This window comes from Tachypleus tridentatus, chromosome 6, assembly GCF_004210375.1.
Source record: "Tachypleus tridentatus isolate NWPU-2018 chromosome 6, ASM421037v1, whole genome shotgun sequence".
Taxonomy (NCBI): domain Eukaryota; kingdom Metazoa; phylum Arthropoda; class Merostomata; order Xiphosura; family Limulidae; genus Tachypleus; species Tachypleus tridentatus.
This window is the reverse complement of record NC_134830.1, coordinates 127,599,818-127,730,582: the sequence shown is the minus strand read 5'-3', so window position 1 is coordinate 127,730,582 and position 130,765 is coordinate 127,599,818. Positions and strand designations below refer to the sequence as shown.

Below are 130,765 nucleotides of genomic sequence, written 5' to 3'. Positions count from 1 at the left end.
TTATTCATCTCTGATCTTTACTTGGTTACCTACATTTATGCATTTTCCATATGAGGCCTGGAACTTTCTACATAATAAAGGATGCAATGATGTAACAATATTTTCAAAGCGAAAAAAACTTAAGGTTTTGAAAAAGGTGATGTCAACAATACTACAACAACTAGATTACACATACAACGTACAATTCTTATCAAGTTATGTAACAAAATTTGTTATAAGCGTTACCTTTAAAACAATTAACTTTTAACAGTCTTATTATGAAAACCAAATATTCACTAAGTATTGAATCACCAAATGAACCAGTTAACAACTATTAAGCTAAACAGTCTTGTATATTCAACATTAGGGCTTTCCGACAGGTGATATGGTTAAAGATATTAATACCCCACTACTGAGATTTCCAGTGGTGGTAAAGGTTAGATGTACTTTCCAAGTCAATTCTAAAAGTACAGATGATCAAATAGTGATTAATAAGTGACCTTTTGGGGTTTCCTAATTTGTTGAAGTTTTGTCAGATCTTAATTCAAGAAAGGTATTAGAATGTTTTGTTTTATAGAGTGATGTTAATGAAAAGTATGTATAAATGTGTTTGTAGTGATTTTAGGTAACACTGCTACCTCAGTGTACTACAACAAACCAAGTCTCCAACTGTACCTATCCCACACCTGAGTCTTTACCACATTTTTAGTTTTGCAAAATGATTGAGATGAGATGTTTGTATTACTAATGGTAGTAATTATTTGGACTATTCATCTTTATTAGGGGTATTATTTTCACAGTGTTTCAACTAGTGAATTACCCAGCTAGATGGTGTGTGTATTATCATCAAAAGGACAGGATGGTTATGTGCTCATCATAGTCACCTGTTATTGCCAACATCTATCAGGAATACTTTGAATATCTAGCTTTGGAAGTTGCATCTCTTGTACCAGCAGTATGGCTTTGACACATTGATGACATATTCGTCCTATGGTAACATCAAGAGAATATATTATCATTCCTGGACCATATCAACAGTCTTCAACCAACAATCCAATTCACCATGTATCATGAAAATAATACAGTGGAAAAATTTAATACAACACTCCAAAAAACACTCACTGTATATCTAAAGAGCAAACAGAATATTCTATGCATTTGTGGTAGATCATACAAAGGAGAAACAGGTCATCCTCTGTCTGTAAGATTGGAAGAAGGCAAGATTGACAAGTCTGGCATAACAGAGTATACATGGTCTGATGGAGAACACAGGCCAGCATAGGATGAAGTCACTATCATTAACACAAAACTACATTGTTAAATAAGGAAGTGGTACACATACCATTAACTACTAATCCCACCAATAAGTCAAAAGTAGACATAAGTCCAATATGACTACCAATATTTAAAAAAAACAAAATGACAGAAGTAATAAAAGTTAAAAAAATATAAGTACTTCCAAAACACCTCAAAAATGATTTCCTGATAGCCAAGTGGTTATTGTGCATATTCTGGATCACAAGTTCCAGGGTTCAAATACTGCTAATATCTCATGTAACACCTGAAGACAGCCAGAGAATTCACTGATCAAAATGTTTTAAAAATAATAATACATGTAACACTTCATAAAAGTTGTTCAGTTTTAATAATGGATTTTTCATAATTCATCTGTGCAGATTTTGACTGATAGACAGCAGAAAAAATTATGTAAAATGCAAGCTATTTATTAGCAATGTGGTGCAGACTGATGGTAGTTTCTTGACTAATAGTATTCTAGAACTGGACTTGCTGCTCATAACCGTAGCAGTTTCTTCCTCTGACACCGTGACTACCCCATTAATGGCCTTCAAAAGAGTAATTAGGTAATGTATATTGGCAAACAATACATATTCCTCCATTGTCTCTCCTTTATCCATTAATAGAACTGAGTCAGTCCAAGGAGTGTGAAGGGTGCTAAGTAATCCTCCATATCACCAAACAACCATTTCTTTTTACTGTGAGATGAAAAATTTATAAGAGAAATGAAATTAATGTGAATTTTTTAACAAATCCAATTAAGAACAAAACAGGAAGAATAGATAATACTTTGTTTATATTCTATAGAAAAAGTCATGACTGTAAATGCTTTTTCAGTTGAACTCTAATTTATCATAAGGTCAACTGTAAGTGCAAATAGGAAAGTGGCAGTGACCCAGATACAGTTAAAATTTACTCTAAGAACAGTTTTTAGACAATGTGTAAAACCTACTGCTCTTGTCAACTGCCATTTCTACAGACATACATATACCCATGCTTACTCACTGTAGTAAATATCTTCTAACTGCCTGTGTTCACCAGTTTTTCTGTATAATAAGTAGGTTAATGCAAGAACATAAGAGTAATATTATATTGTTTTAAATAAGTAATTTAGTTCGAGTTATTCATGATGACAAGAAACTCACTTGAAGTAAATATGTATTCTCAAGATGGCTGGAATGGATATTAGCATTTTCTTAGGTCATCCTCAAATTAACAAAGAGAGTTGTTACACTTCATACCTGTCAAACAGCTTGCTATTTTAAATAGTTCTTCAACCACTGAAACATTTGTTGTATCACAGCTGGCATCAAGAGCTCTAGATATAGAGTGATTGATATATTATTGTATACTCTGTCTTCACTCAAACATTCCTTTTTTTAATAACCACTGCAGTCTTATGATTGAGAGAGCCTGTATGTCAGGCTTGTGGGCCAGCAACATGCATTTATCCAGCATTTTTAACCACTGAAAAGTTTAAGTTGGCTCCAGGAGTCTCTTGCACCATTGAAAATCCCACAAGTTGCTTAACAGGTATTTGTCTTTTCTTACAAGACAATAAAATTATCAAGCAAATGAATAAACAAAAATTTCTGACAAGTTTCATTTAAAACAAAATAACCAGAAAGGTCAATACTTTGTATATAATAAGTCAGTACTGGAAATATATGATCAGTCTGAATGATGAAATGTGAGAAGTTCAGCTAAAAATGTAGGTTTGAAAATTATGACAGCCCTATTACAACTTGAATCTCATTTAAAAGCAGACTTTAGGCACGAAGATGTCGAAACTATTGCCGTGATAAAGTGTCATTTCTAGAGACGTGTACTCATGCTTGCTGCTATTTGAAGATGCTTCCATAGCACATATAAAATTCTTATTCCAGCAGGCTTCATATACAACATACATCTAACCAGTATACAGTCCATATGAAAACAACTGATAACACTTTTCCTTTATTAATCTACAAGACCTCTGTTCCAATGGTGAGGAAAGAGAATTGAAATGTAAGTACTGGCTACTACATAAATAACCAGTCTACAAGCACTGGACTCTAGCTTCTGATCATAAGAATATATTAACATAAATGTCTACTTTCAACACATTTATACCAATTCAAGCTCAGCAAAGTTTTAGGTGACTAAAAACAGTGCCTTTAGCTCTTAATTTTGCATCAGGCCATAAGCTCTTTAAGTACATACTAGCATGTGTTCTAACTGCAACATTTACTGAAAATCTATATTAATAAATATTCTGTAACATGACATGCTTATGAAATGCTTAAACTGCATGACTGAACATATTACATCATAGCTAAATAAAATTTAGAACACAAGTTTATCTTTGGCATTACAAATAAGTCATTTTCAACATATTTTACTTTCTGCAGTTAATTTCATCCACTCATTTGGTTCAGTCCAATCAATAATAATAATATTTTCTGTTGTTGGAAATGTGGGGTAAAACTATATTTTCTCTCATTGTAGTGCAAGTTTGCTTCTTACATTTATAATTTAACTGTTTTGTAAGTTGTGTTCTAAAGTAACTGAACTAATCTGTGTGAACTTGGACAAGAGGAATCGATTACTTAAAATCTCTGGAAACAACTGTAATAACCAAGAGTGAAATGAACATTTCTATATACATTTGTTTTAATATATTATTTCAAAACAAGTGAACTGTGTGCTGTTTGAAATTATTGCAACTCATGTTCATCTAGTTACAGACACCTGCTGAAAATATCCAGGCCCTTATAATGATATAAAAACCCGACGCTGCTATTGAACAACAATACAAAAGTAACAATAAATACAGAGGAAATACAACATGCAACCTCGCTGCCTGGATTTTTTTTTTAAATTGCAGATGTTCTTTGATGAGTTATCGAGATAAATTGTTTTATTTAGTTTTGTGACATATTCATTTTTACATTTTAGCTACTTGTGTGAAAAAACACAAAAATATAAATCAAAATATACATAAAACAGGAGCTATGATTTAGCACTTACCTTAGCTCAAGGCCATTTTTACAATTGGACCTGCTTTTGTTACCATAGATTTTCTAACTATGCTAGTTGTCCAAAAATATAATTGATGTTGCTTTTGAAAATACATTGAAGTACACAAAAGAGTATATTAAACAAAGAAAAAGAATGTCCAAAACTATTGTAATTTATCTGTTTTATAACTAAACTTGAAATTAGCTAAAAATTCATTATTGTTTGTAACACAACTTTATCTTGCAAAATAATGGATTTATCAGAAAACAAAACAGGAAATCATCATACTGACATCACTAACATAACATCTTTCCATTGGTTATATACATGCTTACATGACAAATAGGTGAGTGTGTTTTCCCAAAAGCTAGACAGGATGGGAGGAACATCATACTTATATATATTTTTATCCCACTATACAAGGTACACCTGATCTTGATTGTTATTTCATGGTTAAATATACCCCTGGCCCTACCTAGAGTGTCCTGTCTGTAGAAGAAAGCTTTTCAACATAGAACTAATCATAAATTTATAATATTGCTACAGTTGAAAGAGCTTGCATATTTCACTCTTCTACAACTAGTAAGCCTGGTGGTTAGGGGTCTCCACTCACAATCTCAAGGTTATGGGTTTGAAGCCATGATATAACATTATGTCCAATCTTACTAATTATTCTTGAAAAGTAGCCTAAAAATTGATGGTGAATGTTGTTAACTAATTGTCTTTTCTCTTGTCTATCATTATTAAATTATGGATTGTTAATGGATATAGCTCTCATGTAGCTTAGCACGAAATTCCACATAATTCAATCTGTAACTAGTATAATAATATAAACTTACTGAGTTACGCTTCATCAAAATATTCATGTTGGCATTATGCATACTGATGTCTATGAAAATGGACTGAGAAAAGTCGTAAGCTCGTTCTAATCATGTGTTTTAGACAAATTTACATACCACTACTATACTGTCACTCTGTAAAGGATTCTACCTGTTTTACCTCCATCTCCAGCAGCCAGAGAACTTGTAAAAATGTAATTAGAAACAGCTGGCAGCTTCAAGAAAAACTTAAAACTGCTTTATAATTATTCTTAATAAATTTTTTTGTTTTGCATCTGCAGCAAGTTAATATGTCTAAATTAAAAAAGTATGTGCCTTGAACCAACACAGAATTTAACATTTAGAAGTTTAGTTGGTACTCCATCATAGTGTGAAATTAGGTATATATTTTGACCGGTATTCCAGATTTTAAGATTCTTGATCTTCCTTTTAATTTCTAATTAATTTATTCAGTTTGATGCTTATACAGTGTTTACTCGCTTATAATACGGGGATTTTTCCTCGACATTTCGGGCTCAAATTGGGCGGGCCCGTCTTATAGGCGAGGTCTACAGACATAGAAAATAAATTTAGTTCACTCAGAACTGTGCAGATATTTCAGACAGTGATAATAGGGAAGTGAGCTATCTTGTTATTAATAGATCTGTGATTGTGAGTCAGTGCATCGTTCGTTGAAGGGCGCGCGGGACTTCGTTTTTCCCTATAACGTCATACCGGTAAGCACAATGCATCCACAGTGCTAACGAAGAAGAATCAATAAAGACACATCTTTTAGCATCTTGTCGGTTTCTTCCCGAACACTTGGCTGCTACCTTGGCTGCTTCTCGGTACTAGCTTGCTGTTGGTAAGTACCTTGTTGTCAACACCTACTGGTATTCAATAAACAGCAAAAAATTTACCGTTACCATCATGTCACAGAAGAGAAAGAGAAACTCATATGATGTATCATTTAAGCTGAAAGTCGTTGAGTTTGCTAAGGGAAGTTCCAACTGTGCAGCAGAGCGGGAGTTCGGCGTAACTGAGAAAACGGTCCGGGATTGGAGAATGAAGGAAGAAAAACTACGAAACGCTTCCTCCAAGACTTTGAAGAAAATGCGTCCCGTGCTGGCACCTTACGAAGACATGGAGAGTAAACTTAAAGAATGGGTTTTGGATCTTCGGGGCAATGGTTACGTCGTCACCCGACCATCCATCCGAGTCCGAGCGTTGCAGATTGCCAAGGAGCTGGGGCATGCTGACTTTAAGGCGTCGAACGGATGGTGCACGCGCTTCATGAATCGGCATGGTCTATGCCTCCGACAGCGAAGAAATGTGGTTTAAAAGTTAGCATAAACGTACTTTGATACTGAAATATGTTGTGATAAGTTTTGTGCGTTAGATTGTTCTTTGTTATGTGTTTTAAATATGAATATTTATCATACAGTAAATAAAATAGTTGATGAAATTCCATTAAACGCTTGAACACCGAGTTTGGATTTATTCATTTATTTTCACTTTTCTATTTTTCTCCTTCTAATCTGAAATCGAAATATCGTATACGAAACCCAAAATTAGGTTTCTATTAATTTCCATTTTTTTCACTTTTCTCTCGTTACCTGCTTTCCTTCCTTCGTCTTATAAACGAGTCTAAACAGAATATCGACAATCTCTCAGGTGAAGTTGGGACCCGTCTTATAAACGAATAAAAACGGTAGTTAAGCACAAAGCTGTACAATGGACTATCTGTACTCTACCCACCACAGGTATCAAAACATAGTTTCTGGTGTTGTAAGTTTGCAGACATGCTGCTTTGGCATTGAGGAGCTAATTTATTATGATTATAACTGTATTTAAATAGTTATGAGAATTTTCCTTATGGAGAAGTTTTAAAATAATATGAACTTTCTTGAATCGTTCAGTATTTTTTAAAATCTAAAGTTTTTTGTAAATGAAGTTTATATGACAGGACCACAAACAGATGCAACAGGTTTTTTTTAGAAGTGAGATTCACTTTAAACAGAGATCATCTAAATTCCTGAACTTGAAACTGAAATACATTAATACTTATGCTAGTTATTTAGAAGTATTGATTGATGAGAAATGTAATAATGTAAAAGCCCTTTCTGAAGTAAAATATTCATTCACCTTAATCATAAAAGTGTGTAGATTGAGAATATAGAATTTTTAAGATAGGAAAATCCCTTGTTCATAGTGGTACAACATAACAAAAGATTATGGATCACATTCACAAAAATACCTGCAACAAGTTATATTCCAGCTTTGGTAAATAGTGTGTGTGGCAGTGTAACAGGTGATAATTCACAAATACAAAGGTGAATGGCAAAATTATCCACATGTCCCATGCAAGAATATGCAACATAATCAAAAATGATTTCCATTTGAAAAGCAGCACATGTTCCCTCCATAACATACTTCAAGCAGCTGGTGAATGAAATAATTCTTCATGCTAGACCATATGAAGAAGTATCAATTAAGTTCTTGAACACAGCATCCATAGATTTCTGTGTGATCAGACTGTTGTAATAGCACTGGAAAACTTATTGTCTTTTATACAACAGATCGTGGAAAGCAGCTGGGAAGAAAAATGTGCTTTGACAGACTTACAATTGGGTCTTTTGATATGTAAAGCATGACCAGATGTAGTGATGTATTGTAACAACACAGAAATTCTTTGAAGTCATTTGAATATGATTTACTTGTCCTCTGTAGTCTGGAAGTCAGTTTGCAAAATTTATTAAAAGTAAATAATATCTGTGTATAAGTCTGATTTTTAAAGCATTCTGATGATGAACCTGGATGGTAACAAATTTTTTGACTCTGCAGACACAGTAAAATGGTATAAACTCTTTTTGAATGTACTTAAAAACAGTATTGCCTTTCAATGACAATAAATTTATTGGCTCACTTCTGCATGTATAATTGGTGTCAGGATATATCATTCTTCCATTTTTGTGTATGTGATAAAAGCCAGTCTTGTCACATAGCAAAGATAGCATTAACTTATACATACTAACTGAAAGTGTGCTAAATGGTTGTTAATATGAAACACTCTAAGGATTGGTTTTAACACTGCTCACCATTTCTTCAATTTCCTCTATTCTGTGCTCAGTTTTCTTTGATACCAAATATGCTATAGCTGGTTTTGAATTTGATGGATCATCTTCCTACTGACTTGTCTCATCTTCCTTAACATAAATATATTTCTTTTGATGATCTATTCTAAACATTTCCAGGCTTGAAGCAACTCTACAGTAGTAAGAGCTGAACTTCATACTAAATCAGATACCTGTCCTAATTAAATAATGAACACAATTTTCCTACCAAAATGTTTTTCAAATGCCTTCTCCAGCAATGAATCATATTTCTGTATGTTGATGCTACATCTTCATCTTCCATATTTCTGTAAGAAATTTGAAATCTTGATATATGAACACTTTTGTAGTTTCAGTGTATTCCAGGACTACTTCAACCAGTTCTTTAAATGTAAGTGTATGTAAATCTTATTATTATTTTATATACTGGAAGGTCTCAGATGTTGTAGGTTATTGTAACAACATTTATATAACCTAGTTCCCAGTGCAATCGTATCAACCAGTTTTGATCTATTACCTTCAATTCCAATTAGCAATTCTTTATCTATTTCCTTGGTCTTCTAGTGTATTGTATTCTAACACCTCAAAGCTCTATACAGATATTTGTTTAAAATACCTATGTTTTCTATTAAATTTTACTTATAAAAAAAAAACACAATGTTTGTAACTTAAAGATGACCTTTATCTGCTTAAAAACTGAAAATGGCTGACTTTTGCAGTGCAATACTTCTTTTATATCCTCATAAAAGATGACTGATCCTGTGTGAGACTGGAATTTGTTTGATACATTTTCTTTGTGACATCATTTTTATTCTAAGTCTTTCTGCTGTTGAATTATATGTTATATCAAAAGATTAGCCTCATAACATTGATTATGACATCTTTGGAATCTTCTTGGTATATTATATGCCTTGAAAAATCTGCTTAAAGCTTATTTACTTTCTTGGAGGGTTTGGCAATAAATGCTCCCTTTCAGCTATACTTTGTTACATAGTTCCCTCCTGAAATAGATAATAATAGGTTAGGATGTCCTCTGGTGAAGAATGACAACAAAAAATGAAATTTCTTGTGCGTCTTTACTTTTGTGGAGAATGGATACAAGTTTTCAGCATTCCTCAGTGTGGATTCTTGTAAGTGGTAAGAAGTATTCCCTAGAGTAATTTTTTTTCTGATACAATTTACCTTCTCTAGGATCCAGTCACCCACCCATGTGTTTACTGTGCATGGCAACATGTGAAGAGAAAGAAAGGATTGGTTGAATGGTTTTGTATCACTGCAACTCATCCTTTTGACACTGAATTCCTGTATACAGGAGGTTTTGGGGTGGTTTCCTCAGGGCCTATTGGCTGGCCACTTATGGCTGTAATCAACCAAGTACCACTATCAGATATTTTAAAAAAATATTAATGTTTAGGCATAATGCCCTCAAAACCATGCACCACTGAAATGTCACAGTTTGGTAGAGTAACATGTTTCTATTATATGGTAAATGCGGTCAGTTGGTATTGAATATTTCTATTCTTCTTGTGGAAAATAAAAAACAAAGAAAATCAGTAATTCATAAACAAACACAAAGAGAAGACAGAAAACACAGTACCCATCTCCAATCATCTTGTGTATCTTGTGTGTAATTCTACATTATCAGAAAAGCCCTCTGGTTCACTTTTTCATTCAAAGTGGTTTAGCCAGACATGCGAGCTCTCCAAATTCAACTAGGTTAAGAAATCTAGATCTTGGTAATTGTTGGTAAAAATATGACAATGGTGCTTAGAATTCTTGATCTCTTCAATTATGAGTTATTAGCTTTTAATCAAATTCATAGCAATAGAATATATATGTTCTCTTCTATGGTTCTTACTTTAATGTTTACATCACCATATCCACTTACAAGTGTAAATACAGATTATATGAACTACAAAGTATGACCATATATCCCTAATTTTCACCATTTTCAATGTCAGTCATTTGAACACTTCAAAACTTTTGTCATGGTACTTTAATTAAATTTGTTCTTGTTGTGGTTGTAGACTGCAATAGATACGAACATATGAAAAAAAACAAATTTGATAATACTTCTTTGGCTGTTCAGTATAAGTCAGATGAAAAAGAGCCACACTTAGGAAGACTGGTGCCAGTAGATACTTAATGCATCATTAGTTTACACAACTGAAGATGGTATGTAGGGTGATCTTTGCTTTATGAGCGACTGAGTAATTTTTCTGACATTAAACACATTTCCAAAGAACCACTCTCCTTATGTAGATGAGTGGTGAGAACTCAATGGAAAATGCTGATGGCCTTTGATAGATATATTTTGATATGTCTAAAATGTATATATAGTTTCTGCACATGCAGTGAGATAGCTGTATTTCCTGAGTGTGCATTGATATTTACTGTATTAACAATGCAGACATAAATCCTTAATAAAAACCTAGTGAATTTTGCTGATGATTATTTGTTTTGTATTAAGTTTGATGGCTTATAAATGGCAACAGATTATTAGACTATAACCATTGTAAAGTAATATAGTCTCTTGAGATGGTTACAGAATCAATTTGCATAAAGCAAGAAGGTGGTCTATAGAACCTACTAATGTATGTGAAAATACATAAAGGTGATTATTATATGCAGAATAATTTATGTTGATAAATAAATATCTGTGTGGACCCACATGCATGTATCAACATTGCATAAAGTCATTTGGGAGTGTTATATAGATTACACAAAAACATCACTATTATACAACATACAAATGAAAACAGAAAATTTGATCTGGATATTAAAATTCTGTAATATCAAGTTAACTGTGCTTATTAATAAGTAAAGTGTTATTTGAAGATACAGTGTACCTGCTATTTTTGTTAATGTTTGTGGCAGAATGTTGCAATTCTGACAAGCAGTGAATTTTCATGTAACAATTAGGATAACAGAAATCTCATAGTTGAGAGAAAATATAGTTTTTACCTATTGTTTTTTGGAAATAGTAGTTTAAAATATTTCAGTTAAATTTAATCAAAATATTCACAAGTGAGTAAAACTACCACCAGTATATGAAAGTTGTAAGTTGTAGTTTAGATATAACAACAATCTAAACTTGGTGCCCATAGTGCTTTATTTCCTTGTGATAGGATATTTTCTGTAAAATATATTTAAATTTTTTAGTGATTCCAGAGCCAGTAGAGTGCTGAATGAATCAGTATAAATAGTACAGTTCATGTACTACATAGCTTCTATGTGATCCAGGGCAAGAGAAATGACATTCAGTTCACCAGTGAACACAGAAACTGTAGAGGGACTTGTGTGTGTAATCACTGAACCACAACAAACCATGGCAGAGCCCACAGAGTCACCTGATTTTTAACCACCCATATAAACGGGAATGAAATATTTTGGCAAATAGTACTTCAAATCGGGAGTATCCGCCTTCTCAAGATGACACAAAGAAAGGTCGCATTTGTTTTAAAATGGTATATACATTAAAACATGTCAAATCTATATACAAATGTTCTTTACACTGTTGATTACCACAATTGTATCCAGAGCTTTGTATAATTGTCTTTTTTCATCAAAAGTCCACACAGGCTGATGCAGTTACTTTAGAACACAATTTGATAAGAAGAATTATTCTTCTTGCTCTGTTTTTTACAGTACAGTCTATGATAATTTCACTTTATGTTACACTGTTGGTTACAATAGTTGTAACATGAGCAATAAATAATTGTTATATTTGTCAGTCCAAACAGGCTGTTTCATGTACTTTAGAACACACTGAACTAACAAAACAAATTATCTTCTCTACTCCATTCCTACAATAGACTCTGTGATAACTTCACTTTAGGAATCACTACTATACATTCTTTAGGGCTAAACTCACAAACACACAGTCTAGCTGTAACTATCCATCCGATTAACTAGCTGTCTGTCTTTGTCTTACTTTTGACTTGAACTACATTTTGGACATACATTTATAATTAGCCCATTTGAGGCTCAGAATTTTCCACATATTACACAAGAGGAAAACCTTAACAGGTCTACCATCTTCTTTGCTCCTAGGTATCCTCCCACAATCAAATCATGAGCCAACTTAGTATTTGAGTCCAGTATTTTGTTGGGACTATAATCTGTTTAATTTCCCCAGTAAAATTGCCTTGATAGGTCTGGTACAGCAGTTCCTTCATTCTGTAAGTCTCTCTCCCCTCGTCTTTATCCCAGTCACTATCTCATGTTTCTGCATTTGAAGGATCTTTCATCTATGCTTCTTTGAGTTCCTATATACCAATGTTTGGGATGTCACCCTTTGAGATTAGCAGAGGCTTGAATTCTTGCTTGTTTTTCTTTTCCAGAGCTCTCATGGTGATTTTGGATGCCTTGTCAGTCTTCTTTCTCTCTAGTTTCTACACATTTCTACTTCCTAGTGTATTATTGATAACCAAGTCATAGATGGATGCCTTCATACACATGGCTCCAAAGTCTCCCATGTATGGGAAACTTTCTTATTATTCCATCAGTACACACAAATGTACCTTGCTCATCATATGATCACCAGTTATTAGACTGATTCGTGCTGCACTCAGTGTCTTGTAGTATTTTCATGTTATTGTCCCCGATATATCCATCACCTATTAGAAGGTTGTGTTGTGTTTTTTTGGCACCCCTCAATGTTTGTCATATCTTTCAATCACCACTAATACTATTGACCCATTTGTTAACTTGAGTTGACAATCAGTCATTCACTGTTTAGTCATGGTAATAGCAATTTCTTATTGTGATTAATCTGGCAAGTTGTCTCTATTCTAATTCTTCTGGCAGCAGTATCCACTCTTATTTATTACCACCACCATCTTTATAGGTTGATCTAGCTGCTTTATGTTGAGTTTCTTCTGTTACCAATGGTGACAGAGTTGCACCCACTTGCAATGTGTTCCATTTTATTACAAGCATAACACCTCTTATTTTATTTGTCTGTTGATGTCACCTTTCATGACACATGCTTCTGTTCAGCCTCCACTAGTTTTGAATTTAACTGATTATTCCATGAGTTTTCACACACTGTTCTGACAGCTTGATTTTCTGATCCTTTGAAGCTATCTCCTTTAGGAACAGTGCCATGTAACATAAGCATGTGATCATGAACTTTTCAGATATTAGTGGATCTATTAGTCCTTCAAAACTATTTCTACACTTGGCCATGTCAATCCACCTTGTAAAGTATCACCACAAATGTGCCACAAACTGAAATAATAGTTTTTTTATTGTCAGGTTTGACTTCTCTGAACACCTTCCTCAGTAAGTGCATAGTATTTCAACAAGGCCACTTTTAATTTGTCATAGTCAATGACATCTTCTAGTGTCATGCCTGCATACATTAGTAGGCCTTTTCCTGTGATAAGTAAGCTGAGACAGACCCTTTAGTCACCTTTGTCCCAGTTCTGTCTCTAGGTAAATCTTTAATGTTTCTTCATAAAAGCATCCATGCCATTCTTCTGTTTTTCAAATTTCAGTAGGTTGGGTTGCTTGTGCTTCATATCTTTATCATTCTTGGGTCTTTCTGTTGGGTGAGCTTTGCAATCTCAATTTGCACTATTATTCTCTCTATTCCTAGCCTTTCCTTCCTCTCTTTTTCTTCTTTCATTCTTTCTCTTCCTTCTTTTACTCTTTCTTACTATCTTCTCTGCCTACATTCATCCTGTCTAATTCTTGTTGTTGTTTAACAAACTCTTGTAGAGTACCATCTTTTAGCCCAAGTTATTCACCTCTCCCTATCCATTTATCAAAATCAATCAATGTGGTTATATAGTGTGATTGCAATATTTACACTATTGTCACACCACTACACTTTTACATATATAGGTTTACTTTTGCTGTCGTTCACATCTTCTTTTATTACTGTTTACCACTGTATAGTCCTGGCTGAGTCAGCTATGTCATTTTTTTTATAAAGCCATAATTCTTTATAGGAGCTGTCCACTTATTGTTGAAATTTATTGCAAACAAGTCACAGACACCTACTATTAAGAATCATAGCCCTATGAAACTGATATAGGTTTTGGTGCTAAGTAAATGGTTGAACACCCAAGGTTTGCAATTGGAGCTATCCACTAAACCTTCAACTAAAATCACTTCAGCAGATAACAACTCTACAGCACCACTGCCAAAAGCAGAAAACAATATTGATGAAGGTTTAGGTGTTCTACAATGGTAAAAATTATCTAGAGAAGTTTTAAGAACCTCATTTGCAGTTGGAAGAAGCAATACACTGTTTACATAAGGATCTGGCAAGAACTCAAAAGGCTCTTGCAAGATGTTGAGAAATTATTTGCCAAATCATCAGGATATACTGCAAATCAGTAGCTTCACCACAAGACCTGCTATTGGGATTTGTATAAGTGTGTAGATCCAGTTGCTCTATCAACTAGAATAAATGCATGAGGTTCTTTCATATATTAATTTAGTCAATGATTTTTTTTTTTTTTATAATTTATATATAATTTATTGTAAGTATGTGTAAAGGGTGACATTGTCATTGCATTTTCTATATTGTACATACAGATACATATTGATTTATAAATGGTTTTTTGTTAGCTTGTCGTGGTCATATACCTTTTGAAGGTATTAAGTCGTATTGTATATTTGTAAAGATATGTTTAATAGTGCACTTATGTATGAGTAAATATTTTATTTTATTATGTTTTGCTGTTGTGTAATAGTAAAGACTTTGTTTTATGCATTTTGGTTTAAGTGTATTGTTACTTATTTCTGTTCTGTCATTTGATGCAATTTGAAGAATAGTGAAGAGTTTTTGTTTTATTTTGGTACAATATCACACTTTGCATTGTGCATGATCTTTTTTTTTTTTACTGCTTTGAATTTTTTAATTTTTTCTATGTTCTTTAAAAGTTTTTGTTGATGTTTAATGTATAATTTGTACTACATATTAAGTTAAAATGTTTGATGTATCTGTGCTTGTTTTTTTATCTATCTTAATATCAAAGGGAGGATTTATATTTTTATTTGTACCATGTGTTGCTTTAATGAAGACTTTTTTTTTCCTTTTTGATACTTTAAAAAAGTTGTTCTTGTTGCTTGTATAAGCGTGCATTATTATACCCAGTAAGTGTTGTTTGTGATGTAACTTTTTAGTGTTATTGTATAATCATTCAGATTATTTAAAATTTCATTTGTAACTTGTGGCAATGTGTTTTGTGACAAAGGATTACTGTAGCAGAACAGACTCTACAGTCAAGAACTGATATTTTGTATTAGAAATTAATTTCAGTGATACTCTAGCGACATCACAACATTTGTTGATAGTGAAAATAGCTCTATGAACCATGGGTAGCGCTTGCATTCTGAAAGGAACTAGCATATTGTATTTTTCCAGTATATAATGCAATTTCTCTCAGTCTGTAACAACTTAGAAATAAGACTTAAATAACAACTCCAACTTCAATTTTGGATAGTTTGTGAATAACGTTAACAACTTTTGAAACGTCTACATCTTAATTAAGCTTAGCTTAGTAAACCTCAACTCTTGCGAGAGCATGTACAAATAAATATCACGCATGTATCTTTCTCCAATGCATTGCGAGAACTTGTTCATGTTGTACCAATAACATTGGTCGTGTTTGTAAAGCCTGGCTTTGTACAAATTTATGTCATGTCTTTTTGTGTTAGATTTAGCTACATTTATGCAGTTATCCATCATCTTACTGTGAGGGGAATCAATGAATCTAAGAATATTATATAAATTCTGTTATGTTTAACTGAAAATATCTCGTAGATCCGTTGACGTTAGAGAGATTCTTGTCTTTAGAAAAATCTTTTCTGTAATGATACTTATACACGTTACTATTCTAAAGAAAATAAAAATTAATAAAAAAGATGTGAGCCTAATTTCGAAACTGTTTACATCGTTTATGTAATTCCTTAGTTTAATTTATCGTTACATAACTATGTAAATATGTATTGTTACGTATCACGGAACTAAATATTTTAACAACGGTCCTGGTCCATGAGGCGCAAATTACTTTTATGTTGATAAACAGATACACTTCACTTGACGAGAATAATAGCTAGCTTTATTCTTGTTTGGCCTAACACCACTTACAAGCTTAATATTCACATAGGAACATAATATCTCATGTCCTCGTAGAAATACTACCGTTCGTAGTTAATTCACTGAAGTTAAACTGTTTATAATGTTCGAAATATGTAAACGACCTTGGTTAAATTCTGTAATTTCCGATTAATAAAGTTTAATCGCACTTATAGTTACCGAGATTTGTAATATACTGATTGTAGCTGACGGACAATATTCTTTTACTGTATTTTCGCGCGTCAGTTTATAAACTTTTAGGCGTGATTATGGAAAATTCCATATGCAATTACTATTAGCAACAGTGCTGGTAATCACTTGTACCTTACATACATTGTACATTTTTATTTCTTACGCTCGAGAATCTTCTACAAATTTAAAGAACAGGCGAGACTTGTGCAGTACGCATTCAACAACATACGTCACATGCATCAAACTGAAACAAACGCAATATTAAAATAAATGTATAACAGTAAATCCATTACAATCTTACACACATATATATATATATATAAGAGGTAAGTTTACTTACCCCCAAATGGTTGTGCACTATTCTTATTTTTTCATTATTTATTCTTCTTTACTTTGGAAAGCAGTCACTTTCCCACAAATGTGGGACGTTGTAGGCTTGAGCACCCACATCTTGTTCTCCTATTTCTAATTCTATTGTTTGTTTGTTTTTCTTATTTATGTGAGACTGGCGAATGGAGGTTAAGACTGATAGACGTTGTATCATCACTAAAATGTGGGTCTAGCAGGCACCTCCAAAACCTACATTCTATATCCCTGGGATGCTTTCAACTGGTGCAGCGGTTTTTATTCTATCTTTGTTTCGGCTTGTTTTTTGTTATAGCAAACTACAGTTGGTCGGAGGTTTTGAATTTGCTGCTTTTTAATGCAGCTCTTCTTTTTATTTTTTTATTCCACTTACTCTTAGTGTTAATGTTCTCTTTATATATATGCACCTACACTTTTCACGCTATGCATTTTTCTTGTTTACAAGGTCAGGTTTTGGACCCTGAGATTTTCAGAGACTGGGATATGCTGACAAACTAGGTACGTGAGAGTGGTGTGATTTTGTGATCTAAATCATGTGAATACACATACCAACTAAATGGGACGAGATACAGCAGCCAGGTCCTACCGACGACATTAACTTTAGTGTTTACTATTAGAATTACTACATGGGATTACTTCGCAAGATAGATAAAAGATTTTGAAGTTAAAATTCAGAGTTGATCTATTATAATCTCTAGAGATACCTCAGTTATAACTCAAATTTTTGTCTTGTGTTTTTCGTTAGTTGATAAAAGTTACAGATATACAGTTACTATAAACATGCTTAATATGAATTTAAGTTTAAACTATATAAAGTATTTTGCAAACATAAGTGCACGACATTCGAAATTTCTTGGAATGGAAAGTCTGACGAATACTGTCAATCTCAATAGAATGTATCAAAGAATTAATTTTTCTTCGAAAGTAAAAACTCTTGATATGGCAGGTGTTTTCCCCCCAGTCACTACACCATTCAAGAGCAATGAAGAAATTTCGTATACTGATCTGAAAGACAATTTGGAAAAATGGAACCACTTTCCATTTCGGGGTAAGTACACAAAAATAGATTGTATTAGTAGATAAGTAAAATTACATTAGTACTGGTAGAATGTGTTGGCTGGGAGGTAGCTGTGAAAAATGTTATTTCACCATCTCTTGACAACATCTATAGTGTACAGAGAATCATACAGAGCTTGTATATATATTTTTGATGTGCAGTACATTATTACAGTTCTTGATGACACATTTGGTCATGCTCTGTCTGATGATCATATGTTTTAATTGTAGATCTGCAATATAGTTTCCATTGAAATAGCTCCAGTGTATGGCTATGATGTCAGAACATAAATACATAATTTTAAAACTATGTTTGTCACATTTAAAGATAAATACAGTAAGATGGTTATAAGCTTAGTTACTATAATTCAAATGTTAGTAATATTGAGGACAAAACTGATAAACTTGGGAATCTTGTTGAAATAGAATACTGTGATGTACAGAATTATTGAAACTTCGTTAGACTCAGATAATATTCATGATAGAAGTTATTTTGAAATTTCAGATATTAATTCTGATAATGATAAAATTAACAGCAAGGATTTTTTTTAAGCATGTTAAAGGTCTAAGATTTAGAATGGAGATTGGACTTCTTAAAGATGCTGTGGGACTGGAAGGGTGTGCACATAATGTACACAAATACATGAAGTAACACAAGGATTTGAAGGACACCCTTAAAATTATCGTAAAATGAGTGGCTGCATTTCACACATCTTATAAAAATGAAATGTGAGACATAAATTGTATTTTGTTTCTTACCTGTCTTACATATCTATATTGTGCAAGGTATCTGTTTATCATGAGAGCAGTGTGTGAAATGATATATCTAAAGAAGCGTGTGGTTATTACTTGATTGATTTAAGCACAAAACTGTGCAATGAACTGTCTGTCTTGAGCCTAATGGAAGGATTAAACTTAAAAGTATTTATAAGCTCTTAGGCTTACAGCTGATGTCTATCTTGATATTTTGTTTCAAATAAATAATTAAGTTCCATGTTAAAATATTATCATAACCTAATAACCTGCAAAGATGTCTCAGCCAAATTTTATTATACTGGTATCAAAACATCAAAATATTTTGATGAATATGTAGTTGGTAAAAGTACTTGTACTTGTTTCAAGTGTTTAAACTAGAGTCAGTTTTAACAGTGTTCTTAAATAAATAATGTAGAAAGAAAAGTGTAAAATGCACTTCTAAACATTTTTTAAAATGAAATTAATGGTAATGGTTATACAACTCTCATCATGAAAAATGGAAAGCATTCAATAAGAAAATTATGTATTATCTTTCTATGAATGATTACACCTGGTCATGGTTTAGCATTTTCATTTGGGTTCTTTCTTAGACTAATGTATAGTGCAAACACAAGTCTGCTGAGAAACATCACATAATAGAATGAAAGATCAAGCTTCCCATGTTAATAAAAACTTTGTATTGACACATGGCTTGATAAACATCCAACATACATATACATATGTTTTAAGAACAACAAAAGACTTGTTTGTCCACCTATGCCATCCTATCCACTGATCTAAATTTTAAAATAAAAATAATTTACAATTGTTATAAGTTAAGTATTTGTCAAGTCTTCCCTTATGTTAACTCGACCTACCACATCTTAAGGTGACCTATACAACAAGCCAACCATCCTGTTAGAAAAATAAAACTGTCTCAGCTGAAGGCGATTCCCATCCTAAGATTTATATTTGTGTGACAGGTAGTAACTCATCTCTGAACCTTTTCAAATAATTCAGTGTCCTTCATAAGATAAGGACTCTGAGATTTAATACAGTACACTAAATAAAACCTAACTAATGACCTATACAATTACATTATAGATTTTGTAGACTCATATTCAGTACTTCAGAGATATAACCCAAAAATCCTACTTACTCTGCTAATAGTAACAGCACATTCCTTGAATGGCTAAAGATGCTGACCAACCAGAGCATCAAGATTCTTTTCTCCTGTTACTTTGTTAGTGTTATTTCCATCAGAATTATGCTCATAATTCAAATTACAGTGTCTCACATCACATAAATTAACTCACATTTATTATAATTAAAATTAATCTGCCAATATTTACATAACTCACCAAATGACCAAAATACTTTTGTATAATAGCAGGATCCTTATCCAAACTAGTAACAACAAAAGTCTTAATGTCATCAATAGACTTAAATAAGTCAATTGTATATCATCACTGTAAATAAAAAACAGCAAATGTTCTAACACTGATTCCTGAGATACTCCACTTATGACATTAATTTAGTTTAACTGAACTTCATTTTTAATGGCCCTTTTCCTTCTTCCATTTAGCCAGTTTTCAGTAGAATGAACCAACCTATCCTTCACATTTAATGAGATAATTATTTAAAAAAACCTTTTTATGTGGCATCTTTTAAAATGCTTTCTGAAAATCCAGATGCACCAAATTCACATTCATACCCTCATTTACATTAAACTCTTCCAAAAATGTCAAGAGATTAGTAAAGCAAGATTTTAATATAGTGAAATCATGCTGACTATTCAACAAAATTTAAACTGTACATGACTTTGCAAAACCTCATTTCAATACTAGATGTTGGGTTCTTTGATTTATCAATTTCTTAAATTAACATGTGTCCCACTTTGGGTCTGTTGGTTCTTTATTTTTTCTAGCCTTATGAACTTGAAGAGAAGTCAGTATGGTCCTCTTTCTGACTTCTACCATGTAGCTGGCATGTTTAAATTATAGTCAACATGTTGGTAGTATGATCCTCCTTCCTACCTCCCCAAAGTGATGTTGGCACCTAGTGGCTTGGGTTTTGGATTATAGTTGATTCTCCATTGGTATGATCCTTTTTCTTACCCTCACATGAAAGTTTGAACCCTGGAGGCTGGGTTTTGAATTGTTGTTGACTTACTGACAGTATGATCCTCATGCTACCCCCACGTGGATGTCAGTTCCCACTGACTTAGGTGTTGAAATTAGTTGACGTACCACTTATGGTCCATTGTGCTCTAGCAACTCTACACTCAGGACACATCCTTTTAATTTTACCCACTTTTATATTTTCTGGAATATGGTCACATAAATATTATATAGTTAAAATCACCATCTAACCCTAGTTCTCTCCCACTTGGATGTGATCCTCTGTTTTCTGCCCTTATGTTTGATATCTTTCTATTATGAGCAAAATATATGCTTGACTCAGAAGTGGTGCAGTCCCCCACATTAAATCTTAGGTTCTAACTGTCTCCTCTTAAGGAGTGCCATTCAGATCCTTGTGAAGGATACTTCTTTCTTTCAATTGCACTGGTCTCTTCACCTATTCAGTGTGGGATTCCAGTTATTTATGTGAAAGGCAATATACTGTATCAAAGTTATAATTTTCCTGTACTGAAACTCAACTTGTTTCAAGTGTTTAGACTAGAGTCAGTTTTAATAGTGTTCTTAAATAAATAATGTAGAAAGAAAAGTGTAAAATGCAGTACTAAACATTTTTTAAAGAAATTAATGGTAATAGTTATACAACTCTCATCATGAAAAATGGAAAGCATTCAAAAGCATTATGTATTAACTTTCCATGAATGATTACACCTGTTCATGGTTTAACAGTGCTAGAGATCCATACTGTAAGGAACTGTAGCTTAAAACAGAGGTAACCAAGGATGTTGGTGGAGTTCCAACTAGATTTATACTAACACTACTGATAAATATATATGACTTCTAACACTATACATAACCTACTCTCACACATATTTTTCATGATTTGGTGCTTCTCTCTGTTTGTGAACATTTTTGCTCTACACTAGCCTTGAGGCTCTTATCTAATCTCATGTGCTTCCATATAACATTGTTGTGTTGTTGCATGCAAATAAATGGGCAGTAACCCTCCTTCAGTAGACGTGCAATACTGCCTCCTAAACCAGCTGGCTCATTCTGTACTGATTTTTCAATCACTACTTCTCAATTTGGCATTTTTATGTTAAGACATCTTTTTTCATCTGTATGAGATTTCTGAAGTATCTACAAAACCAACCATTTTGAAACTTTTTTTTTTTTTCTTTTCAGATAGCTCTTCTTCTGCAGACACTGTAACCCTTTATGTTCCAAACAATCAATTACAGAGAGATATTGTTCACTCTAGACAGACTACCACAAAGGCATCAGGTGCTTTGTCTTTCAGTTACTGTGCATGTGTGGGGTGGGGGAGCATTACATGCAGCCTGGGCCTTTTTCAGGCCTTGACATGGACTTCTCCTATAATCCTTGTTCATGAAGACATGAATTTTAGACACCCTTTTCTTGTTGCCTAAATTTGCAAACAGTTCTCCAAGTGCAGATGTGGATCTATTTTGGCATCCTGTATTATTGTAATACTGTTGTTCTCAGATGTGTTACTTTTTTCTTTTTTGCTCTTTCTTATTATCCCATACTTTAACTTTTTCATTTTGGCTCCTTATACATAATATTGTTTTCCTCCCTTCTCCCGATATGTGAATCCATGCTGAAAACTTATTTGTCTCAACTTCACTCTGATATCAGTATTCTTTGTCCTCCTTGTCTGGCAGCACATATACCTTTACTTGTATTTGAGCTGTAGCCATTTTCTTGGACTTCCAGACACTGGAGTTTCTTCTTCAGGCATGAGGCTTTGATTCATTGTTTTCTGTTAGTATTTCTTGAGCTCAGTTTTCTTGCCTTTGCCTTACCCTCACAATCCTTTAACATTATTTACCCTTCATTCTGCTCTTTTTTGAAGCAATCTACCATTCCTCTCTGAGGGTTTTTTGTGTAACAGTTATTCTCTTTCTTTTTTGCATTGGTGTGTTTTCTTCCTCAGCCTTGTCCCTTCTCACTTGGTTACTTTTTTCTAGGTTTTTTGGGGAGGAATGCCATTCTTGCTCAAATATGTTTACCATTATTTTATGTCAGCAAACTTTGTCTGGTTTTTTTTCTTTCTGCCTATGGGTTTTTGGTGTGATACCTGATTCTTTTTAGCCATGACCAGTAGCTGTGTACCAACACTTTGTACTTGATTACTCTTGTTTCCTGTTTTTCCCAAGCTTCTTTTCTGTCATCTGTTTCCCATCTTCCTGACACTTTTCCATTCCATGTTTGTTCCTCCATTCCATTTCTCTCTTCAATCAATTCTTCTTCTGTCTTGTAAGTCTCAGCACCAACAGTGTCATCAGTAACTATTTTTTAGGCTAATGAACAGTGGGGATCTGTTTGGCTTGAGTTGTGGGTCTATGGATTTTTTTTATGGCTGATCGTGCATTCTGTGTGTTGGGTTGGCTTTACCTTTTGTTTTACTTTCCTGCACTTTGTCTCCTGTTCTCATTTCCTTCCTTCTCCTGGGGATTTTGTTTCTCATCAGCATCTCTTCAAAGCAGCCTCAGACATTTTGGCCATATATGCTGTCAAAAAGGTTTTTCACCCTTCTTCAGGATTTTATTCCTATCTCCTTGTCATTCTCAAGTAAACCAAGAATTGACATCCAGTTTTCATTATGCCTCATTTTCTTCAGTTTCTTGCCATTCCTCAGTTTACAATGATGAGTTTTCTCACCCTCAAATGGCTTTTTTCTCTGGGGCTTTGGATGACCAAGGTTGATGCCTCTTATGCTTATCTTCACATTCCTAACATTCAGACTTGTTTTTGATCTGTCTAGTCCAGTTTATCAGTTCCAAGCTGTTTTTTGACTTGATGTCTGCTCCATATGTTTTTATTTTGTTGTATGGTGTATGCTTTTGATCATCATAATCACATCTTGGAATTGAGATTCCACAGTTATGTGGATAACTGAATTCTTTTAGCTCCATCCCAACAGGACCCCCATCACTATACTCTTCTTCAGGAGGCAGCTCATTTAGGTAGGTTAGTCAAGGTGGGGAAGTCTTCATCTCTGACCTGCATATTTTCTGGTTTATGGATGTGTTATTCTCTTCTTTCTAAGCAAGGCATAGCCTTCTTTGCTGCATTTATGAGCCATAGAGGATTTAGTTTTGACAACTTTATCCTTTCCTTCTTTTCCTGTGAGAGTTTTTCTATTTGTTGGAGACTTGGGCTTTCTTGGAATCCCTTATTTCCTTGCTGCATGCGCATATACATCTTTTACTGTGGACTTCACATGATCAATGAAAGCTCTTTAGGGATCCATTTTCTGGAGAGATTTATGACAGTACCAAACTTCCCCTATTCAGGTCTCCTGTTTTGTCTACATCAGCACTGATGGTGAATATGTTCAGTCAGGAATAGTTCAAGCTCTTCCTTTGTGCTTACTTATTTGTCTACTCTTTTAAGTACTCTCCCTCATTTCAGACACTCCTTGTTGTGTCTGTTGGCTAACCCAATCAGGATTTCCTCTGCTGTGTTTTCTGACTTCCTCCCTTTCTGTTCTTCTCCTGTTCCCTTCTTATTCAGCCTTGTACTTCATGTAGCTTTTCAAACAGAACTGGTCTATCTCAACTTTTTCTGATCATAAGGTTGCTCTTTTGACTATTTTCTGGTGTTTCTGTTTAATTGGGTCTTTATTCTCTCCATCCCTCATCCTGCTTCTAACCTGCCTAATTGGATCCTTAATGTTGTTCTATATACCCTTACCCTATCTCCATTTGAACCTGTAGATTCCTGTTCCTTGTAATGTCTGTCTCTTAAAATGTATTTTTGTCTGTGGTCATTGGTGTTCTGATGTATATACCGTTGATTTTTCTTGCAGCCTGTTTCCTTGTCTATCTGGATTATGATTTTCTTTCTAAAATGTCTGAAGTACATAGGTTAATGGAACACTTGCCACTATATCTCTTCCTTTCATTCCCATCTTTATTATTGTAGGGATTTTGATTGTCTCCTCTGTTTTGCTCATGTAGTCCATTTTTATGTGTCCCACACTCCTTCCTTTCATGGTTCCCAATCCTGTCTCTTCTTCTGTGAAATCCTTCATCAGCTTATGATATTTCTTTTGTTACTGACACGGGATGGGTCCTAGACAGCTTATTTGTTTAGTATGTTCTTCATTGGATGAAGAAGCATGATTGAGTTTCCAGTTGTACTCCCATTAAATTCATCACCTACCTCACTCATTGCCTGCTGTGTTCTGTTTTCCTTTGGAGAAAGTTGTTTGGGCTGGTATGTGAAAAACCTTTAACATCTTTGTTACACACTGTCTCCATTATGTGTCCATTTCTTCCTTATTGCCACACAAACCATCTATGACTGGATAATTCTCTTTTTTTTTTCTTATCCTCCTTTCACAGAGCTCTCTAGTCCCTTACAAAATCTTACTCAGTGGTAAGTGTTGCCTCTCACAATATATATTTACCAAAATCTGAAGAGTTTAGGGCTATTCTAGTCCAACATAACACTCACCCATGAGAAAGGGTGTTCAACAAAACCACTTGAGGTTTCCTTGCAGCACTTATTTTCCAAAAAGAAAAGAAAAAAAAGAGGCCTAATCCCAGCTGTATCCACTCCTGGAATGACATCAGTAAAACAAGCAGAGAACTTCTGCCCAACCTCCATACCTAGTTTCAAACATAGTGCTGACCTATTTTTATAAGTAGGGTTTTCCTGGTTACCTGTTCATTTTCTTATAATGATGAGCCTCTCTGGTCTCTCCACCATGCTTTTGTCCCAAATTTTTCTTTTTGTGAAGCAAAGGTGGCAGACCATGGAGGATGTCTCTTGAATTTGACAAAATCCAAAGAATGCAGTAGGTTGTCTTGTGTCTGTGTAGTTAGTTCATCTCGTTTCATCTCTGTGCAGAAGTTTGGTTTGGTGTTGGATTGGCATAGAACCAGTCAACACAAGTTCTCACTTTGTTGTAAGGCTGATGTTTTTCTCCTGTTGTGCCTCATTGGGCTTTAGATTACCTCCAGTTAGTTGTGTATAGTAACCTATTTTAGATATACATGACTGTTTCAATTTAATGCAACTGTTATGATTTAGATAGTTTATATAGTGCAAGTGTTAAAATTAGTTATATTTAGAAGTGATAGTTTATTGCATGTTTCTTTACATAACTATGAATCATGTATTGTGTAGATCAGTAGTTATGAACTGGTGACTGTTATATTATTGCATCATAATATTTACTCATGTCTTTAACATTCTAGACCTCTGTTGGGGTAAAAATATGCATCAAACATTTAGTTTGAGAGAGTGATAGTAAATTTAGCCATAAAGAGTCTATAGTGGTGATTCTTAAAGTGAGATTATCACAGATTGTATTATAATAAGAGAGAAAGAATAATAATTTGTTTTGTCAAATATATATATATATATATATATGTGTGTGTGTGTTTGATTTGTTTTAATGTATTATTTTAAAACAAGTAGATTGTGTGTTGTTTATTTATTACTGAAATATATCATTAGCAAGTCAAGATCCAGCTTGTACATAATACCTGACATCATTTGTTTAGTTACAGATAGTAATCTAATCTGTATTTAGTTGTATATTGTAATTTACCCAATTTAATGATCCATTGTAACATTTCAGATTTTGTGATGCATTTTAACTCAAAATTGAACATATATTAAGTTGTCCAATTTAAGTGTCCAAAGTATTGTAATTTTACATATTAGTTTTATTTATTTATTGTAGTTCATCTCTTTAAACCCATAATGTTTTGTGCATTCTGCCATAGATATTTTTATGATTTCCTAATAACTATTATCAGACTTTATAAAACTTCAGTTTTCTTAGTATTGTGAATAATGACATGATTTAGATTAGTTTTCAGCCAAAGAGAGACAAATGTTATTGGATGCTTTCACCATTGAATAGGTAAATCCACTTGGGTCTAAGGAGTTAATTTTCAGGTTTGTTGGAACTTTATCAGTTTCTGCATTGATTAATACATAGAGACTTGATGTCCACATTTTATGTACAATTTTATCTCTCCACACATATCCACATATTAATTTTTGATTTTTTTGATAACTCTGCAGGCTTTGTGATACAAGGCTCTACTGGTGAAGTTGCACATTTGAGTGAAGAGGAAAGAGTGGAAGTTGTAAGGTTTGCTCGTCAGCATATCACGAATGACAAAATCCTCATGGCAGGAAGTGGGTGTGAATGTAAGTATAGAATTGGATAAATTATAAGTATCATATATATATATATATATATAACTTAAAAAACAAGCCAAAATAAAAAATACTGCACTAATTGAAAAGATCCCAAGGTACAAGCTACAATGTGGGATTTTAAAATGTACCCTAGGTTTTGGAGGTTACTGAAGAAGTAGGAGCCACATTATGGTGGAAATACACCATCTATCAGTTTTAACCTCCATTCACCAGTCTTGCATAAGAAACAAAAGAGTAACAGTAGATATAGAAATAGAAATTAGGAGAGCAAGATGTGGGTGCTCAAGCCCACAACATCCCACATCTGTATCACCCTTCACTGCTTGCAGACTGTTGTGAGAAGATGACTGCTTTCCAAAATAAAGAAGAAAAATAAGAATGAGAAAAATAAGGTACTATCATTTGGGGTAAATAAATTAAGAAACTGCAGGCAGTGAAGGGTGCTATAGATATGCGACATTATGGGCTTGAGTATTTACATCTCGCTTTCCAAACTTCTATTTCAATATCTATTATTTCTATAGCTATTCCTTTTCTTTATGTGAGACTAGCAAATGGAGGTTACGACTGGTGTATCACGAGTGTGGGTCATACGTTTTCAGTCACCTCCAAAACCTGGATTACATTTTATAATCCCACATTATAGTTTGTACCATGAGATTTTTTCAATTGGAGCTAGTTTTTAAGTTATAACAGACTAATATAATTAATTAGAGGTTTGGATTTGCTGTTTTTAATGCAGTCCTTCCTTGTGATTTGGCTTATGTAACATCATTAAAATGTATTCATTTTCACTAAAATATGCATGTGGTATTGGCATTAACTAGGTAAACAGTGAGAAAAGAGTGAAGGCAAGTACTGTGGGAATGCATGTCTGCACAATTGCTGGGATATATAGGACACAGACCCTTAATTTTTGGACTCTATACAGATGGAGACCTAATCTTGCTTCATTTTTGATAAAACAAGTCTTATTTTAACTTATGTGGGAAATATGTACTTCGTAATATGATTTTTTATAGTGAGATCTTTGGATTGCAAGTCATGTATGGATGCTGTAACTATTGAAACCAAGGATATCGTATTTAAAATAGGTTCTATATTAGGGCTGTAGTAACACCAACAGAGATCATTATCATACTATTTCAAATGTTGAGTTTATTTTAGTTGTTTCATGTAATGTAATATATGAATGTGAAATAGTACATTTCCTCCTAGCTTTAAAAGAAATTGATGGAGTTAAAGCAATATAAAGCTTAAGAAATAATGTTATTTGCATCAAGGGTCAACAGTGTGTTAACAGCTATGATGGTTCTGTAAAATGAAGATAATTTATAGTAGTAATGCTGTTTGGCAAGTTTTGTCATGTAGTTGAACTTGAAATGTTCTTTTTGTAAACATAATAGTTTTGAAGCAAATCTTTGGCTTGTGGCTAAAAAGTTTAGTACACATATATGTAGCCCTGCAAGAATTTCATGCATGTATATATCTTATGTAACTGAACTCCACCAGAGTACAGTGATGTGTAGGCACCTTATAATGTACTAAGTTGTCATCCAACTAATCTCAAATTGTTACATCAGTATTTAATCCAATAAAGGTAGAAGTAAGCACAGTATGCCCACAAGGAACAATGTGAATCTAGTTGTGATTGAAAGGCTGCATCACAATCCTTAGAAATTTAATTGTTGGCTTTTCAAGGACATTCTATTATATAAGTACAAGTTTAAATGTTACTTAGTAAGCATTAAGGTACGTGTTAGTATGAAGTGGTTTTAATAGATATGTATCTGCTAAAAACCGCTGAAAAGGTTGAAATATGTGTAAGATCGTAAACAAAGAAATGAGCACAGTTGTCAATATGTACTCTTTAACGATAAATCCAAGTGTGAATGTTTCAGCAACAGTTAATAACAGTTTGTTCAAGGCTCGAGAGAAAAACTTTTCATAATCAGTATATAGCATTTGCAGTGAAAAATTCTGAGAGATAAGTATAAGTCTGGAGCTGTATCTGGTTCAACAGTGTCAGTTATCCACATAAAATTGATTAAATTCTTACTGTTGACAACTGCAGGCATGTTCCATCATGCTATTCCCTCAGGAATATAAGTCATCAGGTAGATTTTTATCTTCTGGGAAATTAGTCCTAAGTTTACAGCAAATATTTTAAATATCATCTGTGTGACCTCTTCAAGAGATGCTGCACAACCCATGACCTTTTGGTAAGGTTCTTTTGGATTCTCCTCTTAACTTTCCTCTTTCCCTCTCTGACCATGTGCTTTGGTGGTTAAACATATCCCCCACGTTGTTGGGTTTACTTATCCCTCCCCCTTCTCTGAATTTGGCTTTCTTCCCTGATGCTCTTCTTCAGAGTCAGGGGTGTGGGTCAATCAGCAGGAGGCTTCAGGACAATGATCTATGGATGAAAGGTCTTATCATGTTACCACCCTGGCACTTTGGCAGTCCAACATGATTTAGTTCACTTTCTTACTTTTGTTCAGATTTGACTCATCATGTTCATTCATGGTGGTGGCTTATATCACTTGCCAAGAGGGAACTTGTTTTTGTTCCCTTTGTGGTAGACAGTGGACATCCATTTTTGAACCCACACACTTGACATGTCTCCTGGTGTGTCATGTTCCAGATACTTTTGCCCTTGTTGCAGATCAGCTTTTCAGTCCTAACACAATTTCTTTCTAAATAATGTTCTCTTGATTCTCAAATTTTGAGTGCTTTTTCCTTTCTTTGTGGTTCTCCTCCACAAGAAGCACTTGACTCCTTTCTTGATTTCAAATTACCTCTTTTGTTTTGGTATATGTTTCATCATCTACTCACCTTGGCTCTTAATACATTCAGACAGGATTAGATCCAGTATACTGTAGTTGCTCTCATTTCATCAGTCATCTTCCCCAGGTGACTGAAGTTCTACAGAGTGTTAAAAGAACTACCTAGTACTGATGAGTCTGCACACCTCTTGCATCAGTTCTGAGATGAACTTTGTCCCTCTCATTCAAGGCTTCTTTTGGAAAATGTACTCTGTAGAACTCTTCCAGGATGGCTTCTGCTACTCTCTGAGAGATCTTCAGCAGTGCTATGGCTTCTGAATAGTATGTTACATAGTTGACTGTTGTCAGTACTTACTGGCTGCCCTTGTTGGATACAGGTGTTAATTGTTTGGTTACATTCACAGCTACTTTGCTTAACAACTCATCTTTGAGAGTCATCTCACTCAGTGATACCTTGGCTACAGTTCCTCTAGGTATTGTCCTATGGTATATGTTGCATGACTTGCATAACGTAGTCACATCTCTGATGATCCCTGGCCATTGGAACCTACTGGTGATTCTGTATGCTTTCTTCTTTCTCTTTGATGTTCTTCTACAATGGACTTAGGAACCAAATTTATCACTTAAATCCAGTTGGTAGTACCATGATATCTTTAAGTTCCTTAGCACAACTCCCTTGATAGATTTTGCACAGCACTTCATTCTGGTTCTCTGTTCTGTAAGTCATTTTCCCCTTTGACTTGTGTTTGTCTTTCTCCAAGCCGCTCTTTCAATTTCAATGTTTCTATAGTTAAGGGTCTTTCTTCTTTGCTTCCTTTAGTTCCTGTAGACCTACCTTTTGGACTTGCAGAGGCTTAATTTCTTACTTGCTTTTCTTTCCCATAACTCTTGTAGTGACTTTAGGTATCTCATCAGTCTTCTTTCTGCCTAGTTTCTACAAACTTTTACTTCTTGGTATATTGACAATCATATTGTAGACAAGTGACTTCACAGACATGGCTTCAAGGTTTCCCACATAGTATGGAGTGTCCATTGTTATCATATCTATGAGAAAGTTTCTTGTTATCTGTTCAATCAGCATACACAAATGTTTCTTGCCCATCATTTGGTTATCAGATACATGAGTAATTCTCACAGCTTCACTCAGTGTCTCACAGGACTTTCATAGACTTTGCCCCAACATAGTTTTTTCATACTAGCATGTTGTGGCTTCTTGACCCTTTCATTGTTTATCATATACTCCACTCACTACTTGCACTGTTCACCCATTTCCTTCCTAACTTGAGTTCATCATCAATCATGAATTGTTTAATCATGGTGATAAGACTTCCTTCTTGTTGTGAATATGATGAATTCTCTTTGTTTTATTTCTTTTGGCTGCAGCATCTGTGGAGACATTTGCTTTTTTCTTCTATTTTTACAGTACCATCTTTGTAGGTAGCTCCAGCTACTTTATGTTAAGCAGACTGTTGCTTATTAGTGACAGACTTGCACTAACTTGCAGGGTTCTCCATTTTATAAAAAGTATAGCATCTCTTCTTTTTGTCTGTTGCTTTCTTGTCATCTTTGATGGCTTCCCACCTCTGGTCAGCCTTTCATGGTTTTGACTTTGAGTGATTATTCTATTCAGTTATACTTCTTACTTACATATACTGCTCTAATAGCTTGAGCCAAGTTTTTTGGTGCTCTTTCTTTTAAGAATAGAGACATGTTGTTAGAACACATGATCATGAACTGTTCACATTTTAGTAGATATGCTAGTCCTTCATTAGATACGCTAGCTCATCTAATGAAATATAGCTGTAGGGATATCACAAACTGAAATCCATTCTCTATAGTGTCAGGTTTGCTGTACCTGAACTTCTAGTGAAATCCTTCCCTGGGAAATTCATAGCATTTCAGTAAGACCACTTTAACTTGGTATAGTCCATAGAATGTTTTGTGATGTTATACCTACTTAAACTTGTAGGCCTTTGCATGTGAGAAGTGCCAGTCTTTCAAAACTATTTTCACACTTGGTTGTGCCAGTCTGTCTTATGGAGTATTACTATATGTATGTGCCATAAACTAAAATACAGTTTCTCCAGTGTCAGGTTTGATTTTCTGAACTTCCAGCAAAAACCTTACTTTGTAAGTTCATGTTATTTTAATAAGGCCACTTTTCATAGCCCATGGCATCTTGTGACATCATACCTAAATATACTTGTAAGCCTTTTTCTGTAAGAAGTAGCTGAGACAGACTGGCCTCTCACCTTTGTTCCAGTTCTGACTTTGAGCAAATTTTCCATACCTTTCCTGTTAAGTATCCTTGTTTTTCTATTCATCAGGTTTGGGCAGCTTGCATTGGCTGGCCATAACATCATTCTCATTCTTGGGTTCTTCATTTTTCTCTTGGGTGAACTTGGCCATCTTAATTTGTAGCCTTACTTTCTCTTTTTCCAGTCCCTCCTTTTTAGTGTTTTGTTTCTTCTTTCTCTCTTTGTGTTCTTATTCTCTCTCTTTGTGGTCTCTCCTTTTTCTTTCTATGCTCTTATTCTCTCTATTTCCAGTCTTTTCTTTTCTTCTTTGTTGATGCTATTCTTTTCCTAGATCTTGTTGGTTTTAACCCTTTCCACGTTGGTCATAGGTCAAAGGCCATGTCACCATTTATTGACTTGTGTTCAAAATTTTATTGAATAACTATTTCATTAATTTATGTCAGCAAGTTTGGCATCAAACTGTTTATTATAATTCAACTTTTAGTAATATACATTATTCATTTTTTTAATTTAAATATATATATATATTAAAAAGAGAACATCTACACACCTAAGTATCAATTTTTATGTCACATATTATGTTGAAGGTAGCATAAAAGTATTTTTAGTCTTAAAATGAAAATTATTTTGCTTGTGAGATAGGTGAAATGAAAAAGTAAAGGCAAGAACAAAGTGTCACTTAACAAATCTAAAGACTCGATACAAAAATTGATATTTTGCGTATGAAAGGATTGAAGTGTTTACTAATAATCTATCAAATGCTGTTAGCAAATGCTTACAAATTTACAAGTTGTAGCATGAAAACTATAGCAAGCAAAAAATAGTTATGAGGTCAGTTCCATGGACTGAGCCATATCTGAGCCTGATTAGCATGCCCCCTCTTTATTCACTTACCAGATTCAGTTGACATAATCATATAATGTGCTTATGACCTCTACAATATTCTTGCCACTACTACAGCTTTGCTTATTTAGGGCTACTTCTGCATTCTTTAACATCTTCTACAACCATTACTATTGTAGAATCTTGACTGGCTTGCCAATGGTAGATTTTTATGCATGGATGAACTGCTTAAATTTTCAAGAGGTACAATGTTATATAAAAGTAAACTTCAGAAAAAAAAACAATGTGGTACAATAGAAATATACAAATTCTTATCCCCCCATACTATGATCACTTATGTTGCAAACAGGAATTTTCTCAGTTCTTACTTCTGTTGGCTTGGGCTTTGGAGAAAAACTGTATTTCCAATATTTTTTATATGTATATAGAGATTTAGTTTTGTTAAGGTTTCTGTGAAGATATAAAGAAAACACATTTTATGTGTCTTCAAATTTGTCAAGTATGGATTTGGAGATTAAGGTAGCAATTGATCATTATTTTTTACTTAGCTTATATATAAAATTGTATTTAAAAAATTCTAAAATAATATGCTTACTTCTCTGCACACACTAACTACTTCTTAGATTTTGCACTTGCCACTATTCTTGAGCTATTCCCACCTAAGACCCATGCTATAATATGCTAGGACATGATGCAATTGTTGTTGACAATAGCCCTTCACCTGTAGAAAGGTGACAAACCTTTCATGTACAATAGATCCCCAGAACCACTTGCACTTAAAATTAACTTCATTCTTGTCTTAGGTACTGTCTTTAACAGGCATGTTTCTTTAATATTAAACTTAATTATGTTTGGAGTTACTTTTCACAGTGTCAACTTTCTTTGGTGTCTTTTTTAGCTTATTTTAACTTTAATTTCAGGCTACATTGGCACTAAATAACTGGAAAAAAAATAATCTGAAGAATTAGTATGAATTTTCAAGTTACTATGAATATGACCTTCTCCTGAGGTTCTGGTAATGCTGCCTGCATTACCCCAATTTTGTGTGTGACCACTGAAGGCTTGTTGACAGTGGAAGACATTATTACCATAATTCATCGTGTTGCAGGTTATTTGATGTTCTTCATACCTGTTTACTTTTTGAAGACAGTTTCCTTCCTCCAAATCATCTTTTTGTTTTCTCTGGTTTTTTGTTTACTTTACCATTCAACTGCATCTTTTGATTTTCCTTTTCCTTACTCCATGACTTTTTCAGTAAAGATTATTTATTTTTTCTTCAATTTTGGGCATATGAGTTAAATTTGGTACATTCCTGGATCAGCTTTATTTCCACTCTCAAGTAGCTCATCCTTCAGATCTCCAAGATTCCTTTGCCATGGCTTATGACCATTCTTCCTTTCTTTTCCTTTTTGATTTTTAATTCCTGGATTCTGTTATAATAATTTGTGGGACTAATCTCCTTTCTTCAGTAACATATTCTAGTGCTTATTTTTCTTCTCACCTTTTTTCTTACCCATCTTTTTCATTACCTATTCTGTCATCTCCTACTTGAAACCTTACACCATGATCCTAAGTGTTTTGGGGGACCTACAGTTTATCTTTTCCAGTACTGTGGACAATATTTTGTCTTGTTTTTTGTTCCTGCTTACTTGAGTCTTCTGTTTTTGGTATCTTCTGGAATGCATTGTTTTTGCTCTATTATTCATCCTTCCCATTCTTAACACATTGACCTCTCTCTAACTCCTTTTCTTTATTCTGAAATATTTTAGGTTCCCAATGACTTTACTAAAACGCTGTGATCAGGTGTTGCATTCCTTGGCCTTTTCCTTTTGGATAACTTTATTTGAAGGGAGCTCACCCAGTTTTCACAATTGCACCAGACCCTCTCTCACATCAGCGTGGGATTCTAGCCACTGTGTGGAGAGGGGTAAGCATATCCTTACCCAAACATTTATTTTTGATAGATACACAAGTCTCTGCAAACCTTTCCACTACTGGTGGACATTATTTTTGCCTCATCTGAAAAGGAAGTTAATTTTAAGTGCAAATGTGTATGGAGGGTGTGTTTCCATTCTGATGCTGGAAATCTATTGTCACACAATAAATTACATTATGTACTAAGGTGTAAGATAATTCAAGGTTATTGGCATGCATAAAATCTCTAAGGTAGATGTGCAAGGAATACCTGTTTTTTGCATAAAGGTATCTATCAGGAATATATTTTCAGATAGGAATAACATTAATATTTGTCATGCAGTGTTGTATTATTTAATTAAGTTAATATTAAGATTAGTTCATAAATGCTTTAATGTTTTTAATAAATTTTGAGTTATTTACCATTGAGCATCCCAATTAACTTCTTAAGAAGGATTGACATGATTCTTTTAACTGATATGGGTAACGAATGTCAAATGGTTTTGCCATTTGGTTGAATAAGTGATAAATTTAATACCTTATGAATTTTCTACTGTTATGTAAATTTCATTTATTAAGTTGGAAAGTGGTTGGAATTAATCATTGAGAAACTTTTGAGTTTATATTTTTCTGGAGTCTGTTCAGAGGCAAAACAAATTACGAGTGTGTTGTTATGTGAAATAAAATCTTGAACTGTGCACTACAGAAAAAAAAAAAAAAATTCCTTGTAATAATTACCTGTATGTATTATTGATTGCTAGGCAAAGTGTTTCTTCTTGATTTGAACATCGTACCTCTTTTATTAATATTTATATATTTTTTACATAGCTATAAATTATATGGAAATTATTGTAATAGATATGCTTGCTTGTTATTTAGCTACAAAATCAACAATTAATATGACAAAGAAAATGGTGGAAGCAGGAGCTGATTTAGTCATGATTATCACACCTGCATATTTTAGAGGACGCATGAGTGAAAAAGCTCTAATAACTCATTACACTAAGGTTGGTGGATAATATTTTACAGAAAGTTGATTACTTCACAACAATAAATTTTCATTTAGCTTTAATTCATAAAAGTTATTATAATGCATAAAAATTATGTATAGATGTTAGTTTCTTGTATTTATCTCTTCAAATTCAAAAAAATATTATAGAAATGTAATAAGACTTACAAAGTTGTAACACTTTATTTTAAAACAACATTTTGCCCATGAAAATGCTACATATTATTTAGCACAAATGACATGCATTTCATGCTTGCTAATATTATAAAGCATTTTCATTGACTTTTTGCAAAAAAGTAGTTGCTCTCACTACCCTAAAGTAACATTTGCAGGTTATCTTCTTGTAAGTGAAGTTAAATTCTTTTTATGTACAAAAATAAGTGAATTTGTGATGAATCAGTGTTACTCTTAGTTTGATTTGGAATTGATCAGTTTCATTTTAAATGTGCAGTTCTATTTTCTTGATGCATTTGGATTTTAGTTATACAAACTTTTATATAGACAAAACCATTCTTTGTGTGGGTAATTTACTATAAAAGCTGTAACTTGTAATGAAGTGATACTTAATTAGTAAATAAACTCAAAATGAAAATATCAGTATACTGTTTAAGCTTTAAATAGTGTACTACTTGGCTGTTCATTATCTAAGAAACACTGAGTATTGGTAAGCCAACAAAGAAATGATTATGTACTGTAGTATAGATATGATATATTTTCAGAGCCAAACTCAGATCCTTTTATATGTCCCCCCCCCCCTGCACTAATGCAGTGCTGAAAGCCCCCTTCCTAGGGTGATTCAAAATTGAGACCTCTTCTTTGGGGTTATAGACCCCCATGCATATGTAACACAATGAAAACAACTATACAATAAATTTTTATAATGTTAACATCACATGAACCTCCCAGGGTTTCACCACTAAAATTCATAGAAAAACACATATTGCAGAAATTACCTAACCTGTTTTTTAAATATTATAATCCACTAGAAGCTAGGCACTCTTAAAAGTCTTCTAAATTTAGCATACATTTTATGCTTTGCAGAAAACATCAATAAAGAAGTTATGAACTTAAACGATTGTATTACTAACATTAACCAGTCCCCTACTAAAGTAGTTATAAAAACTGTTAATAATAAATTTAAACAATGCAGAAGAGAAGCACTTAACAAACAAACAAACAAACTCAAACACTCTGCAAAACAAAGAAAATCTAATTACTTGCACCATTCCATATATATATAAAATATTAGCATACCTCCATCAGAAAGTTTGAAAACAACTAGCACATAAACATAACCTTCTTTAACATAACACCTAAATTCATTTTTTTGCCTGGAATAAAAGATTATCAGATGTTAAAAACATTCTATAACAAACCCACCTTACCAGCAAAGATTTACAAAATATTGTTCAATGATTGTTCAGCCTTTTTTTCATATGTGAAACAAAGCATAACTTCAAGATCAGGTTGAAAGAATACCATAAATCCCTTTCCTAAGTTAATGAGCACATGAATAAAACAAACACTAACACAAGAAAAATTATAGAAATGTTATTGATAGAATCAAACAATCCCACACTTAATAGATACCCAGGCACATCTCTATTTATCTTTTATCATTAATTCTTCACACATTTCTAAGTTTATTCAGATATTTTGCATAAAAATATTCCATAGTTTTTTTTAATATTTATTCTTCTTTGTATTGATATTTATTTAGCTATACAGAAATAATGTGTAAAATTAATGCAGACTGATATTTACATGAATAAGTTACCACTGTCAGTTTTAGAATTTAAACACATTGTTGAATTTTAAATGTTGGTTTAAATACAAAAACATTATTTACTGTAGAAACATTGGTACTTGATAGTGATTGCAACATTATACCTGTTCTAGAATCTAATCTAACTTGCTGTGAATATTGACTGATTGTTTTAATAAAAATAAAATTTGTTGAGTTTTTATTTGTTAGTGCCTTTTACTTATGAATTTAAATTGAACTGAGACTATTTTAAATAATGCTATCATTACTTGTTTTTTGTTATTACTTTTAACTTTATCATTACTTAAGTACTATATATATTCAATACTTTTATTTTACTTCAATAGTTACTAACAATAGATACTTTTAATTTTTACATGAGTTAATATTTTCAGAAGTAACAAGGCTTTTACTCAAGTAAATATTTTCTGTATTTTACCCATCACTGGACTAGCTGCTTATATTTATAACATGCAACAGAAAAATCTAGAAATATCTAGCTCTCTCGTAACAACAACACGACACATAGCCAGAATAACCTAAAGATTTGAGTAAAGTAATGTCAACAATATTACAAAAGTTTAGCACAATGGTTAACCCTTTTGCAATGAGTCAGGATTCAAAGGCCCTGCCATCATGTTTGTCGACTTGCACTTAAAATTTTATTGGACTACTATTTTGTGAATTTATGTTAGTAAGTTTGGAATAAAACTGTAGATTATATTGAAACTTTAATATTATATATCAGTTAACTTCTTAATTTAAAAGTAAATATTAAAAGAACACATTTAAATATAGATTTTTGGCGAGTGACTTGATATGATGAAATACAGAGCTGTTTCAGATCAGATGTTTGTGATGTCTAAATACTAAATCTATAGTTTCGTACAAATTAGGAACTCAAGTTAGTAATGTTATCAAGCATGAATATAAAATTAGAACTTTATATATTTTTATTTTGCTGAGATATGATTTATGTACTGAATCAAACATGAGTTCAACTCACTCCACTTTTGAAATCAGTCCCTTATATGCACTTACTTCCATATTTGACATTTGAATAACCAATAAACAGCTTATAATCCTCCCAAAGTAGTTTTCTCCACCAGTTTATTTTTTGAAAATGCTACAATGTTATTTTGATCCAAGATTTCAATGAGGTAAGTGTTGTCTTTCGTCTGATCAAAGTTTCATACTTTTAAAAATCTAAATAAATCTTAGTTACTAAGCTTAATAAATTATAGTGGTATCAGTGCAGTTATTTATGATTTTTTGGTTATTCAAGTATATATATAAGACCTTAAAAAATTGTTTTATATCCTCCATGTGTGAAGTTTTAAAAGGCTTAGCAAAATATATCCAGCAGCAATTAAATATACACATCCTAGTGAGAAGAGATAATTGTTTGCTTCCTGATTTATTGTTCTATGTTTTAAGAAAAATACATTTACTAATTCATTTCTAAATAGGAATAATCTATATACGTATATATAATGTATTATAATTGAAACATGACTATATATTACAAAATACTAGTCCACTAAAACACTGTGAAGACATGGAAGACTAAAGGCTAGTTTTATATTACTAGATATATAACTTGAGTGCACATGCACTGTGTAAATGTAAGTTATCTAATGTTAGGTAGGTATGACTGGAAGGATAATATAATAATAAATATATATGTTCATATATAGTGTTATGAGACTTAAGCTACTTAGACTAAACATTTGTGTTTTTGTGTTATAATATGTTGTCATTCTAGAATAATTTATATTTATTTCCTTTTTTTTTAATGTGGATATAAGGTTGATCAAGTAATAGACACCACATAGTTAAGAATGTAGAAAATAACAAAATATGTCTTACTTAAAACAAGTGTTTTAAATGTATTTGGGAGGTTTTAGAGATTATGAAATAATATTTGAGATTTGTGGAATGAAGAATAGTTCTTTTAATCTCAACATGAAATCACTTTGCACTCAGACCAGTAGCAAAGCAAACTATATTTTCACAAACAAATATTTAGTAAAAATATTTTATTAAAACATATGATTTTTTGTTTTCTAAATTCTTGTAATCTTTACTTAAAGTCCACCAAATTTTGTGAAGATACACATGTTTTTAAAAAAATTATCAAACCAATTTTACACTAGCAACCACTGATTGATGGTATGTTATATTGGTTGCAACAACATCTGTAGAAATGAGGTGTTCCATAACACCACCCCTCGATGTGGATTCCTGTACGTGGTGAAGGGACCTCCCAGGGAAGGTTCTGTTCTTTCAGTTTACCCCCTCTGGGATCTAAACATCTACTCATGTGTTTGCCATGTGAGGCAACCCGTGAAGGGGACGTGAGGATCCTGGTAGTTGATGGGTCAAACCTGAAGACACCACTTTGGCCTTGAATTCCTGTAGACGGGCAGCCTTGGGATGGCTCCCTTGCATCAATTGGCTGGTACACTTAGGCTAGGGTCAACCAAGTACCAGTGTTAAATGTTTTCAACAGGTGTTGTGGACATTATATCTGATGATGGTGTTTGGGTATAGTGCTCACAAACCCTGGCTTTGCTGCAGTGTCATTTTTTGACATTGTAGTGCATCTCCTCATAGGGTTCCATGGTGGGTGGGGTCAGTAAGCACCAAAATTTCCCTCTCTTTATTGTAGATACTCCAATTAAAAATCTTAATAAAATAGTGAAAAAACAGTCTATAGGTAAATGACCACATCTTGAAGATTCTGAGCAGCAATTCTCACCATCTGTACCACCTGTTGAACCTCAATTTCTTATATTGCATTCACTTTTAGACAAATCTTCAGGGCAAATGTCTCCATTTTCATTCAGAAGGGACTAGAGGGACCTGCTGGTTCTCCAAAGTCAATAAAGAAGCTTCAGTCTGGTGACATATTGGTGGAAATATTCACATCTCAACACAGTGAACTCCTCTTGCATTCAATTGGGAATATACCTTTTAAGGTTGCACCTCATATTACTTTGAATTAATCATGAGGAGTTATTGTTGAGAGGGCTCTGAAGAACATCCCAGAATTAGAGATTCTCGCTGGTTTCTCCACCTAAGGTGTTTCTGCAGTGAGTTTCTGCAGGCATATATCCACTTGCAAAGATAGAATTATGGTTCTAACCAATGTGCTGATTCTCACATTTATGCCACCACGTCCATCTGCCACCAAAAAGGCAGGTTATCTTAATTGCAGAGTATGGCCATACATTTCAAACCCTTTTCGATGTTTCCAGTGCCAACGGTTTGCTCACTCAATGATGTCATGTCATGGTTCCTTGATGTGTGCTCGTTGCAGTGGCAAGGACCATGATGCCTACAAGTGTGAAATGGACCCTCATTGCATCAATTGCAATGGCTCTCACCCATCCTACTTTCGTTTTTTCCCTAAATTGTGGGAAGAAAAAGAGGTACAGTGTTTGAAAATAATTCATAACAATCCTAAGGCTGGAAAATTGCTGTCCACCACCTCGCCTCGGACATATGCTGCTTCACTTCGTTCCACAACTACTGTGGGAGTGCAGACAGATCTCTCTGTGCCTCCTAAAGAATCGTTCTCCAAGCAAATGAAAAGTCTTTTGACCTCCATGGTTAAAAAGTTGATGAATCAACTTCAACACCTGTCCCTTATATACATTCCACCAAACCCGAAGATCCACATCCTTTTGCTCCAGGTACAGGCATTTCCTTGGATCCATCTTCTTCTCTCACCCCAAGATGCAAAACAATCATTCGTTCACATATTCAATCTCTGGAATCCACTTCCAACAGCAAAAACCTGCCCAATTGACCCAGTGAAGGATCCATGGTGGTCGATAGACCTCCCTCGAATAAAGACAGTAAGGAAAAGATACGAGGTCGTAAACAGAAGGGTTCTCCACCCAATTTGCTTACACATAAGTAAAAATGGAACTGTTGAGGTTTATGTCCTAATCTGGATGACATCAAAACACTGATTGCTTTCTACCATCAGGTTTTTCTTTGTTTACAGGAACCTGCTGATACAGTCACCTTTCAGTGGTTTTCTTTATACAGAAATGACAGGCTGTGTGTTGGATGAGTGCATGGAGGGGTAGCACTGTTGGTTGATTAGCATGTTTCCACCCTGTCTTTGCCACTCATAGCAAATCCATGTTTCCTTAGGTCATACCATAACTGTTTGTTTTCTCTACTTGTCATCTGGAGAGACATGTGATCAATCAGACCTTGATGCTGTCATTGAACAGTTACCATCTCCCTTTTTCATCCTGGGGGACTTTAATAGACATCATCCCCTCTGGGGAAGTGCTGATATTGATAGAAGGGGTGCTCTGTAGAGCATATGCTCTCTGATCACAACCTTTTTCTTTTTAATACTGCTTTTTCTACTTATTTCCATGCATCTAGTCAGTCCTTTACTACTATTGATCTCTCAATTTGCTCCTGTTCATTATTTTCCCATTTTTCATGGAGGGTTGACAATAATCCATGAGGCAGTGATCATTTTCCTCTAATCTTGAGAGAGACTGGCATTGGTCGATGCCACCCGACCCAGTGGAAGCTGCATCAGGCAAACTGGCCCTCTTTCACTGCTCTCACAGAACTTAATCCTGCCATTGTCTATAAGCCATCAATAGATGAATGTGTAGCAGCAGGAACTGGTTGTATTATACAAGCAGCTACTCAATGTATTCCTAAAACCTCGACACATTTTCCACTATATCCTCCTCCATGGTAAAATCCTGCCTGCCACATGACATGGAAGGTTCAAAAACAAGCCTGGGATACTTTCCATAGATATCCCACACTCTTGAAATGCATCACTTTTCAGTGGACCCTTGCACATGCTCAATGGGTAAGACGTCAAAGCCAGAAGAAATCTTGGATTAGGTTCACAACCAGCATATCTTCTACCACCAGTTCCAAAGTCATATGAGACAAGATTCAAAAGGTCAGTGGCAATATATCTCTGTCCCCCTCTCGATCTTGCTCTCTGATGGACAGGAAGTAGCTGATACCCGGAGCATATATATGGGTTACATGGCCATTTGCCCATTTTTATTAAACATTTTTTAATGGATAAGAGATTCCAAGTTCGTGTGAGTTTGACACTTTCTCGTTCTTTTTTACAGGAACTTGGAGCCTCTCAGGGCTGTGTTCTGAGTGTCACACTTTTCAGTATAAAAATTAATGCCATCACTGAACAACTGCAAACAGGCTCTATGTCGACGACTTTCATATCTCATGTCAGTCATCAAACATAAGGTGTATTGATCGGCAGCTACAGAATGCCCTCAATTGTTTACTGAAGTGAACCACAGCATACGGCTTTACCTTCTCTCTCTCTAAAACCGTTTGCATGCTCTTTTGCTGCCAACGGGGTATTCACCCTGATCCTGAACTCCATATCAATGAAGTTTTGCTGCCTGTGGTCCCTAAGACTAAATTCGTGGGGCTTATCTTTGATCGTAAGCTAACCTTTACACAACACACCAAGCAGCTACGGGTCAAATGTACAAGAGCACTGAACATCTTCTGTGTCCTCTCTTCCACCACTTGTGGATTAGATTTGACGTTCTATGCTAAAATATATTGTGCTCTTACTCGATCGAAACTCGACTATGGGTCACTGGTCTGTGGCTCTGCCAGACTATTGGCCTGAAAGATGCTAGACCCTATTCATCATCAAGGACTTCAGCTCTGCACTGGGGCTTTCTGCACTTCCCCAGTTCAGAGCTTATACATAGAGTTTCATGAACCTTCTTTGCACCTCTGCCATTTGCAGCTGCCTTTACTATATGCTTAAAAACTTCGTTCTTTACCAAAGTATCCCACCTGGGGTTGTGTTTTTCTTCCTCGATGGGCTATGCTTTTTGTGACCAGATGGTCTGCCATTGCTCCTTTTGGCCTTCATATCCAGGTGCAGTTGGATGAATTTGGTCTGTCCTTGAATAACATTGCTGTATTCACTGGTCAGCCATCCCACCATGGCTTCTTACAGTCCCCAATTGTGACCTGTCTTTAAGCCATCTGAGAAAAGTAGACACTCCTGATTGAAAATACTGTCTGCTATTTGCTGAACATCTTTTGAACCATCCTTCCATTCCTATTTATACAGATGGTTCAAAATGGTTTGTTGTAGTTTGGTGGTTGTGTGCAGAATTCCCTTTACAGCTTCTGTGTTTACTGCTAAACTGTATGCCATTTCTCTTGCCCTGGATCACATAGAAGCTAAGCAATACTCAAACTGCACTATTTGTACTGACTTGCTTAGTTCTCTACTGGCCCTGGAATCACTTCATGTTGGTTCACACCCTGTTCTTGCTGATATTCAAAACCAACTGGCCCATTTCTCTTTAACATCTACTTCTATCCAGTTTTCCTGGATACCAGGCCACATTGGTATTGACGGGAACGAGCTCCCCAACACTGCAGCTAAGTCTATCTGCTCTGGCACTATCACCGCTGTGCCTGTCCCATACATGGACTATAGTCCTGTATTGAAGGCTCAGCTCCATGCCAGCTGGCAGTCAACTTGGAGCGAGCAATGCGAAAACAAGCTTTTCCAAATAAAACCCTATTTTGGACTTTGGGTGTCTTGCTTCCATAAGGATCAGAAAGATGAAGTTGTTCCAACTAGACTATGCATTGGTCACAGTTTTTTAACTCATCGTTTTCTTTTATCTGGAACTGATGCACCAGTGTGTAGTTTGTGTAACACTCAGGTCATAATAAGCCACACTTTACTTTCTTGCTGTCATTACAACTCTCAATGATGGCACCATTTTAAACATATTCTGTCCCAATATTTATCCATAACGTAGACAGTGTTATTGATGATGGTGACACTGTCTACCTTGGTAATGTTTTTAGTTTTTTAAAGACCATTAATCTTTTTAATACCATTTAAGTTTTTTAATTTATACATTACACCTTTTTTTATATGGCTCCTTTTTAAAAATCACAGTCCATCTAGTTTGATTTGAAATTAGAAACTGGCCATAACATTAAATAACTCGAAACCAGGAGTGGAAAGGCCAATTTCAGGTGACTAATGCTGCTGTTTGAACTATCCGTTAGTCGTCCTGGTGAGTTATTATTATAATTTTGCTACATGTCTTTTACCACTTTTTTATTACTTTCGTTTTTGAAAATGGCCGTAACATCATGTAACTCAGAACCAGGACTGGAAAGGCCAACTTCAGGTGACTGACGGTGGTTTATGTACTTACCTCTTAGTCTTCCTGGCGAGCTATGATAATTACAGTTACACTACAGGAAGTCCTTTACAGCTGAATTACTGTAGTTTTTCTCTTAACATTGTAGACTTGATGTGAACATTGGTTTTATGCTATTTATGTTTTTTGTGTTTCTTTTAAACTTTGTTTTGTTTTACCTCAGTTATTTCCTTTTATGAATTTTACTGAATTTACTTTTAACTTTTTACCAGATGTTTGGTGCAGATAGCCTAGCTTCTTTGTGCCATAAAACACTAAATCAACCAACCAACCAACCACGACACCATATAGAAGCTGACCAGGTGGTATTACTGTACTGTGGTTGACCACCATTCATAGGCTATCATGAGTAAAGCATAAGGGGATTCTGCTTATCCCTGCTGATCATTGGATTGAATAAATCACAGTCATTTTGCTTTTAAATTTTAGAGAACTTGGTTCACTTATTGCAAAGTTTCTAGAGCACTGTTTTTCAATACTCCCCAATGTACATTACCTACCAAATTTTACTAGTGAAGCTAGGGGATGCTTACCACACCAATTTTCCACTCAATGGCATAGTGAACAGAGACTTTTTCTGCAAAGTGTTAGAGAGAAAAGGGCAAATTTGGGGGCCCTCCTACCAAGATCTCTGGATGTTTTTTTCCAGATGTCGGTAGGAGTGGTATCAGCTCACACAGGAGCTTACTCGTAATACTGGTTGAGATTTTATGCTCAGCTATCCAGTTAGGTTGAGCATGGATCTTTCTTTAATCAGTATTGGTTCAGTATATTGTTCATGGAAAAAGGTCCACTACCTCCTCATAATTCTGAAAGTAGAATGGTCCCATCCTTGGTCCTTGGATGATTACAGTTATTCCACATCCTCCCCATAATTCAGGGGAGTGAGGATAAGTGTTCATAATTCTATACTAGATGAGTTCTATTTCCATACGTTGAGTAAGGCATATATGGTCCTGTCATTCTGAGCCTAAGGTGTTTCCTTTTGAACTGCTTCAGATTAAGGAGGAGGTTTTTCCACTTCAGTGTTGTTTACTTTTCCTTCCTGACTCCAGTGGCTCAGGATGCATCACTGTAAGACTACAAGTTGAAAGACACTCATAAATAGATATATATTGCTGATTAAAATCTTAAGGCCAATGAACACAAAGAAAAAATATGCATTTTGCATTGTTAGACTCAACCACTGATTTTAGTAGAGCTTCAAAAGATGAAAACAAGAAAAGGGAAAATAAAATAAAAAGCCTTTTCCAGCATTTAATAGAGAATATGTGAACACTATGAAATTAGCCTAAATACTAGCTGGTCAAAAGTTTAAGACCATACTGAAACGAAGCATTAATTGGTAAACACGTAAATTTTGCCAACATTGAGCAGGAGAATTCAACGGATTGTCCAGCAAGACACCGTCTGATTTCCAAACCAGATTAACGCCATTACGGACGCAGAATGCACCTCAAGAACAATGAAACAGCATCTACGAGAGATAGGCGTTAAAAACCGTAAATGTCTTCAAAGGCCATGCCTCCTTCCACACGACAAAACAGCTCAGTTAACCTTTGCTGAGAAGAACCAAACATGGGATGTAGAAAAGTGGAAGAAGGTTTTGTTCTCTGATGAGAAAAAATTTAACTTGGATGGTCCAGATGGCTTCCAACGTTACTGGCACGATAAGGATATCCCACCGAAGACATTTTCTACACGACACAGTGGAGGAGGTTCCATCATGATCTGGGGTGCTTTCTCCTTCCATGGAACAATGGAGCTTCAGGTTATACAGGGGCGTCAAACAGCAGCTGGCTACATTGGCATGTTGGCGAGAGCATTATTACTGACTGAAGGCCCTCGCTTGTGTGGAAATGACTGGATCTTTCAGCAAGACAATGCTACAATCCACAATGTCTGCAGGACAAAGGACTTTTTCATGGCAAATAATGTGATTCTTTTGGACCATCCAGCATGTTTGCCCGAACTGAACCCTATTGAAAATGTTTGGGGTGGATGTCAGGAAAAGTCTATAGAAATGGACGTCAATTCCAAATGGTGCATGATCTTCGTGAAGCCATCTTCACCACTTGGAATGACATTCCAGCCAGCCTTCTGCAAACGCTTATATCGACCATGCCAAAGCGAATGTTTGAAGTTATTTGCAATGATGGCCATGCAACTCACTACTGAGACCTCTTGTTGGGCATTTCCTACCCTGTTTAGGACTTCTTTTTGGTATGGTCTTAAACTTTTGACCAGCTAGTGTTTAGGATAATTTCATAGTGTTCACATTTTCCCTATTAAATGCTAGCAAAGTTTTTTATTTTTATTTCCTATTTTTCTATTTTCATCTTTCGAAGCTCTACTGAAATAAGTGGTTGAGTTTAACAATGCAAAATGCATATTTTTTCTTTATGTTCATTGGCCTTAAGATTTTGGCCAGCAATGTGTACATATATATAATTTGCAGTCCAATTGCCTTAGCCACTAATGTGGGATATAAGAATATTGATCCTCAATTCCAACTCCAAGTAATAAAACCTTTGCTATATGGCTGGAGCCTGTCTTGTATATAGAGGTGATAATTCAGATAATATTCCATCCACAATATTGAAATTAAGTTCCAAGTGAAGAGCATACCTGTTCTGGATGTAGTTCTTCCACCAGGGTGCCAGTCTTCTATGCACCCTCACCAGCTCCTCCACTTTATCAATATGTAATTGTAGTTACAAGTGTAAGCAGAGGTAAATGTATTTGCAGTAATATTTACTCAAACACTCCTGCCCTTCCTCCCCACTAACAGCTGATGTCAGAGACTGGGATTGAATCAGTTTTGAAAAAGTGATAATATTAACTGAATGAGGTGCTCATGTGCAGTACTAGCACATTAGCACAAGTGGAGAGTGTCATGACATAAATATCAGGAAGGGCAGTTGAATGGGATGTGAAATATTGAATCAAACTAGAAAATATCAGAACAGTGCTTAAAATGGCAAAGGAAGAAACTCTAGGTAGGTATTATTGGAAATAGATTTTTGATTTAAGAAAATATTAACTTTTATTCATCTGTTAACTTAACAACCAAGCAATGCTTATGAAGATATCTCTTGTTAGGTTTTCCTAGCTTAACTTGGATACAACCAGTTATACCAGCATGATACTGTATTTTTTGACAGGGTGTATAACAAAAGAAATATCATCATTGTATGTACTTAATGGAAAACTCACCCCTCATTAAAGATCTATGGGCTTTGTAAAGTTTACTTGTTCAGTCTAAAACCAATAAAAAGCCATTGACTAAACAGCCACCCACAATTTTTCACACTTAATACCCATTTCTAAACATTAACCATATGCTCCTAATGGTGAATAACCAAATTCATGTCTTTAAGCTAACAGTTAGTACACACATGATGTGTGTTATCATATGGCTTACAAAAAAGTGTATGTGTTTAATTTTGAACAAAGCTACACAAGGGCTGCTTGCACTAACTGTCCCTAATTTATCAGCATAAGACTACTTGCACTGCTAGTCAGTACCACCCACTGCCTATTCTTGGACTACTCTTTTACCAATGAATAGTGGAATTGACTGTAATGTTGTAACACCTTCATAGCTAAAGTGTCGAAATTTATTTGGTAAGATGCGAATTGGAATGCATGATCCTCAGATGACAAGTTAATGTCTAATATTAAACAATCTTCTTGTGCAACAACTCTGCTAAAATGTATTGCATAATTTAAAGTATTTTGATATATTTCCTAAAATTTTATCAGATTTGAGACTTATTGAACAGTATTCATTGCAAACTAACAAAATAATATCACTATGTAAATTATTTAAAAATAGAGCAATAGCCTCCTGATGAAATTTCAAGGTACCTGGTGCTGGTTCTAAATTTGATCATGTATAATTAACATAAGTTTTTTTCTGTTAACCCAGTTAGTTCTTCAGTAGTTGCAGCAACATCTCCTTTTCTTAATGACGAGAAACCCACTTGAAATAAAAATGTATCTCAGAATAGCTGGTATAGGTATTAACACTTTTATTGATAAGCAGAGAACAACATTTCGACCTTCCTAGGTCATCTTCAGGTTAAGAAATAGAGAGTTTGCAAGTGACTGTTGTCCGACACGTCTTAACCTGAAGATGACCTAGGAAGTTTAAAACATTGTTCTCTCCTTATCAGTAAAAGTGTTACTACCCATACCAACATCTTTTAGTTTAACTTGCCTTCCATATAAAAGTTTTACTTCACAAGTTTTGTTGTTGATTATACATGAATTTCATTAGTTATTTCTTGAAAGATAATCAAAAAGTTTAGACCAATCCACTTCATTTTATGGCATGGTGTTATATATTTATTAGTATTGTATTAAAAGGCAATAGTGCATTCCAATCATCAAATAAAAAAGTTATGGGTGTGCTAGTTTGCTCCTTTTTCTGATCTTTTCTTTTTGGTCTAGGACCATGGAATAATATGCTGTAGTGTGTATGCATACTCAAGTCTCATAACAAACTCTCTGTATCTGTCATCCTTTGAGAACTATCTTCTTTTGTTATCATTGTTTATTATGGAATCACATACAGTATATATCGTAATAGCAAATGGATGATCTTATTTTAGTCCATTTTTGGAATATTTCAGAAACTTCACAGATGTTGGATTCAAGTTTCTCCAGAATTCCTTGATACTATAAAGGTTCTTAAAAAATAAAATGAAAATCTTTTCATGCCCCTTTTGCCTCATTTTTATTAAATAAGCATGAAAAAAGTGTGGTTTAATACTCTGTTCTCTAAACATAGAGAACCAAAAAAGCTGACAGCAGTAAATACTACAGTATATACCATGATACCCTTCTGTACATCTATACAGATTTCATTGTTGAGATAAATGAAAGGAATATTCAGTTTTAATTAACCTTGAGTCATTTACTTTTATTTTTAAATCACTCTCACAATATATAAATACAAATATCAAATTATGTACAAAAATATTTAATGAAATAAAAACATTATTTTAATTTTTGAATACAGTTTTAACATTTGAGCATAAAATATTAAAAATTATAATTTTTGATTTATATATAAATGAGAATATGTGTTATATATATGTCAAATGAAACTATGAGTTAAAATAATAAAACACAAAACCTATTTTTTTGATGCAGTAGACATAAAAATATTCACTTTAACTATGATGGTAAGAAAACTTAAATATATTTAGGATTACTCACATAAGATAGTATTCAATCAGTTTGCTCACACATTGGTGTTTGTTTATCATTTTGAGCATTTTATCTGTTCAGTCATCACCATGAGAGAGGAATTTTCTTGAACACAACTTGTCTACCTTCTCAAACGGTGTACTTGGTTTGCAGTTTTGGAATGTTTTAATTGATTTTCTATAATTTTACTGAATCTATCTATTTCTTGCTACTTTTTACCTTACCCTTTGCATGATGATTCCAAAAATATAAGTATGAAATGTGGTTGTTACTTGCCTTGTACCATTTGATTAGAAGTGAACACAGTTATAATGAGTGATTAAATGTCAAATTGGTAGATATCCGTGATGACTTGGGCATGAAAACAACTAAACCTTTATGATGGTCAATAGAATATATAAAAATAAGATAGCAATTGAAAATTGCACATTTAGCTTAAATAATAGCTATTTGACAGATATTAGCAGTGAATATCAAGTGAAGATTGAGGTGATTTCATTAACTCAACCAAATACTAGTATATATAGAAATAACCATTTCTTACCTGATATGCAACGTTTGAAATATCTGAGGCAATTTGACTTCTAGGTGTCATCACATACCAAGTATTCATGTCAAATTTATCATTTACTTTACAATAAGAGCATGCATCATAGCAACTTAAAAAGAATTTTAAAGGCAACACTTACAAACACACATTGTTTTACTTAATCAAATTATACTTCAATATCTGCTTAATGCTCAACCAACTAACTATTTAATAAAATGGTAGAAAAAAGTCGTGCTTAACAATTAATTTAGTGAAACAGTGGAAACTAGTTTGAAAAGTGATTGTAGGTGAAGTTTTTTTAGTGACATTGAGTATGTTATGAAAGTAAGCATAAAGCAATATTGGTTTAAGTATGTATAACTCAAGGCTATATGTTCAAAGCTAAAACACATGCATTATTTACATAGTTTCCTTCATTTTTTTCTAGCCATTAAACTTTGTCAAAATAGCTTCCCTCCAACTTATCTTCCCTTTTTATATTATAGTGGTCTTTATTTATTTTGTAGTTACTTACCACAGTTCCTACTGCAGATAATATATACTAAAAAATCAAATATCAAACTTGCAAAAATTAATGTTTCTTTTGGTATGTTTGTGAAATATTTACAATATTGCTGTGATGATCACTATTAGTCAATATTTACTCTGTTAATCCACTGTTTCACAAGTAACAGTGTGATTTTTTTTAAATACACATTTTTTTTAATCAACCAAACAAACTTAAGTGATTAAACTCTTGAAGTCAATTTGCACTTTAACTTTGATTAACAAATTGTTATAAAATGCAATGACAATGAGAAGAAAAATAATTGACTACAGTCTTTGCCAAAACCATGTCATTACTTTGAAAGTTGTGCTTTTCTGGTTTGATTCATCCCTTTCATGTATCCCCATCTTTTTCATTATCTATAGCATATTTCTTCATTAACTTATTAATTTTTTTCATCTTTAATATAAACATCTGCATTATTTCACTGGAAGAAATGTATCTTTTCACTGATTTTTTGAAGTTCTTTTTTTTCTTTTTCTGTGTATATTCTTCTATTTCATGAAATAGTTAACATATAGTCTCTCCAGTCATGTAAATATTTGATTCACAATCCATGTGAGTTTGGATCATGGAGAGTAAGTACATTTACTTGCCAATAATCAGAAAGAGATTGTTTTTGTTTGCTGATTGATCTTTATCTTATCCTCACAACCTCTTAAGTAGATTAGTCTTAAACACATGACATAATAGATTTTTCTAATTTATTTTCCAAAAGGGAGGGTGAAATTTGAAACTTTTAAATTTTATCAACAGCAAAATAAAATAAATTGTTTTAGATGTATATTAAGTTATCCTATTCTGAAAAAGCACTGAATATCATTTTTGTATTCAATGGTTTTTCAAATAAAAAAGCATAGTATTAGTTCTAAGTGTTACTTTAACTCCTCAAAGCTTAACCATCCTGTTGATTTGTATGATAGTTATAAAATCAGATACAGAAAACTAATTAGAACTTGGAATGGGCACTAAGAAAATATTCTTTCATAGGGTTATGTTTTTCAGTAAACAAAAGTAGAAGAAGAAAGGAATGGGTAAAATATTTAATATTGTTCATTAAAATTGGTTACAGGTAATAAAATACATGCCTGGGTAGGATGCCATTTTTGAATCTTGTGAGATCAGAAGGCTGTTTTTAAAATGCCCCATGTAATATGTTTGCCAAGAAAAACCAAATGTTTGCCTCAGCAGTTCTTGTCTTCAGTTTGAAAATTAAATTCAGTTTGTATATTATCAAATTAATCAAAAAATAGTTCTTTCTACTTGGGTACTGAAAATGAGAACTTCTATGTGAGAAGTTCATGAAAATGCTTTACTCTTAACAGGCAAGAAATATATGTAATTTTTGCTAGATATACATTTACTCAATGCAACTTTTTTCTGGTTTTATATATATATATATAAAAGCCCTTTTGTTGTAGGTAGAAGTTTAACAGGATGGCAAATTTTATAAAATTTCTATGAGCATAGTTAGTTTTGAGTTTTAATAAATAAAACAAGAAGTTAGCTTATTTTTTATTTTAGATGTGATAATGTCAATGGTAGAGATGTGTCATTATAATAACACAATTTACTCATTTCAAGCTGTGTTTGAGAAGTATATTCTTGAAAAAGCTTCCTTCAGCCTAAATATACATAAAAGAGAACATGGTTTCAAACATCAGAATATTTTTTCTCAATACAAATACCTAATCACTAAAGAAGTTTTTATTTCATTTGCCACTTTCTTTTTCTGAAGATCTGTTTTAGTTAGAACTTTATGCTTTGTTGTCTTGGAAAGAGGAAAAGTCTTTACACTAATATTATTCAGTATTTATAATAAATTAGCATGTATGTAAATGATAGTTGAAAGTACTTTACATAAAAAGTCTTTCTTACATGTGTTGTAATAATTTACTGTAATAAGTGTGATCATTATTAATTCCAATGGTTGTATATTGGTTTTGGATCACTTACATGAGTTTAGCTGCAGACCTGAACTGATGCTTTCATCAAGGCAGGTTATTGACCTTTTCACCTGTGATTTAACTCCACACATGCAATGTTTGGTATTAAATTTTTTTTCAGTTTTATGATTTAAAACATGTAATTTCTTCTATCCTTGTACTTCATCTCATATTTCAGTTAAGGATTTTAACATTTATCAAATTGTTCCCTCAGTTAATAATAAACATTATTATTCAATCAGAATTTTGCTATTTTCAATATGTATTGGGCAAAAAAGTTACATTCTCCTTGAGACAAAACTTACAAAATAAAGATGTTTTTATAGTTGTAATAAAACAAATTTGAGTTTGGGATTTACAACAATAACTGACATAGAATAATTTTGTCAAACAATGTATTTTATATTATCGTAAATACAACTACTTTAATCCAAAAAAATGTTTTTTGAAGAAAACTGGTAAAAATGCCAGATATTGAAACAGAATAGTTTCATATACAGAATTTAATAAACAATATAACCACTCTAAAGGTTGTGAAAGTAAAGAAGGTTAAATTTATTTGAAACATTATTGGATAAAAATTATTAATATTTTAAAACCTTGTGTCCTATACATCTTCTGATTATCATCTGTTTGTTGTTAGGTTGCAGATGAAAGTCCAGTTCCTGTAGTTTTGTATAATGCTACTCCTAACACAGCTTTAGATCTTCCTCCAGAAGTTGTGATTAAGATGGCCAGCCATCCAAATGTAATTGGAGTTAAGGACAGTGTTGGAGATGTGAGTAGCAGAAAAGCATAACTTTCATAAACACTATACCAAAACTACCTTTTTAATATCTTGGTTGTAACTGGATTATTCTATTGTTTTTGTAATTGTAAATAATGATTTTTTATTATAACATATGTAAGAATGTACAAGAAATAAGTAGAATTTATAAATTATGAAATACATTTGAAAAGAAATTTAACATATCCTTCTATTCAGTGAAATATTGCTTTTGAAGAAATTTAGCTTTATTTAAATAATGAAGAAACACAAGAATTTTTGAAGAAATAGTGATGCTGTTTGATTGACATTTCATTTGGGACACATCTTATGTATCCACAAATTCTCTTGAGTGTGGAGCATTTCTTTACTGTCCACATTCCTTAAGATGTTAGTGTTTTGAAAAGTCATTTGTGTTGCAGTTCTGTAAACACTGGTGAAGGATGGATTATGTGCTGTGTTTTGCACATTCTCTTTAATATGTGAGATCAGACAACATATTGTAGAGCCCATATAGCCAAGGTTATAGCTTGGACATGTAAATTTACATTATAAGAATCCTGTCTTTAAAGTAATTACTTTAAAGAAAGTTTGGTTTAAAGATATTTCTAAACTTTATATTCAGAATATATATAATTTTTTATATAATTTTATAGAATAAATACCAGTAAATGGTAGAATACAATAAACTGTTTCATTATTATTCACCTGTTTAATAATTTTTAGATTCTTCAACACCTTTAAATAACTCCTGATAACAGTATCAATTAATTATTCAGGAACACTCCTTTTTTTGGTAAAACAACCTTTATGTTTCATATTTCATCATGGAATGAGGAAAAAAGAACTAACTGTGTTATAAGCACAGTTAATTGAATTGTGAATTAGGTTATTTTTAAATTCACAAGGTTAAAAACTATCAAAGTAAAAATATAGTCCTGTAAAAGTTGGTTTATAAAAGCACTTAATGTTAAAAGTTCTACTGAAATTAACAATCATTGTATCTAAGAAAGGTAAGCTATTATCCATTTATTCTTCAACTGTAGACCTAATATTGGTATGTTGATTGTTCAGATAATTTTGAAATTCTTGAATATCAGATTTATTCTTAAAAATGGCAAAAGTATCATCAACATATCTTCTATAGTATACTGGTTTCAACTTTTACAGAGAACTTTATTACCACTTTTTTTTGTAATTTAAATTATCCAAACATGCTACAACACTTAAACCCACAGACATCCAATCAAGGTATTCATAATGACATGACAACCATTAAAAGAAAAATTGACACATTTCCAACCCGTCCACTCCACTGGTGGTTTTTGCTTTTTGGAGCCTGCCAATTCATAAAAATGAGGATTGAGCAGAAATAGCAGAAGGAGATAGCTACATCAGTATAGATGGCACAATACTATTGGTTCAGAAATAACATGAAGTTGATGGGGTATGTAGACTAGTGTGCTGATCTCGAAAATGTTTTAGCAGTGTTTAGAAAGCAGATGTGAGGAATTAAGATAAGTAACTATAGGAAGTACATTTTCAATGTAAGAAAAACATTAACTTCTGAAGAAGTCTACAAAAAAGAATTTGTAGTGAACACCACTGCAAGCCTCCTGCATATTTGGTGTTTCTGACTTTCAGCAACTTATAGAAAATTGGTCAGATTAACATATAATAAAGTATAAATAAAATAGTTTAATGACAGTCTGTGTTTAAACACTATTATTATTAAGGTCTGAAAATAAAATATAGTTATTGAGTAAGATGAGTGGCTTACCTTAGAAAGTGTGTGATACTGAAGTTGGGTGACCATGAGGAAAGTACTTGAAAATATGTAAAGAAACACTTCAACAAGATGAAGACAAGGCAAAGTGAAGGTATGTTTAGAAAATCTTCAAATGTAATTTGAGTAGATGCTGTCAAAGAAACTAATAAAAGATGTATCCGGAAAGAAAAATTATTTCCGGAAAACATAAATGTAGTTGCTAAGAAGCCAAACCATAAGTAAGATATACAGTAATGATAGATTATGTGTCAGTGGTGCAAGTTAATGTAGAACTATAGGTTTGGTGAACCAACTACTGCCTTATGAGATGAAAAATATCAATATGGATAAAATATCCAAAACCTAAAGCATTAAATACATAACAAATTAGGTTCCAAAAGAAATAAAAGAGAATTATAATTTTTGGGATCAGTAGATCCAGACAAAGTCAAAAGAAACATCTTTCACATTTAAGTCAGGTGGGAACAAAAATAAGTTGCTACATATACTTGATGGTACAAAGTCAAACAGATTGAAGACACTGTTTGTCAAAAACAACTGTTTAACAAAACCATATAATGAAAAATATAAGTTGTACTTATGTGCATTAGAAAGATGTGAGTAACATCATTCAAGTAAGAGAAGGGGAAGAAAAATGAGAAAGTATCAAACAAGAGTAATGATGAAAAACTTCCAAAGACATTACCCAATTCCTATAATCATGTGTTGTTTAATGTTCAACATGGAAGAGTGTGGTTTTGAGATTTGTATCCTTTTTCTATAGTATCACACTCCACATTTTGGGGATGTGGGTGCATTATAAGAGTCATGGCAAAATGCCACTGTCCAACTAAATTAGTCCAAGAGTTGGTGATTGGTGTTGTTGAATAGCTACCATCGATATAGTCTTTGAGTTCAAAATTAAGGAAAGTACGAAATATTACTTAAGAGTGTTTGTTTTTTGCTGTTTTTAACTTAATAACAAAATAATACAATGTATGTCAGAATATCAATAATATAATTGAAAATAACCAAGATGAAGTGCAGTAAAAAGAATATGAAGTTACTGAAGCTTTATAAACTGTGCCTTTATCCAAGAGATATGAATTTAAGGCCATACTTACTCATTACACATATGCTTAGTTCACAGCCAGAAGTAATAAGTAACAACTATGACCAAAATTTGTAAGTAATCATAAGGTACAAAAATATCATGGTAATAATAACATTTAAATTAAGACAATTCACTGATTGGATAATTCTGAAATATTATACATGAACACTGAATGAAATTGGCTTCCATTATACCATTGAAATATGAATGATATTAAATGAAAATTAATATATATATTAGAGTTTGAGCAAACAAGTATATTGGCTCAAGCATTTGGGGCATTAACTGCTTTTATAACTTACAATGGGAATGTGTCTCTGTTTAGGTTTATTGATGTAAATTTTCAAAAATCACGTTTTTCTTGCTTATCTAGTTAGCATCCTTGTGAATATGATGTAGTCAGCCTCAGGTTGACTTAATCTCTGGTTAGGCAAATTGTACATAGCAAGAGGCAGTAGGTGGTTTGTATGATTCTCTGTGGTATGTTATATTGTATCAAACTCACATGTAGGAATATAGTAAAAAAAAACAACAAGAAGTGGTACCTCTCCTAAAATGATTTAAGTTTGATCTTACTCAAATCTTGTGCAATTGTAAACTGGGCTGTAGATGAATGTAGAGAAGATCATTACAGAATTACCATTTAACAGGATCCAACTCAGTTATGACTGGATGAACCAACTGGTAATTAGCCAGTTAGCTATTAATGAAAACTTATCTTCACTGAATGCCATTAAATGTTGGGTGGTAAAACAGGTAAACCTTTCCATTTTTTTGAAATAATTGGATAAGTAGTTGCGTGGAATGACTGAACTAAGGTATAGGTGCAGCTTTTACTATAAGGCTATCAATGCATTTGAATATTTGAATGTCCATCAACTCATTGACTTAGGATGTTTGACTTTTCTTTGACAGTTAAAAATCATATGACTCTTTGGGATCTGCCATGCAAATGCAGTGGTTGTTCACAGGATCTCCTCCACAATTTTGGTGTTGACTGCCAAGGTGTTTGCCATTTCTCTTTCCCTGGGTCACATATAAGCTATACAGTACACATATTATACTATTTACACCAACTGTTTTAGCTTTCAACTGGCTCTAAAATCACATAATGTTAGTTCTCACCCTGCTCCTGTGGATATTCAAAAACAGCTGGCCCATTTTTTTTTCACTTTTTTCTATTTATATCCAGTTTTTCTGAACACCCACTCATGTCAGTATTCACAGGAACAAGCTTGCTGACACTGCAACTAAGTTTGTATGCTATGGTGCCATCATAGCTGTGCCTATCCCATATATGAACTACAATCTTGTTTTCAAGGTTTGGCTTCTTGCCATTTGGCAGTCAACTTGGAGTGAACAACATCATAACAAGCTTTTCCAGATCAAATCTTCTGTCATTGTTTCCTCAAGGCTTGGAAAGAGGAAGTTGTTCTAACTAGGCTACACATTGGTCACTGTTTTTTAATTGATCATTTTCTTTTATCTGGGACTGATTCACCAATGTGTGGTCTTAGTGACACTCAAGTCAAAACTGTCATACCATCATTATGACCATGAGTAGTGGCACCATTTTTAACATTTCTCTTCACTGGGTTATACCTGAAGTTGGACAGTGTCTTTGGCGATGGTGACACTATCCAATTTCCTTCTGTTTTTAACTTTTTATGGGCCACTGGCTTTTTAAATTCCATTTAGATCTTTTATTCAAATTTTGGACATTTTTTTGTTTTAACTTCTTTTATTTTTACATTTTATACTAATTTAACTTTTACATTTTTTACCAGTTGTTTGATACAGCTTGCCTAGTTGCTTTGTGCCAATAAATACCAAACAATCATCCAACCAACCATAGGAGGTAAAGTTCCTATATTATGTTACTAGTGTCCTTTTGGCCTTGTATTGCTATTTTGATTCTCTGTGTTTTGCTTTTCATAACTATACAATACAGTACTTTCATTTCCAACAGTTTCAATTCTTCAGAATGCTGATAAAAAACTTTCCATGGTTATCTTTACTTTACTAGTAAAGGGGAGGTTGGTATCTTGCCAGTAGAGTTATACTGGATTTGAGAAAGGGGCTTTTCATGAATTTAGTTTTACCCCTACATAGCCTGACATGTAAATGCAAATGATGGTCTTACCATGTAACTGGTTAGCTTTTTGCCATCTACCAGAGTACCATTCACTCTGATTGTTACTCTGCGATACAATAAGTGCCCAACCAGCTCTCTCATGGTCTTTGATCTAGGAATTGTCTATGGCTTTGTTGTCAAGTGATTGACACTTGTTATTAATCCTATGGAGCAAAGTGTATACATTAGAACGTGTTTACAGAGTTACATTAAACTTTTAATCAGGCTTTAATATCATTGCATGTCAAGAAACTAGACATCAAAACATAGTTTATAATTCAAATTTTAATGATATCTGCTATTTAGTATTCTAATTTCAAAAGGATATATTTGAAAAAACTCTCAGTCTTTATTCTTTTGCCATTTAATGTCTGTGCTCTGATTTTTCCTATGTAGCTTTAAAAATATGACTTCTATACTACCAAACGAACAAGAAACAAACTACAAATACTCAAAAGTAAGGATACAAAACTTGAATCTTCTGATTCTCTTGATATTTTGAGATATCAATAAATTTATAAAATGTATTATAGAATTTCCATTTTTTTGTGCATTTCAAGCCATTTATTCACTCATTTCTGCTTGTTTGGTGAACATATTTGTAATCAATAGAAAATACTTAATTGTTATGTAGACAAAGACAGTAGTTTGCAAGGAAAACTTACTGTGTGTCAAGTAAAGATGTTGCTCCAAGAAGTAATGGAAATTTGTTAATATATTTATAGCTTAGTTAGAAAGTCACATGAATTAAGGTGGTGTAGAACATTTTTTTCCAGTGCCTAAAGGTTTTTTTATATGAACATCATAGTGAGAAAAAGTAGGGTTACTGAAGTATGACATTTAAGCGTAAATGGTCTGTAGTCGAAGTAAGTATAAATTTTTTGTTTTGTACCTAGAGTTTTTATCAGAAATTTAAAAATATAAAATTTCGTAGTTGTTAACAACAATTAAATGAAAATATCCAATAGAAAGATTCCACAAGATCATTCCAGTGGGAAGCTCATAATATGTATGTTACATGACTGTAACCTGATCATTTTTGTTCTTTTACCTTAAATTCTACTGGAAATATCTCACCGTGATAATTGTTTTTACATAGAGAGAAGGATCAAAGTATAGTAATAAAACCATAAAATTAAAAGTAAGTATGAAAAAGTTATACCAATAAAAGTGTGGTGCTAGGATAAATAATTGTAACTGTCTGTTATCATTTTAGTCATTTGAAAAAAGAAATATTGATTTTATTTTGTATTTTTAAACTTTTCTTTTCACTTTACATTGGTGACTTCATTATAGTTAGTGTTAAAGTAGAGAAGATTGAGAGATAAAGCATTAAGTTCTATCAAATAAATACTTTTAATAATGATTTAAGAGACACTGAATGTTATACAAATGAAATTTGAAAATTGTGTGGTGAAAAGAAGTTTTATTCATAACATGGAAATCATGGAGAGAGGATAAGACTTTTTTAGTGTAGAATAATAATGTGACATTCTTAAGGTTTGTTTTCTGTTATAACTTTCATTACATACATATCTTTGGTAGATATTTTTAAGTGACTGGTGAAGATAAGTGTTTGCCAAATATTAGTTTCCAATTACTTCAATATTTCTTTCAGAATAATCACAGTGTGTGTGAAACATGATGATGGTTTATCCTCATCAGTATATTTGTTGTTGAGTATGAAGAACATGGGTGTAGCCTTGGTAAAATTGATGACTATTTGATTACCCAGTAGCAGAATAGTTGCACTTTTTTTTTTCAGTTTCAGCATTACTAGAGTCTCTGTCATCATCAAAGTTTAACAGATGGTACCTGGTTGTACTAGTAAGGTTAATTATATATATGTAAAAACAACTGGTTTGGGTTGAGAAAATTTTTTATGCAGAGGAGTGAACAACATTTTGACCTTCTTCAGTCATCATCAGGTTCACAAAGAAAGAAAGAAGTAACTCACCGATAGCTGACCACATGTTTGAAGGGGGGTTGTGTAACTGAGTATAGAAATGTAGAGGGCGTGCTTAGATGTTTGATTATATTTATTAATATACGAGGGCTGTTCAAAAAATACGCAGACTGTTTGAATTACGCGGCTCCAGTTCGTTCCAGGAGAATCGGCTTGGTGTCACTAGGTTCGCACTGATCAGCTGATTACAACGCCATTTCCCGATTGCAGATATCTTCATTTGTGTATTAGCTACGCGGTTTTAAATGAAGTGAGATTTTTTTCGTTTGGCGGATTTCAGAATGAATGACCTGAAGGAGCAACGACTTCCTGTGAAATTTTGTGTTAAACTTGGAAAATCTGCAGCTGAAACTTTTGCTATGCTTAACACGGCTTACGGTGATGTTACTATGAAGCATACGGCATGTTTCAAGTGGCATGAACGTTTTAAGGATGGTCGACAGTCCATTGAAGATGATGAGCGTCCTGGACGTCCTTCCACGTCAACTGACGACCCACACGTCGACAAAATGAACACCCTGGTGTGGGCAAATTGACGTCTGACTGTCAGGAAGCTTGCGGAAGAGTGTGGGATATCAGTTGGATCTTGTTACGAGATTTTGACCGAAAAATTGAAGATGCACCGCGTTGCTGCGAAATTCAGCCCTCAGAACTCGTGAGTTTTTGGCCAAACACTCGATCACTGTTCTTCCCCACCCCCCCTACTCACCTGACCTTGCTCCTTGCGATTTTTTTCTTGTTCCCCAAACTCAAAAGACCCTTGAAAGGAAGAAGATTTGAGACGATTTCCGAGATTAAGGCAAATGCGACGAAGGAGCTGGAGGACATTACAAAAGAAGCGTACCAACTGTTTCAACAAGTGGAAACACCGTTGGGATAAGTGTGTGCGTTGGGGAGGAGAGTACTTTGAAGGGGTTCCAGACCTGTAACTTCTAAATGAAGTACATTTTGTTTTATGACGTCAGTCCGCGTATTTTGTGAACAGACCTCATAGGTATAAAGGTGTTCCTTTGCATTGGTTTATTTTGGGCTTGAGTTGTTGTGTAAGTAAGGTTTCTTTAATTTTGCATTTTGTATAAGTAAGTGTGGAAGGTTATCCATTATTAATGATAAGTTCCATGTTTCAGAAAGAATCTTTTGATAGTTAATGTGGCTATAACCTCTCTTACATATATTGCACTGATGCATTTTGTCAGCAAGAATGGGCAGCTGGCCTCAACTGTAGATGTCTTCTAAATTTAAAACTACTGCTGAAGTATGCTGGGTGATTTCAAACTTTTTCCATCTATCAGCTATAAATTCAGCAGTGTTGTTATAGGTTTCTCTTCCTCTGCAGTGTCCACTTAATAGTGATGGCAGTATTGGTTCAGTATAATAGGCAAACCTTCCCTGAGATGTTACCAATGATATTTTGTAGGATGATGATGACTTTTTAAAAAAGAATGATCTTTTACGAACTTGGATGTGGATTTGATAAAGGTGTCACTTCATATTTCAGTTATATTATCTGTTAGCACAGCTATGTTGATATGTCAGCACTAATTTAAACAGGTAGGCTTTGATGAGATTATTAAAGGTAGAGATCTTTCATACAGTTTGGAGGTCAATCTTTAGATACAGGCATGGTTATGTGCACTTTGTTCATGATAAATATAGCTTACACTTTCCTGCAAGGCTTTGTCTTCACTTATATAGAGTGAAATGTAATAAGAGTCACCAACATAAGTGGCTGATGTCACCATGATTTTGGTTCTGTCCAAGTTGTATGAAGTATTTGAGAGACTGGCCTTCCTGAATTTCTCATTCCTTATTGTATTGCATGCTGTAGAGAGTACAGGATTTATTGTACACACTCTTTGCTTTCTCTGTCCATACTTGATCAAGCCTTATCAACACGAACTCATCTGATCTGAGCTTGATTTGATTGTATGCTTTCTTGAATATATCATGGAGAAATTCTTGAAAGAATAAGTACTATGAGAAAGATTAACAGTGCTCTGTGGGTTTTTGAACTGTTTTATACTAATTTTAATTCCATAATAATTGTATGTATTATGTCTCCTATGCCAAATAGAGATGTCACTGAAACCAAGTGTGCAGTTAAAAGTGATATCTGAATAGAAGTTTGTCACCATAACACATAGCAGTTGTATTGGTTCACCTGAGTTTAGCAGTATAAGGTTGTGGCTGTGTTGTAGAAAACAAAATGTTAATCTTTTCACCATTTTTTTTTTTTTTTTTGTTTACCGACATTTCAAGTAGGGTTTGTTCAGCATTGAAATATCTTATAGCTAAATAAATAGGAATGTTGTCATACAGTTCAGAGAGAATCCCCTAGTCTTCACCCTTGTGTTGTGCTACCTCTTGTATATACAATAATCATTTGAGTTCATGTGGGTAACTTCAAATGATATATCTAGATGGCTTGCAACTTGTTATGGTGAATGTTCTCCTTTGAGCTGTCATAAAGTTAATATCCCAAATTCTGGGTCAGTATGAAGTATAAAGTTAAAGCCAGTGAGAGTAACTTCCTTAGGTTCTGAGAGTTCTTCAAGGATATATTTGCTCCTCCTTATTTTGCAGTAAACTATCATAATGTGAGACTGGCAGAGTGTGTTTGGTGTACTGTTTACAAATTAAGATGGCCAGAATATATCACCCTTCACTTACTGTAGTTAAATGTTATTTGCCAAATATTTATCCAACTATCCAATTGATCCAAACTATTCTGTAATTCCTAAAAAATCTCAATAAAGTTAGAAATGCTTAACATTTTCATGTCATCAACAGAGTACACTAATTTATAAATTATACCCATAACTCTGTCATTGATATAAATGAGGAAAAGCAAATGTCCAAATACTGATCCCTGAGGTACACCAGTAACAAGAGATCAGTTTTTTTTTTATTTGCTTTCTGTCACCTAGCCATCCTACAGTCAAATCAACTAGTTTTTCTAAATTACCAGTAATATGGTTTTATTACCTATTTTAAAATCTAAGTACACCAAATCCATGTTTCCTATCAACCAATGAGTGAAAATAACATGCTACCACCAGCAGTCAAATAATTTGTGTAGAGAAGTGGAAATGTGTAAGTAAGACCACTGTAGTTTCTTTAATGTTTAAGAAATATAATTATTATTATTAGTGAAAATTGTGTGCAGTTTCTTTTATTCTTTTGTCAAGTTTTCTCTTAATTATTCTTGCAAAAAATGTTGCATGGAATTTTAGCTTATTTGTTGGTTCCAGTTTTACATGTAAATATTTATGAGCATAAAAAACAAATCCTGTAATCATAAGAATGTCAGTTTAAAAAAGTTTAAACAAATATTAAAAACTTGAAGAAAAAACAGTGAGCAGATCAGAAACACTTTTTAATGCAGTGATATCAACATATATCACTAATAAGGTCAGTTATTATGGGAATAAGTTTGTGGTTAATGCAAATGTCTAACACTCTGTAGAGGAAGAAATCAGATCAACTATAACAACTAAATGTCTATATCTTCATGAGTGGTTGAGAAAGTAGATAATAGTTATGATAGAGGTATTTGTTTGGGCATAATATAAAATGGTAATTTTCAAGTAATCTCAGTGTTATGGAGAAAACTAAAACAAGGTATAATTATTGACCTACAGGATAATATGCAAATAAACTAGTAAGCCAAAATGGAACTGAATAAATAACTGTATTCATCACACACACACAGCATTTCAAGTTTTTACATTATCTATCCAGCTTCACTAAAGACATTGTCTAAAGATACATGTTCACTTAATTAATCATTCTTTAATTTTAATAATCAGTTACATAAAAGAACTAAAAACAAATAGTTGCAACCACCACGAATAAACACGATTATGTGCATGAGGTACTCTGACATCACACATTTTCTTCTTTAAATTGCACAATAGTAATTTGAATTAAATAAAAGTATACACATTCAAAATTGTATACTCACAAAAGTTTTTCCTGAAGTTTAAGGAAGCTTTATTAAACTAAACTTTGGAAAACTGAATGGTAAAAACAAAAGAAAATTAAACTTAAGGTCAGTGAAAGCTTTTTTTTTTGGCAATTTTTGATAAAAAGAACAGACAAAAAATTGCAAAAACTAACAAAAAAATTTTTAAAACTCAAGTGACAATTGTTTTAGCTCAAGTGATAAATGATCTTAAAATTTGTGTTTTTTCCATGATATTTGAATTTTGACAAAAAGTTCTATATTAAAAGCTGTGAAAATTTATTTGAAATAAATGTTAACAGAAAAGCAGAGTAAATTGTTTACTTTGATATGTAAAAAGGAAAAAAATCCCATGAAAGAGCTAATTTTTTCACTTTTCTAGAGACAGTTTTAGAAAAACTTAAAATCTTTTCAAACACTCAAAAATTCCATCCCAAAAAAGTGACTGAAATTTGAAAAAAAAACTCAATTGAAAAACATTCATAGCCTTGAAATCCTTGAAAAATTGCCAATAAAAATCCTGAAATTATATTACCTCTTATTGATAGCCACTCTCATGCAAGCAAACTCAGTTTTTGACAGCTCTATCTTCCCCAATATATGGTTGTTCTGTAATCCCACAAACTCAGTTTATGTGTTCACTAAAACCAATACACAAATATGAAAAGAAACTGACTACATTGAAATCTATATAAAAGTGCTTTAATTTAAATTAATAAGATCATGTTTTGATATTTATCTTATTATAGCATTCTCATTTTGCTAGCTTTTTGTTTTTTATTGATGCTTGTACAATACTTGTGTCATATAAAATGCTTCACATTGAAGAAAGCATAAGCTGATGCGTAATAAATTTTTAGTTTTTTGTACTTTACAGTTATATAAAATAAGTTGTATGGAACTATACCTGATAACTTTGAGCTAAAAACACAACCAGCTCCAAGTAGAGACAGAAATGATTTTGCATTACTGTTTTTTTGTACTTTTAGATTACAAAACTTAGTTTTATGGTTCACAAAACTTCAGAACAAGATTTTCAAGTTCTTGCAGGATCTGCAGGATTTTTATTGCCAGCTCTAACAGTGGGTAAGTCTATTTCAGTTTGATTAAAAGCTGTCAAAAGATTGTCATCCAGACACATTTGCTCTTTTAAAGATGTGGTATTTGTAAACATACCTTTTAGCTTGTTTCTGCATATAACGTGGCTCTTTCACAGAACGTATTTACGAGCAAATTTATTTTGAATTTTTACCTTAAATGAGATGAAATAAGAAAGAGATAAAATTCCAAATAAAATTTAAAATAAATCTATATTTCTCAAAACATGTAGTTACAAGTGCACTAACAAAGGGAAGTGGTTCAATGAATCAGTCTGCTATTTGATAAATTCTCAAGGTAACACTTGACCTACTAGTTGATAAAGTTGCTTTCTGCTTTTTATATAGCATATTCTACTGTAAACTAATTTTTTCAAATGCTGTTGACAAATGACTGAAAACAAGAAATACCTGAAGTGAAACAAACTTGGTTGCATACTCTGACCCGTAATCTAAGGGTCACGGGTTTGAATCCCTGTCACACCAAACATGCTCACCCTTTCAGCCATGGAGGCCATTAAGATGAAAGAGTCAATTTCACTATTCATTGGTATAAAAGTAGCCCAAGAGTTGGTGGTGGGTGGTGATGACTAGCTATGTTCTCTCTAGTCATACACTGCTAAATTAGGGATAGCTAGTGCAGATAGCCCTTGTATAGCTTTGCGTGAATTTGAAAAAAATAAATACTCTGACCAACTTTTTGTTGTTAAAAGTTGTTAAAATTGCACAATTGTAGCTAAAACTGGGGGACTTGATTGATTAATTTATATAAGAGACTACATGCAAGAAGCAATTACGTTAATTTGTGTCCCATAAATTATTTGAATAAGTAACACAAATAATCAACTAATCAAAATTAGGGTTTGATGGTGATTCCCATTGCCACTAAATATACTATTTCTGTCTTTGTTATTGCAAAGCTACTGAGACTATCAGCCACTATCACTAATTTTTAATTGCTAACTAGAAGCTGTGACATCCAATGCCAACTCTCTGGCAACATAAATAGTATAAACTTACTATTTTTGACATAGTTTTATAAATTAGAATCATAACTGCCTAGTCATATACCTTTGATGTTTTATAAGCAAGTGTAAGTATGAGGAGAGGAGCATTACATGTCCCTATGTCAGAATTAGTCATTCAGTTCACATCTTCATCACTATTGTCCACATAAGCTGCACTGTTTCCATTTCCTGCAGATTCTCAGGATTTTGAACTTCGTTTTATGGCTATCAGAGTTTGGCTGGTCTGAAGGTAGTAAGAGAGTGATGCTAATTCTTCCAAGGTTTTGTTTTCATCATTTATTTTGAGCCTAGGAAGATAAGAGGGTGGTGCTCAATCATTGATCTTTCTCACCTATATCAGTGTCTAGATTCTCCAATTTTCTCAAGTTATTCATTCCTCAATTTGGGTTGATATTTTTACTGGGATTTAGAATGTCCAAGTTTGTTGTAGTCAGATTACATCTTAATGCTGCCACAATGGTGGTGTTCCATCACTATCAATGGTTTTTGTGCACATAATCAGGTTCTGCAGTTCTAGATTTTTACTTTGAATTTGCATTGCCTTAATGTAGGTTCTGCTGTACTGTACAAGTTTTCAATTCTTGCACCTCCATTCTCATATCACCCTACTAGTTTCACATGTTCTTTGAGCAATGCCTACAGTAGCAGGTCAGTTGTCTCAACCCAGACAGATTCTTACACCAGAGAAGATGCTACATTGCAAATTTCTGCTGTATTGGGTCTCATTTTACAACTCTGAATGGGGGGTTAGCATCTCATTGTAACACCCAGCTAATGACAATTTGGTTTTCAGTATTTCACCTTTGTGCTTTGGCAATGGATGTATTCCATCAGGGCAGAATGGGCATACAACTCTAGACTTTCCTTCAAATACATGTTACCCAGGATACTAAATATGATTTGTTACAACTCACTGTCTAGTCCTGTTGTTAGCACAAGCTTGGCAGCTACACTCTGGATTTAGCTTCTGTGGTACCTTTCAGAGATTCCATCTCTTCCACTTTTTCTTAGGCCATTTCTGTGGAGGCATCTGTGACCTAACATAGTACATTCAGTTATCAAAAAGCTTAGACTTCAGGCATAGAGATTATGCAGTCTTTTGCATAACATTGAGATTTAATTTCTAAGATTGCCATATATCTGTGTCAGATTTTTGCTTGCCCTGCATGTTGTTAGTTGGTGTATTGAGAGGAGGTTGAATCCATATTAATCAGAAGTGACAAACATACCTCCTTTTTTTGACCCTGCTCTTTTGCAGGGATTTTTAGACATTTCACAATATCCCTGTGGAAGGTGGCCATGGCGACTACCAGTTATTACTTGCAACTAAATATTCTATTTTCATCACTCTCGATTTCTTAAATCACTTTGGGTCCTTGTTCCAAAATAACCATTGTAGTTACCTAACAAGTATATTAAGGTTATAAAATATATCCTCTTTCAACACCTATTTCTGACTTGATTCTCATATGCCATATATCCCATTTACCTGAAGGCTTATTCTTCATTGCTGGTGATCTACATACATCTTTGGTCAGAGCAGTTTATGCTGTTTGTCCACACACCATTTGTCTTTCTGTCTACATCTTCAGATAAATCCATTTCACCAGTTTATCTGATCACTATTTTTATCTTCTACTTCCAATCAGATCTCGATCAGTGAGGGTCTTGAAGGTTTTGCTTCCTGCACTAATGCCTTGAGTGATGCTAATCAGCAACTTTTTACTCTAGGATCTCTTTGAAGATTTGTCACATTTCTATGTCTTTACCAGCTCAGTTGAATCACTCACAATGGGACATTTTGCAGACTGGTATATGGACCTGCCTCAAAACTTTTATCTCATATTACATTCATAATCTGACAGTATCTTCATCTGAGGGTTTTCACCTATTACTTGTAGGTATTGTAACCATTTCTGCTTGATTATACAGAAATGAGGTGTTCCATAAGACCATCTAGAAGCTGACAGAGTGGTATTACTGTGCTCTGTTGAACCACCATTTATAGACTATCATAAGTAAATCATATGGGGATCCTGCTTATCCTCATATGCTGGTCATTAAATTAAATAAATTATGGTCAGTTTGCCTTTGAACATTTAAAGGTTCACCTATTGCACTGTTGCTCAGGGCTACCAAATGTGCATTATCCCTGGTTTATATTAGTATGCTAGGAAATCCTTATCACACCAGTTACTGGAGTAGTGGACAGAGGCTTTTCTTCCAGAGTGGTACTGTGAATTCCTCCATTGTTTGAGAAGAAGAAGAAGTTGAAGGATCTTCTACATGGGTCCCTGGATGTATTTTTTGTAGGTGTTGATATGAGGGGCACCAGCTTATGCTGAAGCCAACGTTTAATACCAGTTTAGACTTGAAGCTCAACTATCCGAGTGGGTTAAGCATGGTTCTTCTTTTTATCAATATTGATTCAGTATATTGTTTATAAAAGAGGGTTCACTGCCTCCTTGTAATTCTGAGTGCAGAGTGGTCCTATCCTTGGTCTTTGGTTGAGCACAGTTGTTTGATGTTCTCCCAATATTTTCAAGGACAAATGGAAACACATGGTTGAGGAGTGAGAATGAGTGATCATAATTCTGCACTGGATGAGTTCTGTTTCCTCAGGTTTAATGAGGCATACATGATCCCATCATTCCTTTGGACTTCTTCAGGCTGAGAAGAAGATTTTCCCATTTCAGTGTTGTTTACTTTCTCATTGCAATTCTAGTGAGTCAAAATGAATCACTCTGAGGTTGCAGGTTGGAATCCACTCAGGTATATATAGTTTGTGGTTCCAATTGCCCTAGCAACCAATGTTGGATATAGGGACCATGGCCCTTTTATTCCATCCCCAAGTAGTGGAACTTTGGCTGTTTGGTTGAGGCCTGTCTTATAGTGATGATAAATCATGTAAAATTCCACCCACAATACAGGAATTAGGTACCAGGTGGAAAGCATATAGTTCTGGATGTAATGCAATTTTCCCATTGGGGTGCTAATTTTTCGTTGACACACTCAAGTACTATGTAGGTGCTTTCTATATGGGTAATAATGCCTTCACCAACCCCTTCACCTTCTAAATGTGAGATTCTAGCTGTAAGTGTATTTGGAAAATTAACATTTTCTTAAATTGAAAATGTATTTGCAATTATATTTACTCACACCCTCCCACCTTTCCTCCTTACTAAGTGCTGGTATTAGTAGCTGAGATTGAGTCACTTGAAAAGTGATAAAGTTATTTGAATAAGATGATTATATAGGATAGAGGGCACATTGATGTAGGTGGAGAGTGTCACAATATAAATATTGCCAAGGGAAATTCAGTAGTATATAAACAAGCAGTAATCAGATCAATGCTTAGATGGGCAAAAGATGAAATCCTGACTGTCAAGTAACAGCTATAAGTGCGAGCGATACCAGGTACGTTTTATTAGAAAAATAAATTTTTGACCTAAAAAAATTAACTTTAGAAACAGGTTATGTGGATAACAATGAAAACTATATCATGAAGTTTTTAAAAATATTAACAAATGTATAATGTTTGGAAAAGGTTTTGTCATCAAAACTTTAAGTTGTTTACCTATACACAAAAATATAGCTACATTAGAAAACAAAGAAGTCACATTATTGAATATTTCTCAATAAATATATTTTTTGACGTTTGGTTCTTTGTTTAAAAATTATGGATTTTAATTTTTTAGTAAATGCACCAGTGGTTTTGTTAATCTGTAGTGTTTGTGAACATGATTTTGTTTTATTATGTTCACCAAATAAACTTGTCATCAAGTCAGTTAAGTTTACTGTTCAGTGAATATAATAGGAGATTATAAAATATTGTGATGAGTCAAACCCTTTTTGTGTATATCTTATTTAGATAGCATGCATAAATCAGTTGTTTAACTGGCTACTTAACTACTAGTAATTGTGTTATGTTTTATATAAATACATTATTAATAAGGGAATAATTTTTTCTTTGTTTAATTTTAAATTTATTTGATTCACAAATCAGTGTAGAATTAATTCATATTTGAAAAACATACAGTGGTGATCATGTTGTGGTATTTAGTCAATATCAGTAAGTTATCTACTAATTAGAAAATGTCCATAAAACTTGTGAGATTTTTTTTTGACAAAGTTTTTTTGCAAATGAACAAATCAAAGGTAGGTCAATAAACATTTAAAAACACAACAAAATAATGTGAAATAATACAAAAAATTAATACCATGTTTTCCTTTTAAGAACTGTACTAATAAATTAAGAAATGCCACTTACCACATACCTCTAAACATGGCTAGAAATGTCTATATGTGAAACATTTTGAAAATGTTTTGAAGTGTTCACCTTACTTACTAAAGAAGTAAGAAATATTAACACTTCCCTCAATTGAAAATGTTTATTTTAATCATACTTACCTTTCTCACTCTTATAGCTATTACTTCACTGCTAGAGTTTCTTTCTTTGTTCGTCTAAGCATGATCTGATTTTTTTCTCACTTGCTTCGATCTCTAATGTCCCTCCTAAATGCTCTTGGTGGTATTTGTCTCCTGAAACTCTCTACCTATACCAATGTGCCTTCTGTCTTAGTACTGTATAAAAGTATCTCATTCACATAATGTTATCACTCTCTCAATCTGCAGTCTCTAACACTGGCTCTTAGTGTGGAGGAAAAGCAGGGGTGTGTGAGAGGAGGTAGGTATCACTGGAAATGCATTTTTGATTTAAGAAAGTGTTAATTTTCAAAACATACATATCTCTACACCAACTTCAAATTTAAATCCCATGTTGATAAAGTCGAAGGGCTGGTGGGGGCATTATCCATATGGAAAGTGTCTGTACTGATCATGGGTGTGCCAGTTGAAGATTGGCATTCTAGTGGGGGAGCTACATCCATAATAGATATGTTTTTCACTTTGAATTTTATTCCTGTATTGTAGGTAAAACTGTATCTAAGTGATCATCACTATAGGCCAGCCCAACCAGTGTTGGAATTAAAAGGCCATGGTCCTTATATCCCACATTGGTGTCTCAAGAAATTGGACTATAATTTATTAGTGGATCCCAACCTGTAACCATGTGGTGATGCATTCTGAGCCATCATAATTAGGACAATAATGTAGGCAACATAAAAGTTGACAAACATCTCCTCCAACTGTATAAGTCTTAAAGACAACATCTCAGATTCTGAATGACAGGATTCTGTATGCCTTATGAAACCTGAAGAAACATAACTCATCAGGCCTGGAATTATGAACACTCATTCTCACTCCCTAGCAATGTGGAAAAAGGAAATTCCATGTGTCCTGGAATTGTGAGGAGGACTTAGAACAACTGTGCTTAGCAAAGGAATTATGTGGAGATAGTGGAACCTGTTTCATGAACAATGTACCAAATATATATATTGATCAAATACAGTGATCAAACAGAAGGATAGCAGATAGCAGAGCATCAAATCTGAACTGTTATTACAAGTAGGCTCTCTCATAGGCTGGTGGCACTGCTACCAACATCTGGGAAAAACATGCAGTTCCTGAGTTAAAAGGCCCCTCACATTGTCCTCTTCTCCAAGAGTGGAGGAATTCAGTCTAACAATGCAGGGAAAACCTTTGTATGTCACCCCAGTGACTGGAAATTGGATGTGGTAAGAATCCACTAGCTCCAGTAGTAGAATCTGGGGGTAATGTACACTGTGGAGGCCTGAGGAAAAGTGCTCTAGAAACAGCAAACTAATCCTAATTTATTCAGTCTAATGAATGTCAGGGATGGACAAGATCCTTTTGTGCTTTACTCATGATAGTTAATGAGTGGTGGTCCAGCACAATGCCATAAACCACATGATCATCTCCTAGGTGGTCTTATGAAACACCTCACTTCTACAGAGCCTGTTGCAACCTGTATAAAGTATCACCAGTTAGTGGTTGCTAGTGCAAAATTGATTTAATAAAAACATGCCAGCCTAGACAACACTTGCTAGAAAGTGGGACCCTGAAAGGTAAAGAAGAGACAAGTGTAGCCATGAAAATGCTCATCCCTCTGATAATCTAGTGGAAGTAGTTAAGATATCTACAGGGAGGTAGTGGAATACCATCAGATGAAGATACTGCCAGAAAATGGAAATAATATGAGATAAAAGTACTGGGTGAGGTCCACATACCAGTTCACACAATGTTCTCCAGCAGGCAGTTCAACTGGGTTGCTAAGAGCACAGAAATGTGACTAATCTGATTATATATGACTCAAGGAAGATTTCATGTCTTAAAAGAGAACCAGAACTCAGGTGCTTTTGAATAGTTTACTATTTTTCTTCAGAAGAATAATGGGTTGTTAATGAATGTGATGAAATATATATGCACTGATGTTGACGTAGTGTAAATCGGATGTTCAAAATCAGTGAGCCTTGAGATCTAGCCAATCATAACCTAGAGTTGTTGGTACCAGGTTTAGTTTGTGCCAAAGATACAAGTACAGTACATAAAAGAATTAAGTGTGATAATGTTTATAAGAAATGCTAACCAGTCTTTATAAAGATAAAATAAAAATAAGATTAAAATAAAATAGCAGCAAAGAATGGTGGGAAATAGAGAAAATCATAATTCATTGCAGTATCATAGAAAAATTAAAACTTGTGTAATACCATTAATATAGAATAAGTTTAATTATGAATTTAGTCATAAAAAATCTTTTTAGAGATATACAAAAATCAACAATCTTAAGATCAAAACTTATGCCATTTGGCATTACAGTATTTAACAGTACGAATCAGTAAGCTTTTTTAATTTCCATGTTTCTGTTAGATGTAAAATTTGTCTCTATACCCATCAATTTGATGTCTTCAAGAAGGTGTCTAGGCATGTTAAAGTGTTTTGAGACTGGAAGTTCTTTGTTTGTTGATTTGTGATTATTAAACACATTCTTGTATAGTTGTATAAGTTTGACCTGTGTATTGGAAGTTGCATTTTTGGCATTAGATTAGCTAAATAATGTTTTTAATGTAGCAGGTTATGATTTTAGTGATTTTTAACAGTTTTCAGCTGTCTTTATCATCAAATGTATTCATTTTTTTATGTATTATAATTTATCTCAGATGAGTCTCCAATTTAACATGTTACAACACTACATGTTAAGATTTCAAATAAATGGGAAAACTGAATTTAGAAGTTAATTACATCATTGCCAAAATGTATACCATTTCTATTAAAAAATGTTGAGTGTGGGACTAAGCAAAGCCTGAGACAGATAGATATATGGAAATCCTGAAAATTAAACCTCATTGCTGCATGAAGAACTGCATAACCTCCATGCCTGAAGCATGAGATTTTGGATACCTGGTTATGATTTAAGATCATGGTTGCCTTCTCAGAGATGGCCAAAGAAAGGTGGTAGAGGTAGACATGCCCTAAGGTACTAAAAAAGCAGAAATTGAAATGTAGTTACCAATACAGTGCTATCAACACTTTTGTAACAGGCTCAGTATAATGTATGCATTAAATATTTGAACTATAACTTTTGATACAGAATATGTCTTCACAAAATTTGGTAGACCTTTAGTAAAGGTTACAAGTTTTTTTTGTACACAAAACATCAGATTTTTAATGAAATATTTTTACTGAGAATTTGTTTTAGAAAATAGTTTGAGCACAAAGTAATTTCATGTTATGATTAAGAAAACTATTCTTTCTACCAAAAATCTCAAATATTATTTGTATAATCTCTTAAAACCTCCTAAATACATTGCAAACATGTGTTTTCAGTAATATTTTGTATTTTATATTTTCTTCTGTACTCTAACTATGTGGAGTGTGTCACTTGACCAACCTCGTAACAATTATAAAAAGATTAGAAAATAAATATAAACTTTTTTGTGCTAGAATGACTACATGTTATAACACAAAAATACAAATGCTTGATCTAAGTAACTTAAGTCTCAAAACACTATATATTTATATATATGTATTTTTTATTATATTGACCTTCCAGTCCTGCCTAACTAATATTACATAACATACATTGATGTTGTACATGTCCACTCATGTTACATATCCAATATATAAAACTGACAATTAGTCTTATACAGTTAAATTTCAATTATTATACATTATATATATGTGTATAGATTATTACTAATTAGAAATAAGTTATTCAACTTATTTTTCTTAAAATATAGAACAATAAATCAAGAAGTAAAGCAAACTTTGAACTTGGATGCTGAGGGACATACATTGCTTAGCCTTTAAAATTTTGCATGTGGAGGATACCAAACAAAATTTTTTAAAGCTTTTATACATAGAATTGAATTACTAAAAAATCATGAATAACTAAATTGATACCATAGAATTCCACTTAAATTTGTTAAGCTTAGTAGTAACTAAGATGTATTTAGATTTAAAAAAATATGAAACTTCAAGCAGACTAAAGACACAATGTACCATCTTGAAATCTTGGTTTGAAAGAATGTGATAACCTTTTCACAGATTAAAATGGCTGAGAAATCCACTAATGGACATTCTAACCTGTTAATTGGTTATTTACGTGTTGTATATTGTAGTAAGTGTATATAAGGGACTGTTTCAAAAAAATGATAAGAGTTGAATGGGCCACTGTATTTGATTCATTACATATGCCATATCTCAGCAAAATAAAAAGTTACAAGGTTCTTATTTTATATTCTTGCTTGTGAATATTAGTGATTTGAATTTTTAGTTTGTACAAATGTATAGATTTAGTATTTTGATATCACAAATTTGTGATTTTAACCAGTGCTGCATTCAACATACCACACGACTCACTAAAATCTGTATTTAGATATGTTTTTTAATATTTATTTTTAAATTAAGAAATTAACTCATATATAATATTAAAGTTTGAATTATTATCTATAATTTGATTCCCAAGTTATGAACATAAATTCATAAAATAATAGTTCAGTAAAATTTTGAATGCAAGTCAACAAATATAATGACATGGCCTTTGGCTTGTGGCCAATCACGAAAGGGTAACAGGACCAAACAGTTGGAGCAAATCATAGTGAACACCTTGAATAACATATAAACTGGATAAAATTCCTTGAGTGGTAATCTCTGCCCTGTCATGATGGAATGCATACACTGCCAAAGCTCCAAGGTGAGGTACCAAAGATCAAATTGGGTGTTCCAGTGAAGGGTCAACCCATTACTCATTAGTGCTTTGAAAGGAGAGCCATTCCAACAGAAAATCTTGCAATCTAACATTTATTCTGTTGAGAAAAATCTGGTTAGTTCAAGATAACTGATCTGTTACTATAGTCATCACCTGTGGAACATAACAAACTAATTGGGTGATATGATAGAAGTGGTTCTGATAAAGGAGATCCATGGTTTGAAAACAAGAAGTCCTGAACCAAGTGCCCTTTGTTGGGAAAGCAAGACACCAATGTGAAATTGTTGGAGTGAAGTCTTAAGATGTTCCCCTTAATAAGTCCAGGTCACAAGGTATTGCCATTTGAAGAGCAAGAAGGATCAAAACATGGTGTAGGCCTTGTTTCTCATGCACAGATCATAATAGTTCATAGAATTCCTGACTTTTGAGGTATTCACTCCATCATTTTAGTGAGGGACACATAAAGATATGATCACTGGATTAAAAGGTAGCATAGGAACTCTTATATTAACATTATTCTGACTTAACCACCCCTCAAAATCAAAGAAAAATTCAGAATAAAGAAAGTGAAAAATCTAATGAATTGATATTTATGATCCCTTGGTTGCATAAAGCACATTGAAAGGACTTTTGGTTATTCCTTTCAAAGACATCAGGGATTTGAATAATACGCACAAAAAATAAAGAAAAATCTGTGCTATAGCTGAAGCTGGATAAGAGTCAGCTGAACCATACTGAGATATGTAATGAAAAAATACCCAGACTGATAACTCATTTATTTGAAGAAAGAATAGGTGTTTCAGCTCTGAAAATGAAGCCTATATTGATTGTTCTGAAAGTAGAATCCATGTGTGATATTTGGACATTGGACAAGATAGTGCCACCAGTAACCAGTCATCCATTGAATGGTATGTGCACAAGGTAGTGGAGTTAGATAGACAAGAAATAGCTTATATGAACTGGTAGAACTCACATGGTGCTGAAGTTAGTTGAAAGGTAAGAACCCTGAACTACCATACCTAACCCTTATGTACAAAAAAACACTGAAAGCAGCAATATGCTGATAGGAGCAATTAAATTGAACTTAGATATCCACAATCCTAGTAAAAAAGGAACAAAAAAAACTCAGATTCAGAAATGAGTCATTTGTGAACCTTAAAGAATCTAATCATTGATATAGACCAGAAAAATTTATGACTGGACACCCATCTACGGTTTCTTTGATCCAACACTCGATGGGAATAAAGCCCTAAAAGAACTAGCATGACACAATTTCCCTCTACTACAAGACCAACCAAACTGTGAGAGCCATAAATCTAAGTTCCAAAATCAGAGGATCTGAGGAAGACTGAAACTCTACAGGTAGGTTAGGTGGATAATGGTGTTGAAGATGTGAATTGCACGACTAATCCAGACTTAAGAACCAGTAGTACCTATGGATCAGAGGGTAAAGTTACTCCACATCCAGAAATTCTCAGAGTCAAGCCCCCACAGATTCAAAAGGCATACAATAATACCTGGAATCTCACAGGGGACTGAGAAACTAACAGAATAGATCAAAGGAGAGGAAAAATTAATCAAAATTCTCCAGAATGTCCAAAATTGCCCGCAGTTGCAGTCTCTGAGCTCCTTTGAACAATAACACTGAACCAAATACGTTTCCATCTCACTATGAATAATATCACTGACAAAATCAACCAAGAGTTACAGTTTTGAAGTGTAATATTGAATTACTGTTTTATGACAGTACATTTAGTATAAATTATAATTCAGATTTTAGTGTTATATGTTAATTAATTTCTTAATTTAAAAGAAGATATGAAAAGAACACAAATACTGATTTTTGTGTGGCATGTGGTATGCTGAATGGAACATTGATTCAAATTATATATTTGTGATGTCCAAATACAAAGTCTATAGTTTTGTACAACTTACAGACTCAGATTACTGAAATTGAAAAGGTAGAAAATAAAATAAGAGCTTCCTCTCTTTTCTATATGCTGAAAAATTGCTCATATTCCAAAAAACACAAGCACACTGGTTCTGTCCACTTCTTTTCATTTTTGGAAACACTTCCTCATGCACACTTCTGTCTTTGTCATGTGAATAACCGGTCAAAAATCCAGAAAGTCCCTCTAGTGGCTTTTTCAGCCATTTTGAAATATTATGATGTCAATTCATTCTTTTGATCCAAAATTTCAAGCTGGTAAGTTAAGCTATTAATCAGCTCAAACTTTTTCCAGACAAAGTAATCTTGTTACTACATTTGATAAATTATAGTGGAATACTATGGTATTGAAGTGGTAATTTATGGTTTTTGGTTATTTCAAACCTAAAAAAAAATTGTCATTTCACATCCTTGTGCAAAATTAGATAGGCTGAGCAACCTATGGCAAGAAACAAACAAATTCACAGTTTGTAACTAGAAAAGAAAGTTGTTTGCCACACTTTTTTATTTACTGTTCTTTGTTTTAAGAAAAATAATTTTAAGAACTTATTTGTAAGTAGTAATAATATATATACATTTATAATGTATTATAAGTGAAATGTGACCAAATACTAGTCCACTAAAACTCAGTCAAGATAGGTCATTTTGTAAAGGCCAGTTTTATATTTTTGAATATGGTAACATATTGCACATGCCCCGAATCAATGCAACTTCTGTAATGTTAGCCAGGTATGACTCTAAGTTCAATATAATAAAAATAATAAATATACATATAAATGTGTAATGGTATGAAATTTAAACTATAAACATTTGTGTTTACATGTTATAATTTGTAGTCATTCTAGAATAAAAAAACCTAATTTATATTTATTTCCTATTTTTTATGGTGATTACAAGGTTGGTCAAATAGACAGACCCCACATAGAATAGAGAAAATAACATAAAATATGTCTTAGTGAAAACAAATGTTTAAAATGTATTTTTTAATCATAACAGAAAATCATATTTCACTTGGACTAGTAATGAAACAGATTTGATATTTACACAAATAAATTTTAAATAAAAACACATTATTAAATTATTTGATTTGCAATCTTTACTAAAAGTATACCAAATTTTGTAAAGTTACACATACTGCATAAAAATTATAGTATAAATACTTAACTCATGTACATTACACCAAGCCCTTCACAAAAGAGTTAAACCAGGCACTTGATGATTTTCTCACTGCCCCAAAACCTCCATTAACTTTAAACTTATTGGTGTCAGTGGGGGTCTGGTGTGGAGATTATTGGCCATGCAGTTTATAGGTTTGTTATCATTAACATATTAAATTTTGCAGGTAGCTCAGCCACAGTTTCAGTCTTCCTTTGGAGGATAGGAAAATTAGCCAGCTACTCATTGTCATCCACTGGCCAAAATGTCACATTTTCTTCTGGAGTCTCAGAAGAATGAAAATGATTGTTTGTCAGACTAAAATTTTGACACTAGATGGATTGGTTTGTTGACTTCCTTAAAAAGTTATTAAACATGCTTTTAATGAAATGGAATGAAAATTAATTTTTTGTGTAAAAAAAACAACTGATAAGAGAGTCAATGTTTTCATCCATAGAGGATAGAGAACAACTCTCTTGTGAACTATACTGAAATAAAGATCTTAAAATGTAAGAATAACCCAGAAAAGGTTTTCTTGTGAGAAAAAAAAACCGCCAGAGTCAATTAGTTTTGTATCCAAGAAAAGTAACTACAGTGGAGCGCCATTAAGCCACAGACGAGTAAACCACGAAATCACTTAAGCCGCTGTGGCAAGTCTTGTGAGTGAGGATTATCGCGGCTCACCCCTAATTTAAGAACGTGTACAAACGCAGCTTACGAATTTAATCCTGGATTTATAACTTCAAGGGGATACTTAAAAAGGATTTGCTTTAATTTGGGAAATAAATAAAATGTATTACAATAGAAATTGATCGTTAATCTACCTTATCCGCTCTCTATGTCAGCTTTATGGAGGCCGCCATTGTTACCGAATCACACCTCTCCATACATTAAAGTTCATCCGCGGTAAATCCGTGAAAAAAGTGATCAATAATTAAAGTATTATTTTTAATTCGATAATCCGATATAATGATCACGCAATGGCCTGGATGAGGCTCCTCGGTGGAGCTGTTGGTGACTTTGGCTTTTCAGTCACAAAGGTTTAAGCCGCGATTAAGCAGGTTGACCCCCCAAATACCGCGGCTTAACGGTGCTCCACTGTATTAGTTATTTTGTTCTTCATATGTTGTTTATTCAGGTAATAATGAAACTGCTTTACTTGGAATTGTTCTTTAAAATCAAATAATGTATCATCTACACATCTTCTGTATAAACTTGTTATGGATTCTTCTGAACAGTCATCCAACACACTTTTTGTTTTACACGTGGATAAAGATTGGTCACACAAGAAGTTAACTTTAACTTTGTTGAAACCTCACTTTTTTATCATATAATTCATTTTTTAAAACAAAACATCTATTTTGTAGTGACTTCAAACATACAAAGTATATCAAGAGTGTTTTCATTTGTATAACTTAAGATTGATGCTCACATAAATATCAGTTAAAAACTTGTAATTTTTTATCATATTATGCGTTTCATTGAAGCATGTAGATCTCTTCAGAATTATTATTTTTGATGTATGCACTTATAAATATATAGAGAAATACACATACATATATGTGTGTGTATATATATATATATATATATGTGGTATGACAAAATTAATTTTTCACACTATTTAATTTAATTAACATACTCTTGCCTAAACATTGAGAGTAAGTGCGATATTATAAATATTTGTCTTTTTCCATAAAGATTACTTAAAGAAGAGATAACATTTTGGAAGTATGCACAGAAGTGTATGATTAAGAAGGTATATTTTTTCTAAATTATCTTTTAAGGATGTGTTGGAGGAGTTCTAGCCTTAGCAGATGTTCTTGGTGGTCCAACATGTGAACTATTTGAACTGTTCCATAATGGAAACATGACAAAAGCAAAGAAACTTCAACATCGGTTAATAGCCCCAAATTATGCTGTAAGTATAAAAATTCAAATATTTTTACATTAATTGTAACCATAAAATATTTAATTTAAAAAAAAAGTACCTTAGAAATATTCTTTGTTAAGTAAAACAGAAAGAAAATTTTATAACTCATATTTTCAAACAATTTACATTAATACAAGAATAGTAATGTGCCAAGTAGTAAACTGTTTGCTGTGATAACCTATAATAATAGTAGTGTGCCAGGTGATAAACTGTTTACTGTGATAACCTACAAGAATGTTAGTGTGTCAGGTAATAAACTGTTTGCTGTGATAACCTACATGGTCTTTCTTGTGATCATGTTCCTGGTAATGTGCTACTATATAACAGAATTGATTTAAATATGAAAATATTTTTCCATTTTAATTGATTTATACTCATGTTATGCAATTATTTAAAAGACTTAGCATCCTATCAGAGAAAAATATAAACCTTAAGTTAATATTTCACTTTGAAATACATCCTATCATTCTGTTACAAATTAATCCCTAGCTTTGCTTAACTTTAAGTACAAAGCTGCACAGGGTCTGACTATAAGCACTGTGTCCACCATAAGGAAATACTTTTCATTTTCTTTATTTATATAAATGAACTTGTATATTGATATTTGTATAAGGTATTAAACTTACAAAATAGTGTTCTTGGTACAGTTTATTTAAAAAAAAACCTAAAGCTAATAAATTGTTTAATATTTATTTTCTGAATGCTGATTAAACCACATTGTTTCAAAACTCAACAATAATAATTTAATGAGCCTATTCTTAATTGTAACGCATAAGCAAGGCTCCATTAAAAATATTTAAACATTACTTTTGCAGTGTTTCCTTAAACATGAAATAGGTATGGGTAATTTATTTTTATAAATATCTGTGAGATTATGGTAAATCCAATAAAACTGAATTAATTTTAGAGCAATCTGATATCTCTGCCAAATAACAGGAGATTTTCTCAAGAAACTGATAATGAAGTAATGCTATATCTCTGAGTTATTAAAATGAATGAAATACAGTTTGAACACTAAGTGTAACATGGACAATCTGTACTAAATCACATGTAAAACAGAAATACAGTATATGTACTTATTTACTGGCAGGAGATGATTGTTTATACTGGATCTTCTATCTACTAATAGTGAAACTGAAACCATATATTAGACTGACTAAATCCAGTATTCCTTAATGTGCAGTAAAGCCATAATTTTATGGGCAGAACAAGAATTATCTACTCAAGACTAACAAAAAAGCTACATGTTATGTGAAACCTGCACTGTTATAATGATAGAAAATAGAAAAATATTTTGCAAGTAATAATCTCTGGTTAAGGAATGCCATAACTTTTTTTTGTCCCTGAAAACAATTACATACAAAACAGACGTTACAACTCTTAAAAAACTTATAATAAATACCTTTAATTTCACCGTGACAAATACCATTCAACAACAAATAGAAGTCACAATTAAAAATCCATTAGCTCAGAAACATATTCTAATAATTTTGTTAAAATGAAACTTCCAATAATGGCACCTTACGTGTAATACCAAAATAAAACCATAATATAGATGTAACTACACACAAATAGAAAATGTTTAATAATAGAAACTTACAACTATGAAAAATTGGGTGCAGTAGAATTAAATATGTAAAACAGAACTTTTATTATTAAACACAGGCTAAACACATAATTTCACACAAAAGGAACTTGAAATATGTCAAATACATAGTGAAAACACCCTTCAGTATTGCCAACCACAGTTACAATAGCAAAGACATAGGGAGTATGGTTTTACAATCCAGCATTTTCTTAAACTGTTTTGCAAGATATAGAATTGAATAAAAATGGTAACAAACCTTTTATAATAGTAATTAATATATACTCTTCAAAAAAAGAAATGCAAAAGGCAAAATTTGAGACAAATTGTTAACAAGTTTATTCTGGGTAGTTCTGTATGACATGTGTGAAACTTTGCACATTCACTGCTGAACATCCAAAGTCTGCAAAGACGAAGTCCATGCTCACTAGTTGAAGTTTAACATCACTCAACATCAATAACAAGTATGCCCCCCGTGAGCATCAATAACTGCTTGGCATCTCCTGCCCATGGAAGCGATGATATGAAAAATCACATCCTGTGGAATGGCTGTCCACTCAGCCTGCAAAGCTGCTGCAAGCTGAGGTAGAGTCTGTGGTTGAGGTTTTTGCCGTCACAGATGTCGGTCCAACTCATCCCAAAGATGTTTGATGAGGTTTAAATATGGTGACCTGGAGGGCCAGGGAAGAACGTTGATGTTGTGGTGTCTCAAGAAGACAGTGGTGAGTCGGGCTGTGTGAGGATGGGCATTGTCATGTTGAAAAACGTCGTTGACGTTCACCATAATGGGTTGCACATGGGGCTTAAGAATCTTGTCGATGGTTGCGTACGGTCTGATCGGAAATCCTACACAGCCCTGGTATGGTTGAGGCAGTAGGCGTCGCAGTGGTGGTCCTATCCGAAGGTGACATAACCAGATGTAGCGATCTTTTGCAGGCGTGGTCACGAGGTCTGCCAGATCGTGGACAGTCACGAGTTGATCCATGTTGTTGGTGACGATTCCATAGCCTTGTGATGGTGCTTGGGTGGACATTCACAGCTTTGGCAACATCTGATCGAGATTCACCTGCTTCCAAGCGACCAATGGCGTTGTTGCGTTGTGCTTCAGTCAGTCTTGGCGTAACTATATTGCGTGTCGGTGGCTTAACACTGAGCTATGGAAACCGAGAACCCATCACTTTTATAGGGATTTTGCACATGTTGCACTTGCAGAACATGCAGATCTCTCAAACAAATTTATTGGACATGCGTTTTGGCGAAAATTCCGATGATTTTCTCCGTTTTCAAAGTGCACAACTTTTATTGCCATTTTGGTCTGACTGAAGTCATTGATCATGTCTTTTATGTGTGACATCTACATACACCAAGTTGTGGAATGATACCATTATGTTATCAATAGAGAAGGGTAATGTTTCATGTGTTTTATGTGGCTTCATTTGTGCTCACTACTTCCCAACTCATCTGACGAAGAAGAGTAAACCTTTTTTTTTTGCTTGTTGGATAGTAATAATAATAAAAATAATACAAGAAATCCATTGTATATTCACTAAAGTAGTACATGCAATTTACATAATGGATAGATGTTTCTTAAAGTCATCACCTTCTATGCTGGATATCCTTGAGAGAAACATTTTAGCAAAAACATTTGGCTGGATGTTACACTAGACCAAAAGTAGAGCCCAACAACAACATTTAGGAAAGCCTGCTAGTAACAGGAGATATATTATTTTGCTAACTTTTTATCATTGGTAGCTGATTGTGGTGACATTTTGTTTCTTATGGTTGCTGCAACATATAGTTTTCAGTGCAGCTGTAGAAACTTGATAGTTTAAGCACAGAGAATGAGACATTATTGCCTTAGGTGGTTAAGAATTTGACTGTAAATAAGAAATGTCCACATTTAAAATACAATTTCAAATGAATTCCAATTAGTCAAAAGGCTGGCTAGGTGGGTAATTTGAAAAATGGTAATAACATCCCAGTTACAACTATTAATTCCCTCTAAAAACAACTTTTTGAAGCAGAGTAATCAACAGATTACCTTAGTCAAGCAACATTTGTATGTGTGCTCATACTCTAATCACCTATGAAACTTGTATTCTTAGTGCTCATGAACCTTTTGGTTCACAGGCCTTATTTGGTCTCTACTTGACGAGAACATTAATAATGATGTTGGCTTCTGTTGTTGTTCCTGTTGTGATATACATGCTTACCCTTTGTCCCAGGTTTATTTCTAACATTACTGCCTACTTCTTGATAAACAGTTCTCCATTCCAATATGAAAGAAATGGGGTCAACTCAGTAAAACTGGATCTTACACATTAGCTGACACATGTTAAACAGTACCAACCTTTACCTTTGACCAGTAGAATCCATTTGTTATTGTATTACGTGGTTATTAATTCAGTCAAGTCACTTAAGAGAATTTGAGATAGCTACTAAACTGTCTTCAATGGTACATGAATGCTTCATACTTCCTGCTGTTAGATCTGGTCACATCAAGGCAAAGTGTAAATATTGTAAGCAGACTCTTTTTGCTTCAGGAAGAACCACTTCTAATGTGCTATCACATCTGAAAGCAAGCATTTTTATTATTTATTGTTAATATGAACTATATCCTATGGAAATTATACAATATAATATAAGTAAACAAAATTTGTCATGGATATTAAACATATTTTTTGCTATTCATTTGTTTAGTATTATATGTTTTTAATTATTTTTATATTTTATTATAACAGATATTTATTATGAAGTTTTTATTTTTTCTTATTATAAGCTATATTCCATAGTTAAACTAAGTTGCTCATGTTTTGAACTATATCTATAATTTTTATTTATTATTATATGTACATATATATTTTTTTAATATAAACTATATTCTATGTTATGCAACCAAGATGTACTTTTGAATTTCTAGTGTAATCATGAGGCAGAACTACTGAACTTTACATATGGCTCTGGTGCAGCATCCTACAATAGCAGTGTGCTGTATTGAATCAACTAAGTATTAAATCTAACATGCTCGTCTGAAGCACATTGTGCTCACAATGTTGATATAGAGCAGGTTTGATGAAGTCAAACAAAAAAGTCATCTCTCTACTGCAAGTTGCAGTTAACATCAATGTTACTGAGGATATCTGGAGTAACAAACAAAAATGCAACTTTCTTGAAATCACTGATCATTTTATATTTGACTGGAAAATGAAAATAGTTACATTGACATGTCAGTGTTTCAAGGGGCATCACATATCCGATAACAACAGCTGTATATGATGACATAAATCTCATTAACATTAACAACAAGATGTCATATGTGACGTCTGATAATGCATCTAACATCATCAAGGCTGTCTGCTTACCTGAATGTGAACTACAAACACTACCTAGTATCAGAGATCATGATAGTTCATCTTCAGATAATAACTCAGAAGATGAACTTTTGATTGAATCTGAACCAGCAGACACTTAATCCAAATTTCTTCTTGAACATAATCTTTGCTTTTCCCACATGCTACAACTTGAGGTCAGAGATGGCACGAAAAAGCTGGACCACTGCTGAAAGTAATTTCCAAAGCATTGGCCATTATGTTCTACATTGGAAAACCTATCTATGCAAGTAACTGATCTACTTAAGGTAGTGACCATAGTCCAGTCAGTTACACCAACATGATGGAACTAAGAAATTGAGATGATTAAGCCTTTATGGAAGATTCTTCAGAAAAATTTGAACAATCAACTGGTACATCAAAACTTACTTTTTAGGATCAGACCAAGCTTGCAGATTTGGTTATCATCTTTTGGCACCTCTTTAAAAGGCAACAGTTTTTAGCTTAGGGATAGTACATTGTTACCTCCAGTTATGCAGTGCTATATGTACCTACAGGCTGATGACCAAGATTAACAGCATGCAGACCAGATATAATTTCAATCTTGTCTCAACATTGAAGAAATCTGTTAATGCTTGGCTGACTCAATATGAATGACAAAGTGTCTTCTGCTTTGCTGCAGCATTGTATCCCAGATTTAAATTTGACTTGTAGTCTAGGGATCCAATAGAATGTTCCTGCAGCAGGAAGTCAAGACAGTCTCCTTAACAAATAAACCCACAACCATGGAATCAGAAGAGGACTGTAAAGTACCCAGGTAGCCTTGGGAAAGAAGCAAGTCCTTTAATTTCTTTGCTGCCTTAAAAAAAACTCCAGCTACCTCATCTTCAGAGGATAGTGTCATGATTTTAAGTATAAGGGCTGGGAATCTTCTATGATTTGTTAGCAATAAATTTGAATAATGAATGGACAACACTCAATTCATTTGTTTTAAAATAATAAATTCAAAACTAGTCAAATGTAATCACAAATATTCTTTACATTATAGGATATCACAGTTGTATCTAAAAACTCTAAATATTATCTTTTAGTTTCAAAAATCCACACACATATTGATTCACTTACTTTAAAATCCAATCGACAAGATAAACAGTTTTCCTCTACTGTGTTTTCTACTGTACATTCTATGATAGATTCATTTATGTTACTCTGTGGATTATCATTGTTATATCTCAAACTTTAAATAATTGGCCCTTTTTGTCAAAATCCACACAAATGGGTTCAGTTATTTTAGATGCCCCTTGACAAGACAAATTTTCTTTATCTCTTAGACATTGAAACTTACTTTAAAATAATTACTTACACATTCACTAACTTCATGTTTTTAAATTTTTTTTACTGAACTTTCTCTTCACTCAACATGGTCTTGCTCAGTCAACTATATATATATATATAGAGAAAATTAAAACTGATAAAGTTAAGTAAACATATCAAACAACTGGCCATATTATTAAATAAATTACTTAATATTTTACATGATAAAATTAAAAATGTAAGTGTTAATAGTAAAAAACATACTTTTTGGTTAATAGAAAATAATCAACCTATTTTAAAATATCTAAAAAGCTGTAAACAAATAAATAATATTCAAACATTTGATTTCACTACACTGTATGCCACAATTCCATTAAAAGATTTAACCTTTGTTTTAAATTCATTAATATTAAGTTGTCCAGCAACAAATGTCATTTTTGAACTGCAAAGTTTGGAAAAGTATAAACCAGTGTTGTAAAACATGCTTTAATCAAAGTAAGCACCATTTGCTTCAACATATTTGTAATGATGCTGTTTATTCCCCTGCTGTAGAAATCAGAGTATCTGTGGTCAATGAACTCCCTGAAAGCTTCTTCTGCAGCTGCCTGGTTTCAAAAGCACTCATTGCTCAAAAAGTTGCCAAAGTGCTTTAAAAAATGAAAATCTGTAGGGGAAAGGTCTGGGGAATAAGGTGGGCAAGGCAGAACCTTGATTCCCAATTTATTCAATTTTAGAAGCATCATCCTTGAAGGTCTCATAATGCAGATTTTTGTTGATCTTCAGTCAGCTCATGTGGAACCCAATTATCCAACTTTTTCGTCTTTCCAATCACACTCAGCTGGTAATGCTTGATTTACTTGTGTTTAGCTTTTCTGCAATCTCATGTACTGTTATGTGAGGGTCTGTCTCAACTGTGTTTTCATCTAAGGATGGCCTCCTTCCATGACCTTCGTGGTCTTCAAGATTTTATTTCCATGTTGAAACCTATAAGTTCAGTAACAGATCCACAGCCGATTACCTGTTTGTTCTCTGTAGTTTATGTGGCTTTACATCCAAGTTTGAAGTCATAGAGGAAAATCAGATAAAAGTCCTTGTCCATACTGCATTGGGGCCTGCAAAACTTACTCTTGAGTAGAGATGAAACAGCAGACAATTAAGACACCTTGAAAACGACAATTGTTGGATTAAACCAACCAACAATAAGTTACTCAGTATTCAGCTTCTAAATGTCATCATGAGATTTCCAACATTTATTTCTGAACAACCTAATAAAACAGTTCTGTAAAGAAAATTTAGAACCAAAAACATAAAAGATATATTACGTTTCTGTATTCACAATAATTATATATTTTTCAATAACCAGGTTGTTAAACAAGTAATAGGAGTTCCAATGGGAGTTATTTATGCTACTTGTATAGCAAATTTATATCTTTACTATTATGAAGATAGATTTATTGAAAACTGCACAAATCTAGATATTTTAACTTACAGATATATAGATGATTGAATTAGTATAAATAATCCTGAAATAAATAATATTATCAATGCTATAATATATATTTCAATATCTAATACAGAAATACATTATTAAGATTTAGAAATTAAAATAATTTTTAAGGATACCAATATAAATATTTTTGATAAAAGAAAAAAATTTGCCTTTCCAATTTATGGTTTACCCTCTTTTAATAGTAATGTACCATACCTTTCTGTTATAAGCATTATAACTTTGCAATTATCAATACTGTAAAATTTGTAAAAAATTACAATATTTTATCAGTAATGTTGAAATGCTGATACAAAGATTAATAGTTAATGGATTTAATAAAGAAACTTTAAATAAAATCATTAAACTATCATGTAACAAATATAAGAAGGTCTTAAATAAATATAAAGAAATAAGAATTAGTGAAAGTTTACTAAAAATTTCTAATGACTGTTTTTAGTTATGAATAAAGTCATTTCAAAACTTGGCCCTCCTTTATTTTTTGTATGCACACCTTGCCTCATATAAAGGCTTGTTCAGAGCATGATAGTAACAGTAGACTTAATAAATGGGTGGTGGTTGGGTCCTATTCTAGCTTATTTAGATAACTGAATGGCACTCTTCATACTAGTATAATTTGTTTACTGGACTACCAATTACTGCCTTTCTACCATAATGGGGGCTGAAATAATAACTTCAAGAGGTAAGTTTTTAATGTACTTACCTCCTTATTCTTATTCTTCAATTAATTTTTTCTTCTTTATTTTAGAGAGCAGTCACCTACCCACAACTGTTTGCAGGCAGTGAAGGGTGATATAGATGTGGGACATTGTGGGCTTGGGCACCCACATCTCACTCTTCTAATTTCTATATCTATTGCTACTTTATTTTATTTATGTAAGACTGGCAAATGGAGGTTTAGGCTATGGGTCCTACTTCTGCAGTCACTTCCAAAACCCCAAAATATACATTGTATATCCCACATTATAGTTTGTACCCTAGGATCTTTTTAATTAGTACAGCATTTTTTGTTTATTATTTTTTATTTATTTTTGTTTCAATGTGTTTTTAGGTTATAACAAACTAATATATATATATACATACTTTGAAACACCCACACATGATTCTTACTGAGTTACATAACAAAACTTGTCATAGCTATCACCTTTATAACAATTATTTTTAACTCTCTTGTTATGAAAAGTAAATTGAATATATAAACATTAAATAATAATTCTTAAACTAAACAGTCTTGTGTATCCAAAAGATAGAGATAAACACTTATTATAATGGTCCTTGCATTTATGAAGAAAGCAACTCTCTAGATTGTTGGAAAATCCATGAAAAAGAAAATTCCAACTCTATCTCTACTAGCAAAATACTGAGCGTTTCAGCTTTCTCTTCTCTCATTCATCATTTGCTTAGCACCAGAAGCAAAACCCTTAGACCTGACTGCTGTCACTTCACTGATAAGACATTTGAGAAATTGATGTTCATAAAGAAGAGTGGATAGTTATAACATCTACAAGTTTCCTTGAAAAATATATTTTATGTTCAAAAACTTTGTTGCTGCATTTTGAAAAATAAAAGTATTGAAATGTTATTTTATTATTTGCCCAAATTTTGTTTGGTTCAATTTCTAAAAAGTGTTTCATAAATAAAAGTATTGAAATCTTGTCATCTGCTGTTTTTACATTATTGCATATTACATGAAAAAGTATTCATGAATGTAATTAAGTATGCATTCCTATGTATTCATAAAAATATCAAGTATTTGTATTAGGTTTGTGATCTCTTGTATACACCCAATCCCTGCATTGTAGTCTATATATTGTATTATGAACATCACTCGTTAGCTTTAAAAGCAAAGATTGTCATTTATTTTTAGTCTCTGAACTTACAGCCTGGGATTAGGTTTAATCCTAGTCATGTTAATTGGGCTGTATAGACTGTCAGAGCTGTAACACACGTCGATATGTGGTACTTCCTCACCTGATGCATCCTTAGCTCTATCATTTCTTTACGTATTTCAAATGAGGCACTTTGTCTCTACCAGTGCATCAGCCATGGAATGTGCAGATTGAATTGATCAATGGATAGGTCTCAACCCATTTAATGAAATAGTTGATGACTCCAGTACATCTTATTCCATCTTTAGGATTGAACCAGCAACATCTAGAGCTATTCTCTCTAGAGGATAGTTAAAAATTCCTTTCTTGAGTTCACCTTATTTAGGCCAGCTAATGTGTTCAAACCAGCATGTTATCATATTGTCAGAGCTCACCAACTACTTCAGTAAAATATGGTTCACTCATTCAAACAGTAAGCTTTTTAACTAATGTGTGTTTTACAAAGAGTACAACTGCAAACAGTTCTTTTTTTTCATATAATATTTACAATCAAGAATTTGAACATATAGTTAGCATATGCAGTTACACATTTTATTCCATGAACTGTGATAACCTGATTAATTCCACTATCACTGGTGTAATTGTCTGGTAAGAACTCATATTTATGTTGCAGATATGCTAACAATTTCAGTGACTGAAATGCTTGTTTAAATAAGGGTCAATGATGATGAAGCAATTTTGGTAATGTTAGCTACAAACTCTTTGTGCAAATCTAAGAAAACTGTAAACTTTGGTCACAGAATGAGGCCAGTCTTGCACCACTTTTAATTTAGTTGGAGATTCATTTCCTACCTATAATATTGCAAAGAAATTTCACTTCCATGCACATTTTCCTGGTTTCAGATTTAAGTTTTTTTTTATTCTTATCTGTTGGAATATCATTAGCTGAGATGAGGCATTTAACCCATAGCAGCCCTTTCATTAACAACCAGTGTGACCTCTATCAGCCTCTTGAAAGTGGTGGACTTGTTATAAAGATCAAACAATGTGATGCAAAACTTTCACAAGCCATTCTTGCTGAAAGTTTAAAGCACTCTTGGGTTTGGTCTTGTCATCCAGCTTGGGTTGTCAGTATTTGGGTATCAGATCTAATTAATGTACTGAACACGTGAGCCATTCGGGGTATTTTTTATATTTATGAAAGAAATGGGACAATCAGGTAATAATAATTTTTTAAAACATAAATGTTTACTAATTGATAACAATAAAGGCTTGAGTCATACTTAAAATTTTTGTTTCTGTTATTGCTTTGAAATTAAATTTTTCTGCTGGCAACATGCGTCATTATTGTTTATTTCCTTGATTTGATGAAAAACTTAACACAAACTCAGCAAATTATATGTGCTTGGAAATATCTGTCCATTATCTATCATTAAGCAATTATTATTATGTGTTTGTGTCAGGTATGTACTTGGAGAAGTTTGCTCCAGAACACTGGCCCATGTGGACCCAACTATTCATATATTTGTAGTTGTCAGCAATCCTTTTGAGAGCAAAAACATTTTCTCAGGTGATTGTGCTCTCATGTAACTGAATAGCCCAATTCAAGATGCACATTGTTTGGAATATCTCTGGCAGATAATGCTCAGAGGAAGAGAATGTTGCAAAGAAGATTTGGCTTCTTTCCTCTTTTGCTTCATGTTTTCACGTCGATCAGTTTCAAATGTTTCTATTATGTAATCCTACTTTCAAGGATTTGCAGGAATGTGAGTTGATTTGTGACTAATACATTTCAGAACTCAGTGATAAGGTCTCTACTCTTTTAAATTTACATCAGTGACATAGATAAAGGAATCTCTAAGAAAAAGATAGAGAACTGATTTGATCACCACACTCTTTAGTTCTAATTGCTCTTTGCACCCATTCCCTCCCAAAGTCACTTGCCAAGCCTGAGTGGAAGCTCTTTTAGTTTCCTAAAGTTAAAGTGCCTGTTCTTTGCACTTTTGTATCTGTTGCACTGTTGGTTGAGGATAACATTTTTTTTTCTGAGCTACATATAGGAGTAGATGCTTCATTTTTCTCTTCCAGGAGGGTAATATCTTAGCAGAGACATCCATAACACATAGGTTGTGGCATGTAAAGAGTGGTAGGACTATGATAACTGTTCATTCACTGGATATTAATGAAGTTCCATTACAATGCCAGAAGGTGTGAATGGCATAGTAGGATGTGGGCTGTCTGCAAGGAAGTCACTACAGCTGCAAACACAGGCTTCTTTCTCTTTTATAACCAATTTGAAGTAACCATTTTTTACAACATAATGAGAGAGACTACTTCAGTAAGAACAAGATCTCTCATATCCAAGTAATACAATAATTATTAAGTAATAATAATTATTTCACTTGATAATCCTCGCAACCTGCAGAGGCTCTTTCAGGATTTGATTAACCATGCAAACGTAACTTCTTTACAGAAAATCACTGGAAAGAAATGTAAAACGTGTATATGTGTTATATATGTAAATGAATGTAAAATGGCCTTAAAATGTATTACTTATATTGAATGAAACATGATGATTATTAATTTGAGAAAGTTGACTTAATTATAATTTTATGTTGAAAGATAATTTTCTGTATGCCAATGACTTTTAAACACTATCTTGAATCAAACAAGTGAAAGTTTTTAAATAATGTAATAAGACAAAAAATCTAAAACAAAAGTAAGTATTTTTAATTCTTTCTTAAAATATATATATCACAGTGAAAACTTTTGAAATTTTAGACCTGTGGATTCATACACATATTACATATAAAAATAATGTTTTATTTTCACAAGATACATGATCTGTGGAAAGTACTTTTGAAGTTTCAAATTATTTCCTTAAAAAGTATGTCAATTCAGTGCATCCAGGTCTCATAAAGTTAACTAACCTGAACAATTTTAGTGTCCATTAATAATTACATGCAGTTTTACAAGCTAGTTTTTCCTATTTTTATCCATTCATGTACTTGTCTGTATATCTACATTATTAGATGTTGTTAACGCATTGTCTTTACTGTGATAAGTATTTATTTACTTAAATATTGAGTTTTTTTTTAGATGTTCATTTTTATTTAATTATTTGTACTAGGTAACTAAAATATATGGGATTGCTGGACTGAAGACAGCTATGGACATTTTTGGATATTATGGAGGACCAACACGATCACCTCTTTTACCTTTGACAAATGAGGAGAAAGAAAAACTAAAATTGTATTTTAAAGACGATGGTTTTCTGTAAGTTCTTTGTTAATGTCTATTTTTTGTCATACACAGCATTGGCATTTGCATACTAAGTGACAGCTAAATAATATTTAGGAGAACTCTTGTGCAATGAAAATCATTTTATTGTATAAATAAAATATAACATGAGGTTTATAGTTTTTTTTATTTGTGACATACTCAAATATTATAAGTAATGATGTTTTTATTTTATCAGTTGCATTTATTTTTCAAATAAATAACCTGTTTTAATGACTTAAGTAGTATGTTGTCTATCAATCAGCCAATTCAACATACTAAAATGATGCTTATTATAGTATTTTGCACTCTGTATGTTATAAAACAGAGGACATATGAACTTCAAAACCAAGAAATAAAAATTTGTTACTCTTAATTTTGGTTTTAATTGACTCTTGAAACCCTGTAGAAACACATAGTTTTGTAACTACTTATTATTTTAATGAATGACTTTCTCAATTGTAGGATATGTAGCATAATAATTTTCTCTATTTTGTTATTACAGTTCTTTAATGCTAATTTTGTTGTTTATCAAATGTGACAAGCTACACATTATTTATGTTTATATATCAATACAAAAAACAGTAGAAATTAACTATCAATGATCAGCATATGTGTTTTATTTAAAATCTAATAAATAATGAAAATCAATGTTTTAAAATCTTTAGTTAACCCTTTAACAATGGGTCACAAGTCAAAGGCCATATCATTGCATTTGTTGACTTGCATTTAAAATTTCATTGAACTACTATTTTATCTATTTATGTCAATAAGTTTAGAATCAAATTGTAGATTATAATACAAACTTTAATACTATATATGATTTAATATTTTAATTTAAAAGTGAATATTAAAAGAACACCGAAATATAGATAATGAGTCATGGTATGCTGGCTGTAGCACTGTTTAAAATTAGATATTTGTTAGTCAAAACACTAAGTCTATAGTTTTGTACAAATCAGGAACTCAAATTACTAATACAAGCTAGAATATAAAATAAAAACCTTGTATCTTTTTATTTTATGTACTGAATCAAACACAGTGGCCCCATTCACCTCTTTCTATTTTTGAAAACAGTCCCTTATATACACACACTTCAATATATGCCATATGAATAACCAACTGACAGCTTAAAATGTCCCATAATGATTTTCTTAGCTATTTTAATCTGTGAAAAGGCTATCATGTTCTTTCAAACCAAGATTTCAAGAAAGTAGGTTGTGTCTGTGGTCTGCTCAAAGGTTTATTTATTTTTGTTATCTAAATACATTTCAGTTACTAAGCTAAGTAAATTATAATGGAATTCTGTGGTATCAGTGTACTTATTTATGATTTTTTCTGTTATTCAACTGTGTATATGAAACCTAAAAAAACTTTGTTTGATATCTTCCACGTGCAAAACTTTCAAAGGCTTAGCAACCTGTGTCCAGCAACAACCAAGTTCAGAGGTTATAGCAAGAAGAGATAATTGTATGCTTTACTTCTTGATTTATTTTTTCTATATTTTAAGAAAAATAAGTTTAATACAAAATATTAGTCCACTAAAACACATTTGATATGTATTTAGGTTTTAGAGATTATGCAAATAATATGCAAGATTTTGAGGACGAAGAATAATTTTTTCATCATAACATGAAATCACTTTGCACTCAGACTAGTAACGAAATAGACTCTATTTTCATAAACAAATATTTAGGAAAATATTTCAATAAAAATCTGATTTTTTGTGTACAACATACTTGTAATCTTTACTAAAAGTCTACCAAATTATTGAAGATACACATGCTGTATCTGAAGTTATAGAGCAAATACTTAATGTGTGGAAATGTGTTGACAAACTTGTGTATATTATACTGAACCTGTCATGAAAATGTTAAACCCATCAGTGACTTCCACTTTCAAAGCATTTTACATGTACATTATTTTTTACATCCTATGCATTGTCATACTAATACTAAATATATTTAGATGTACAAAGTACACAACTATGTTTTTCACATTATTACAGCAAATACATTAAGTTTCTCTAGAAATTCATAATATCTATTTTTTCTTTGAAAAACTTTGGACAATAAACCAAAAATTCAGAATAAAATTTTAGACATGGCAAACAAAATGGAGTTTTCGATACATTATAAAGTAGTATTGTTTTATAAATTAGATCTAGTAATGTAATCCCATGACACACCTCTTCTTACACTTACAGCTATTATTCAACTCTTCACCTACATCAATACACCCTCTATAAAAGAAAGTAAGTGTAAGAAGGTTTGAAACTCAGGTTGTTAGGATAGATATAATGATGTGTGTTAAAAAGGAATAAAAACCCCATAAGTAATCTGATTGTCTGTTTACACTCTGCAGTCATTCTAACAAAATAGTACACTTCATTTTATTTCATATTTCTGAACTTTTAATTTCACTATACATTGAGGATTTTGCTGCAGTTAGTGATAGTTTAGAAGAAACAAGAAAAAAATGAAAGTTATACTGAAAAAACCTTGATATTAGTTTAGGGCAGCACTTCCCACATTGAGGGACATGCTCCCCATTGGGCATGAGCAGTTAAGGTAGAATCAGCAGTGCAATAATGCAAACTTAATCATTTTAATATATATTTATATTAATGAGAATAATAAATAATTAATATAGCACACATAGCATTTTAGCATATATCCATGTATTGTATTTCATCACCTTACTCACTCTTACAATATTAAAAAAACCAAAAACCTGACAAGTTTGGGAAAGGAAGTTATGCAAATCAAATATGGAAAACTGTAAGAAAAGGTACCTGTGTGTTTATTCTGAACAAATAAATTATCTTTCATTCAGATTGATCGGTAAAGGCTTTATACACAGAATTATTTGGTAAAATGCTTTATTGAAAAACGTGTTGTTGTTTTTTCTAGAAACAGACTAGTAATGTTTACTGAAAGACTGCCATATGTTGTGAAGGTAAACTCAGTATACTTGTATTAAGTGTACTTTCATGATTGCATGTTTGTTACAAGGTTGGTCAAAATTACCATTCCATATGCATATTGTCTTATTTTTAACACACACGTAAAAACTTGCATTCCAACAATATTTATAACATTTTGATAAAAGATTTATAGATAATTTATCCTGTACCTATCTGTATGATTTTACTAAAGTTTGAAAATGACTGTAACAAATCAAGCCTAAGCTCTAAATGAAAGAGAATATTTAATACAGTGCCACAAACACAGACATTTTTAGATACTATAAAAGAAGAAACATTTGCTAGTGATTTATAAAAAGCTTTGCACTTGAAAAACAATTTAGGAAAACAGTTTAAAGCTAGTTAACCCTATGTTCACAGGTAGAGGTGAAAATGCCATTTATTGTTGCGTATAATGATGTAATCATTTTTAACTATACAGCAGAAGTGCTGGTAGTAGAGAGTAAATACCAGACTCTTTATACAGAAATACTTTAAAAAAGCTGTAGATATGCATTTTGGAGGTTATACAGGTTAATCAAATGCAATAAGCAAACTACACGATGGGGGAAAAATATTTTTATTCTTCACATAAACACCATCTTCCACTTCAACTTGTCAGAATGATGTTCCAATTCATGAACATATCTTAAGTACAAAGACTTTTATAGCACCTCTATTTTGCATACAACAGACTTGTATATTTTACTAACAGCTTGCTAAATGTAATAAATTATAAATTGTATTTAACATTTCTTCTCCCATACATAGTCATTTCAATAGATCAAGCTTGCACATATTTGGTTAAAATGTTTATTGTCAAAGCTGCATCATAATTTATACCAACTTAACTTTTTTGTTTGATAAATTATGGTCCTTCAGTAATTTAGAGACTGTATGTTGAAGTTCTACAGTAACAACTGGCTTCTCACCTTGATTTCTAAATGGAGTAGAATCATATGTTAGAAAAAAAAATGTAGGTTCAAGAAGTCTTGATAGAAATTAATAAAAACCCTATAACCTGAGCATTTTCTCCATCTTTCAAAAGACCTCAGGTTTTTATTTGTTTCTAAATGGAGTAGAAGATGTTGATTTTATACATTCGTTCCAAGCATATGTTTTTGATTTGCACAATGATACCTTATAAAATTACTTAAATTATAGATAAGTATTCTAACTGGAACATTAATTAACTGAATGTTATTGGCTATTTCTACCCTAGGTTATCAGTTTTTATGCCTTTTCCTGGGTCTTTAATACATTGGTATGTTATTCAAACATTATTATTCTTTCATTCTGCAACAAATATATTCATCTTAAAGCAACTATTTTCCTATCTTTTTCATTTATCATCTTTGTTTGCTTTTCAATAATCCAGCAGTGAGTTGTTCTAATCTGTATCCGAGAAAGAACTCTGATTGTGTGTTTTTCCAGTTCATGTGAGTCACCTCTTGTAAGTTAAAGAAAATTTAAGTAAAACTAAAACTGAATAACCTGACTGTTAAACTAAAGCAAAAAAAAAGTTAAACTAAAAATAAAGGAAACTAGAAGTTTTGAGTAATAACTCTAGGGGCCTTACTTGCCTGAAATCTACAATCTCAAAATTCTTATCAAAATATAAATCTTCAGATATTTACAAAATATTAGCAAAATTTTCATAAGAGGAAAGAGCTTAGCTTTAAATAAATAAGTATAAAAACAATACATAAACAAAACAAGGCTGCTCTTGCCATGTACCTTGTACATGTGTTAGAATCAAAATGTAAGAGTGAATTAGTTGATTAATAATTGAATTTGTGAGTTATTGAGTAATTTAATTTGGTTTCAGCAATATAAATAATGAAGGTTAGTGCCTTAGTGGATAAGTTTTTATGTTAGTCAGTCAATGTGATGTTTATTGACTGGTTAGTAAAGCAATTCAGCAAGTAAGTTTATATGTAAGTTAGGCATTTGCATAAAGATCATTTGTGGGACTGTGAGACAGTCATTACTGAGTTGCACCAGAGATTTGACCTAGTAGGAAACAGAATAATCCATTGGACTGCAATCAAGACTCGTAAAGAGGTCCACACTGAAAGATTGACTACTTACATGAATTATCTAAAGTGTAATTTACCAGAGCCCCATTGGATCATGAGGATATCCTTACTGACAAGCTAGTGAAAAGGCTATCAAGAAAAATAATATCGCCTTACTTCTCACCTTTAGTTAATTTCTGTCACAATTGGATACAAAATAGTAGTTTTGAGTCAGTCACAGGAAAGGCAGAAGCCTGTAAAAGAAATTTCAGTCACTTTATTTCAGAAAGACCATTCAACCCAGGCACTGACATTGTGCTAGATTTAAACACAGCCAGGACTAACCAACCAACCACCCAAGCATCCAGTATTGCAATGCAGCCAGTCTGGTATCCACTTGCTACCAATGATTTCACTTTGATATTGCCTCAGAAAGAAGATACAAAGCACATGCTTTGTCTGTGGAGCATAGGTTCACTTTAAAGTGAACCACATCATCTCTGAGTAGCAAGATAGACAAAGCTATTGGTTTCAATCAACTGTACAATTGGCAGTGGATACTACTGTTGTAACTCTGGGAAACTAGAGGAACTCAAGTCAGACCACACCACTGACTTGGGAGAATGCAATGAACAGCTTCCACCAAATGTGTAGTAGTCAGCCCAGCTCTCTGAAGACTGGATGAGTTTTTATATATACATGTTGAAGTAAAAAGGTGAGATAAGGTTCCTGATTGATAAAGAAATGGTATGATCACTTACAAATATTTCAATACATTAGGTACTCTCAGCAAGAAACTTGTTGGAAAAATGTGCCAAAGTATTTGAAGGAATAGTTGAGTGATTCAATAAAACAACAGTAACAAAACATCATATAGATTCATTTGATTTTAGATCATGAACAATACAAATAAAGAAATAGCCAGTACTCAAATACAGTGGATGTTAAAGGATGGAGTAATACTGCCCTCAGAGAGTGCTTGTTCCTTTTTAGTAGCAGTTGTCTGAAAGAATAATGAAACATCAAATTGTGCACTGATTTTAGATAGGTGAAGGCAATATATTGAAGTAGCATCTGGACATGAGCAAGTTGTACAAAAATCACTGTAACTAGAAGATATAATTGTTTGCTAGACTTATGTTCTGTGTTTCAAGAAAAATAAGTTTAAGAATCTGTATACAAAAATAATGTATGATAATTGAAATATGACTGTATTTTACCAAATACTAGTCCATTAAAGTACAGACAAGAGAGGTAACTTTTCAAAGACTAAAGGTCAGTTTTATACCGTTAGATACAGTAACGTGAGTACACATGCACCATGTCATGCAACTTCTGTAATGTTAGCCAGGCACAACTGGAAGGTCAATATAATAAATATATATAAATCTAAATGTTATGAAATTTAAGCTATTTAGACTAAACATTTGTATTTCATGTTTTAATTTGCAGTCATTCTAGAATGAAAAACCATAATTTATATTTATTGCCTAAGTTTTTATGGTGGTTATCAGGTTGATCAAATTTACACACCCCATATAGTCAAGGAGTAGAAAATAACAGACAAAATATAAAGTCTTACTGAAAACAAACATTTGAAATGTATTTAGGATGTTTAAGATATTATACAAATAACAATTGAGATTTTAGGGATGAAGAATTAGTTTTTAATCATGATGTGAAAATCACTTCACACTTGGACAAGTAATGAAACAGATTCAATATTTCACAAACAAATCTTTAATAAAAATACTTCATTAAAAAAACTTATTTTTTGTGTACATAAAACTTGCAATCTTTACTGAAAGTCTACAAATTTTGTGTAAGCACACATACTGCATCAAAAGCTACAATATAAATATCCACCTCATGTATATTACAACCAAGCCCCTCACAAAAGGGTTATAACTACCAATCTGATAGTTTAATGGAATGGGTGATTCGGAATGTCAAATGCATGCTTTCTAAGTTTGTAATTCAAAACTGAACTAAGATGAACACATACTTTACATCATAATGTCATACTGCACAAATGGAAAAATATCTACAGATTATTCCAAGAGGTCTGCTTCCTCTAGATATGATGTATGGTCTTTCATTTGGAATGGAAGTCATACAGTGTCAGTATAACCATGTGGAATTGTTACAGTTTTCATTAGTTCATGCATAAGAGCTTGTGCACAAACAGCTAGAAAAACCTTCATGTGATTGAAAAGATGTTATGATAAAACAGTGAAGTACAAACACATAAGTGTTGAATGTAGTACACTTGGTATGTGTCATTAGCACAAAAGTCTCATGGATCCTGCTGGACTGGCACTAGTGATCCGTTCTATCAGTCCATTAACATACAAGCTACAGCATTTGTATCCGTATACAACCAATAAACCTGTGACAAATCAACAATGAAAAGGTTGTTTAGTAGAACAAAAATAAAACTGTCTTATTTCACTCTGATCTGGGATGAGTTCAGAATAAGTCATATAAACAAGAACCAAATTTAGAATCCAGTTTCAGCTCTGTCAGTCTACCAAACTAATTACATTGAGCTCATAATGAAAGCAATGATGATAATTAGGTCAAGTACTTAATGACTGAAAGGAAATGAGTATCTTTGATTTCCAAACTATCAGGTGATGTTCACTATACATTCTCACTTTAATTATCATAAACTAAAATGGCTGGTTCTATTAGCTTTAATGCTTAAAGCATCACTAGTTTGTACAACTGGAGATGATAGCTGAAAGGATATTGAAACCAGTTTTCTGAGGTATTGTAAAATACAATGTGTATAATACAAAATATAGTTATCACTTGATCATTTGGAGCTAAGACAGTTTACTAAACATAGGAGTAATGGGACTGAAATGGCTTTGTAACTCTTACTCTCAATTTATAGTTTCAGTATAAGAGACATCCATAGGATATTAGATTATAGTTGTTTGATTTACTGGTTTAAGACAGCTGGTACCATTAGGTACAATATTTAATGTGTCAGCAGTTAAAGATGACAGTTATGCATTCAAAAACACAATTAAAAGAGATTTGCAACCCTCACTTTTCAAGCTACCAAGTGGTTGTTTTTCAAAGCCAAATAATGGGGACGTTTCTCAAGAATTACTCATCCAATCTAGCTGAGAAGTCAGCGACCCACAGAGATCATAGTATAATTTTTATCTCCACTACACTTGAAAGGTGTGTAACTTCTCTAAATGCAGTAAGAGATTTGTGTTACGTTTAAGTATATATTGACGTATAGTAACTATGTAATTACTGTAGTAAGATATAGATTCTGTGGCATAAATAGATACTTAATTATACTTTCATAACTTCTGAACTATAATAACGTACCTTCATAATCTTAATATTGGTTTTCACAAATTTTTACTCTATGCAAAAGTATACTTTAATACCAAATAATGGTATAAAGAAAAGATAAAAATTCACCTATCATTAGACATATAAAACACTTTTTATTTACTCTCCATACCTTTATACAGCATTTAGTTAAATAAAAAGATTCACCTACCTCAACCCTCATCAGCAAATTTGAATTTAAATTTAATTGACAGTATTGGAAAAAAAGAACTAACGGATATATAAGAAAATGTATACTTACCATCGTGTTCTTTCCCCTTACATAGTTACTTAAGAGAAAAACAAATATACAACCATCAAATCCTATAAGGTTAACACCTCCTACTTTCGTCGGTCCGCCACAGCTCTTCCTCCTCTCTAGCCACTTGAAATAGAACATGATGTTTGTTAGACAGAGTGAACGACATCACAGTTCGAATTCCAGCAGACTACTCTTTTAATGAACAAATATGATTCTTCCAGTATACATATTTTGTTATATTCTGCTTCCGTGAGCTGTCTTTGATAACAACTCATATTTAATCTCATTACAACTGGAAAACGTTCTCTAAAGTTGTCATCCGTTGCTTTGCATCCGGTTGTCCAAATTTGATATTTCTAATAACTAACAAATAAGATAAATGGTGCGTTTTTTTAGGAACATGCAATGGATTGTGAAATAAAATCGTTGTGTAACTGAGAAGTTTGACCTTAAAGATAACTGAAATATTTTTCCAATCAGCTTGAATATTTGAACAGCCAAATAAAAAATGTTTCTCTGTTCGGACAACATGAACATTTATTTGTATTAGTTAACTTGAATCTCTATAGCATATAGTACATTATAGGCGATCCTAAAGTTTATACATCTTTGTTATTTACAATCTATTTTTCTCAATACTTAAAATTTTCCACGTTGTGTAGTTTACCTGATGGTTATGGTGTATTTTTTATGTTAGTATGCCATTCATCTACTGTACTATCTTTGTATATAATTTTATTTAATTGTTATCTCTAATATTTTGTAATTAATGGTTCTGGAAAAAAGTGTAAATAAAATGGTGTATTAAATAAGTTCTTATTTTTATATTATTCACTAAAAACTTTAACTTTGTCGCATAAAGTATACTAATAAAAGAAAGTATAATTGTATTCTGAATGTACAATTTTACATATTAAACTCGTCAACAAGGTTAATAAACGATTTTTAAAATTTGGAAGACTAATGTTTCCTAATTCTTTCAATAAACTTCTTATGTCTAAAGGCTCGGCATGGTCAAGTGGTTAAGGCACTCGACTCGTAATCTGAGGGTCGCGGGGATTCATACCAAACATGCTCGCCCTTTCAGCCATGGGAGCGTTATAATGTTTCAGTCAAACCCACTATTCGTTTGTAAAAGAGTAGTCCATGAGTTGGTGGTGGGTGGTGATGACTAGCTGCCTTCCTTCTGGTCTTACACCGTCAAATTAGGGACGGCTAGTGCAGATAGCCCTCGAGTAACTTTGCGCGAAATTTAAAACAAACAAACCAATTATTCTAGCGGCCTAGCCTTTTTTCCACAAATCTATTTCTGATTTCGTTATGGCAACACTGATCTTGGTTTAGCATCTCATTGTGTGATGATAAAATTCAAGTGCTTGAACGAGTTTTCATTTAGAAGCTATTTTGTGTCCGTGAAAATACTTTTGAAGTGCCAAAGATATAAGAATATGTTTTTAGACAAATTAATGATTAGTTATACTCTTATAATGAATAACTGGCTGAATATCAGTAATAAATCTGATACGAATAAACATCTTCTTAGGCTTAGGCCTATTACGAATTCATAGGCGTAATTGTCGTGTGCAAGCACTTCAACGCAGGATGATGCAAGAAGTACTGAAACAAGAAAGTATGATGAAAGTTTTATTGAATATGGTTTTACATGGACAGGCAATGAAGATGGACCTTAGTGGGTTGTGTGTTGAATGTGGAACAGTGTTGAGTAACAGTAGTTTGCATTCAGCAAAGTTAAAACGGCATCTAGGAACTAAACACTCCCAATTAAAAAATCCAACTTCCCAGTATTTCAAAAGAAAGTATTTGCAATTAATTGCAAGGACAGCTACATTTCGTTCGTTTGTCCATCAGGACAACAAAGGTGATCTTTTTGGTTCATATCGTGTTAGTTACCGTATTGCAAAAGCAGATGAAGCTCACTCAGTTGCAGAAGATTTGATAAAACTATGCACAAAGATTTGGTAGAATGCACGACTGATGAGAGATTTCTTAAAACATGAACTCTATGCCCCTTTCTGACAACTCGGTTTCTCGAAGAATCAAAGATATATCAAAAAATTGCTTAACTAAGTTAATAAGGCAAGTAAAAGTAAGTCCAATTTTTTGCTTCAGATGGATGAATCAACAGATGTCGCAGGTTGTGCGATGTTGCTTGTGTTGTTCGCTATATTCACGAAGCTAGTTTTGAAGAAGACATGCTAATTTGCAAACCTTTGCCTTCTCAAACAACAGGCGAAGAAATATTTAAACTGATCGATTTATTTATGGAAGAACATGAGGTACAATGTCAGCTTTGCTCAAGTACTTGCACTGATAGATCTGCAGCTATTACTGGAAAATTTTTCAGGCGCAGTGGCACACATAAAAAAGAAAAACTGGGCATCGAGAGTATCCATCGACTGCTATCTTCATCGTCATGCACGTCCAATGAAACGAATGCCAGAAGACATAAAAGAGGTATTGAGTGATGTCATAAAAATAGTTAATTTTATAAAATCATGACCACTCAATGCGAGGATCTTCAGTTTAGTCTGTGAGGATATAGGAAGTTTGCATAAAAATATGCTGCTTCATACTGAAATCCGATTATTTTTTCGGGGAAAAGTGTTTGCTCGGTTTTACGAACTGCGCGAGGAGATATGTTTTTTTTTTATCTGAATGCCACTTTGAACTTGTGTACAAATTAAAGGACAAATGTTGAATACAGAAAGTGGCTTATCTTTCGGACGTATTTGCCTATTTAAATGAAGTGAATGCTACAATGCAGAGTACCAGGGCAACGTACTTCAAAGCTCAGAGTAAAATGGAAGCTAAAACTTTGGGGTGAATGTATACTTATGGAAGAACTTGATTGCTTCGAAAATCTCAGTTGTTTTTTTACTTATGAATGAAATTTCCTCAAGTAAAGGTGCAAAAATTTCAGTCTTGCAGCACGTATCTGATTTGTATACAACTATTGGGGAGTACTTCCCTCCTCATTTATCAAAATTACTGTGGATTCAGAATCTCTTTGTTTATTTTGGAAATATCAACGATTTGCCTTTGAAAGAGAAAGAATATCTTATAGTAATGTCAACTGATGACACCTTAAAAACAAAGTTTCAGCAGGGAGAAAGTACACAGTTTTTCATTCAAATGGCCATGGAATACACTGAAATAAGTAACAGAACTTTAAAAATGTTGATACGTTTTCCAACAACATATCTTTGTAAGCAAACATTTTCACTGCATACAGCTACAAAGACCAAATTTAGAAACAGGCTAAATATTGAAGAAGATTTGCGTTTACAGGTAACAACCATAACTCCAAATATTGAACTACTTTGTGAACAAAAGCAAGCCCATCCGAGCCACTAATAAATAAATAAGTACACTGTACTTTTACTGATATACATTTTACAAGCAGAATTTTTTTGAACAAGTAAGTATCTGGTGCTAGTGACCGATTGTTTATATTTTTTGCGTATTTTTATTAAGGCTCCGGAATGTTTTTTTCTTTCTGATGTGAAGCTCCGCAAGTCTAAAGAGTTTGAGAGCCCCTAGATTAGAGTATGAGCATATATGAACCCCAAAGAAACCCTGTTTGAGTACGAAAATTACCCGGGGTCTAAAGGTAGATTTTAGATAAGATAACCGTAACCAGACATTATGAACCTCCTTTCAACTACACACCTGACTGACCCTTTGAACAATTAGATTACACCAACTTTGCATTTTCAATTGAAATGTTTGATACAATAAATTGAAATATTAATGCTTTTGATAATCTTTTTCTTCAACTGGTCAATAATGTTTTCTAGTTTCATGAAAGTATAATACAACTAACAATAACTTTATGGATTTTTAAGCTTGTAAAGGAGGGTTTTCTGCCTGAAAGATAAATCCTCCAGTATGGAGATTTCATCTGAATCTGAAATTATTGGATGAAAGATAATGATAAAGAGGAAAGTGACTTAATTTATGAAAACAACATTAGGCTAAGAACCTGAGAGCTCACAGTTTCTTGAACTGATATAAAAGTTATTGGAAATTATTATTTATGTGGTGTTTACCAAGCTCAACTAGGGAGTTCGTAGAAATCAAAATCCCTTTAGTATACTTTAAAGCTAGAGAATTGCAGCTTGTGAGACGATCATCTGAGTGAAATTACTTGTCTGCCGACGTAGTGAAAGGAAATGTGATGTATACCTCAATTGCATGATGGATTTTATTACTGAAGTGGTATATGTTGTAGACATTTTCGCAGTGTAATTACTAAAGTGGGAGAATGCATTATGTCTCCGCTACGTAATACCATCTTGGCTAATTTTGACATCAGAAAGATTGAAAATTGTCTATATCACCGTTTGGGACTTGAAAAATGAGTTGCTGTTTTCTTCTCTTTTTTTGTATTAACTCCTACGTGAGTTGTTTGACACAGACATGAAGAGTTCACAAAAACCCCAAAATTGTGCTTTTCTCGCAGAAAAATTTTGCAAAAGGCAAAATTGTTAATATCTCTTTTTGGGATTTGCCAAGAATATCTTTGTACTAAACTCCCACGTAAATTAGTCAAAATATGGCCAAGAAATGGACAAAAACACTAAAATTATGGGTTTATTTAATGATCAAAGATAGACATATTCTGGAATTTTGTATATATATGTATGTGGCCTGTAAAACAAAATAGTACTTTCTACCAAAATCCCAGATGAGTTAAGGCATTCGACTCGTAATTCGAGGGTCGCGGGTTCCAATCCCCGTCGCACCAAACATGTTCGCCTTTTCAGCCGTGGAGTCGTTATAATGTTCCGGTCAATCCCACTATTCGTTGGTAAAAGAGTAGCCCAAGAGTTGGCCGTGGATGGTGATGACAACCTGCCTTTCCTTCTAGTCTTACACTGTTAAATTAGGAACGGCTAGTGCGGATAGCCCTCGAGTAGCTTTGTGCGAAATGAAACAAAACAATCTACCAAAAACTATGAAAAAAATGCCGAAATACAGCGAAGTAATTGTCAAATAAAAAAAGCCAACAACAAATTATGCTTTGTATAGTATCTTAACTCTCTGTATAATTGCTATAAACGAGTAAGTTCAACATTTTGTATGTGAATGTCTTAAGTGCATGAAAATTTATATATATAAATTGGTATAAGTATGACAGCACGAGTTTAAAATATACAATTTTGGGTTATTTGATCTTTTTAAAAGGCCTAAATTGAAAAAAAAGGTATATATATGTGTGTGTGTGTGTATGTGTGCATATGTATTGGATCTAGGTATAACCTTATCAAATTGCAAGTCAATCCGTCAGGAAATGATGGTCGATTGAAAATTGTTTGAAACAAAAAGAAAGAAGAAACAGTAGAAAAACATTATGTCTCTGCACAGAAACATACTAATTAAAGGGTTTATTGCTACCTTTTTGATATTCATGTTTTGCATAACGGTTTCAAAAATGTGCATTAAATCGCGCCTATGGCCATTGGTATGTTTTATTTTTTATCAAATGAATGTTCCTTATTTTTCAATGTAAAAGGTTTTATTTTGTCTTGTATATTTGTTTTAATCACCCAAAAAAGGTGTCTCCTTTTGTATTTTGACAAACAGCATACATATTTATTTCGTATCTTATGTCGGAAGATTCGTTCTATTTCACGTTTCTAGTTTTTTGTGTTGGAGCAGTGTTATACGAATGATATCCGCGCTTAAAAGGTTTATCTTTCGGGAAAGTGTTTTCGTATTATATTTCTACTGAGTGTGCTAAACTGCTCCTCCTAAAGGGAATGGGATACTATTATTTTAAGGGCACTTATTTTGTATATTTATCTCTGTGAAATATATATATTTCTCACATTATGCTTAATTTTCGTTTTTTTCAAGGATTGTGACATTTAACTTTCTTTGGAAACCAGAATGGGTTAATAAAATTTTAAATCCACACGAATTTAAAATATAATGGTATATATAATATTAGTTAATTGTTGGATTGGGTAAAGCCTGTAATAGAGAAGGGAGGAAATATGGTATATGAATATACTACATATTTCTATACATTTTTTTAATATTATAATAATTATTCTGATTTTATTTTTTGTCCTGAGAATGTGCAGGAAACTCAAATAACATGACCTGATCTTGTCTTGCGTTAACTTCGATCCTTTGTCGTTCTCGAAGTAGATAGTACCCAGAGAGGACGTTGTGTAACAATGTTCTCAAGACGACTGGTATGAGTATTAGCACCGTAATTAAAATATAGTACAAAACAACGTTTCGACCTTCTTAGGTCATCTTCAGAGTTTGCAACATTTGCAACTGGAAAAGATCATTATCACGTTGTTCACTACAAGTCGACTGCCAACTAGCGTTAAGCCTAACCTTGAATACAAAACCATTGTTCATATGTCGGACAGGTACGGCACTGATAGCACCAAATCAGATGGATTTAACTGCGATGTCAACGAGCTCGTTCCTGCGAATACCGACGTGGCCTGCTATCTAGGAAAACATGATATAAACTAAAGATAAAGAAAAATGGGCAAGTCGGTTTTGAATATCGACAAGAAAAGGGGAGTACTAACGTGATGTGATTCCAGGGTCAGCAGAAAGTTGGTATAAATATTACAATTGGTGTAATGCATAGCTTTTATGTGATCCAGGTCAAGATGAAAGGCATACGACTCGGCACGGAATACAGAAACTGTAGAGGGAATCCTGTGAGCAACTGCCGAACCACAACAAACCATGAAAGAGCTCACAGTCGCCAGATTTTGAACCATCCACATAAACAGGAATAGAAAAATAGTTCGAAAGATGTTCGGCAAATAGAAGACAATACTTTCAATTAGGAGTATCTGCCTTCCTCAGGTGACTCAGAGAAAGGTCACAGGTGGGGATGGTAAGAAGCCATGGTAGGATGGGCTAACCAATGGAGAGAAACATCATCGACAGACAGAACCAATTCAGCCAGTTGTGCCTGGATATTAAGGCCAAATAGAAGAATGGCAGACCATATATTCCAAAAGAACACAGCCCACTGAAGAAGGAAGACACAACCCCAGGTGGGAGGTTCTGTTAAGGACTGCAGTTTTGAAATATGCTGTAAAGAAGGTGCAAACAACAGAGATGAAGAGGAGGTTTGTAGGAGAGGGAATACAACCTTTGGACTGGAGAAGTGCAGGAAAACCATGTTCAGAGTTAAAGCCTGAAATGGTGAATGGGGTCCAACATTTTCAAGGACAAGGTCCTGGCAGAACCATAGACTTATAGTCCTGTTTGGATCGAATGAGGGCATGATAGATCTTGTGCATAGAACAATGATACACTCCCCACGAAGTAAAAGAGAGAATGTTCAGTTCCCTTGTGCACTTGGCACTTAGCTGCTTGATGTCAGGAATAAAGGTCAGCATACAGTCAAGGATAAGCCACAAGAACTTTGTCTCGAAAACCAAGGCAAGAGCTACATCACTGAGATGGAGTTTGGGATGGGATTGAATGTCCCCTTTATGGCAAAAGTGCATGCAAACGGTTTTCGAGAAAAAAAAAGGTAAAACTATTTGATGTTGTCCACTTCGTCAAGCGACTGGGGAAGTCTGAAGCTGCCACTCAATAATCATCATGCTCGACAACTAACACAATATGTACAAGTTAACATAGAACCAGCTTGCAACAGTAGGAGAAAGTTGTGCAATATTAGCATTAATTTCCACACTAAAAAGGGTGACACTCAGTTACAGTCCTGAGAAACTCCAAGCTCCAGTAAAAAAGAGCTGGAAAGCATCAAGCCCACAAGGACTTAGAATTACTGGTCCTTTAAAAAGTTATAGATAAAAGTGGGTAAATGGCCATGTTACTCATTATAGTGAAGGTCTCGCAAAATGCTGTGCCTCCAAGTAGTGTCGTAAGTCTTCTCAAAATCAAAGGATATGGAAACAGGATGCTGTCGCCTGAGAAAGGCTTCTCTGATTGATGTTTCAAGTCAAATCAGGTGATTCACAGTGGAGCACTGTCGCAGTAAACCACACTGGGTGGGCGAAAGGTTGTTTTGTTCGAGAAAACAAAATGAGCATTAACCATCCTCAGCAGATAGGCCAGTGTGGCTTTTCTGTAACAAAACACACACATACGCATGTTAACCATTATTAGACCTTCCATAGAAAGTTTGTCAAAGCAATTGGATGATAGTTGGAAGAAATCTTGAAATTCTTCCAAGGTTTAGAGAAAATGAAGATAACAGCATGGCATCAATCATTAGGAAAAACATTCTCCCGCTAGATCTGGTTAAAAACAACCAGAAGAATAGAAAGAGATGTGGGAGAAAGATGATATAGCATCTCATAGTGAGTATCATCAGGCCCGAGTAGATTACTGCCAGAATAAGCTTGAGTTTTAACAGTGTAAAGTGGTAATTATAATCAGAGAGATGATCAGCTTGAGAGGAAAGAGGCAACTGTTCTGCCCAAGAAGATGGGAGAAAAAACGGAAGCACTAGATGCACAAGAAAAGCTCTCACCAAGGATATTGGCAATGCTCAAGGCATCAGGAACTTCGTGGGTATTGAATAGCAAGACTGAAAGGGGGAGAGAAATATACTGGCCAATAATCTAAATCTTGTCTCATATGACTTTGGAACTGATGGTAGAAGAAATACTAGTAATGAACTTAATCCAAGATTCCTTCTGGCTTTGACGTCGTACCTGCCAAGCATGGGCACGCTGAAAATCAATGCAGTTTGAAAGTGAGATACCTATGACAGGCATCCCAGGTCCGTTTATGAGCTTTCCATACCATTCGGCAGGCAGGACTTCACCACACACGAAGATACTGTGAAAAACGTATTGAGGTTTCAGAAACAGACTGAGCAGCTGCCTGGACAATACAGCCAGCAACTGCTTCCATGCAGTCATCTATTGATGGCATACAGGTTCAAGTTCTGTGAGAGCAATAAAAGACAAATTGGTCTGGTCCAACTTACACCTAAGTATGCAGTTCAGGTGGTATGACCACAGCCAGTCTCCCTCAAAATGGTAAGATAATGATTGCTGCCCCTTGAGTCACTGTCAACTCTTCAAAACAAGAGAGAAAAATGAAGGGGAACAGATAGAGGGGTCAAAAACAGTAAAAGACTGGTATTGAAGAAAGAAAGGCTGTGATCCAAAAGCATATGCTATATGGAACAATCCCTTTCATCAATATTAGCACCAGGATTAAAAAGGGAGATGGCAATTGTTCAGTGAGAGCATCAAGGTATGATTGATCAAAGGTCTCTTCAAGAGAGAGAACAAACAGTGATGATATAACCCAAGGAAACATGGATGGCTACAGCCTCCAAGGACGCATCGAGTGACAAAGACAGGGTGGGCACATGCTGGTCGACCTGCAGTGTCACCTTTTCAAGCACTCATTCATAACACAACCTGCAATTCTAGTACAAAAAAACAACAACTACCGAAAGGTTACTGTATCAGTAGGTTTCTGGTACGGGTGGACAAACAGGATGATGATAATCAATAATAGTCTTAATGTCATTCACATTAGAATGGAAATCTCGACAGTTCCACTGTATCAAAGTGGCCATTTTTACTTAGGTGGAGAACCTTTCTACTCTGCCATATTTCTTTATTAGAAGGAGATATGTTGACTTCCATTGATCCTGCTCTGAATCTCTTTCAGTGGATACAGATTCCAGCAACTGAGAGTGTGGACAAATAATTGTTCACATCTTGGGCTGAAGAGGATAGACTTGAGCAGATGCAAAAAGCTAGAGCTGGAGGAAGTGGATCTGGGGAGCCACTAGAGGGAATGGTGGGGCAAGAGATAGGAGATATTGTATCGTCAACTCTTTTAATCATGGAGGGGAAAAAAAGACTTCACATGATTGTAGAACAACTCTGTTGGAGGCACAAACAGATCCATCCGCACTCTTACTGTAGCAGTGGAATGTAGTGCAGCAGCATATGTCCAAGATGTAATGGGGGATCATAACTTTCGAACCTCATGATAGGAAGTATCGAGCACGAATTTTAAACATTGGATCTCTTTCTCACCCACCCACTTAGAACAAAAATGAAAGTAAAAGGGGCGAAAACTGCAACAGTTAACACAGTGAGATTGCAGTTCACACTCGTAGGTGTCGTGGTCTTTGCCACCATGTCAAAGAACCACAACAAAACGCCGTCGAATGAGTGAACCATGGGAATACGTAGCTGTACCTAACACTTAAAATAACCTGTCTCAATAGTGGCAGGTGGACGAGGCAATATAAACATCAAAATATGAATATCTGCAGGTAGCATAATTCCGTCCTTACGAGTGAAAGGATATGGTGCACTGCAAAAATGCCTTGGCTGTATAAATCAGCAAGGATCTCTCACTCGGTACTTTTCTTTAAATCCCACTCAACAATAAATCCTGTTGAAGAATTTAAATTAGTATGGGAGAAACCACTGTGGGAATATCCCCAATGGCCTTCGAATTCAAAAGTTTGGTATATTGGGGTGTAAGTGTTTCCACCAAAAGTCGCCAGAGTGAGGGAACCAAAAGGCCCCCTCTTATCCTTTCTAAAAGAAAAACGGAGACATATGACCTAAGGCTTTGTCATACAAGGACTGAAGAATGAGAAATCGAAGTATAAAATCGGACTGTGGAACAGCGTCATCCATACGAGAGTAGTCGTTTTCTAATAATCTTTTGCATTTTTTATGGACTAGGGTATGCATAACGAACAAACGAAATTTCAGTGCCTACTGACCACACCCATCATGGAGCTCTATGAGGGGATGCACTACAGCAATACCACTGTTTCGTGAGCATTATACCCAAACATCAGCATCAAACACAATGTCCAAAACCTCCCTTTAAGAATGTCCAACACTGGTACTCAGTTGACCCTCCCCAATCAAGACTGCCCATTAACAGGAATTCAAGGTCAAAGTGGCGTGTTAGGAATGGACTCCTCAACCACCATGATCCGCTCCTTCCCTTCACGAGTCACCATGCACGGTAAACATGTGGGAAATTGAAAGCAGAACCTTCTCTGTGAGGGTCCTTCACCACGTTCACGAATTCACCTCAAGGGGCTAGGTAATTGCAAGATTTCTTATAACGTAAGAAAGGCTTGCGTGGTAGATGATTTGGGCCTGAGTAATCGAAGTAAACTGCAAGAACACGCACTGTCCACTTTGTATATTCTCGTTACTTCGTTTATCACCGACTCAGCAAAATTCTAGTTTTACATTATAATCAGTATTTGGAGAGAATTTCTCTTACCTAGTGGTCCTAACCAGTATTATTTTAATATTGATTCAGTTTTACCTGAAAATACAACGAATAACTCACTGTAATGTTATAAAATAAAAAAAAATATATACTTGTAGAAAATATATATAACATTTTTATACACACATGGGCAATAAACAGAAGCAGTACAGAAAAAATATTGATCCCAGAGTCGGGCAGTAGGTTAAATATTTTTAAGTACAAAACAAATGCATTCAGAAAGTTCTATTGATACTAAAGAACTGGAGAAACAAAGAATATCAAAAATTAACGATGCTGGAAGAGTCGTTTTTCTTTTGAAGTCTATTTATTATATAAGTGAAATTTCCCTCTGAATTTGAGTGTCCTGGAATTCGATAGTATCAAAATACATAGGGTAATTGTTAAAAATAGCATGAAGCTTAAGTGGCAATTTCCCAAGAGTTAAAAATAGGCTAAAGTCGTATGCAAATCATACTGTTCGTTTACCTTGGAAATGGTTAAAGAAAAATACAATGTTCAATACCACTTTTTGGGATAACCAAACTTCAGGCATCAATAGTATTTCCCCAGTTACGCATCAGTGAATCTGTGGACTTATACCACTAGAAACCGTGTTTCGATACCTGTGGTGGGCATACGTAGCACATTGTATAGCTTTATGCTCACCTAAAACAAACAAGCAGCAATACTAAGTTTCTTACACCATAGTTAGGAGTATCCTGAAATTTATAACCTTTTGGCCACTGGTATATTTGTATAACAACTAAAATACTGCCTTTGTTATACATTTTAGTTTACATCACGACAGTTTCCATTGTTATACTTTTTTTGGTTTATTCAGCAAAATGTAAAAAGCAAATTCCAGCCCACTTAATACTAACGAAGAAGTTTTATTTCTCTACAACCTGTAAAAGTTTTAAGTAACTCACGATATGCCTAACTTAATAAATAATACCTGAATAGAACTTCAACTTACTTGACAATTTTTCATACGAATAGTAGAGTACTTTGTCGCATAAAGTATACTGATAAAAGAAAGTATAATTGTATTCTGAATGTACAATTTTACATATTAAACTCGTCAACAAGGTTAATAAACGATTTTTAACATTTGGAAGACTAATGTTTCCTAATTCTTTTAATAAACTTCTTATGTCTAAAGGCTCGGCATGGTCAAGTGGTTAAGGCACTCGACTCGTAATCTGAGGGTCGCGGGGATTCATACCAAACATGCTCGCCCTTTCAGCCATGGGAGCGTTATAATGTTTCAGTCAAACCCACTATTCGTTTGTAAAAAAGTAGTCCATGAGTTGGTGGTGGGTGGTGATGACTAGCTGCCTTCCTTCTGGTCTTACACCGTCAAATTAGGGACGGCTAGTGCAGATAGCCCTCGAGTAACTTTGCGCGAAATTTAAAACAAACAAACCAATTATTCTAGCGGCCTAGCCTTTTTTCCACAAATCTATTTCTGATTTCGTTATGGCAACACTGATCTTGGTTTAGCATCTCATTGTGTGATGATAAAATTCAAGTGCTTGAACGAGTTTTCATTTAGAAGCTATTTTGTGTCCGTGAAAATACTTTTGAAGTGCAAAAGATATAAGAATATGTTTTTAGACAAATTAATGATTAGTTATACTCTTATAATGAATAACTGGCTGAATATCAGTAATAAATCTGATACGAATAAACATCTTCTTAGGCTTAGGCCTATTACGAATTCATAGGCGTAATTGTCGTGTGCAAGCACTTCAACGCAGGATGATGCAAGAAGTACTGAAACAAGAAAGTATGATGAAAGTTTTATTGAATATGGTTTTACATGGACAGGCAATGAAGATGGACCTTAGTGGGTTGTGTGTTGAATGTGGAACAGTGTTGAGTAACAGTAGTTTGCATTCAGCAAAGTTAAAACGGCATCTAGGAACTAAACACTCCCAATTAAAAAATCCAACTTCCCAGTATTTCAAAAGAAAGTATTTGCAATTAATTGCAAGGACAGCTACATTTCGTTCGTTTGTCCATCAGGACAACAAAGGTGATCTTTTTGGTTCATATCGTGTTAGTTACCGTATTGCAAAAGCAGATGAAGCTCACTCAGTTGCAGAAGATTTGATAAAACTATGCACAAAGATTTGGTAGAATGCACGACTGATGAGAGATTTCTTAAAAACATGAACTCTATGCCCCTTTCTGACAACTCGGTTTCTCGAAGAATCAAAGATATATCAAAAAATTGCTTAACTAAGTTAATAAGGCAAGTAAACGTAAGTCCAACTTTTTTGCTTCAGATGGATGAATCAACAGATGTCGCAGGTTGTGCGATGTTGCTTGTGTTGTTCGCTATATTCACGAAGCTAGTTTTGAAGAAGACATGCTAATTTGCAAACCTTTGCCTTCTCAAACAACAGGCGAAGAAATATTTAAACTGATCGATTTATTTATGGAAGAACATGAGGTACAATGTCAGCTTTGCTCAAGTACTTGCACTGATAGATCTGCAGCTATTACTGGAAAATTTTTCAGGCGCAGTGGCACACATAAAAAAGAAAAACTGGGCATCGAGAGTATCCATCGACTGCTATCTTCATCGTCATGCACGTCCAATGAAACGAATGCCAGAAGACATAAAAGAGGTATTGAGTGATGTCATAAAAAATAGTTAATTTTATAAAATCATGACCACTCAATGCGAGGATCTTCAGTTTAGTCTGTGAGGATATAGGAAGTTTGCATAAAAATATGCTGCTTCATACTGAAATCCGATTATTTTTTCGGGGAAAAGTGTTTGCTCGGTTTTACGAACTGCGCGAGGAGATATGTTTTTTTTTTTATCTGAATGCCACTTTGAACTTGTGTACAAATTAAAGGACAAATGTTGAATACAGAAAGTGGCTTATCTTTCGGACGTATTTGCCTATTTAAATGAAGTGAATGCTACAATGCAGAGTACCAGGGCAACGTACTTCAAAGCTCAGAGTAAAATGGAAGCTAAAACTTTGGGGTGAATGTATACTTATGGAAGAACTTGATTGCTTCGAAAATCTCAGTTGTTTTTTTACTTATGAATGAAATTTCCTCAAGTAAAGGTGCAAAAATTTCAGTCTTGCAGCACGTATCTGATTTGTATACAACTATTGGGGAGTACTTCCCTCCTCATTTATCAAAATTACTGTGGATTCAGAATCCCTTTGTTTATTTTGGAAATATCAACGATTTGCCTTTGAAAGAGAAAGAATATCTTATAGTAATGTCAACTGATGACACCTTAAAAACAAAGTTTCAGCAGGGAGAAAGTACACAGTTTTTCATTCAAATGGCCATGGAATACACTGAAATAAGTAACAGAACTTTAAAAAAATGTTGATACGTTTTCCAACAACATATCTTTGTAAGCAAACATTTTCACTGCATACAGCTACAAAGACCAAATTTAGAAACAGGCTAAATATTGAAGAAGATTTGCGTTTACAGGTAACAACCATAACTCCAAATATTGAACTACTTTGTGAACAAAAGCAAGCCCATCCGAGCCACTAATAAATAAATAAGTACACTGTACTTTTACTGATATACATTTTACAAGCAGAATTTTTTTGAACAAGTATCTGGTGCTAGTGACCGATTGTTTCTATTTTTTGCGTATTTTTTATTAAGGCTCCGGAATGTTTTTTTCTTTCTGATGTGAAGCTCCGCAAGTCTAAAAAGTTTGAGAGCCCCTAGATTAGAGTATGAGCATATATGAACCCCAAAGAAACCCTGTTTGAGTACGAAAATTACCCGGGGTCTAAAGGTAGATTTTAGATAAGATAACCGTAACCAGACATTATGAACCTCCTTTCAACTACACACCTGACTGACCCTTTGAACAATTAGATTACACCAACTTTGCATTTTCAATTGAAATGTTTGATACAATAAATTGAAATATTAATGCTTTTGATAATCTTTTTCTTCAACTGGTCAATAATGTTTTCTAGTTTCATGAAAGTATAATACAACTAACAATAACTTTATGGATTTTTTAAGCTTGTAAAGGAGGGTTTTCTGCCTGAAAGATAAATCCTCCAGTATGGAGATTTCATCTGAATCTGAAATTATTGGATGAAAGATAATGATAAAGAGGAAAGTGACTTAATTTATGAAAACAACATTAGGCTAAGAACCTGAGAGCTCACAGTTTCTTGAACTGATATAAAAGTTATTGGAAATGATTATTTATGTGGTGTTTACCAAGCTCAACTAGGGAGTTCGTAGAAATCAAAAACCCTTTAGTATACTTTATAGCTAGAGAATTGCAGCTTGTGAGACGATCATCTGAGTGAAATTACTTGTCTGCCGACGTAGTGAAAGGAAATGTGATGTATACCTCAATTGCATGATGGATTTTATTACTGAAGTGGTATATGTTGTAGACATTTTCGCAGTGTAATTACTAAAGTGGGAGAATGCATTATGTCTCCGCTACGTAATACCATCTTGGCTAATTTTGACATCAGAAAGATTGAAAATTGTCTATATCACTGTTTGGGACTTGAAAAATGAGTTGCTGTTTTCTTCTCTTTTTTTGTATTAACTCCTACGTGAGTTGTTTGACACAGACATGAAGAGTTCACAAAAACCCCAAAATTGTGCTTTTGTCGCAGAAAAATTTTGCAAAAGGCAAAATTGTTAATATCTCTTTATGGGATTTGCCAAGAATATCTTTGTACTAAACTCCCACGTAAATTAGTCAAAATATGGCCAAGAAATGGACAAAAACACTAAAATTATGGGTTTATTTAATGATCAAAGATAGACATATTCTGAAATTTTGTATATATATGTATGTGGCCTGTAAAACAAAATAGTACTTTCTACCAAAACCCCAGATGAGCTAAGGCATTCGACTCGTAATCCGAGGGTCGCGGGTTCGAATCCCCGTCGCACCAAACATGTTCGCTTTTTCAGCCGTGGAGTCGTTATAATGTTCCGGTCAATCCCACTATTCGTTGGTAAAAGAGTAGCCCAAGAGTTGGCCGTGGATAATGATGACAACCTGCCTTTCCTTCTAGTCTTACACTGTTAAATTAGGAACGGCTAGTGCGGATAGCCCTCGAGTAGCTTTGTGCGAAATGAAACAAAACAATCTACCAAAAACTATGAAAAAAATGCCGAAATACAGCGAAGTAATTGTCAAATAAAAAAAACCAACAACAAATTATGCTTTGTATAGTATCTTAACTCTCTGTATAATTGCTATAAACGAGTAAGTTCAACATTTTGTATGTGAATGTCTTAAGTGCATGAAAATTTATATATATAAATTGGTATAAGTATAACAGCACGAGTTTAAAATATACAATTTTGGGTTATTTGATCTTTTAAAAGGCCTAAATTGAAAAAAAAAGGTATATATATGTGTGTGTGTGCATATGTATTGGATCTAGGTATAACCTTATCAAATTTCAAGTCAATCCGTCAGGAAATGATGGTCGATTGAAAATTGTTTGAAACAAAAAGAAAGAAGAAACAGTAGAAAAACATTATGTCTCTGCACAGAAACATACTAATTAAAGGGTTTATTGCTACCTTTTTGATATTCATGTTTTGCATAACGGTTTCAAAAATGTGCATTAAATCGCGCCTATGGCCATTGGTATGTTTTATTTTTTATCAAATGAATGTTCCTTATTTTTCATTGTAAAAGGTTTTACTTTGTCTTGTATATTTGTTTTAATCACCCAAAAAAGGTGTCTCCTTTTGTATTTTGACAAACAGCATACATATTTGTTTCGTATCTTATGTCGGAAGATTCGTTCTATTTCACGTTTCTAGTTTTTTGTGTTGGAGCAGTGTTGTACGAATGATATCCGCGCTTAAAAGGTTTATCTTTCGGGAAAGTGTTTTCGTATTATATTTCTACTGAGTGTGCTAAACTGCTCCTCCTAAAGGGAATGGGATACTATTATTTTAAGGGCACTTATTTTGTATATTCATCTCTGTGAAATATATATATTTCTCACATTATGCTTAATTTTCGTTTTTTCAAGGATTGTGACATTTAACTTTCTTTGGAAACCAGAATGGGTTAATAAAATTTTAAATCCACACGAATTTAAAATATAATGGTATATATAACATTAGTTAATTGTTGGATTGGGTTAAGCCTATAATAGAGAAGGCAGGAAATATGGTATATGAATATACTACATATTTCTATACATTTTTTTAATATTATAATAATTATTCTGAATTTATTTTTTTGTTCTGAGAATGTGCAGGAAACTCAAATAACATGACCTGATCTTGTCTTGCGTTAACTTCGATCCTTTGTCGTTCTCGAAGTAGATAGTACCCAGAGAGGACGTTGTGTAACAATGTTCTCAAGACGACTGGTATGAGTATTAGCACCGTAATTAAAATATAGTACAAAACAACGTTTCGACCTTCTTAGGTCATCTTCAGTTAGAGTTTGCAACATTTGCAACTGGAAAAGATCATTATCACGTTGTTCACTACAAGTCGACTGCCAACTAGCGTTAAGCCTAACCTTGAATACAAAACCATTGTTCATATGTCGGACAGGTACGGCACTGATAGCACCAAATCAGATGGATTTAACTGCGATGTCAACGAGCTCGTTCCTGCGAATACCGACGTGGCCTGCTATCTAGGAAAACATGATATAAACTAAAGATAAAGAAAAATGGGCAAGTCGGTTTTGAATATCGACAAGAAAAGGGGAGTACTAACGTGATGTGATTCCAGGGTCAGCAGAAAGTTGGTATAAATATTACAATTGGTGTAATGCATAGCTTTTATGTGATCCAGGTCAAGATGAAAGGCATACGACTCGGCACGGAATACAGAAACTGTAGAGGGAATCCTGTGAGCAACTGCCGAACCACAACAAACCATGAAAGAGCTCACAGTCGCCAGATTTTTAACCATCCACATAAACAGGAATAGAAAAATAGTTCGAAAGATGTTCGGCAAATAGAAGACAATACTTTCAATTAGGAGTATCTGCCTTCCTCAGGTGACTCAGAGAAAGGTCACAGGTGGGGATGGTAAGAAGCCATGATAGGATGGGCTAACCAATGGAGAGAAACATCATCGACAGACAGAACCAATTCAGCCAGTTGTGCCTGGATATTAAATCCAAATAGAAGAATGGCAGACCATATATTCCAAAAGAACACAGCCCACTGAAGAAGGAAGACACAACCCCAGGTAGGATGTTCTGTTAAGAACTGCAGTTTTGAAATATGCTGTAAAGAAGGTGCAAACAACAGAGGTGAAGAGGAGGTTTGTAGGAGAGGGAATACAACCTTTGGACTGGAGAAGTGCAGGAAAACCATGTTCAGAGTTAAAGCCTGAAATGGTGAATGGGGTCCAACATTTTCAAGGCCAAGGTCCTGGCAGAACCATAGATTTATAGTCCTGTTTGGATCGAATGAGGGCATGATAGATCTTGTGCATAGAACAATGATACACTCCCCACGAAGTAAAAGAGAGAATGTTCAGTTCCCTTGTACACTTGGCACTTAGCTGCTTGATGTCAGGAATAAAGGTCAGCATACAGTCAAAGATAAGCCACAAGAACTTTGTCTCGAAAACCACGGCAAGAGCTACATCACTGAGATGGAGTTTGGGATGGGATTGAATGTCCCCTTTATGGCAAAAGTGCATGCAAACGGTTTTCGAGAAAAAAAAAAGGTAAAACTATTTGATGTTGTCCACTTCGTCAAGCGACTGGGGAAGTCTGAAGCTGCCACTCAATAATCATCATGCTCGACAACTAACACAATATGTACAAGTTAACATAGAACCAGCTTGCAACAGTAGGAGAAAGTTGTGCAATATTAGCATTAATTTCCACACTAAAAAGGGTGACACTCAGTTACAGTCCTGAGAAACTCCAAGCTCCAGTAAAAAAGAGCTGGAAAGCATCAAGCCCACAAGGACTTAGAATTACTGGTCCTTTAAAAAGTTATAGATAAAAGTGGGTAAATGGCCATGTTACTCATTATAGTGAAGGTCTCGCAAAATGCTGTGCCTCCAAGTAGTGTCGTAAGTCTTCTCAAAATCAAAGGATATGGAAACAGGATGCTGTCGCTTGAGAAAGGCTTCTCTGATTGATGTTTCAAGTCAAATCAGGTGATTCACAGTGGAGCACTGTCGCAGTAAACCACACTGGGTGGGCGAAAGGTTGTTTTGTTCGAGAAAACAAAATGAGCATTAACCATCCTCAGCAGATAGGCCAGTGTGGCTTTTCTGTAACAAAACACACACATACGCATGTTAACCATTATTAGACCTTCCATAGAAAGTTTGTCAAAGCAATTGGATGATAGTTGGAAGAAATCTTGAAATTCTTCCAAGGTTTAGAGAAAATGAAGATAACAGCATGGCATCAATCATTAGGAAAAACATTCTCCCGCTAGATCTGGTTAAAAACAACCAGAAGAATAGAAAGAGATGTGGGAGAAAGATGATATAGCATCTCATAGTGAGTATCATCAGGCCCGAGTAGATTACTGCCAGAATAAGCTTGAGTTTTAACAGTGTAAAGTGGTAATTATAATCAGAGAGATGATCAGCTTGAGAGGAAAGAGGCAACTGTTCTGCCCAAGAAGATGGGAGAAAAAACGGAAGCACTAGATGCACAAGAAAAGCTCTCACCAAGGATATTGGCAATGCTCAAGGCATCAGGAACTTCGTGGGTATTGAATAGCAAGACTGAAAGGGGGAGAGAAATATACTGGCCAATAATCTAAATCTTGTCTCATATGACTTTGGAACTGATGGTAGAAGAAATACTAGTAATGAACTTAATCCAAGATTCCTTCTGGCTTTGATGTCGTACCTGCCAAGCATGGGCACGCTGAAAATTAATGCAGTTTGAAAGTGTGAGATACCTATGACAGGCATCCCAGGTCCGTTTATGAGCTTTCCATACCATTCGGCAGGCAGGACTTCACCACACACGAAGATACTGTGAAAAACGTATTGAGGTTTCAGAAACAGACTGAGCAGCTGCCTGGACAATACAGCCAGCAACTGCTTCCATGCAGTCATCTATTGATGGCATACAGGTTCAAGTTCTGTGAGAGCAATAAAAGACAAATTGGTCTGGTCCAACTTACACCTAAGTATGCAGTTCAGGTGAGTATGACCACAGCCAGTCTCCCAATTAAAAAATCCAACTTCCCAGTATTTCAAAGAAAGTATTTGCAATTAATTGCAAGGACAGCTACATTTCGTTCGTTTGTCCATCAGGACAACAAAGGTGATCTTTTGGTTCATATCGTGTTAGTTACCGTATTGCAAAAGCAGATGAAGCTCACTCAGTTGCAGAAGATTTGATAAAACTATGCACAAAGATTTGGTAGAATGCACGACTGATGAGAGATTTCTTAAAACATGAACTCTATGCCCCTTTCTTCTCGAAGAATCAAAGATATATCAAAAAATTGCTTAACTAAGTTAATAAGGCAAGTAAACGTAAGTCCAACTTTTTTTGCTTCAGATGGATGAATCAACAGATGTCGCAGGTTGTGCGATGTTGCTTGTGTTGTTCGCTATATTCACGAAGCTAGTTTTGAAGAAGACATGCTAATTTGCAAACCTTTGCCTTCTCAAACAACAGGCGAAGAAATATTTAAACTGATCGATTTATTTATGGAAGAACATGAGGTACAATGTCAGCTTTGCTCAAGTACTTGCACTGATAGATCTGCAGCTATTACTGGAAAATTTTTCAGGCGCAGTGGCACACATAAAAAAAGAAAAACTGGGCATCGAGAGTATCCATCGACTGCTATCTTCATCGTCATGCACGTCCAATGAAACGAATGCCAGAAGACATAAAGAGGTATTGAGTGATGTCATAAAATAGTTAATTTTATAAAATCATGACCACTCAATGCGAGGATCTTCAGTTTAGTCTGTGAGGATATAGGAAGTTTGCATAAAATATGCTGCTTCATACTGAAATCCGATTATTTTTCGGGGAAAAGTGTTTGCTCGGTTTTACGAACTGCGCGAGGAGATATGTTGTTTTTTTTAATCTGAATGCCACTTTGAACTTGTGTACAAATTAAAGGACAAATGTTGAATACAGAAAGTGGCTTATCTTTCGGACGTATTTGCCTATTTAAATGAAGTGAATGCTACAATGCAGAGTACCAGGGCAACGTACTTCAAAGCTCAGAGTAAAATGGAAGCTAAAACTTTGGGGTGAATGTATACTTATGGAAGAACTTGATTGCTTCGAAAATCTCAGTTGTTTTTTTACTTATGAATGAAATTTCCTCAAGTAAAGGTGCAAAATTTCAGTCTTGCAGCACGTATCTGATTTGTATACAACTATTGGGGAGTACTTCCCTCCTCATTTATCAAAATTACTGTGGATTCAGAATCCCTTTGTTTATTTTGGAAATATCAACGATTTGCCTTTGAAAGAGAAAGAATATCTTATAGTAATGTCAACTGATGACACCTTAAAAACAAAGTTTCAGCAGGGAGAAAGTACACAGTTTTTCATTCAAATGGCCATGGAATACACTGAAATAAGTAACAGAACTTTAAAAATGTTGATACGTTTTCCAACAACATATCTTTGTAAGCAAACATTTTCACTGCATACAGCTACAAAGACCAAATTTAGAAACAGGCTAAATATTGAAGAAGATTTGCGTTTACAGGTAACAACCATAACTCCAAATATTGAACTACTTTGTGAACAAAAGCAAGCCCATCCGAGCCACTAATAAATAAATAAGTACACTGTACTTTTACTGATATACATTTTACAAGCAGAATTTTTTTGAACAAGTATCTGGTGCTAGTGACCGATTGTTTCTATTTTTTGCGTATTTTTTATTAAGGCTCCGGAATGTTTTTTTCTTTCTGATGTGAAGCTCCGCAAGTCTAAAGAGTTTGAGAGCCCCTAGATTAGAGTATGAGCATATATGAACCCCAAAGAAACCCTGTTTGAGTACGAAAATTACCCGGGGTCTAAAGGTAGATTTTAGATAAGATAACCGTAACCAGACATTATGAACCTCCTTTCAACTACACACCTGACTGACCCTTTGAACAATTAGATTACACCAACTTTGCATTTTCAATTGAAATGTTTGATACAATAAATTGAAATATTAATGCTTTTGATAATCTTTTCTTCAACTGGTCAATAATGTTTTCTAGTTTCATGAAAGTATAATACAACTAACAATAACTTTATGGATTTTTAAGCTTGTAAAGGAGGGTTTTCTGCCTGAAAGATAAATCCTCCAGTATGGAGATTTCATCTGAATCTGAAATTATTGGATGAAAGATAATGATAAAGAGGAAAGTGACTTAATTTATGAAAACAACATTAGGCTAAGAACCTGAGAGCTCACAGTTTCTTGAACTGATATAAAAGTTATTGGAAATGATTATTTATGTGGTGTTTACCAAGCTCAACTAGGGAGTTCGTAGAAATCAAAAACCCTTTAGTATACTTTATAGCTAGAGAATTGCAGCTTGTGAGACGATCATCTGAGTGAAATTACTTGTCTGCCGACGTAGTGAAAGGAAATGTGATGTATACCTCAATTGCATGATGGATTTTATTACTGAAGTGGTATATGTTGTAGACATTTTCGCAGTGTAATTACTAAAGTAAGAGAATGCATTATGTCTCCGCTACGTAATACCATCTTGGCTAATTTTGACATCAGAAAGATTGAAAATTGTCTATATCACCGTTTGGGACTTGAAAATGAGTTGCTGTTTTCTTCTCTTTTTTTGTATTAACTCCTACGTGAGTTGTTTGACACAGACATGAAGAGTTCACAAAAACCCCAAAATTGTGCTTTTGTCGCAGAAAAATTTTGCAAAAGGCAAAATTGTTAATATCTCTTTATGGGATTTGCCAAGAATATCTTTGTACTAAACTCCCACGTAAATTAGTCAAAATATGGCCAAGAAATGGACAAAAACACTAAAATTATGGGTTTATTTAATGATCAAAGATAGACATATTCTGAAATTTTGTATATATATGTATGTGGCCTGTAAAACAAAATAGTACTTTCTACCAAAACCCCAGATGAGCTAAGGCATTCGACTCGTAATCCGAGGGTCGCGGGTTCGAATCCCCGTCGCACCAAACATGTTCGCTTTTTCAGCCGTGGAGTCGTTATAATGTTCCGGTCAATCCCACTATTCGTTGGTAAAAGAGTAGCCCAAGAGTTGGCCGTGGATAATGATGACAACCTGCCTTTCCTTCTAGTCTTACACTGTTAAATTAGGAACGGCTAGTGCGGATAGCCCTCGAGTAGCTTTGTGCGAAATGAAACAAAACAATCTACCAAAAACTATGAAAAAAATGCCGAAATACAGCGAAGTAATTGTCAAATAAAAAAAACCAACAACAAATTATGCTTTGTATAGTATCTTAACTCTCTGTATAATTGCTATAAACGAGTAAGTTCAACATTTTGTATGTGAATGTCTTAAGTGCATGAAAATTTATATATATAAATTGGTATAAGTATAACAGCACGAGTTTAAAATATACAATTTTGGGTTATTTGATCTTTTAAAAGGCCTAAATTGAAAAAAAAAGGTATATATGTGTGTGTGTGTGTGTGTGCATATGTATTGGATCTAGGTATAACCTTATCAAATTTCAAGTCAATCCGTCAGGAAATGATGGTCGATTGAAAATTGTTTGAAACAAAAAGAAAGAAGAAACAGTAGAAAAACATTATGTCTCTGCACAGAAACATACTAATTAAAGGGTTTATTGCTACCTTTTTGATATTCATGTTTTGCATAACGGTTTCAAAAATGTGCATTAAATCGCGCCTATGGCCATTGGTATGTTTTATTTTTTATCAAATGAATGTTCCTTATTTTTCATTGTAAAAGGTTTTACTTTGTCTTGTATATTTGTTTTAATCACCCAAAAAAGGTGTCTCCTTTTGTATTTTGACAAACAGCATACATATTTGTTTCGTATCTTGTGTCGGAAGATTCGTTCTATTTCACGTTTCTAGTTTTTTGTGTTGGAGCAAAGTTGTACGAATGATATCCGCGCTTAAAAGGTTTATCTTTCGGGAAAGTGTTTTCGTATTATATTTCTACTGAGTGTGCTAAACTGCTCCTCCTAAAGGGAATGGGATACTATTATTTTAAGGGCACTTATTTTGTATATTCATCTCTGTGAAATATATATATTTCTCACATTATGCTTAATTTTCGTTTTTTCAAGGATTGTGACATTTAACTTTCTTTGGAAACCAGAATGGGTTAATAAAATTTTAAATCCACACGAATTTAAAATATAATGGTATATATAACATTAGTTAATTGTTGGATTGGGTTAAGCCTATAATAGAGAAGGCAGGAAATATGGTATATAAATATACTACATATTTCTATACATTTTTTTTTTAATATTATAATAATTATTCTGAATTTATTTTTTTGTTCTGAGAATGTGCAGGAAACTCAAATAACATGACCTGATCTTGTCTTGCGTTAACTTCGATCCTTTGTCGTTCTCGAAGTAGATAGTACCCAGAGAGGACGTTGTGTAACAATGTTCTCAAGACGACTGGTATGAGTATTAGCACCGTAATTAAAATATAGTACAAAACAACGTTTCGACCTTCTTAGGTCATCTTCAAGTTAACAGAGTTTGCAACATTTGCAACTGGAAAAGATCATTATCACGTTGTTCACTACAAGTCGACTGCCAACTAGCGTTAAGCCTAACCTTGAATACAAAACCATTGTTCATATGTCGGACAGGTACGGCACTGATAGCACCAAATCAGATGGATTTAACTGCGATGTGAACGAGCTCGTTCCTGCGAATACCGACGTGGCCTGCTATCTAGGAAAACATGATATAAACTAAAGATAAAGAAAAATGGGCAAGTCGGTTTTGAATATTGACAAGAAAAGGGGAGTACTAACGTGATGTGATTCCAGGGTCAGCAGAAAGTTGGTATAAATATTACAATTGGTGTAATGCATAGCTTTTATGTGATCCAGGTCAAGATGAAAGGCATACGACTCGGCACGGAATACAGAAACTGTAGAGGGAATCCTGTGAGTAACTGCCGAACCACAACAAACCATGAAAGAGCTCACAGTCGCCAGATTTTTAACCATCCACATAAACAGGAATAGAAAAATAGTTCGAAAGATGTTCGGCAAATAGAAGACAATACTTTCAATTAGGAGTATCTGCCTTCCTCAGGTGACTCAGAGAAAGGTCACAGGTGGGGATGGTAAGAAGCCATGGTAGGTTGAAACTTTTTCCATGACATCATCAGCTTTTATTGTGGTTTCAAGTGTTCTGCAGAATAAGAATTCGTCTTTGATGTCACCTGAATTAATGTATCTCACGAAGAAAAGCAACTGAGAACATGAACTTACATCTGTTGACTCGTCGAGCGACTCCCCTAAGACCCACTGGTTGGGAATCCCTGCGCTAGAGGGTTGCAAGCAAGTATATCACAAGTCCTAGTGACATGAAACCAAATTTCCTAATACCATGCTAAAAATAACGATATTTTTGTATAATGCAATGTTTTTAATACTAAGACAATGGCAAAAAAAAGGTAGAAAATAGAACAGTGATATTGGTACAAATCTAGGGTTCTACTACTACGATACACATTTAAGAGGATCATAGGATAAAACTAAAGGTAAAACTTTCAAAAAATTTTAATAAATACATAAACATTATCCAAAATTTACAAAAAAAACAACTTAAAGCCATGTTGAACACAAAATACAAAGAACTACATGACTTACAAAAACAAAAAATGACCATCAACTGGCATGCTGCATTAAACCAGAGATTTACAGACTTATACAACGAAACATAAACCAAATCAATACTAAGAACGACAGAGACAAAAAGATCTGCCACAACAAAAAACTAGAAAAACTAAGATGCAAACAACAGAAAAGACACCAACACGACAAACCGTTGACTAACCTCATAATTAACAGATCCGACCGACAATTAAGGACTCAACTTCGCAATAGCACCTAGGTACATTTCAACCATAGAAATCAAAACATGTTTAGAAGATCTAGCTAGGAGACTTGTGATACTTTCTACAGAGAACAAAAACAAGGAAACAACCAAAAACAACCAACAGAAAGAAGACAACTTAGATAATTTTATTGACATCCAACAGCCAAACTTCCCAGGTAAAATTAAAAATTTATATTTTCCAGAAACACCTAAAAACATCTTAAACAATTTTTTCAAAGAATTTTCTCACAAAACCATCAACATAATTTCACAAAACAGAAAACTAAAAAACAATCTTACAAAAAGAGACATTAATTCCATTAAAAACCTAAAACAAGACAAAAACATAAAAATTCTAAAAGCAGATAAAGGTAACGCTATAGTCATAATGAGCACGAATGAATGCATCCAAAAAAGGAAGAACATCCTATCAGACACGAACAAATTTAAACCAATACACACAAATCCAACAAAGACACACGAGACGCAACTGAACAAATTACTACTACAAATGAAAAAAGCCAACACAATTTCACAAACACTTTATTCCTACCGACGTAAAACCGACTCACGCACACCACAAATATACGGCATCCCCAAACCTCATAAACCAGATTGTCCATTACGACCAATAATGTCCATATATGAATCGTTTAATTACAATCTTGGTAAATACATAGCATGGGCATTCTCCAAATATGTAACATCAGCCAGCTCATTCATCAAAGACTCTTTTAATTTCAAGTCTAATCTAAATCAACTTAATCATAAAGCCTTAATGGCCAGTTTCGATGTTATATCCCTCTTTACAGAAGTTCCAACCACTGAAGCCTGCAAGATAGACTTAGAACTCTATATCCGAGACCCCAACCCAACTATAGACATTCCCAGCAACCAATTAGCAACCCTCATAGAATTCACACCGATAAAGACAAACTTCATGTTCAACAACCACAACTATATACAAACAAATGTCCTAAGCATGGGAAACCCAGTATCACCAGTTCTAGTCAATATTTTTATGACACAAGTTGAAACACAAGCAATTAACACAGCATTACATCCACCACTATACTGGTACAGATATGTAGATGACACGGTTGCGGGATTCAAATCTACAGAACACATACTTAATTTTTTCAATCACATTAACTCTATACATCCCAACATTAACTTCACATGTAAACAGGAAGAAATCAATCAAATATCATTTCTTAACCTCAAAATTACAAGAACCGACACACAGTTCAAAATAGAAATCCACCGAAAAATCACCCATACATGACTATACATTTCTTGGGACTCAGCACATGAAACAAAACAAAAACTCAACATACTAAGAAACCAAGTAAACACAGCCATAAAACTATGCTCACCAGATAAAATTAACGACGAATTAGACAAAATAAAACAATACTTCATCAACATCAATAAGTTTCCTCCACAAACCGTAGAAAACATTATACGCACACACCTAGACAGAAAGCAAAATCAACCAACTAAAGTAAATACAGCTCACGAATCAAAGAAACCACGAAACCATATACTGCTGTATACCATATATTCCTGACATCAGCAAACAAATAACCAACATTTGGCAAAAATTAGTAACAAAATATGACATTCCAGTTAATACCAAATTTATTCAAAAACCAGGCACAAAACTGAGGTCTATACTATGTAAAAACTACACTGACAAACACCACACCAACATTATTTATAAAATACAATGTGATAACTTCCACGACTTCTATATTGAAGAAACAAGTAGAAAAATGGAAACCAGATTCAAAGAACATAAGAAGTCACCTTCACACGTTTTCGAACACTGCAAGTCAAATAAACACAACATAACCATAGAAAACACTCAAATACTAAATAAAGAAACATAAACAAATGCAAAATTAAAGAAGCCTTACTTATACAACAACTTAAACCCAAAATAAACCAATA

At 33.6% G+C, this 130,765-nt stretch overlaps 1 protein-coding gene and 1 long non-coding RNA gene across 3 annotated transcripts; one reads left to right on the top strand and one right to left on the bottom strand.

Annotated features, from left to right (window-relative positions):
* The first annotated feature begins 14,670 nt into the window (after positions 1–14,670).
* On the top strand, positions 14,671–94,293 carry LOC143253619 (4-hydroxy-2-oxoglutarate aldolase, mitochondrial-like). Its single transcript, XM_076507755.1, has 7 exons — positions 14,671–17,907; positions 26,858–26,986; positions 35,679–35,806; positions 53,718–53,852; positions 65,776–65,872; positions 80,929–81,062; positions 93,769–94,293. The coding sequence occupies exons 1-7, from the start codon at positions 17,640–17,642 to the stop codon at positions 93,916–93,918; spliced, it is 1,041 nt and encodes a 346-aa protein (XP_076363870.1). The 5' UTR covers positions 14,671–17,639; the 3' UTR covers positions 93,919–94,293.
* A 3,154-nt stretch (positions 94,294–97,447) lies between these two features.
* On the bottom strand, positions 97,448–103,073 carry LOC143253620 (uncharacterized). 2 transcript variants are annotated; one of them, XR_013029737.1, is made up of 3 exons: positions 102,520–103,067; positions 100,906–101,098; positions 97,448–97,822 (listed from the first exon to the last, which is right to left on the bottom strand). It is a non-coding gene; the product is annotated as an uncharacterized LOC143253620 (long non-coding RNA). The 2 variants fall into 2 exon arrangements; XR_013029736.1 differs by having other exon boundaries at positions 100,906–103,073.
* Positions 103,074–130,765: the final 27,692 nt, after the last annotated feature.

Excerpts from the sequence above, each read along its gene's own strand:
- LOC143253619 (XM_076507755.1), top strand. The coding sequence starts at position 17,640 with ATGCTTAATATGAATTTAAGTTTAAACTATATAAAGTATTTTGCAAAC. Across the intron at positions 26,987-35,678 it reads GGCAGGAAGTGGGTGTGAAT|CTACAAAATCAACAATTAAT; the intron begins GTAAGTATAGAA and ends CTTGTTATTTAG. Across the intron at positions 65,873-80,928 it reads ATTGCCAGCTCTAACAGTGG|GATGTGTTGGAGGAGTTCTA; the intron begins GTAAGTCTATTT and ends TTATCTTTTAAG.